The 121,807-nt window shown below is 32.7% G+C and overlaps 11 protein-coding genes and 2 non-coding genes across 17 annotated transcripts; 6 read left to right on the top strand and 7 right to left on the bottom strand.

The window, feature by feature from the left end:
- Nucleotides 1-2,761: 2,761 nt before the first annotated feature.
- Nucleotides 2,762-4,776, bottom strand: LOC105171935 (protein phosphatase 2C 37). Its single transcript, XM_011093207.3, has 4 exons — nt 4,077-4,776; nt 3,662-3,982; nt 3,459-3,564; nt 2,762-3,350 (listed from the first exon to the last, which is right to left on the bottom strand). The coding sequence occupies exons 1-4, from the start codon at nt 4,593-4,595 to the stop codon at nt 3,019-3,021; spliced, it is 1,278 nt and encodes a 425-aa protein (XP_011091509.1). The 5' UTR covers nt 4,596-4,776; the 3' UTR covers nt 2,762-3,018.
- An 11,728-nt stretch (nt 4,777-16,504) lies between these two features.
- LOC105171936 (uncharacterized) lies at nt 16,505-20,857 on the top strand. The gene is made up of 3 exons (XM_011093208.3): nt 16,505-17,498; nt 19,565-20,107; nt 20,663-20,857. Exons 1-3 carry the CDS (start codon nt 16,677-16,679, stop codon nt 20,762-20,764), a joined length of 1,467 nt encoding a protein of 488 aa, XP_011091510.1. The 5' UTR covers nt 16,505-16,676; the 3' UTR covers nt 20,765-20,857.
- A 2,683-nt stretch (nt 20,858-23,540) lies between these two features.
- On the bottom strand, nt 23,541-29,540 carry LOC105171937 (protein INVOLVED IN DE NOVO 2). Of its 2 annotated transcripts, none has more exons than XM_011093209.3 (7): nt 29,299-29,540; nt 27,657-28,589; nt 27,389-27,570; nt 26,706-26,795; nt 26,318-26,605; nt 25,356-25,565; nt 23,541-23,971 (listed from the first exon to the last, which is right to left on the bottom strand). In XM_011093209.3, the coding sequence occupies exons 2-7, from the start codon at nt 28,573-28,575 to the stop codon at nt 23,735-23,737; spliced, it is 1,926 nt and encodes a 641-aa protein (XP_011091511.1). In that variant the 5' UTR covers nt 28,576-28,589; nt 29,299-29,540; the 3' UTR covers nt 23,541-23,734. The 2 variants fall into 2 exon arrangements, with proteins under 2 accessions (XP_011091511.1, XP_020553002.1); XM_020697343.2 differs by lacking the exon at nt 29,299-29,540 and adding an exon at nt 28,981-29,110.
- Nucleotides 29,541-32,238: 2,698 nt separating this feature from the next.
- Nucleotides 32,239-50,012, top strand: PAT2 (protein affected trafficking 2). 3 transcript variants are annotated; one of them, XM_011093212.3, is made up of 11 exons: nt 32,239-32,583; nt 32,783-32,859; nt 33,020-33,269; nt 36,343-36,969; nt 37,691-37,864; nt 39,124-39,250; nt 39,373-39,473; nt 41,870-42,070; nt 44,602-45,614; nt 47,621-47,890; nt 49,337-50,012. In XM_011093212.3, the coding sequence occupies exons 1-11, from the start codon at nt 32,368-32,370 to the stop codon at nt 49,698-49,700; spliced, it is 3,420 nt and encodes a 1,139-aa protein (XP_011091514.1). In that variant the 5' UTR covers nt 32,239-32,367; the 3' UTR covers nt 49,701-50,012. The 3 variants fall into 3 exon arrangements, with proteins under 3 accessions (XP_011091514.1, XP_011091512.1, XP_011091515.1); XM_011093210.3 differs by having other exon boundaries at nt 39,364-39,473; XM_011093213.2 differs by lacking the exon at nt 32,239-32,583 and having other exon boundaries at nt 32,780-32,918; nt 39,364-39,473.
- A 65-nt stretch (nt 50,013-50,077) lies between these two features.
- On the bottom strand, nt 50,078-54,140 carry LOC105171939 (uncharacterized). 2 transcript variants are annotated; one of them, XM_020697198.2, is made up of 9 exons: nt 53,851-54,140; nt 53,576-53,701; nt 52,241-52,577; nt 51,731-52,157; nt 51,562-51,661; nt 51,418-51,477; nt 51,141-51,224; nt 50,782-50,889; nt 50,078-50,708 (listed from the first exon to the last, which is right to left on the bottom strand). In XM_020697198.2, exons 1-9 carry the CDS (start codon nt 53,917-53,919, stop codon nt 50,403-50,405), a joined length of 1,617 nt encoding a protein of 538 aa, XP_020552857.1. In that variant the 5' UTR covers nt 53,920-54,140; the 3' UTR covers nt 50,078-50,402. The 2 variants fall into 2 exon arrangements, with proteins under 2 accessions (XP_020552857.1, XP_020552856.1); XM_020697197.2 differs by having other exon boundaries at nt 50,079-50,708; nt 51,731-52,160; nt 53,851-54,139.
- Nucleotides 54,141-55,324: 1,184 nt separating this feature from the next.
- On the bottom strand, nt 55,325-55,397 carry TRNAK-UUU (transfer RNA lysine (anticodon UUU)). The gene has a single exon. It is a non-coding gene; the product is annotated as a tRNA-Lys (tRNA).
- A 1,327-nt stretch (nt 55,398-56,724) lies between these two features.
- On the bottom strand, nt 56,725-56,797 carry TRNAK-UUU (transfer RNA lysine (anticodon UUU)). The gene has a single exon. It is a non-coding gene; the product is annotated as a tRNA-Lys (tRNA).
- Nucleotides 56,798-58,363: 1,566 nt separating this feature from the next.
- Nucleotides 58,364-60,685, bottom strand: LOC148786740 (Calcium-dependent lipid-binding (CaLB domain) family protein). Its single transcript, XM_088886252.1, has 5 exons — nt 60,634-60,685; nt 59,994-60,059; nt 59,264-59,417; nt 58,462-58,597; nt 58,364-58,375 (listed from the first exon to the last, which is right to left on the bottom strand). The coding sequence occupies exons 1-5, from the start codon at nt 60,683-60,685 to the stop codon at nt 58,364-58,366; spliced, it is 420 nt and encodes a 139-aa protein (XP_088742378.1).
- A 1,202-nt stretch (nt 60,686-61,887) lies between these two features.
- PBL1 (PBS1-like 1) lies at nt 61,888-64,769 on the bottom strand. The gene is made up of 6 exons (XM_011093217.3): nt 64,332-64,769; nt 63,471-63,787; nt 63,184-63,319; nt 62,946-63,088; nt 62,720-62,843; nt 61,888-62,513 (listed from the first exon to the last, which is right to left on the bottom strand). The coding sequence occupies exons 1-6, from the start codon at nt 64,384-64,386 to the stop codon at nt 62,095-62,097; spliced, it is 1,194 nt and encodes a 397-aa protein (XP_011091519.1). The 5' UTR covers nt 64,387-64,769; the 3' UTR covers nt 61,888-62,094.
- An 8,527-nt stretch (nt 64,770-73,296) lies between these two features.
- Nucleotides 73,297-76,985, top strand: PSF2. The gene is made up of 8 exons (XM_011093218.3): nt 73,297-73,468; nt 73,584-73,658; nt 73,777-73,891; nt 75,048-75,144; nt 75,219-75,249; nt 75,330-75,425; nt 76,096-76,248; nt 76,575-76,985. The coding sequence occupies exons 1-8, from the start codon at nt 73,421-73,423 to the stop codon at nt 76,593-76,595; spliced, it is 636 nt and encodes a 211-aa protein (XP_011091520.1). The 5' UTR covers nt 73,297-73,420; the 3' UTR covers nt 76,596-76,985.
- A 3,145-nt stretch (nt 76,986-80,130) lies between these two features.
- Nucleotides 80,131-85,103, top strand: LOC105171942 (uncharacterized). The gene is made up of 3 exons (XM_011093220.3): nt 80,131-81,151; nt 83,749-83,965; nt 84,203-85,103. Exons 1-3 carry the CDS (start codon nt 80,939-80,941, stop codon nt 84,679-84,681), a joined length of 909 nt encoding a protein of 302 aa, XP_011091522.1. The 5' UTR covers nt 80,131-80,938; the 3' UTR covers nt 84,682-85,103.
- A 4,195-nt stretch (nt 85,104-89,298) lies between these two features.
- Nucleotides 89,299-94,130, top strand: LOC105171943 (O-Glycosyl hydrolases family 17 protein). The gene is made up of 3 exons (XM_088885971.1): nt 89,299-90,524; nt 92,543-92,822; nt 93,917-94,130. The coding sequence occupies exons 1-3, from the start codon at nt 89,460-89,462 to the stop codon at nt 93,943-93,945; spliced, it is 1,374 nt and encodes a 457-aa protein (XP_088742097.1). The 5' UTR covers nt 89,299-89,459; the 3' UTR covers nt 93,946-94,130.
- Nucleotides 94,131-106,752: 12,622 nt separating this feature from the next.
- Nucleotides 106,753-109,373, top strand: LOC105171944 (1-aminocyclopropane-1-carboxylate synthase). The gene is made up of 4 exons (XM_011093222.3): nt 106,753-106,985; nt 107,083-107,214; nt 107,281-107,441; nt 108,298-109,373. Exons 1-4 carry the CDS (start codon nt 106,821-106,823, stop codon nt 109,154-109,156), a joined length of 1,317 nt encoding a protein of 438 aa, XP_011091524.2. The 5' UTR covers nt 106,753-106,820; the 3' UTR covers nt 109,157-109,373.
- The last annotated feature ends 12,434 nt before the right edge of the window (nt 109,374-121,807 follow it).

Raw genomic sequence — 121,807 nt, 5'->3', positions numbered from 1 at the left:
TTATATTTCATATAATTAAATCCATAATCCCAAACATGGATGACCCAAGATCTTCTCTAATAAAACACACCAAATGAAAAATAAATATACATTTTTTAAAAAATAATTATTATTATTATTATAGAACAAAATTAGCGTGGTCCACTTAGATCGTTGGACCCAATAACCTTGGACACGATTTCAAATTCTAATTAAATTAAATTAAAATTGTTGTGAAGGTGTGATGTCGCCAGCTGCAGCTGTGTGTTAGGAGAGAGAGTAATTGTGATTTAATAATTAATTATATTTAATATTTCCCGACAACCCAACTCCTAATCATCATTACCGTCAGCTTAAACATAGGAAACCAAGCTTCATTAAAATACCATCCATGGTCGGTATTGCTTCGTTCAAGAACACGTGGCGCAACTACTACTCTACCCTTACTTTTTATATATTCCTTTAAGATTAGAGATAACTGCATTCTTCTTTTTAAAATTTGGTATAATTTTACGTAAATTTTTTATAATTTAAAAAATTATAGTATTTTTAAGGTCTGTTTCTATCTAACAAATAAATTACTCTATTAGCTAAAATTCATCAAATTTATAAATATTAACAAAAGAAAATTGAAAAAAAATTATATTTATCCTGATTGACTTATTACTAACTTATAGCAAATCAAATAATTTTTTTTAAGACCAAATTACTGTCATATGCTTTTACGCATGAATATATGTGAAAAGATATATGTTCACTGTTGTAGTGGTAGTTTAGTCCAAAAAAATTATTTGACCTGTAATAAATCAGTTTTAAGTCAATCAAGTATAAGAATTAATTTTTATTTAGTTCTTTTTGTTAAGATCAGCAAATTCAGTGAATTTTGATTAACGGGAGGATTCATTTGTTAGACGAAAGCAAACCTCAGGGGTGCTAGATGTAATTTCTCAAACCACAGGGGATCTACATGTGATTACATCAAACCTCAGGGAAAGAGAGTGTAATTATCCGTTAAGATTAATCTGAATTTTTTTATCGCACTTTCGTGTTATATTGATGCGATACTAATACATGATTGACACATATTTTTTTAAAAAAATTAAAATATGTATAAAAAATACATTACAAAATAAAAATAAAACAACATATAATATACGTGTGGATATAAAACAACCGGATATGATATGAAAGTGTTACAGAATATACTTCACCATGTCGACGATCCCTTAATGTAATTATACGTAAACTCTGCGTGGTTTGAAATATTACATTTAGTACTCTTAATATTTATTTTCGTCCAATAAATGATTTCTCAAATTTGTAACGATACAAATATCAAATATATTCATTTATAATATTTATAACTATCCAAATTATTCTCACATTGATTGGCTGATACAGATTTAAGTAATGAAAGATTATTAGTGAAACGAACCAATCAGGTGCATGTGGTTCTTGCCATTTATATATGATTTGTAGATAGAGACAAATTAAGTATGAAAACTTGGGGGACAGATGGAAATATAAAAACACGAAACCTGATCAATGTCAACCTCAGAAGAAAAGGAAAGGGTGTATAGAAGAATTAACTTTTTTCGTGTAAAACTGTATCACATGAGTTGCATCATTTATGTTGTTGGATACACACTTCACTCCTCTTGCCAAATATAATAAATTAATAATAAGTTAATTTAGGATAAATATCAATTTTTATTAATATCAACAAATTTAATTATTTTTTTTATTCATGCATAGACTTATGTGTTAGACGAAAGCAAACTTTAGGGGTATTAGATGTAATTTCTCAAACCACGGGAGGTTTACGTTTAATTACATCAAACTTCAAGATAGGAGAGTATAATTATCCCTTAAAACTATGCACACTCTCGTTCCATTAGTTGAAGTTCACAGTGTTAATAGTTTACTAAAATTGCTGGTTATACATTTCTTATGATAATATTTGATTTTCAATCAAGCATCTTAAAAGAAATATATTTTTCAATTATATATATACATATCATATATATAATACAATATATATGTTATATGCATAGGATGTGACGACGGTCGCCACCGTGGATGGTGTCGTCAATCACTGCTCAAATTTGGGCGACATCATAAAGGCGGCTGAGGCTACACCGAGTCGCCCTTGTGCGGAGGCAAGGGTTGAAGTCTTGAAGGTAGTGACGTGGCAGCTCCTAACACCCGCTCAAACTTGGGCTGATATTGAAAGGGTATCGGTTCTTGACGCCTGCTTAAACATAGGTGATATTGAAGGGGGCAACGCGATGTCGACTCCTGATGCCCCCACTCATCTAGGTGATTTTTGTCGTTCAAATCCAACTCCTTCAGAAGGAGATTTTTTTTTTATTGCGTTTTAAATAATAAATAGGATTTTAGGTTGACAAAACTAACATAAAAGGATTTCATAGGATCTTTTGTTTATAAAACGAAGGATTTCATTCTATTTCAGCAATACAGAAAGTGTCATGCAATTTAATCTATAAAAGATTATATATAACCACAACAAAAAAAAAACAAACATTATTTTACAAACCACTCCTATATTTTTAAAACTTACACGACTCCTTTAAAAAATTTAATATTATCACATAAATTACTTCTTTTTTTATTTTTGATAATTTTTATAACTATAACAATATAATTATCCTAATACGGGTCCAACGACAAAGTATCCGTGTCGTATGTGAATTTTCAAAATCACGAGTTAAGAGATAATGAAAAGGATTTAATTATAACAACAAATATCGAAATCGTTGGGTTGAGGAACACGATTTTGATAAATTTCATTTCATTTTGAAGTAGTAGAATGCCTCACATCATCATATCCTACAAACTAAAATCTAAGATCTACCAGAGGGTGTATTTGAATTTCCCAACTTCCGTATTTTTTGCAATTACTAAAAATAAAATATTATATATATATATATATGCCTCTATATCTACTAATATTAATTTGTTAAAAAAACAAAAAAGGAAAAAAAATAAAGAGCGAGCTCGTCATCGATTTTGATTTCATCAGCTCCTCCTCAAATCCACCACCACCACGCTAACGTTATCGGTGCTGTGACGGGCCAAGGCTAACTTCGTCAGCAGGATCGAGGCATCGGAGCAAGCCTTGTCGGAGCTCTCCCCCGCCTCCGTCACGATGATGTCATTTCCCGGCGACCTCGGAGGAGACGGCGGTTTCCGGGACTGAAGGCACATACGCGCCACCCCACAAGCGGTTTCGTTGGAGACGACATCCCAGAGACCGTCACTTGCTAGAATTAAACACTCGTCCTCCGCCGTTCTCTCTGTTATGGTCACCTCCGGCTCCGATATCACGTACGGCTTCAAGTAATTATCGCCTGAGGAAGAACCGAAAGGAGATGATGTTTTTGAGTTAGTTGGGGCATGAATTATTTTCGATAATTAAGAAGAGAAACGATTTTTTGCGATGGAATTTGAGGATTTACCGATTGCTCGGGACATGGCTAAGACTCCAAGAACTCTGGGGCCGTCCCAGAATATGACCCGGCCGCCGGCTTCTTGTATGCGGTTGAGCTCGTCTGGACGGTCCGGCTTCGAAGAAACGAAAACCCACAGAGATTTCAGCCACTGGATAATGGATTTGTTGACTAAATCTTGATTCGAGAAGTTGTTGAAAAAAGGAACTCACCTTATGATCAACGGAAAGGGGAATTGCAACGCCGTTCCGGCAAAGAACGGCCCGAGAATCACCGCAATTTGAGACGACGATCTTGTCGGGAGTGACCACAGCCACAACAGCGGTGGATCCGACGGCGTCGCACTGCGGGGTCTGCAGTTCGCAGCGGCAAGTGGAGGCGGAGAATCCGTTTCTGCCGCTGCAGCACTCGACGACTTCCTTATCCATTTTTGAGAAACTCTCAAACATCGTTTGCTCCCACGACGACGAGCCTCCATTTTGGAACTCGTCTCTTACTATTTCGTGCATTCGGTCCTTGCATCTCGTCGCCACCTGTAAATAACCCGAATCAAATCCAACCCCTCAAACACGATTTCACCCAAAATTAAAGAACGGAAAGTAATAATTTATAGATTTTAGTGCTTACATGGGAGCAGCCGTGGCCGTCGTAAACCCCAAAAAAATGCAACCCGCCCGGAAAACTACGGTCATGGCCGCAGAAAGAAGGGTGAATGGCTACAGCATCTTCCATGTCTCTCCTCCGCCCACAGACAGAGGTCATCCCGAATTTCGGGCGCTCCGGAAAGAGACAAAGTTCACTTTGCGAACCCGAGGGCGATGCGGATAGATCAAAAGGCGTTGTCTCCGGCGTTATCTCCCCGGACAGCTGACTCTCATATTCCTCCACCTTCTCCTCCTCCTGAACTTCGCAGTTCTCAACAGCGTTCACGCACTCCCTCGGTGGCAAAACAGGAACCACCGCGTCCATCTTCTGCCTCTTCCTTGAACCGCCATCCTCAAGCGGCGGCGCCACCGTTGAATCGGTGGGCACAAAGTTGAACTGGTGGATCTCCATCCTCCTCCTCCGTGCAGATTTCGAACTGGGCTCAACCGGGGCGGTGGCCTCCGTCTCACCAATATTCACTCCACAGCACATACCAGCCATAATCACTCCAACAAATGAAGAAATCAACAACTCTTGCAGTCACAGGAGCTTCTTCCTCAATTCAAGAACTGGAAATCAATACTCAGAGCTCTGATGATCACAAAAAGGAGAAATACAAATACAAATCAAAGAGATACGAAAATCTGAGGAGCGGACCCAGGAAAAAAAAGAGAATGCGGAGACCACATTATACTAGTAGTAGTTGATTGGGCGGGCGGGGCGGGCAGCTGCCCGTCACCGTCTAGGGCAGGAAAGGGAAATGTATCCGACATGCACAGTTGGTATGACGTAGAAACGCTGAATGCGAGACGGCCGATCTGGGCCGTCAGTTAGAGCCATTTAATCACAAGAGCAACACGTGTTGAGGAAGATTGCTAGGTGGACACGTGGACCAATGCTAAAGCGACGCGGGGTTGTGGAAACCGGGGCCTCTCTTTACTGACACGCATGTGGTCTACTGGACCGCGGGCTGTTTATTCGCTTTATTTAAAATTAAATTTAGAGGGGAAATTTGTTAAGTCTTGGGTTTCTACGGAGGATAAACACCACGTGGCAGGATCTTGGGGTAGGAGATCCTGTGTTTGGTATGGTATCTGACACACTTTTGGAGCGCGTGGTTGTGAGAATAGAAAGGGGAGGGTGAATGGCAATAAAGAAGTGTACGTAAGGAAGGGAGATGGAGACACGTAGGGGACCACATGTCAACGTCGATTTGACGGTCACAGAATATCTCGAGTGTGTTGGGAGTGAAGGCGTCGACACGCGTCCATCAATGACGTGGATCCTAAGCACTGCTTTCATCCACACCACGTTCCGCCTCTTCTCTTTCCTCCATTTGTCTCCCCCTCCCTTCCTCCCTCCCTAATTATAAATCACACACACACACACACACACACTCATTTTTCTCCCAACTCTTCTTCTCTTTCTATACCAAATTCACCAAATCTTTCCTTTTTTTCTATTTTTCAATATTTCTTACTTTATTTATTCTTTCTTTTTTGTTTGGAAAAAAGGAGATTTTTTTTTATATTATTGTGTTGGAAAATAATAAATAATAAATTAAAAATAAATTGGATTGATATATTTATTTCAATCAAATCAAATCATAATAAGTGACGGGTTATAAAGTGCTATATATGACAAGTTTGTGACATGTTGATAATTGACGTTCAGTCATCATTCAACTGTGTACGATCAACTGAACATGTGGTAAAAATTTAAGTGGTGTGTCCTTTAGTTGAAATGACAAAATAATATATTATTTTGATGAAATGACGAGTTAATTCAGATTAAAAATCAAATACTTTGCAATTATCTTTTTCAATTGGACATATTTATCCGATTGTACTTTTTCAATTTCTGTACATGGAACTTTCTATTCACCTCATTTTCATAAAACCAAATTCCAAATATTCTCAACAACATTAAGCATTCTAGTTTTCTCAATTTCAGAGAATCCAAATACCATTTTGGTTCATTGTTCTCAAAATTCATAATAATGCTATTATAAAATTGTAAGATGTTACGTATTTAGAGACAATTGTCATCACTGTTAGCATCAAATCAGGACAACAATTGTCTTCAAAATATATAATCCAACTCCCGTACCGACTTTCTAATACACAACTACCCTATATTCTTATTTTTTACAACACATCCAGGATACATTCAAATCAAAAAATAATTCAATTCATCAAGAATCAAACCAACGAGTAACTCCAATCAGCACAGAACCACAAGAAATACTATAAAAGTAAACATACTGATATTCGTATGATTCCGACTCAACATTGCGTACCAAGTAAGGCCTCATCGGCAAAAAAAAGAAAAAGAGATTCGTGGTTGCAATTCACAACTCAATTCAATTACTTCGACTATAAAAACTAATTAAATTTACTAAACAAAATTAATATAACTCAAAAATATAGTGCAACAATTTTAAACCACCTAAAGAATACACTAAGACGATCCTTTATTTAAAAGGATCGGGCTTCATATTCCTGCCAATCAAGGTTTATTCTGTTGTTTACTTCATTTATTCTAAGTCCGATATTAATATGATTGCCCGTCATTAATTGTAATAAAAATATAATTAAAATCATAAAATTATCTATCTCATCTTAATTCCATCAAACAAAGTAAAAGTAAATATACTCAGCTAATTTGTTAATCATGCAAGAGGGGTATTTTTTACATTGTACGAAAAAATAATGTTATAAAAATAAAATATTACGAAACTACCCTGTTGGTGATATTTTTGCCTTTTGTTTGTTTGTATGTGTATATATATATTACATATATTTTTATATATTCTGAGAATATATATGCACACATTTCCCAATATATGCACATTACATATAATTGTAAGTTTATTAAAGATATAAAAGTTTATAACAGAAATAGACATGGAGAAGTTTGCAAAGAGAGAAATATGTAGTGATTGAGAGAAAAAAATATATATATAAAATTGTAAGATTATTTAAAAAAATTAAAATTACTATTCTGATCAAATTTATTTTGAAGAGAATAAATGAATTTAAGTATAAAATTGGTACAACAAAAATTTGTATGTGAAAGTTATTTACACAGTTTGAGTGACATGCAAATTTTTTTCCAAAATTGACTGTAAAAATAATTTATGATTAGAAAACAAAATGTCTATATATTTAGGTAATAAAATATCATATAATAATATTTTAATGAATATTTTGATTTTTTTTTTTGGGGGGGGGGGGGAATAAGAATTCCATGATGAAGCATAAAATTTAAAATAAGTTAGGTGGTTAAATGCACATTGTCCTAAGTTGAGATAACAAGGTACTTGTTGGTCAAAATACATTCAATGTGGTAGTTATGTATTGAGGAAAAACATCAAGGTACCAGTGGAAATCTTTAAACTAAGTGATGATTATACTCTTTTTCTCTCAATTTTGGTATAGTTGTACGTAAATTTTATGAGATTTGAAAAATTACATGTAGTACTCCTAAAGTTTGTCTTTATCTAAATAAAGAAGTCTATCAATTGGTCAAAATTTATCAAATTTGCTGATATTAACAAAAAAACTGAATAAAAATTGATATTTATCCCTATTGACTTATTACTCACTTATAGCGTATCAAATAATGTTTTTCCTACTAAACTATCTTTATAACGATGGAGATATACTTCCTTACATACATTAACTAGGGATGACAATTAGACCCGTAGGGACGGGTTCGTATCCAAAACAATATTAGCCGGGGCGGGTAATATTCATAAATATTATATTTTTTGTTTGTTTATCGTTAGGTACTTGTTCAACAGTTGAAAAATTGAAAAATTGTCCAACAATTCTTGACGAGGAAGAAGATGAAAGATGATGTATTTAAATAAAATATATTTAATTAAAAAATAAAAAAATAATTGGGATTCGCTACGATCACAGGTACAGAAGGGTGACGGCGTCGGCTCGTCGTCGCCCTCATTTTATTTCGCCAATAAGGGCGATGGTGACATCACCCAAATTCCCCTCCATCTGTGACGTCCCCATCTGCGAGGGCGGCATTGGGGGCCCGATTTTTTTATGAAATAATATATATTAAATAGAGGTATAACGATCATTTTATGAAAAAAAAATTAACACCATTAGTTAGTTTTAACGGAGAGGAACGATTAAGTTATATTAAAAAAACATAGGAGGCTTTTAAGCAAACTTTTTAAAATACATGAGAATTTTAAAATACACGATTAATCGTATCCATTGACAACGATTAACTTATAAGTTTTTAAAAAGTTCTTATAAGATGATCGAGAATTCAGAAAATGTTAAAAAGTATTTGGTAGGATTTTGAAAGAAGAGCTAATAAAATAAAAAATAATAAAATGTTAGGATCTTACAAACTCCTCCCCAAAAAAAAAAAAAAACAAAAAAAACAAAAATTCAACCTGTTTTTAAGATTTTTACAAACTCTTTTAATTATGACTACATTGTTAATTATAAAATTACTATTATTAACATTTTATAAATTTTATAATCTTATTTACTCAAATAATTTTAAAGTTTATTTATAAAATAAAAACTATACTATCTTATAAGATATATGTATTTATTAAATATTTTAAATAAATTTAGCCGACTAATTAATTAATATATATATATATATATATATATATGGGCCTGGTTTGGTTGTAATATGGACTTGGGTAATGGGCTGTAATTTCCGAGTTATTCACATCCCAAAGCTCTTAAGCGGCCCTGAACTGGGCCTCACAGCTTCAATATTGAAATAATTTTTACTTTTTTTATTATTCGATTAATTGATACTCGAACTATAATAACTAATTAGTTGTAAACTTGTGATTGGAGCACACTCCAGTTATTGTTATCTAATAAAAAAAATAAAAGAGAAACTAAATAAAAAGAATAACTCACTAAATAGCACAAATGTAAATGTTGTTTTTCATGTTTGCCCAATTAAAAAACTCAACAATTATGGAAAAGATTTGATGTTAGAATCAACGTTGAGCTAATTAGCAAGTAAATTTTTTATTGCGAATTTACACTATTTATATATATATATATATATATATATATATATTAAATAATTCTTTGCTAAATTCACTAGCAAGTAATTTTTCATCGTATTAACAAGTAAATTTGTTATGGTAAATAATGTTTTACTTAGTAATTTGCTCGATGTTATTTTCTTTTGCTGCTATAGAGCCATTTTCTCGTAGTGTCGTCGCACACAATTTCTGTATACACAAATTCTCTTTTTAATAATATATATTCATACGTCAATCTAGAGAATATTTGGCTAAACTTATTTAAAACATCTTACAAGCTACGATGGTTTAAAAGGATAAAGGTATTTGAATAAATAAAATATTATAACTTATAAGATATTGGTTCTTATAATTGTATCATATATTTACAATATTATATTTCATTTCCGACTATATATTAAATTATTTTTTTTTCCCATGCCATCAATGTGGTTCGTCATTTGCCAAATGATCGGTGTACAATCATCTACCAACCATACTTCACTCACTCTACAATTTTTCGTCCATTTTTTGCCGAGCCCATAACTGCGAGAGGCGAGATGTTTGGAATTCATTTTCCATCCAACGTCTGGGCAAGCAAAATATGGGCGGCCACCAAAGGGTTCTTGTCTACAATATGTGCTAGCATTGTTGACACACTTGTACAAATTCAAATGACTAAATGCAGAAAAGAAGCATAGGCATTGCATTCTTGGAGAAAAATTCCATCAAAGACTATATCTAGTAGAAAGAATTCCTTCAGCAGAAGTGATTCACGTAAAGAGAGCACATATTTGCAGTTGATCTGTACCTGAAACTTACACCATAGAAATCAAAACATCCCATTGAATGTCATGACACCATCTAAATATTATTACCTCTAAAACTCACAGAATGGGGAAAATGCAATTTATCCCCTGATATTGTAAATGTGTAAGTTACATTTCTATAAAAAAAAAATTTAGCAATTTAACCCTCAATGTTTTTAAAAATGCAGCAATTTACTCCTTGTATTTTTTAAAATGAAGCAATTTACATCTCTAGATAAGAGATAATTGCTTCATTTTTAAAAAATAAAAGGGATGAATTGTTATTTTTTTTCATAAGAGGATAATTTGCTCATTTACAATATTATAAGACGGTAAATTGTAACAAATTCCTCATAGAATAGTTGAAATGAAGGGCGAATAGTTTCTGCAACATATGCGGCTAATGGTGATGGGAAAAGAAGGGTTGAATCTAAATCCCACACTAGATGAGGCAAGTTGCTATCTTTATTCTTCTGCAAGAAACATTATGAGACATGATGGTTAAAACCTTACGGGGGCACTATTGTTTCAAGCTTGGGTTGAATCGTATGCGGATCTTTAAGTGGGACCTACAAAAAAGGCGTTAGGGCTCTAACGTCCAAGTTAATATTGGATCTTCAAAAATATGAAGATAGAAAAGTAGATAAGTGCGATATAAATCGAGATATGATCAATAACTAAATAAGTGCAAGAACACGTGATAATGTGTTTATGGAGTGCTTAGAGAATATTTAAAGAGTGAGAGGGGCGTGAGAGAAGTGTTAAAGATATCAGAAAGGTGTCCCCATATGGAGTAGTTAACTTGTATTTATAGGGGGATGCCCCAATCTTAGGGGTGTATCCCACTCCCGCGATTCTTGCTGAATGTGGTTGGAATGGTTGGGATCAGGGGTAGGTCGTCCTTATCCACAGCTATGAGTGTTTTATTAGAAGTTTTCTTCAATTGGGCAGTGAGTTCTAGCTGCCAAGAAATCCTAGTTGTCGGAGAGTCTTTCCTTACTCATGTGTCTTGGGGGACCCCTTGCCTGTGATGAGTCTCAGCCTGTAGGGGGGTTCTCCTAGAACTGATGTGGTCCAAAGTGGTTGCTGACACATGGGTTGATGAGATGCCACGTGGGAGAGTGGGATGCCACGTGTAAGGGCTAGGGCCGAATGTTTTGTTGTGCTTTGATCATAGTCTGAGTTGGGGGATGCCCTGGGCCTTCTCCATTTGCCAATCTATTCTCTGGGGGTGCACCTGCCACTGCCGACTACCATGTCCTCTTAGGATGTTACGGGTTTCTCATTTCTTTTTTCTTTTCGGATCTCTTGGACCTCTTTGGCCAACTTATTTTTATCCATATCAGTAGCCCGCCACTCTGATAAGTAGAGATTTCGACATTTATTAGAGTAGACATCTTTAGAGGTGAGGCCTGAAGAAGGAGTTCTCTCTCTCTCTCTCTCTCTCTCTCTCTCTCTCTCTCTCTCTTTTGAATTCCTACAAAGAATATTAGTAGCATAAGCATATTTCGAAATAGAAGACTTACTTCATGCCTGTATGGAGCAGGATTTTTTATGAAAATGCCTCCAAGGAGGAGGGTTTAACGGGTGCCTTTTATGCCTCTTCCAGTATAGAACTTTATTTTTTCCGCAATAGAATGTTAAATAATAATATATATATATATATTACGAATAGGTCTTACACGGAGCAAAATTATTTTGTCTCCTTAGAGGATGACTTATTTGAGGGGAGCCTCCTTAGAACAGGACTTAGGAACCTCCCCGAAGGAATAATAAGGTGTCCCCGGAGAACAGGATTTAGATGCCTCTGCAGAGGGGGCTTAGGTGCCTACACGGGACAGAGCTTATAAGTCCCCCATAGAAGGACCTAAGTACCTACGCGAAGGAGCGTTGGGGTGCCTCCCAGGAGAAGGGCCTTTGTGCCTGTGTGAAGACAAGACTTTTATTTGAGAAGTTTGAGAGGGAAGCCTCACTCGTGAAATCCCTACAAGAAGGCATATATTAATACATCGATGGTGGTAAAATAAACCTCCAAGATTATTAAGAGAAGATACTAAAGATACTTCCTGAAGGAAGCTTGTATGTCAAGAACTTGAAAAAATCCCTGTCTTGTAAACCCTGTGTAAAAGCACATACTAGTGTATCAGATGTAGCAGTAGGGACCTCTAGAGCCGATAAATAAAAATGTAGAAGATACTCCCTCAGTGATTCTCCTTCTATTTGTTGTAAAGAAAAAAGACTCATAACATCATTTAAATTATATGTAATAAATTATTTAAATTATATGGAATCGAGTTTAAAATAAAATAAATTACTTACACGTTCCTTTCTCATTACATTCCATGTTGCTTTCTTCTCATAGATTTTTTCTTTTTCATTTCCTCACCCCCAATATCTTTTTCATAAATTTCTTACTTTTTATTTCACATTATAATTTTTTTAATATTCTCGCAAGAACTACACACCACAACAAACTCCTCTTGCACAATGCAATCTATAGACATAATTTAAGGAATTGGTTAAATGGAACTTATGTCCTATTTTGAAACAAGTGGGTTGTTGCTATTAAATAACCACCAAGTGTGGGAGGAGAAACTGAGCAAGGCTATGTGTTGGTTATGGACCCCTAGTTTAGACAGGGACACGTGTCTCTCTCAAGATCATCCTCGTGTCCTGTTTAGGTTATGGACCTTGCACACCCGCACCTAGATCCGGCTCACTCGGATGGATTTTGAGTCCATACACATTGTCCTTTTTATATTTGTTATTATTAGTATCCAACCCGTACTATGCACCAATTTAATATAATTTTAATTAAAATTATATTTTGTCGGATTTCAAATAAAGTGAATATTAGCTTGGTACTGATTTTTTGTCGTAGCCATTTTTTTGCCGTGGTTAATAGTTAAATCAAGAATCTCATTAGTACAATATTATTTTCTTAAATAAATTACACATCTCCATATGAACTAAATAATTTATCAAGTAATATGGTATGTGATTCGATCGGCGCCCTATTACGTGAAATATTATCCACTATAACTTCATATGAATCTCATGATTTCTCGCTAAAATGCATCTCACTAGAGAGAGAAGGTTGTGGGACTTATAAGCCGCTCAAATACTTTATTTGCAACTAATGTAAAATGCTTACTTAAATCATAAGTATATAAAAAATATAACACAATAAAATAAAAAAAATGATTTCGCAAATATCACAAGCAATTGTGATGCAAATCGGCAAAAATGAAGGGGAAAAAAGTGGTGATACTTAGTATTTTGGAAATTTAATTTGGATATTCGTAGCACCCCAAGCTAGACTTTGAAAGTTTAAAGGCCTTAATTCATTTGATTTTGAGTAGTGATGGGAATTAAGGAAATTATCATTGAAATGATACAAGTGACCTTAAAATAGGCATTTTTTATAAGGTCAGATCAAAAGATTCATGCTCTTTCACTTCGCGTCAGAGCACAAGACCCAACCCGAATCTGTGACTCTACTCAGAGAACCCATTATTGGGGACCATTGATTTGTCTGAACTACCAGGTAGGATCTTAACACATGGTACAATGCAAGTAGACCCTTTTTAAATAAGCAAGTGGACTCATTCAAACATTATAAATACTTCCTGTATAATTTATTTATAGTACGACATTTATTACACAAGAACCCGCATTACATACTTTGAGGTTAGGTTTAGATTGTTTCTTCTATCTTGAACTCTTTCACTGACTTAGGCATCGAAGGATTTTAGTTAGGGACCTCCCAACAAGCCTAACAATTTGCTCTCTTTAGCATATCCCAAACCCTTTCGAGAATATAAGGTAACTGAAGGGTTAGGACCCAAATCAAATAGATATCCCTCTGATGGATAGTAATTTTCTTTCCAAAACCCTTTTGATATTAGTTTAAATTGGTTTAAATTTGATTCTTATGAATGGCAACATTCAAATGAAAAGCAACCAAAAAGAATTACTTGACTTCTCTTGCTCATGAGTGAAATATGATCCGTGAAAATTTTCCTTTTTTTTTTTATTTTTGAATAGAATGCACTGACACTTTAAAATATTATTCATATCATGTTGAAGATTTAGCTGCATTAAACACGGCACACTCTGATACCGTATTTGACACAATCAATAGTTTGTCATAATAAATGAATTTCAGCACAATCAATAATGTGTTCGACACGTTTCAGCCGTACTTCAACAATCAATATATATAGATGTATTCATGTATAAATATATATTTTCACTAATATTTATATTGTACATATATACTAACGTAGAACCCATGCTATGCACGATTATATTTATATTTATATATTTTAAGGCTAGGCCCACAAGAAGGCGTAGAGACTTGAAGTCCCCAACCAAACTCAAAGATTCTCCACATGGCACCCACGGGGACCTAAGTGGCAGTCATGCAGGACCTCTGGAGGTCCCATTTACAGAATTGGATAAGGACCAACAGTCTCCTCAAGGATACGTGGTGCTCCCAAAGAGAAGTATTTTAAATTCTAAAAAGATTGAACTCACTAGAAAAAAAAAATTACCTTATGTTTGGATTAATGTTTTGAATGTTTTTGTTTTGGTGTTTTGGAGATAGAGAGAGAAAAATAAAGATAAGCAAGTATCATAATGTTTGATTTTGTTTTTAACTTGTTTTGGGGTGTTATGTGGAGATAGAGAGAGAAAAACAAAGATAAATAAGTATAAGTTAGAGATAGTGTATATGTTTGAATTTGTTTTTGGAGATAATATAAAATAAGTATGGTATGTTTGATGTTGGATAGTGGGGAGACAAAAAGTATTGTTCATTGTCAAATCATGTCTCTTTTATATATATTTATGTATATGTGTATGAAAATATATATAATTAGTTGTATTTCTTAGATAAAAAAATAATCAAAATACTGTTTTAAAATAATGCAAAATATACTTAAAACTTGCAAAATAAAACAAGCCAAACATGGTGTATGTTTTGGCTCATCTTTGAATCAAAACCAAACATAGTGTATGTATTTTGAGATAGATGGTATGTTTGGATTCGTATTTTGATATAATATAAAATAGTGTAAAATAAGTGGTGTAGGTTTGATGTTGAAATTTGGGAGACATGAGTTACTGTTCATTGTCAAATCATATCTTTGAATATATATATATATATATTTAGTAATATATATGTCTATATATATATATATATTTATGTTAAGAGAAGAATAAAATTTAATAAAAAAAGTAATAAAAAAATTATAATTATCTAGTGGAGGTGTGCAAAACACAAAACCAAACATAGCCTTAGTGTGGGCTACAATATTAGTGGTTATAGCTAAAAATCATGGTAAATGATTACTATTAAGTATGATCAAAGAAAATCGATATAAAAAACTGACTTTTTCACCATGAAAAAATTATTTTCCATGGCTTTTAGCCACGACAAATGCTTTAGCCACCCTCACAAAAAACCACGATAAAAAATCATTGTGTAACCGTAGTCAATAGCTATTTGCTATTAACCATGACAATTAAACATAGTTAAATGATAGCTGCGACAAATCTCCTCAATCACTTCCTTGAAAATCAAAGATGCAACACCCTTATCCTCCCAACATATTCCAATAGTACCTCAAATTTGGGAGGGATCCTTTGGCTACCTTTCAAATTCGAGGAGGTTTAACCAACTACTAGGGACTTTGCACAAATTCGAGGGGACGCAGCATGCTCCCTTAAATTCTTAACCTTCTTCAATAATTTTGTGATTGCTTATAAATAGGAAGGTTCCCTACGAGATAAGGACATTCATATATTCATACATTTACATGATCATATTCACAATTTACACAATCACACGACAGAGGAACATGGTCTGAAGGACACAAACACACACCTTCATGTATTTTGACATGTTTTCACTTTGAGTCTACTTACTACAATTTTTATTTTTTTTACTATAATAGTAGTTTAAAGGAACATTATAATTTCGTACTTAAAGTTTTGATATTCGTATTAATTTTTTTTATTCATTTAACTATTTTTATCTTTTAACACTTATTTTACCACTTCACACTCTAAGTGGGCCAAAATTGTATTTTTTGGTCGTATCATTTATTTCATACGTGCATTTTTTGCATGCATCATATCAAGACATGAGGGTCGTAAACTTATACTTTCTATACTATTTATAAAAATTATAAATTAAACAAGATTGATTTAATAAAAATGATTATAATTCAAAATTTTGTTAGGAATAATTGTAAATATGTTTTAAAGGAGCTAAATGATAATAATATTTCTGTTCTAAAAATTATGATCAATATTATTAGAAGAGTTATTATTTTTTATATTTTAGGGAGGCCAATGCGATTGTTGGTATACTTCGATAGAAAATATAGTTAATCCAAAAAAAATCTTAAAATTCCTGCGTAATATAGGATTTAATATGTTAATTAAATAGAGTGAAGAATTTTGACTGGGAAAATTAAATTAATACCCAGCAGGCAGCAGCAGAGTAACAGCTCCACGTACGAGGAAACCCACATACGTCAAACTGTCGATTTCAGTTGCCCCAAACCCCACTCCCACTCTTCCCATTTATTTCATCCTCACCACCATCCATACGTTCTCTCATCTGGGTCTCCCTCTCCCTCTCTCTCTCTCTCTCTCTCTACACAATAGATTCAATCCCCAGACTCTAGTGGAATTCATCCAATTCCCAGACACAGTGAGAATTCTTGTTAAATAACAATGTGCACGACCCGAGATCATTCGGGTCAAGCCCCGTTTAAGGCCCTGAAGCCTCCCAACCCACCGGATAAAAAAGGCGACGTCCTGACGACGTCGTTGAAGGCTGCTGTTGCCATCATCTTAACCTTCTCAATTTCCCTTGCTCTCTACTTCACCACCCGACCCGTTTTCTTCCGCTGGCCCGACGTCCCCGACCCGGCCCTCTACATGGCCGAGCTCTACTCCGACCACTCCCCTACCAACATCTCCCATATTGCTTTCGGCATCGGCGCCTCCACGGGGACTTGGGAGAAACGCCTCCACTACTCGGATATCTGGTGGAAACCCAACATCACACGCGGCTTCGTCTTCCTGGAGAAGAACCCGGACCCCAGAACCGCGTCCGAAATCCGCCACCGGGTTTCCTCCGACTGGAAGAGATTCAAGCGCTCCGCCGGGTCGGAGTCGGCGGTGAGACTGGCCCGGGTGGTGGTCGATTTGTTCCGTGCCGGGTTGCCCAACGTGAGATGGTTCGTGATGGGGGACGACGACACGGTGTTCTTCCCGGAGAACTTGGTGACGGTGCTGGGGAAGTATGATCACCGGCGGATGGTTTACGTCGGCGGAAACTCCGAGAGCGTGGAACAGGACGTGATGCATGCGTACGATATGGCCTTTGGAGGCGGTGGGTTCGCAATTAGTTATCCATTAGCGGCGCAGCTGGTCAGCTTGATGGACGGTTGCCTGAATAGGTATCACTATTTCTACGGCTCAGATCAGAGGGTGTGGGCTTGTGTAGGGGAACTCGGTGTGGGACTATCTAGAGAACTCGGGTTTCACCAGGTATGCAATTTTTCCTTTCTATTTTCTCTTTCCTTTTTTTTGGTAAATTGACATTATTTCCTTTTCTAATTTATTTATATTTATAACTATATATATATATAGTATGTATTGGCAATGAAATCCACAAAATCCACATCAATATGGTAAAATTAAATAAATGAATATTTTATTGAAATCTAATGAATCCAATGCAATATTCCCACATATATCTTATTAACCACTATTTTTATTTATTTCTAATTTGGATAAATTACATTGACACCCGAAAAGTTAGGTTAAAATACAAAAACTACTCCTATTTTTCTGTGTAAAACTACGCTATAAAATTTAAAATTATAGTTGTAATTATTACATTATTTATTCAAAAGCAAAATTTAAACAAATACTTGGCGAAAAATATTCCACTTATATCCCTCAGGTGCTATAGCTGTAATTTTAAAAATATAAAATATTTATATAATTAGAACTAAAGTATTTCTCTTAAAATATAATAAAAATTAGGGACGGAAACACAATGGGGTGCATATTCTAGATTTTTATACTATTATTATTTAATTAAAAATAAAAATAATTTATCAGAATGGAATAAATATTGATAAAGGAGATATGGTTATTTGAGTAAGAAAATATATTTAAATGTGTTCTAGTTCATGTATATTTTACTAATCAAAATAATTATTTTGAAATTTCATTTTGATTAGACCTCCAAGTACACTTGTTAGACCTTGTATATTTATTTCAAATAGATAATTGATCATAATTTAAATAAATTATTTTTTAATATGCATTATTGATAAATTATGCCTCAAAAGATAAATATATTAGAGAACATTTTAGTTCATACTCATTTTGTCTGCTGGTCTTCATATTAATATATAGTATAGGTTGTATTATATTTATTCAATTAAACAAAAAAATAAAATAATTTATTAACTAATATTAATAAAATAAATTTAACTTCAAATATATACCTACTGTATGAATGTATTTGTTAGAGTATTTGTAATATTAATGTGTATTTATGCTTAATTTTTCAAATAATAGATGAGTATTTGTAATTATATCAAATTTTAAAAGAATTCGTTGCAATTTATTTTTAATAATTCACAATTTTAACAAATTTTTTGATAAATCAAAATTTAATTCTTTTAAATTTTTTATTGTTTTTAAATACTTTTAATTTTATAATAACAAAGAAAAATATATAATATTTTTATTTTTTATAAATAAAAATTTTCGCAAACCCCGCAAGGAATTGTGGACACGTAGGTTGTTCTATTCAAATTCCCCAGACGGAGGGCAGTAGAGTTGGTTAATAGGCATTGGCCGCATAATTCTTGCGGGGAATACGTGGCAGATTTTGTATAGGGCTGTTGTTTATGGGTTTTGCTGTCATCACATGGCTGTACACTTCGAATGACACCTACTCATCTGGGCTCTTGCCACGTTGATGCTTGCTTTTCTTTACAAAAGTCATACTATATTCAATTTATTCTCTGCTAAGGATGTCTTTTAGGGATGCTTTTGTCTAATTAACATTCCTGGTCTTGTCTGCTATTAAAGCATTTCATTTGATTAATCATAAAAGTTTTGGAGGATATCACTATTTTAAAAAAAAAAAAAGAAAAAAATATTAGCGATAAGAAATTAAATAATGTACGAAAATAGTCTAATAGTTTCACTTGGAAAAATTATGTGTTGAGTTTAGCTATATGTTATTAATGGCGTATGAATAGTGAAAAATGTAGAATATAATAGATACGTGATTAATTGCCTGTAGCGATAATTTTATGCGCAACTCGTATCAGTAATAATTAGGTTGTAATACGTTTAGAATTATTGTCGTTTAATATATATCTTTAGTGATAATTTTAGAATCACGATTGATATTTTGTCGCTAATATTATCTTTTAGTCGTGTGGTATGTTAATAAAAATTACTAACCTCTTCTAATTTTGAGGTTGAGATGATATTTAGATGTGTACATGTTCATAATAACATGTCTTAATCGTTTATTATTTTGAAAATGCCGGATTGGATAATCGTCCGGTCTTTTTTATCTCCAGATTGATATTAGAGGCGATCCGTTCGGTCTTCTGGCAGCACATCCGTTGGCACCTCTGGTTTCTCTTCACCACCTTGACTATGTCAAGCCGTTGTTTCCAAACAAAACGCAGCTAGAGTCGTTGCAAGTGTTGATGAAAGCATATGAAGTCGACCCGTCCAGAATCCTACAGCAAAGCTTTTGCTACCAACGCAGGCACAAATGGTCTGTCTCGATTTCATGGGGCTATGTCGTGCAAATATACCCTACCCTGTTGACGGCCAAAGAGTTGGAGATGCCACTGCTGACGTTCCGAACGTGGAGGAGTTGGAAAGAGGGACCGTTCACGTTCAATACCCGTCCGTGGAGCTATGATCCTTGTCAACAGCCAATTATCTTCTATTTGAACTCGGTCAGGGAGGATTCTGCCGGTGATACACTCACAATGTACAGAAAATTTGCTGTTGAGACAGACAAGAAATGTGGCCGGCAGTATGCTTCCGCCATGGCTATTGAAAACATCATCGTCTCAGCACCGAAAATGGATCCGGAAGAGTGGAAACAGGTTTGTCACCATCATCACTGCCTATTTAATTGAGTTAGCTGATACGTCAATCTATTTCTAGAGTTACAACAGTCACTGATTACTCAGATCAGAACAAGTGCATACATCCTTATATTTCTAGAGTAGATTATTAACATCCCTTACGAAGATTACCACATCTTCAAATACTCGACACTTGGAAATCCACCATTGATATAGTGACACCACAAATGACGTACGTGTTAACTATGGGTTTAGCACGATATTAGTGAGTCATTAACTGATAATGAAAAACCACATCATACTTTATAAGAACTTAACCTGCGTTATGCGGAGTTACTCATCATTCAGTTGAAAAAAGCCAAGTCTTATCTTTTCAAAGTGCTCTTCCTCTTGCTCTTGCTTTTGCGACGACCATCAGTAGTGCTTCTTTAGCACTATGGAACGTCGAAGGGGCACATATGTCATTTGAATATTTCCTTTCATCTTTCGGGCTGACATAGACCGGCAGTATTAACTTTTGAAGGTCGAGAACGTCTGAGAAACGACTGACGTTTGCGATTGTTGGGTATGCAGGGGACTAGAAGACAATGCTGTGAGATAAACGGCAGTATATCGCAAGGAACGATGAGGATTAGGATTAGAAGGTGTCAGCAATCGGAGACTGTAACTATATGAGTGGAGCAAACCTGTTTTGACTGAGCTAAATGGTATATATGTTGTGTGAAAAACTCAAGGTATTTATAGATTGAGATTTTTCTTGTTTTTGAAGAGGTATAGAGGTGGATTTGTTGCGGTTTTCTTAGGTAAATACCAGTTTTTATCTTATGCTAAACAAAGATTTGATGTATTCCACTAGGTTTTCCTGCATATTATGAGAAATAAGGAAAGAGTAAGTGAATCGGATTGATTTCGTAACTTTCAAGGGTTAATTATACTTGAATTCTTTTTCAAAATACAAAATTATACTTTCTCTAAAACAAATAGAGCATTACAGTTACACCTTTCCAAGAATTTACCGTTTACACTTTATCTTTTTTTATTATGATTTGTACGAAAAATGCTTAAATTTATATAAATATTTAATTTTATACTTAATTTAATATTCTCATGTATTTGTACTTATAAGAAAAATGAAATGTAATAACGTTAATTTCACTGTATATATATTATAGTTTTTCGGGTGTTGTTAGTATAAAAATGCATATGAAAATTTTTTGGGCATAAAATCAATAAGACCCGAGTATTCTACGAATAGAATTTGGGAAAAATATATAAGTTACAACTACAATATTCAGCAAATTTGAATAAATGATACCCGCCCATCAAATAATCTGACTCCAACTAAAACAGTGAACTGATCAGCAATATTTTAAATTTGGTAAATTGCTCTTTACCCCCTCAAAACATTTAAATTTTGGAGTCTTTCATTTGCTATAACACTTTACATCCGTATAATTACGGTTGACTTTCTTATGTTGACGATTGTCTCTATATTTATATTGTAAAGTCTTTAAATCTCAAAAGTTGTTAGGTTAGCGCTAGCGACAATTCAATATAATTTTTAATACGCATGTTTTAAGTATTTATTTTTGTGGGATAAGGTAAATTTCATTAGTGTAAAAGTGTCTTACGAGTACATCAACAAGAAGGTCCATCGACTCCAACGCTCTTCCAAATTCTATAAAGAACCCAAGAAAATTTGTTCCGGTACTAACCTTTCAACCAGCTCTGGTGATCTTGAGGATCCTGCAAATTTTCCTCCATTACGCTCTTGCCATATATAATACGCAAAGGAAGCTAGCACGCTCCTGTAGGCGTGTTTAGCTATGTGCACCTCCACTTTCGAGTAGCCTAAATCACACCCAATTTCCACTACCCTACTGACGGCCATTGATATTTAATCTAACGTTGAATCACCTTCAAACAGTCTCTTTAGAACCTGCATGGGAAGAACAGGTGGTCATGAAGCTCATCACTAACATCACAAAGCACTCATATCTGACGTGCATTGCGGAGCCAGGGTTTATCCATTGTCAACAGACGCTTCTGGATGGCTAACCACAAGATGAAACTGTTTCGAGGTACATCATGTTAGCGTAGCCCATGCAACCTTGGGAGCTGGAGGATGCGAAAGGTGCAAACTGTAAGCTGTGAAAGTTCTGCCTGTGGGCTTCCACTTGACCAAGTCTTTGCCATGCTGAAGCTGTGGGAGTTCCCCCATGATCTTTGCCATTCTACTGAAAGGGAAGTAGGTGAATCCCATTCTCCTTCTTAGGAAATCGATCGAGATTGGCAAAATTTAAACTATTTATATGACAAGTGCAATATACTAGCAACCAACATAGTTGGCAACGGCACCAAGAACGCAATATGGTGAAGCATTTAGTATTTATTGTTATGTTTTTCTATTACATGATTATGTCATATTTTAATATTATTGATCATATAATTTCCAGTACAAGTGGAAATTGCACCACTGCAAAAGAAAACTGCCCAAATAACAAACAAAACACGGCCATCAAATGCTATTATCTAATAATCTAGAGTCCAACATTACCAAATCCACATTGTGAGTTCGAACAAGATATTTAAGAAAAAGAGTTAATTATACTTAAACCCCCTCTAAAAATATAAAATTATATTTTTTTGTAAAAAAAAAGTTCTAAAAATACTCTTACATCTCTATGAAAATTCATTGTTCACACCAAATTCCTTTTCATCAGGGTTTACAAGGAAAATGCTAATATTAACAAAAAAAAAATTTACATAAAATTTTAATTTTACCATTCATTGAACATTCTCCTGTAATAATTTTATATTTATAAAAAGAAAAATATAATGATTTTAAACCTCACTATATATATGTATATTATATTTGAACTTTTATAAATTATAAATACAAAAATATACAAGAGAATCATGTTAAATGAAGAGTAAAATTAAAAATTTATGTAAATTTTTTTTACTAACATCAATATTTCCCATCCAAATGATAACGGAAGATCAGATATAAACAAAATATTTGGGGGGAAAGAATAATTTCACATTTTAAAAAAGAATCTAAATGAATCAACCTTAATAAAAATAACCATATATCCTTACTTATCTAAAGAATCTAAATGAATTAACCTTAATAAAAATAACCATATATCCTCACTTATCTGTGTTAATTCTCACATAATTAAACTTAATCTTATTGACTATCAATCAAATTTCCACAAAAATAGACCTTGATTCTTGATAATTATCAATCAGCTATAGAGACCTTAATTTACACAAGAAGAGACCTCATTCTTGATAATTGTCGATCAACCATAGAAACCTGAATGCCAAACAAGCACAACACCATCGTTCCTTGCGAGTTTATAAGGTATTATCCCTACTTCCCCATTTTGATTAAAAAAAGAATAGAATAAAAAAGAAAAGAAAAAGAAGCAAAACGAAAATCAGATGAGGAGAATTAAGTAGCTCGGGTTTCATTTACGGCAAGATCATAAAATGTTAGGGCATAGATTCTAAATAGCAACTAGTCTCCCAAACAAGGGTTCATGATTAGAATTCAATTATTTGCTCCCTCCCGCAAACGCTATTAGTACAAGACGCCGAAGACCGGGGCGCACCAGTGACCAGGCTCACTTCCACCCCTCAATCCATTCCCCTCTTCCGCTTTTGGTATCTCCACTGCTTCAGCAGAACTTCAACTCCTTCCTTAAGGGTGGCTCTCCTACCCTCATTGTAGTTCCACAGTTCCGAAATAATGTATCTCCCACTTGGGTTATATTCGTTTATCTCGCACAAAGCTGCTGTCACAGCATTGTAAACTTCATCACCATAATTCTCCTTCAGGTCTCTCAGCTTTTCATCATCTTCCTTTATCACAGCCTGAACCAACAAATTTATAAGATATATTAACCAAGCCTCATAAACCGGAAGACCCAGAAAGCTTTGAAAGATCGATCCAAGTAAGCCTTTTTTTCACAGTAATCCTCATTTTGGTGACACTATATTGGATCAACTTCAACCAAAAATCTCTCACTCAGGAAACATCATTTGAACCAAATGAAAGCATGTTATTCTCTTATGTACATCATTAAGTAGACATTATGAAATGGTAGAGCATAATTTTTTTATCCATTTGCCAAAACTGTTCTCATAATTACCGGTTTATGATGAATCTGCTTATGCCTAATTCAATCAACCTACTACATAGTCATCTTGAATATGCACATCTATTTGCATATTTAATGTCAACCGACTGTATCTTGGCAACCTTACATTTTTATCATGTATAGACAGGATATCCTAAAATCCAAAGTTGGTGTCATTAACCAACAGTTATTATAACTTGCACAAACTTTGACAAGATAAAAAAACCGCCTACTTGAGGATCAGTTTACATTGTGGGAAACAGCTAATGCTGTCATCAGACCAATTAAAGAATTCAAAAGCAAGTAATTAAGACAATATGGAAGATTTAATGAAATGCAGTTGGAGCACATCATGCTGGAAAGCAAATTGAAGAAAACATGGACAAAGGAAAAAAGTTGAAAAGTGTTGGCCATTGGCGTCAGTAATCTGTGGCGGTTATCCAAGCTAAGCACTAGAAGCTTTGAAAGGTTCAAGATGCTTAGTCTAATTGTAGCATTGTAGCAGCTGATCTACTCATTTGCCATCACTAGATTAGGACAACGGTGCCATCAACTATGCTCTATAACACCTTTCCACGCGATCAGGTATTAAGAAGCAACAGATTCAGAGGAAGTTTAAAGGTAAGAAGCAGGTTGTATTCATAGCTAAATACCGTTTGTGGATCTGATTGGCATAAGATTTGGCAAACCCAAGAACCAAGAGAAATTCGAAAGACCCAAGGAAAAGCAGTCATGTCCCAATTTCACTGCAGAAAAATGTTGTCATTACATCCAGACACTAAACCATGTTATTTGAACCCCTGCAGACACCAAAGCATTACCATTTGTTTGTTTTCCAATTCTTGTTTTGCATGGATAGAAAGCAGTGGTGGAACAAATAGAAAAAGAAGACACAATGAACTCAACCTAACAAATATCAGCATCATATTGTCCTCTGCATATTTATAGTAATTCTTTATCATTTGTCCCTGTTTCTAGTTACAAGAACTTTAAAGATGTATGTATTGAACTTCTTAAACTGCATAGTTTCATTGCTGGTATAAGCAAAACAATAATAATAATAATAATAATTAAAAAAAGAACACACAGATCGCTTCATATGTGCTTTAACTACATACCTGATGTTTACCATTAATGCTAACCACTTTTATAGGATGCCATTCAGGATCTCTAAGGTACTCCTCCCACAGTGAGCACAATTCCGTCGCTCTCTCATCTGCTTCAGCCTCGCTGTACTTCCTTTTCATTGCGTCATGAAATGGCTTGCTGTCAAGTTCCCCCATTCTCTTGACACCAATATGACCATTTGTTGACATTTCTTTCAAGCCCTACATAGCAATTGCTTGCCACTCTATAAATTTTGTCCCAAATAAAATCCATGTATCAAATTAAAAGAAAAAGTAAATGGCTAACATGCATGCTTTCATAATGAAAACAGGACCTTTTGTTCATTCCATGGTCAATATTTTGTATGTTAATAGACTAACCCAAGTATCTATCCTCTACCACCCATTTGGGAATATAAATCCAAGATTGAGGTGACCATTACCATAACAAATGTTGAAAAACAAATGATCACATTAGAGGAAGATGAATTCACATGTCACAATATAAGATGTAACTAACCTAGAAATCCGCATAATATTAGTCAAATGATAAGCTTTGAAGCTCATACCTCCAGAGACAAAATTACTCCTTTTTCCATCACAGACATCACAGAAGTTAGGGTAGGTTACCCGAACTTCTCTAGGAGGGGAAGAAAAAAATTGATTAATGAATTCTTATTCATTCATGAGCTTCAGTTTCATTTTGGGGGATTACATTGAACTACTTAAATCTCGATTTGAAACATATACTAGAATGCAGGAACCTTATTTGATGGCGGAGTTGGAGCAATATAGATGAAAAATGTGTAATTTAGTAGCTTGCTCTCTCAATAATCATGACCCAGTAAAGAGCAAATCTTCAGATTATCAAAATCAGTAGCGAATTTAGATGAACTCTAAGCAAAAACAGATTAAATGCCAGATGTGGAGTGAAAAGTCAGTTCCAATGTGTAGAAAACTATTAGAGGACTAACATTAACCAATTCTTTCCGAGCATCCTGGAGTTCATCATTTCGCTTGCGCTCCTGTACAATTAAAGTTTGGTTTAACACCTCCAAATCTTCAAGCTCTCCTTCCTTCTCCCTCAATGCCTTGAGCAGCAAATCCACTTTATTTAACACTTCTAAATCGCCTTCATCTCCCATGTGCTTCATGACATTTAATTTACCTCTCAATTGCTCAATTTCAAGCTGTACTGCTTGCTTTGCATCCAGTTGTTTCTCTAATAAAATGATTCTCTTATGGAGATTCTCCTTTTGTTTCTGAAATCACAAGGTCCGTTATACAGGTCATTATAGTTGTTTGAACTTCATATCTGAAAGTCCAGTCTCTGGTCTAAGGGAAATACGAACAATTAAATACCTTCTGTTCTTCAGCCAGTTTCATTACTTTTTCATCAGCCTTTCTTTGTTCCTCAGCAGCAGCTTGAAGGGAACAATTTTTCACCGCATTCTGGAAGAACAGTCATTTGTAAAAGCTCAATTGCATATGGTTATTGGCTAAGATGGAAAAGCTGAAGATAATATATTGCATAGTGCATGGTGAAAAACACAGTTCATCGTCAAAACAGCTAATTTGCATTCGATATCTATATGGAACATGGATGTAACAATCATGCAGCAGATGCTAATGTAAGCCCATCAGAGAAGGATGGTTGTTGCAGATTAGAATAGCAGCGATGGAATGATGAAAACCTTATTGGACATATTGGGCATGTGACACATGTTTATCAATATATTTACATATCTAGAACAGGGAGCCTAGTCACTTTCATGGAAAATATGAGGGCACCGTAATGAATATGCTTTGCAGTCTAGGATCCCTCAACTATTGACATATACCATATTAAAGTAGATCAGTTGGTACATAAAAGAGAAAACAAAGGAGAGAGGGTAGCTCTTCCCATTTGCAACTTCAACAGCATTAAGCCATCAGTACATGCTAATGGCTTGTGCTCCAGGACTGGGAATACTTCTTTCTAGTAAACTGGTCTAAGCCAAAGTAACATAACATGCAAATTAAACACCTAATAATGATATGAGAACCTGTTCAAGGTCTTCAGACAGCTTTTTTCTCTCAATTTCGTTGTGTGTCTCCCGTTTCATCAGTTCTTGACCCCGGAACTCAAGATCTCTCTTTTGAGTTTCCAATTGAAGTTTCAGCTTCTCATGGTCGTTGAATATCTTCTTGAAATGATCTCTGGCACTAGACTCAATCTTTTTTATCTCTGATCGACACAAAAGAGTATATCAGGTTAAAAGTAAATCCAATTAGATTTATTTGGGTCACATCTAAACCTAGGACATAACAAACCTTCATTATAAGCTTGATGCAGGTTATCCTTTTCCATGATCAACTGGAGTAGAGAGCTTTCAGTCTCCTTGAATTTATTCTCCATCTCCAGCAAGTGCATTTTCTTTGCCTCAATAACATTTGTTAAATTACCTACGAGCTTGTTAGTCTTTCTAGCTTCCTCTTCCATGATATCTGATATGGTTCTAAGATCTCCAATCTTGCGAAGATTTTCTCCAACAATGTTATTAGAATTATAATCATCTGCGCGAGCAACCCATGCATAAAGATCTGACTTCATTCCATTCTTTGCCAGCCAATTTTTCTGACCATGATGATTAGCCTCATAAAATTTCTCAAAAGACATGGCGTTGGTGAATCCAGACCAATCCTTTTGAAATTCAACAATAGCAGTTCCGGAATGGCCTTGGTAATTCCACAAAGGTCGCACTCTAGTTGGATTAAATCCTCTTCTTGTCAACTGATCCCTCAATTTACTACCACTCTCTCCCACATAACGACCATCCTTAAAGTCAGTAGGAATGTTGACAACAATACCAATCCATGGCCAGACAAACAGCTCATCACGGTCTTGGTCTGCAAGAGCATCTACCTCAGCAGAAGGCTTTGACGGACCAGCATCAACAGCTGTATCATTTTCCAAGTACTTTGCGAGGGCGAGATGATTTGCCTTGTCTCTTGCAGTTCTTTTATGTGAACTGCAACTGCCAATCGCACTTGCATGCTGCAAGAGTTCCTTGTACTGAAAATCTCTCTTTCTTTTCTTAGGGCAGTAGGGGCAAGTATAAGCTTGATCGGATATTTTCACCTGGTGCTTACCACTCTTCAGTTCTTCATAAGCCTTCTCCTGGTAATCCTCAGTTTCAGAATCACTAATGTCAGTCTCCTCTCCAGAACTATGCTCCGCTGAACTACCCATACGTCTCGATCTCACTGAAAATGAAGCATGTCGATCAAATTCCAGCCATAAGAATATCCCTAATGCCAAACCACTAGAAAACTGTTTTAAATCAATGGATCATTTCATTTAACATTAAAAGGAAAAGTTGCACCTCAATTCCAGAAGATAAGCCTATGAAACCAGAATCATGAGAATTACATACTTGTGTCCCATACAACCATATTGAAACATAGATATCTACATGAAATTTTACCATGCATAAGCTAAAACTCGGAAAGAATGAAAATTCTCGCAGAGAAGACTCTAAAAATCTACAAAAAAAAAAAACTCCTTGACACTGAGCCCATTTTTTCACTGTTTGTAAGGTAAGTTTCAATTACATTATAAAAAAGATAATGCAACCCCCATTCATATCTTCTTTACCTTTGAATTCTCCAATTTTGAAGCGAACTCAGACAAAACTCAACATGCATTTCCCAAACGAAATTACCACAAATTACAGAACTCGAGATCTGAGCTTAATTTGGCACAACCCCACCGCATCACACTACACGTACATAAAAATAATTGAGCTTCTTACGATTTTTCAGCTCAAACAGAAATGGCTGACGCAAATTCGAAGATGAAGCAAGCAAATACAACAACCGCGGAAAAAAATGAAAACCAAATTCACACAGAGTGCAGAATAAAACGCAGGAAAAACAAAAAATGAAATGTGAATTTGACGGAAAATCAACTCACGCAGTCAGAAACTGGAGCAATTACGAATCTCCAACGCGAAGAACTAATCTCGTTAGGTGAGAAAGAAGAGCAAATTGTATGTGAGGAAGAGAGTGGAATTAATAAATTGTGGGGTGGGATTGTGATGGCACAGAGTTTGAGTCAAAGTAAAAAGTGGAGGTTTGGGGTTTCACGAGCACTTAAAACTGAGCAATGAGCAGAGGAGAGGTACTCCAGACGGGGTGTGAGAGTGTGACTTCACGATGTCTCGGGTGCGGTGACGTTTTATAATGTTTACCAAACTTAAATTTAACACAGTAGAAATAACTTACACTGTACTGGAGAATTATTCGGCAAGAAAATAGATTGGGTTTTTGTGAATAAGTTTGAAATTATGAAATTCGAATTTTAGTAAAGTGTGAATATTTGTCTCATTTTATATAAATTATTATAATTTATTTATTATTTTTAGTTATATTAAATTATTTATTGAATTGAGTATTGCTTATTAGATGAATTATTATAATTTATTAACTGTTATTAATAAATAAAGAAAATATGGGGATAGGTTCGGGTTAAATTTGGACCCACTCTATTTGGGACGGATTTTAAAGTCTTATTCGGGTTTTGAGGTGGATCTCAATTTTTATTGTTTTGATCCGAAACCATCCCGATCTAGCTTATTTAAATTTTTTATAGGTTTTTTTGGATATTTATATATATTTATATAAATATATTTACACACGTATGCCCAACAATATGGTTATTTTATATACTTACATATTACACATAAACATAATTATTGTGTTTGGTTTTGATTTTGGCCCATCTTTGACATGGACCAAAATATACACTATGTGTGGCCTGTTTTATGTTGCCAGCTTTAGGTATATTTTGCATTATTTTAAAACAATATTTTGATTTTTTTTTATCCAAAAAATATACATATACATATAAATATATACATATACATTTTCATACATACACATATAAATATACATTTTCATACATATACATATAAATATATAAAAGAGACATAATTTGACAATGAACAGTATTTTTTGTCTCCCACTACCCAGCATCAAACATACCATACTTATTTTATATTATCTCCAGAAACAAATCCAAATATACACAATATGTCTAACTTATACTTATTTATTTTCGTTTTTCTCTCCGTATCTCCACAAAACACCCAAAATAAGTTAGAAACAAAACCAATCATTATGAATATTTTTAGAGGTAAAAAATTTTCATATTTTAAAAAATAAAATATGCACAAATTTATAAAAGCTATAACCTTTAAAATAAATTGAGATTTCTTTTATTTTCCTGTAATCTGCTTTATTATTTTCTTTTGCTAATAATTTTCTGGTCTTCACAGGATCGATTATAACTACTTAATTGATGGTATTAATGACAGATCATGTCAGTTTTTGATTTTACGAATTCATTTTAATTATATTCTTGATAACAAATCTCTCTTTTTTTTTTTTTATTTTAAACTTCGATGTAATATAAAAAAGAGGGTTAAATACATTTTGCACTCATGAATTATGAATTTTGTCTCATTTACTCCCTTAAAGTATGAAAGGTAATAAAGACATCCTGACAAAATAATTTGACATTAAAAGGACAAAAATGCTCCTCCTCACTTACCCCTATATATTTTATTTTACTTTTTAAAATATATTTTATTAAAATATTTTCCCAAACTATTTTTAGTGATAAAATTTTAGTCACATTTTATTTTAAAAATAATATTTATATTTTTTTTATAAATTTTGGAACACAAAAGACATTTATAAGCTCAATATATGCAAATATCTTTTACAAAGTAAGTAAATTATGTTAAAAAATATATGTAAATATTTGTTGATACATAATGGATATATTATTATAGAAAAAGCATGTTATATAACTTATAAATTTTTATTGAATTACATGTCCACATAATAAAAATATATCATATCATTATTACTCAAAAAATATAGAATATTATATTAATTATATTTTAGATTTGCATATTTTACAATATATATATGTTCGATGTAATATTTTAAATTTTTTACCAATTATGTAAAAAATATAAGAATTGTAAATTTATGAAGTTTATACAAATCCTATACTCTGTATAAAAAATATAATTTTTGGGTATTACTTATTTTAAATAAAAATTTTATATTAATTCAGATAATATTTAGGAGAATGGTTGTCATAGAAATATTTTAAGTGTAAATAACAAGGGCATTTTAGTTATAAAAAAATTAGGGTATATTATGAGGAGCTATTTTGTTACGTTTTATAGTTTAGGAGTGTAAATACACTTTATACATAATCTAGCGGTTGAAAATATATTTAACTCTATAAAAAAATCAAGATTTTTTTTTGTTAATTTAAATTTTATTTATCAAATACGTAATGATAAAGTATAACATGAAACATAAATACAAAACTACGGCTAATAACTTTTCGCCGATATATCAATAATTAATAATTGTTGCACGTAGAGTAATAAGATCGAAAATATTTTTGAAGAGCAATTATCTAGAAAATACTTTTAATTAAGAGTGATACTCTAGAGAAATGTCTTAAGAAGACTATTTTTTTTAGTAAAAGAGATGAACTATTAATTTTTAAATAAATCGATTACGATTATCAATATCAAATATTTATATCTAACAACTACTGACGACTATAATAATTATATATTAATCATCAATATCAAATAATTGTATCTAATCAACAATTATTATTAAACAACAACTACTATTAAAATAATAACATCCCACGTGTTGGTGGAGTTCAAATTCATGACTGAACTAGGGGGCTTCTAAGAAGACCATTTTGGATTGGTTGGTTTGATAAGGGACCATATTGAAATAAATCGAAACTAAGGCTCCCCATTACCGAAATTAACAAACATCAGGGTGTACATTGATGTATCTTAGAAACAAAAGGACCATATATGGAAATCTAGAGCCCACGACAGTAGTAATCCAACCCCGTCACTCCCCCGCCCCTATTCCCGTAGAATTCCGATCGGATTCCGAACAGGAATTTTATTGAGAGCAGAACCCAGAAACAAAAATGTTGACCCAATTTGGGGCGACGGCGGACTCTTTGAGCAAGGCTTCGACGATGATGTTCCGGATCGGCACCGACGCTCATCTCTACGACGATCCGGATGATGTCAGCATCGCGCCACTCCTTGATAGCAAGTTCGACTCCGAGAAATGCGAAGCCCTCAAGCGTCTCCTCGCGCTTATTGCTCAGGGGTTCGACGTGTCTAGTTACTTTCCTCAGGTTAGCTGCCTTCCAATTTAGTTGAATAACTTGGGCTGATGTGGGAATGAGGATTAATAGAGTTTTTGTTCAATTGATGATATCAAATCAATGACATTGTTGGTGTGTTTTTGTGCTTTAGGATTTCGTTATTTGATTAGTTTTGACTCTTCTGAAGTTTACACGTTAGGTTATATCGGTTGTTTTTGATGGATCACAGGTGGTGAAGAATGTGGCATCACAGTCACTGGAAGTAAAGAAGCTTGTTTACTTGTACCTGCTGCATTATGCTGAAAAGTATGCCACAGGACAGTAGTTTATGAGTTGACTTTGCTGGTTTCCAAATTATTCAATAGGTTAAAACTTACTAAAAGAAATAACTATAATTTATTCCTGGAATTATTGCTTTTAGCTGAGACATGTATCACTTGAATGACAAAGATTTTCTGTTTCCTAGGCGACCGAATGAAACATTGCTGTCAATAAATTGTTTTCAAAAGGATTTAGGGGATCCGAACCCTTTGGTGAGGGCATGGGCGCTCAGAACCATGGCAGGGATTCGGCTCCATGTTATTGCACCCCTTGTTTTGGTGGCTGTGGGAAAATGTGCTCGAGATCCCTCCATATATGTTAGGAAATGTGCTGCAACCGCGCTGCCCAAGTTGCACGATTTGTGTTTGGAGGAACAGACAGCTGCAATTGAAGAGGTCAGTTTAGTAGTTCCAAGTCTATTTCAAGTCTATCTTTTTCATGAAATCATTTTTCGTTTTTCTTATTCTAGAAGTATTCAACAATCATATAAGTTGTACATACTTAACTGAAGATATGCCAGCTGATAAGGTGTTAGAAATGAACGATGATAATAATCTCCTCAGTGAACTTGCCTTTCAAGGATAAAGCTAGAGTATGAGTTTTACAGTCTATTTCAAGGTAGATATAGGTTCAGGTGGATGCTCTAGTATACCCCATCTAAACCCATGAAGTAAATTAAATGATTAATGCGAGATGACCAATGGGCTTACTTCCTTTGAGTTGCCATGATCCACCAAGTTCAGAAGATGTGTCTTTGAAAAGTTCATTCATGACATCATGTGAAACATGGTTAAACAAAGTTGAAGAATATTAGCCAAGAATTCTTCACAAGCAAACTGTTCTATTTGGTGTCAGTTTTATGTCAATATTCTTATACAAACTCAAGACTTGTCTGAAAGAGTGCTCAATAAATAAGAATTGAGACTTATAGATGGACTGGAATTTTGCTCTTGCATGGTCTTTGCTCCTGCCGGGGACATATTGTGGTGAAAACATGCAAAAAATTAGAAAAAGAAAACTCAAAAAGTTTAACTAGAGTGTAAGTATGAGTAGAAATAGTAACAACAAATGGAGAAAAAGATCCAAGTCAAAATTCCTTTTGCTGTGATTTCTTAAACCCACTTGCCAGCATACATCAATTGCCATCAAGATTTTTACTTCAAAAGTCTTCTGGAGCTCCTTCAAGTTACTTCATCCACTTTGCCTTCTCAAATGTACTAGTGAAAGTGTTGGCTGTATATGTTCTTTACATTATAGTTGCCTTTTAAATAAATTCTTTTTGATGCGCAGTGCATTTGATTAGCTTACGACTATTGACATGAAGAAAGGTAGGTAAAGGATTTATATTAGGACCATGGAGGAGTATTCTTTGAAGTGCTGAATTCCCATGCAGAAATGCATTGCATAAGAATTTTGTATATGGGAATATGCTACTAAAAATATTATTTTAAGTGGAAACCAATGCTAGAAACCAGAAATATTGTGATGACAAATATGGTGGAGAGAATTACACGTAATGGTGGAAAAGGTGTGAGGAGTATTAACTATAAAAAGAAGCAAAAAAGTTGATAACATCAAAGCCGGTGAAGTAATTTTTGCTAGATGATTCTTGATGAACTTGTAGCAGTTACTTAGTGATCTGTGGCAAAGGAGAGACGAGTCTTCGGTATTATATATTCAAGTTCTACAATTTGGCAATTTGTGTGTGACTTAATTACATTGATGAGTAGTTAGTCTATAGTTAGCTTCTTTTTATGTTGCTGTATCATCCCAGATTCATGTTACAATTAGTATGGATGCTCTTGCTGGATACCACAAGATTTAGATTCTATATTTCCCGCTGAGTGGATATGCTATCTAACATAGCCATTTTATCGTTCGAGTGCTTGAGATGCAGTTTATATTGCTGAACTATTCTTGCAGAGAAGATTACTTAGTTTATGCATTGATATGTGAATCAATCAGACAATTTTGGCATGATTTAGAGATGAAATTGCGTCCACTTGATATGCTTGAGCATGCTATCAACAAATTGAAGGAGAAACTGAAGCATATTATTGAAGTTTTTGTCAATTACTTGTGCTACAGTGTTGTTGATGATTTACATAGATGGGAGAATTAAGAATGACTAAGCTGAACTGGCTATAACAATCTGAACCAGATCATGAGAAGACTCCTCTAAGAAAGCTACCTAAGGTCATAAATCCAAGATATATTTTCTTACATTGCCTTAAGATAAATGAGCAAGAAACACGCTGAGACTGATGCTGTGCTGATCTTGAAGATACAGAATGAAGAGAGTTTTCAGTTAAAAACAAGTGATTAGAAGCCAAGAAAATCAATATCATCACTACTAGTTATATTGTTTATCCTGTTTATCCTGATAACGGGTTCATGATGGCCATCAGTTGTATCCTGTTATCCTGTCACAACTGAGTTATCCTCTGTCCTGATGGTTGTCAGTTTTATCATCTGTCTCATCATGGCCATCATTTGTGTCATCAATTCTAAGCAAAAGTTGTATGAATTTTGTGATTCTGATGCAACAAGTTGAATAGCAATCAGAAAGTGAGTGGAGCAACTAGTTGCCTAGGAGCCAAAATATGTGATATAATATGTGATTGACATAAACAGGTTTGTTCTAGAAGAATTAGCATGTCTCATCATTTCCTAGTTAAAATCTTTGAAAAGCCTTCATAAGAAAACACTTGCATTCAAAAGGAAAACCTCACTACAAAAGATCCTTTCATTTGTATCCAACCCATCAGTTTCACTTTCTTGTCAGGAGCGAGTTATCTTCTATCCTGGGGGAACCGATGTTCCAACCATTATCATGGCCAACTGTTGCTTGCTTCTACTTTTTATATTGTTTATCCTTATAGCAGGCTTTCTCTCTTTTCTTTAGAACAAAAGGTTTTACAATTTGGATTTATTGGTTGTTTTCATGTTGCTACTAAAATTTAAATAGACACATTTTTTCTTGACATTGCATTATTTTGAATTCCTTCTGACTGTCAATTTTTAATATTCTGTTTTACTACATTGATGAACTGAATATTTGTGGATCCACATATAAAGTTAGGAATTTTTTTAAACTGAAACTGAAATCTTAACATTTGATGAGTCAGATGTTGACGAGAGATTTAGCACACTTCTAATCACGATCGAGCTAAACCTGTGAATAAATCCATATTCTGCAGTCCAGCATCTTCCACCCAACTGATTTTCAGAATTCCTAAACTTCAAATTTTAACTAGTCTTAGAAGTTAAACATGCTTGCTAGAAGTGAAGTGCATTGTGTTATCTTGCACAAGCATGCATTCTGCTTTTTAGAATATGGTTTTGGTGAAGTTTGAGTCATTTTTGATTTGCTGGTTTCCCTCTTTTTCTGGATAGAAGCTCATTGCATTCTCCTTGTATTTGTTTTACATAGTTGGTAATTGCTAATTTACTATTTGTATCTTGCAGCTTGTCGGAATGTTGTTGAAAGACAACTCTCCTGGAGTAGTTGGTGCTGCTGCAGCTGCTTTTGCTTCCATATGTCCCTCTAATTTCTCTGTGATTGGCAGGAATTACAAAAAATTATGCAAGACTCTTCCTGATGTGGAAGAATGGGGTCAGATTGTCTTGATTGGGATTCTGCTACGATATGTAATTGCAAAACATGGGCTAGTCAGAGAATCCCTAATGTTAACCTCCGATCCTTTGGTGAAGCATAATTCAGAAGGGGAAGATTTGGAACCTCATGTTGCTATGAGAAAGCCCCTTCATGAAACCAGCTTTGACATATGTACTGAGATTGCAGATATGGTCTCCCGGAGTTACCTTGAAGGACCTGATAAGCATTTGTCTCAGTTGGGTCATGTAAATCGAGATTCTCTTAGATTGGATGGCTCATGCGTTACATCTGCCAAAAGCAATGATGATGTGAAGATTTTGTTGCAGTGTACATCACCATTATTATGGAGTTATAATAGTGCTGTAGTGCTGGCTGCTGCTGGTGTTCACTGGATTATGGCGCCAAAGGAGGATGTTCTAAAGATTGTTAAGCCCTTATTATTTCTCCTTAGGTCATCTAGTTCCTCAAAATATGTGGTACTTCCTAAAGCTACATTCATAGAGCCTTCTCTAGTTCAGTTAGTATTCTCATTATTTAGTGATTATGCTAGACATTTTGATTCTCTTGCACAAAAAGTTATATTTCATATTCCTCTTGTTTTTATTAGTGATGTATATATGAAATACAACTGCAATGAGCTTAGTGATAAACTATTGGGCTATGCTAGAAAGGAGTCCTTTTATATGATAGTGTTCCAGTTTTAGTTCTCTGTAATATTATAGTTGGTTTTTGTAGTTTCATTTCATGCCAGGATGATGGAGTCCTGCATGTATAAAGTGTTAACTTCAGTGTCAACCAGTTGAGAAAGTTAATTGTGCATAGTGGTTATAATTTTTAAAGGTTACTAACTTTATTAAACAGGAAATACTCCTTAAATTGGAGCTGCTGCTGATGCGTTTTTATATTGTGTGTTTCATAGGCTACAAAGGCTCTCTTGATGATCTTTCTCTTGTACCTTTAGGCTATTATCATGGTGGCTTTCCCTTTTCATGAAACTTGGACATCTTACTGTGCAGTGTCATAATTTGAAATAGTTGTTCTGTCTGTTGAAGCCTTCAGCAGAAGATCAGTGTTACCCCAAAAGATATATGTGGTGGCAGCTATAACATATGTCTTTCTTAAGATGTAGATCTACATCAGTTTCCAATCTTTTATGGTTTTTCTTTAGTTGACCTTTATACAATTTTTCATGTGCAGGTCCTTTGCAACATTCAGGTCTTTGCCAAAGCAATGCCATCTCTGTTTTGTCCATATTATGAAGATTTCTTCATCAACTCTTTGGATTCGTATCAAATAAAAGCTCTGAAGCTTGAAATACTTTCCTCTATAGCAACATACTCTTCAATTTCCTCAATTCTTCTGGAGTTTCAGGTACTTGCATTTAATAGTTTGTTTATCCTTGAATTCTGAAAAAAACTTAGATAATTTGATTGCTTGGGCACCAAGGTACTCCTCAGTTGCAAGGCTGAGACTTGACTGCTTTTCTAGCCAAAACCATTTAGTAAATCAAGCTATAAGTCAGTCCAATATGTAAGAAATCACTCGCTTATGTTGCTGAAAGAATCATGATTTGCGGCATGGCTGCAGCAGCTTCCTGCTGAAAGTTGGAGATGATGCTGCAGAATAAAATGAAGTAGAGAAGGGGGAAAAGGAAGGTGAAAGCCCCTGGCATTTCTTAATGGGAAGTAGGAGAAGAGAAGAAAATAAAACAGAAACCAAAAACATGGTTCGCGGCAATGCCAGTCTCCTGGTGAAGTAGGAGAAAATGAAACAGAAAAGGAAAAGGTGGCTGGTGTAGGAGTTGAGAACAAACTGAAACATAAAAGTGGAAAGTTGAACCCGTGATCTATGACCTGGTCAAATCTTTGGATCAGTGATCTTGGTTTTCAGACTTTTGTGCTTAGTCCTTTTATCAGTTTCCCATAACTTAGAATAATTCAGAATTTAATAAAAGAATAAATCTATCAGGATCTCTTGCTATCACGAAAATCATGAGTTTCTTGGACTGCCCTAATAGTTTAAAAGGGTATCACTATTCCCTTATTGTAACTTAAAAGAAAGGGATCTGATATGATGTTTTCAGCTTGAAATATTCCAAAGTTTTGGATTTCAATTTCACTTCCTTTCTTAAAGAACAAGTATTGCTAAGGATTTGAATTTTTTTTTTTTTAATTAAGGAACTTTGTCTTGTTAGTTGTTTCAAAGTCCAGGCCAGAAAAATAGGGATCTCGAATACATAACAATTGTTGTCATCCAACCATACCCTTTGAAGATTGCCCATGTTATGCCAATTTGTCTACATGAGCCTCGTTGCACTAATCTCCATTGTTATGCTTGACTGACCTGTTATAGTTTATGTATTGGGTTATTTACCAACTCAAAATATTTGCCTCAATAATTTATCCTAAATTAAAGTCAATTTTGAAATGTAGAATTAAGTGATTGTTCTGTAGCCAGTTCATTTTTGCATCAGTTTCATTCATCTTGTTAAATAGGAGTAATTACTCAATCCATGTCTTGTTGGCTTTCAAAATACGTACTGCTGGCTTGTGATATTATTGAGATTGTTATGGTAAATATTATTGGATTTACTTTTGTGAAGTGATGCTCACCTTTTAGTCAATTCTTAGGATTATATTAGAGATCCAGACAGGAGGTTTGCAGCTGATACTGTGGCTGCGATTGGCTTATGTGCACAAAGACTCCCTGACGTTGCGCATACATGTTTGGAAGGGCTCTTGTTTCTTGCTTTGTCTGGTAATTCCCATTCTTTCACTATGTACCTTCCGCCAAGAATTTTATTTCTTTAATTTGTTTGATATATTTTTCTTTCCTCCTTTTAAAGTTATTTGATGTAATCCAAATTTTAGAATCTTCAGATGGGGATGCTGCATCATTGGGTGAAGAAGAAATTGTATTGGTTCAAGTAATTAAGTCAATCAAGGCAATCATAGAAAAGGATCCTCCCAGTCATGAAAGAGTAAGTTTGTCAATCTCTTCTCTTTTTGGTCTATATTCATGCTCATCTTTCTGTTATGTTCTTAAGTCCCTGCTATTTGTATATATTGATGTCCACGACTTGTGAGAAAGATCAGAATATTCTTACTTAAACAAATCTTCATTTTGATGTCAACATTCTGAAAATGACACTTTGATTTCCTGACGTATAATGAAAAAAAAGACTTGTAAATGCATTTAAACTCGGAAAGGAACAACACTATTTGGAGGCAGTGAGCAATTTTTGCTCTTGCAATAAAAGCTTTGTCTTTGTTTGATAGTTCTTGGTGTTGGGTAGCTGCTTGATATTTTTCTATCAATATATAATGCAGCTACCTTTTTAGTTCATTTTTCTTAATTTTGTTTCCCCCCTGTCCCAACTTCAATCTATCTTTCTTGAGATCCTAAACAGCTCAGAGTACCCTAAGTTGTATCACAGAAGACTGAATTTAGATTTTTATAGGAGAATAGAACAAATTGAAAAGCTTGGTGCATAGATTGTTATGGTTGTTTTATGGGATAATAACATTCGATCCCTCGTGTTTGCTGCGAATCCACTGCCATCCGTCAGTCAATATCAGTTCCAAACCTTTCATTTTTTGACAAATCTAGTCCTTCCCATGGACAATCATTACTTATTAATTGCTCACAAAGCTGCACATTTGCTGTTGGAGGAGTTTCAACTTCAGGTACCAAAACTGAAAAGATACAAACTTAACTGAGAATTTTGCAGTATTTGCGTGAAGCATAGATGAGCCATTCCCTTGGGGCTTAATGGAGTTCAAACAGCCAGGAGAGTTTTGTTAAAAAAGAAACACAAAGCGTCTAAGTTTAATGAGGATGAAACAGGGTACGGAATTGCATTAGTGACAAAGATGAGGGACCAAAAATTTAATTATCCTATTCTACCATGCAGCTTACTGAAAATTAATCATGCTTCAGTTTAGGACTATGGAAAATAGTTACCTGTTTCTTGCCTTGTTTATCCTGCTTGAACAGCTGAAGGCCAAGACCTGCATTTGCTGGCTGCCGACTGTTGTGATATTCTTACATAGATTTGGATAGGATATTGATATTGGTGGTCTGACTGGCGAAAGGTTCATTTCAGCAATAGGTGTGAACCACAAGTCTATAGACACTAAATGCGTCTATGTTTAATGAGGATGAAACAGGGTACTGAATTGCATTAGTGACAAAGATGAGGGACCAAAAATATAATTATCCTGTTAACCACCTATTGTGGAAATGAACTTTTCTCCAATTAGACCACCAATATCAATATCCTATCCAAACCTATGTAAGAATATCACAACAGTCGGCAGCCAGCAAATAAAGGTCTTGGCCTTCAGCTGTTCAAGCAGGATAAACAAGCAAGAAACAGGTAACTATTTAGACCTAAACTGACATATGATTAAGTTTCAGTAAGCTGTATTTGCTGGCTGCCGACTGTTGTGGTTTTCTTACATAGGTTTGGATAGGATATTGATATTGGTGGTCTAATTGGAGAAAGGTTCATTTCCGCAATAGGTGTGAACCACAAGTCTATAGCTCTTAGGAGTCTTGTAAAGAAGGTCGTTCTATTGATCCTGTACTGGAGATTATAGACCTAATTTTGTGCTGATAGACGCGGTAGCCTGGAGATAGATTGGAGGGAGATTGGGATCATCTATTCTTCACACAGTGATTAAGATAACCCTTGAGATAACGGTTTAATCTTAGGATTGCACAAGACAGCTTTTGAGCATTGGAGTTTGGCATTAAATTTACCTACCTTGACATTGAATTAGAAAGGGCATGCATATGTAGGCTACTTCTTTATCTTGAGTTATGTCTCTTAGATTGCCATTTATCTGTTGTATCTATGAAGCATTACTTGTGCAATTATGCCAACTATAAACCTTTCAACCTGAAAACCACTAAATTTATCTGGAGATAAGAAGCTTGATAGAAACACGTCAGATAATTGAACCTCTCACATCTTCTTAGTGTAAATCCATGTTGGTTTTGCATAAATAGGGACTATCTCTGTAGGGTTCTTCTCTCCTTTTTGGTAATATTCTTGTTGGTTCCTTTCTTTTAGTTATAATGTTGAGACATGGGCCTGAGCATGTGCAAGGGATTTAAATATTTGTCCTAGACCTGGTGCAAAGTTAGTTAACCCTACTAACGGAGGGTGGAATTGCTAGGCATTTTAATGCTCACTTTTGCATTTCGCTTTTTTGTCATTTAAACTTGGTCCAGTTGAAAGTTGTTTGCTATGCTATGTTTTGGTGATTATGCTATATCTTATTACTACAACATTGAATGGGCTACTGTTGTTATTAGTAGAACAACCATGCATGAGTGGTCATAAATTCTAAAACGCAACCATTATTTAAGGTAATTGTTCTCTTGCTCCGGAGCTTGGATTCAATGCGTGCACCAGCAGCCCGTGCTATGATTATATGGATGATGGGTGAGTACAGCTACATGGGGGTCCTCATTTCAAAGATGATTCCCACAATACTTAAGTATCTTGCTCGACGCTTTACTTTGGAGGCGGTTGAAACAAAGCTCCAGATTATCAATGCCTGCATTAAGGTAGTTAATAGTAGTAGTTTTTTATTTTGACTTATATCCTCATCTCCATCTTCATCCTTATGGGCATTGGGATTGGTTGGATATCATTAATTTTCAATCTAACCATTTGAGTGTGTGATTCTGGTTTACTTAATAGAATCATACGCAAGTTTTTTATTATTATACCAATTCCATAAGGGCTTTGCCTAGCCTACTGTATCATAAGATCCCTGGTGCTCCATATCTTCATAGAAACAGAAATCTACTGGAAATCCATGATAGACTGGACTAGTGGTGCATTGTTGCTGTTTCTAAGTATTGTTTGAAAAGAACTACTGCATCAGACTTTTCAACAATTAGTTATAAACATTTGTCTGAAGTTCCTACTCATCTCAATGTTGTTGATCCCATATGCTGATCTGGTCTATGTGAAGACTCGCTTAATATTTTGATTTAATTTGTTATCTGCATTACATGCCCTCTTGCTCCACTGCTGGTTTATTTGATATAAATAGCCAGTTGTGTGATAAGGTGAAAATGGTTTCACATCTTCTCATAGTGATGCTATTATTGTGCGTATTTAAGAATGGAAAGGTATTAGTTACTTTTAAGAGTTGAATTTTTTCTGCTCTTCTAGATTGCTGACTGACCATGGCACGCTTAAACATTCTGTGCTTGCTTGACGAATTTCATATATCCATCTGCTTGGACTTTCTACAGGCACATTTTTTATATGATTTTTTCATGTTGATAAGTTAGACTGTATTACGTGATATTCTAATCATACATTGTCAGCACATATTGTAAGTTTGTCCACAATGTATTTCTTCCCTTCGTGATCTTGATTAATTTGGTTTCTACTTTGCTTGTTTGCATTGAAAGTGTATGGAAGGGAGGTGAGGGGTTAGGGATTCTTTTCTTATTTGTTAAAAGTGAAGGGGAAAGGAAAGGGAAATAATGAGCATAAGTCAACTCTCCTAAATGTACATCTCAATATGTTCAATTCTGGAGGAGTTGGAATAAATCCTTCCTGTCCATTATGCTAAGCAATAAAAATTTCTTCTTGACCTCATAGGTGAATTGAAGGATGTGAATCCACTATACCTCCCTTGCGCTTCTTTCCTGCAGTAGTAAAAATTAATTCCTTTTACAGGCACTTGTATTTCCAGGAATTTTGTTTGAACATGTTTGTAGTAAATTACTTAACCAACTGGAAGCTTTCTTGAGCTGATCTAGTATGAAATTGTGTTGGAGATGAACAAAAGTAAAAAGTTTTGTTACTGAATCTTTTGGTGTAATGTAAGATTGCTGTGACTTATTGGATAGCCATAATTGACTCCTTTTATGAGAACATTCTATTCACCACTAAAATGCAATTCAGTTTTTCACTCTGATATTGTGAAAAATAAAGCAAAAGCAAAAAAAGGGTGTAAAAAGTTTGAATTTTCTTCCAAACCAACCCCTTTTATAGACGAGGCACTAGCATCTCCATTAATCAAATCATAATCCAATAAAATAATTACTGAAATAACTAGAAAGCTAATCAACTATCAGCATCCGTCCACTGCTTCTCTGACTTCCTTTCTGCTATGTATGATACACCCAGCTTCCTCTGCCAGCTCCAATCACAAATAACACAGACTGAGGTATGAAACATTGAAATTTCATTCTTAAAAAACACATGAAATAGTCCAATTGACATGGGTTTGTAGGGTTTTTAAGGTGGTGCGGTGAGCTTGGCTATAGCAAGTTTTAGAGAAAGAGTGCCACCGACTGCAGATGGTAAAGACTTTGGATGATGAAGTTTGGCAGTCTTTTGCAATGGTCTCTGGAAAAAATGGTTATGTCTGGCTGAAGGTTGATATCCAAAATGGTCTGATCGAGCAGGGAATGAGTGATATCCACATATTGGGCTGTGTTCCATAGACTTATATGAAGGCAAGAATTTTGCAGATAATTAATTGGACGCACATCTATGTAGGCAAGCGCAGCCAATTTATAAGTCCAGGAAAAATTGAATTTTACAATATCCAGTTGAAATATTGATTTGCATAGAAGTAAAAAATTATAAGTCCAGGAAATTTAATTTTACAATATCCAAGATATGGTTGTTATGCATGGTTGCCTAGGTAAGAAAAGTTTAGCAAAACCACCCAAGCGATTTACCTGGGTTACATTTAGTACGTTTTTCATTTTACGAATCCTCCACACTGTCTGGTAATTGCTCTATCAGTTAGTGCTATTTGTAATACTGATATAAACTGAGTATTATTTCATGGATCCTTAACACAGAGCTAAATGCCAATCATTCCATCACAAAAACTATCTGCAGTCGTGCATTTTCTCATGATTGGGCCATTGGAGTATGTAGAGCTAATTATCATGTTCGCTTACCTCAATCTTTTGAAAGAAGTTAATTGGTAACTCATCTCTGTTGTTTGGTCGATATAATGGATGAAAAATATCTGAATCATTATTGATGTTGAACCCACTGAAGTTGCAGTTTAATAAATTTTCTTGATTACTTTACAATCTATTCTATATCTTTCCAGGTCCTACTACATATCAAAGGGGAAAATATGTCTGAACTGCAAATAATTGTAGGCTATGTGCTTGAACTAGCTAACTCTGACTTGAATTATGATATTCGTGACCGTGCTCGTTTTCTGAAGAATTTTCTGTCACACTGTATGAGATCTCATGATGTGGAAGAAGTAAAGGACCAAAAGGAATACAAAGACCTGACACACGTTCTTGCTGAGTACATATTTGGGGGACAAAGAAAAGTACAGTCCGAACCATTTAGTTATCGATTTTATCTTCCTGGTTCTCTTTCACAGATAGTACTCCATGCAGCTCCAGGATATGAACCCCTCCCAGAACCTTGTAGTTTGATTGATGAAAGTCATTTCCCAAGTCATGTGGAAGGAACAACGATAATGGAAGATAGAGCTATTGATAGTGAAACAAATGATATTGATGATTCTGATGCAATGTCAGGATCTCTGGAAGAAGAAAACACAACCGATTACAGTTCTCAAGCTTCTGTTAGTGGTTCAAGTGGTGGTGGTGGCAGTTATAATGGTGCATCTGATACTGATGGAGATGAAGAAGCTGGTGCATTAATCAATCTTTCAGATGGTGCTCCCACTTCGAGAAATCATATTAAAGATTCAGAAGAGAATAGTGCCTCTGGCTTTACTGATTTTGGCGAGTTAATGTCCAATAGAGCTCTTGAGTCGTGGTTGAACGAAAATCCTGGTTCAAGCCAGAATTTTTATGATGTCAGTCATGCTCAGAGATCCTTAGCCAGAATCTCAATTAAGGACATTGCTCAGCTGGTGAAACCAAAGTCATATACACTTCTAGATCCTGCAAATGGAAAAGGGTTAAGTGTAGATTACAGATTTTCGTCTGAGGTGTCGAGCATATCGCCACAATTTGTCTGTTTACAGGTTTCCTTTAGGAACTACACAACAGAGCCTATGTCAAATATATTTCTTTCTGAAGAGGAAGCTGACCAGGGTCCAGATTCGTTTGGAAAATCAGTGTCATCAAGTGAAAGGTATTCCCTAGTCCTTTGATTTTTGAGTTGGCATCATTTGATGAGTACCTTTTGCTCGACATTCTTCCTATGGAAATGTGTTTCTCTCTGGTAACTACTGCTTAATGTGCTTACTTGACATTGCAAATTGCACCTCCTTGTCAAACATAATGAGAGGTTTAGAAAACCATTGGTGGTTATTGCTTGTGGTATATAGGGTTTATGACTATATTTCAATTGGATATGCTTAATAGGCTCAGATCTGAAATCTGCAGTTCCTATATCTAGGTATTGAGAGAGAATCATATGTTTTATTCCTACTCCTTTGAAGACATGATCTTGGCAAAATTCCACATGGCGTCTCTGTGATTGGGAAAATGTGCAAAAAGCCCCCCCCCCCCCCCCCCCCCCCCGGTTAAAAGGAAAAATTACCACAAAAAGCAAAAAACTACCCTGAAGCCTATGGTGACTTCCATGCTCTATTAATGCGATCTTTTCTCATTTTTCATCTATATCATGAGCTTGATTCACTTAATTTAAATGAACAGCCCCGATTTGAGATTCTTATATACATTATTATAAATATATATTTCTTTTTGTATTATCATTTAGTATATATGAATATTAATTATCTATAATATAGATAAATATGTATTATTTTAATATATGGAGATATTGTGTATATATCTATAGATTGATAGAGAGAGAGATGGACAATGGTGATGGAGAATGATTTGGTGGGGGGGCAGAAGAGAGGAGAGAAGCTGAGTGGAGAAAGGAGGGGGATGGATAGCAGGGTAGGTGGCTGGGGATGGAGGGGTGGGATGCCGCGGGGGGGCGATGGTGGAGAGCTGGGTGGGTGGGAGTGGAAGACGATGCAGTCGGGGAAGCAGCGGGGGTGGGGTGGGATGGGGGGGGGACCGGGGGGTGATGCCGTGGCATTTAATTTTGTATGCAATTTTTATATGAATTTAAATTTATAATTTTTTATTATACATAAAAAATATTATATCAAAGTAAATTTGGACAATTGATTGTAGAGATGAAATTTGGACCATAGATTGAAACGATTAGATATGAACTATAGATTGGAACCATCAATTTATATTAATCAAGATCTAAGGTGTTTAAATAAGGACGTCAATGACGCATGTAATACAGCAATCGCATGGGGGTATTTTTTGCCCCATTTTAAAAAACACAAGGAAGTTTTTATCTATTTTGTTTTTCTTTTTCCACAGTTTTTTTTTAAATTATCCATATCACTGGGGGTAAATTGGTTTTAATGCCATGATCTTGTAAACACCTAATCTTGTGACAATCAGTTACTTCTATCTGGGAGTTTGTTTAATTCATTGCTTGAAAACTGAAAATAGGTGGTTTGAATTAAATTCTTGTGTTAGCAATTAAATTGCATAAATACATTGCATTTGTCTCTTTCGTGCTTTTATGTGCAGAATTGTTTCCAAACAAGTTTAGTCTAGCTTGATCTATCTGTTGTTGATATTGTTCTGTGTTGTGGTGAAAATAGATTTATTACGAATGAAAGACACATAAGTGAAAGAAATGTAGATCAAGCGTGAATGAGTGGTAAGAGGGAAATAAAACTACATATTTACTGAAAGACACTAGTTAATTTAGAATATGACGAGCCGGTCTCTCAAGTGCGTATTTTTCTGATTTCTTTCCTGTTAATCTTTTTCATTTTCCCTGTTTAGCAGTCGTTTCATTGGCTTTGAGCCTCATTTCCACTAATATCCTGGTCTAGTCCTTCTCTCGTTGTATTTCACAATCAGAATTTCTGTTTTATAATTTCCTACTATCCACCCAGGACGTCAAAACCCAATCCCACCATCAATTTTTATCAGTTTTTGGCCTCAGACATGATTATATGTGTTAATGTCTCCACTCCGTCCTATTCTTTGTGTTTATAATCAAGTCTGATACCATCCTTGTTTTGCATCCCACATGATTCCCTAATGATCTCTGGGACAGTCATATTGATGGTTTTTAATCTTGATCTACAGTTTCTCCGTGTCTCATGGTGAAGCAGCAACACTGGTTTCCATGGAAGAGATAAGTAGCCTTGCTCCTGGTCAGACAACAAATAGAATCCTCCACATTCGTTTTGAACATCATCTGTTGCCTTTGAAGCTGGTTTTATGGTGTGATGGCAGAAAGCAACCAGTGAAGTTACGACCTGATATCGGTTACTTCATTAAACCTCTTCCTATGGATATTGAAGCATTTTCAAAGAAGGAATCTCAACTTCCTGGGATGTTTGAGTACATAAGAAGGTTAGTTCTTTTGAACAATTAATTGACTCTCGTTCTATTCACCAAATCTTTGTTCTCGCTTAACTATCAGTACGCCATTCCAACAAAAGAATCTGATGTGTTTGATGCTAGAAACCAGTATCCATTTTGCCATTGATTTCTGATCTTATTTCACATATATGCTCACATCTAGAGGAGGAATCAGAATTTGGAGAATGCAACCTGCATCACCTCTTCAATGTTTGTTTTTTTTTAATTAGAGAAATTTCTTCTGTTATTTCACATATATGCTCACATCTAGAGGAAGAATCAGAATTTGGAGAACACAACCTGCATCACCTCTCAATGTTTGTTTTTGTTTTATTAGAGAAAATTCTTCTGTTAACCTTCAAGTCATCATTATTCTTCATCCCTTCTTGAGAGTTTTTACCACATCCAGTGCAAAGCACATCAGAAACCAAGGTATCCTGGTTAAGCAAGACACAAAGTGAAGTCTGTGTACATTGAAGTGATAAGACATTATTCTCACCCATGGAAATAGGATTACATGTAACAATCTTCTGTCAAGAAAGCTGATATTGAGTAATCTTAGTTTTGTCCATATTTTTGTAATATAAAATATGCACGGATTATGACAAGTTATGTTCAGGACATTAAGCAGAATAATCTAAATTTCTGGAACTCATATATTACGCTCAAGTTTCACCACCTAAAATTGAATGACAAATCTTATGGGACTCAGGACAGAGAGACTGACTGAGAAATATTTTGGCTGCCAATCTTTCCGCCTAAAACTGAATGACAAATCTATTCGCATTAAAAACTAAAAATGGGACCAATTCTAACCACTACATTCCTCGAGGGTTCATTTAGATTAGATTATGCATGTCTTGCCACTGATCATTGTACTGATCAAACAATAATGGATTTGATAGGCCAATTCGCTTGGCAAATATTCTTGACATCAAATAACAAGTCCTATTATTCAACAATCGGACTATTTGTAATTAAAGTGCACAAAATCACAAAAATACCCATGTGAATGTAGGAATCTTGCCTTCATCGTATTTTTTATTGAGAATAAGAAGTTTAGCCTAGCATGATGATGAAGAGTACGCCAAAGGTGAGGAGAAATAAATTAGATATCACCTACATTTTATAGCTAAGCTAGAAACCAGTGTTTTCAGTTTTCACAAGTTAGTGAGGAAGTTCCTCAAATCAATTTTTCATAGTAGTCTGCACCATTTTTTTCCTTTACATGTTGATCCTCCTGGGGTTCCTTTCATCCTTCAATTCTTGAGCTTTAGATGTTGTAATACCTATCAATATGTGGTTTCTTATAACTTCAATGCAATTAGGATATTTTATTGAATTATTGATCCTTGGATGTTTGTTTTCAGAATGTTTTTTCTGGCTTTCTTTGTGTAAGAATAAGCAACTTAATGTCTTTTCTGTTGTATGCAACAGGTGTACCTTTACTGATCATATTAGCCAGCCAAATGATAAAAAAGATGAGCAGCACTCACAGATAACAGACATTTTTCTAATGATATGTGAGAAATTGGCGTTAAAGATGCTTAACAATGCAAATTTGTTTCTTGTATCCGTAGACATGCCTGTGGCTGCTAACCTCAATGACTTATCTGGTTTGTGCTTACGCTTAAGTGGTGAGATATTGAGCAACTCTATTCCTTGTCTCATCACACTTACCCTCAAAGGTACTTGCTCTGAACCACTTGAGGTATCGGTGAAAATGAACTGTGAAGAAACAGTATTTGGTTTAAATCTGTTAAATAGGATTGTGAATTTCTTGGCCGAGCCAGCCCCCTGATGTTTCAGTTTTGGAGAAAATCAGGTTTTATTATACTAATCCATGATGTTTTTCTACATATATATCCTTGCTGTAAGCTATTTCTTTCTTTCCTATTGTATTGCAAAATTTTCTAATCTTACATCCTCCTCTCTGCAAATGTAGAGATCTTTAGAGCGACTTCTTGTAGATGGTGGTCAGAGACATGATGAAAGGAAATTTATTTTTTTACTTTCAGATATTGTGGTTCTATGATTATGTATCTGTATGTATGTATACTCGGTGTACGGAGTGTAAATCAGTAAATGTGAAACATTAAAGATTGACTTTTTATTTTGGTATTCTTATAATTCTCACTGCCTGTATTTGGATCATAATCTACTGATCAAAGGAACTCAATATTCTTTGTGAGAAAAATCAAATCTTGTATTTCTCTGTAGATTAATTTACAATTTCTTCTTCAGTTACATAGGACGGGCTGAACCCTAGACTCTTACTCTTACCCTTTACCCCTTGGAAGGAAGACTACTCAAAAATACCCCGTCATTCATTATCTTAAAAAGTCCGACAATGTCCAATGTATGTCAATTGTATTGGGTTTCATATCTTCTGTGAAGAATTTTTGGTTATACGGGAATCAAATAGCGGTTATCTAAAAAGTCCGACAATCTCCAATGTATGTCAATTGTATTGGGTTTCATATCTTCTGTGAAGAATTTTTGGTTATACGGGAATCAAATAGCGGAATTCAGAGGCATAAGGCTGAATTTCTGTCAGCTTTTGTGATGGAGATTGAGCTTCTCCATTTAGACATTCCATCATCAATCTTTTCAACGAGCTTGAATGAGGCAGTTGGCTATAAATCCATTCAATAAGGGATTCCATATCATCAGCAAAGTCTTTCATGTGCCTGTGCATGAGCTCTGGTACCAAAATCTTCCTGCTTGTAACTCCAACAGAAGCTTCCAGATACTCTACTTTAGCTCTCTCTAATTCATTCATGACTTCATCTGGTGTGTAAAATCTTAACTGCAGACCTTAGTGTTAGTCATGCAGATGGCTGCTACAAGTTATTTAAAATATGCTGGAATGCTGTACTTACTGCTGGTGATGACCAGTTGCCTCGGCAGAGAGCAAATGTGACATTAGGTTCTGGATAGCCAAGACCACGAGCATGCCTTAGAAGCATTTCCCTCTCATCAGTTAATTCCTGTAGTTCAATATTATTATGTTAGATAAACGAAGAAATTTTAAGGTCTTATGTTCTGCAACAGAATGTGTGGTCATATCTGCAATAGATCGTATGGGCGGTTCTGGAAAACTGTCAGTCATGATGGGTAAGCCGGTTCAATCCGACATTTATGCTAGAAGCTGCTCAGTGATCACTAAGACCTCCTTTCCATTCTATAAATTTTCATTCATAACCTCAACAGAAACATTAGCTTGGATGTCCTTACTCACATGTTTAACTTCTGCTGGATGCCGGAGGATGAAATGCTCAATAGTGGAAGCCTTAATTGTGACACCACCAACATTAATCGCAGCCTGGATGAGGACATACCATCAAGATTTTGCTTTTCTGAAATGATTTTATAGGCTTTGCTTAACTTCTGTTTAATTTCATTGTAGATTTGAGCATATTGTTTAGCAGTCCTGCCCTTTTCTTTATTTGGTCCCTGCTCTACCGATCTTGATGATAGCTGAAGATAACTAGAACAGGGTGCTGCTTTTTTGTTACCTCATTCGTAATTGCTAGTAGTTTCTCGTGTGTTGAAGGCAGTCCATGCTGTAGAAATGCCTGGAATGGAGAAAAATCTTTAGATATTGACATTCTTTATGTGCGCTTTTGTGGAAAAAAGAAGGCTTAATATGCTTGCAGTACATTCATTATGGAGGCATTATAAACATTGATCCAGAATGCCAACTTCTGCTTGTGGGTAAAGTTAGTTACGTTTGTTTTGCTGAGTTTCTGCATCAAAATCCTGGAGAAGAAAATGAAAAACACTCAGAAAATTCTTTTCGTGGAGTAGATAGGAAGTGCAGGTACATACCTCAGTCTCCCCACCGCTGTAAAAAATTCAGAAAGTCGGTTTGCCTCCAGTGTGCTTTCTGTGATTTGTATGAAATTCTTGTATGGTCCAATATCTCTGATATTTACATCAGGTCCAGGCAATATTTCATATGGATCAAGTTGAGTTGCATTTTGACTGAATGGGAATACGGGCGTTTTGCAGCTGAATGCAGCTCTGGACACCAGGCCTTTTGAATTGATGCATGTGAGAGTATGTTTTGTGAGGTTTGTCGTTTCTTTGCTCTTCAATGTTGTTTGGTTCAGTTTGAGAAATATGCTTATCAAGCACTTGATAAGTTCTACTGAGAGCTTATTGGGATTTATAACTTCACTTTCTATATCTAGTGGACTGTGAACCACGCGACTTTTCGTGCATCGTGAACTCCCACTTTGCTCTTCTGTTTCTGCTGCTGAAAAATAGGACAGATTTCATTCTAATATCACCATTTTAGACAAAAGTTATTTATTGAAGGGAAAGGGAAACTAGTACCATATTTTCCTTGGGAACTTGCACTTGGAAGTTCCATTGAAGAACCCAAGGAGGCTCTTCTTTCTCTTGGAATTCTGTATCTCCTGTGCTCATAGTTTTGTGATGTCGAAAGTGTGTCTGACTCCTTATGCTGTATCTGGTTTGGTCGTCTAGACGGTAACTTGCTCAATTGCCGTTGCTCCCTTTGTGACTGTAATCCTTTTTTCAGCTGCAATAGTTCCCACTCTTTGATATGCTGCTTCTCTTGGTAGATATCCAACTTGACTTCATTAACCTTTCTCTCCAGCCAACCGATCTCTTCTTCCACCACCGCCAACTCTGCTAGAAGCATTTGAACCTGCGTGCGATCAATGTTCCAGACATCTTTTTCAGCCATTTGAATTAATTCATCGCCATGTATGTCTATAGAAGAAACAACTGGCTCTTATTGCTTCAAAGTCAGAAAAATGGTACCGCCAGTTCTATTTTATTCTTTGGACATGTTTTCAGGAAACTGTTTTGGCCCATGTTCTGGTTGCATTATGTGAAAAAGCATTTTATGACAAAGCTTCCATTTTTTGTTCCGTTTCCAAATTATATCCCCTAGAGAGCTAGAAGAATAGCTAGGCCTCAAGCTGAAAGAGGGTGAGAACAAACCATTCTTTCACTGGGGATTCCTTGCCTTTTAGATCAGTTGTGTTGGGAGGATCTGAAGAAACAGTTATGAGTGCACAACCCTCCTTGCTTGCTTCTAGAACGGAAATTTGGAGGGCGTTTGGTTAATTGTTTTTAAAACATCTTATATGCTCGTACAACTCATAAGATGTTTTTAGAATTTATAAGATGTTAAAAATCTTTAGGGTTGATTATACATTTGGACCTTCTCTGAGAATACGACATTATTTATATTTCCCTCTAATTTTTCTTTGAACTTATAATTGTATTCTTTTTAAGAATTCTCTATGTACAACTATATTCTGTTCATTATGATTGAACAGAAAATGCTGACGCAACAAAATAAAAGACAAACTTTTGATTCTATGTCTCATTCGGTATAATTATGGATTTTGTTCAAATTTGAAGCAATGAGCACAGAATGGAATTTATAGAGTAATTGATGGTGATCAATGGAGGGAAGCAATTTAGAGTGAGGTGAGGATTGTGTGAGCATTAGTGAGATATGAGTAGTAAACTAGGAGAATGACTAAAACTATAGGCGCAGACATAACCAGGGAACCTAATCGTGCTGTATGCATTGATGAAACAAAAAACGAGTTTCAAGTGTGTATAAAAAGGGTTAGAACACATACAATTATATATATGCTAACAGACATCTTATATTGAGTAAAATAGAACCTTGAAAGGAAGCAAAGGAGTGAGGCATGAACATGATTCACAGCAACCAACAGGTCCCTGCACAGCACACTGCAAAACCCTCTTCACTTGAAGTTCCCCTTCCAACTCTCCCTCCAATCTCTCTACCTGCACCACTCTTTCATTATCAGAAAACTGCAACGCCAACTTTTGAAAAAGAAGCTATCATGGGGAAATTTTTAGTATTATTACAGGGGAAGTATCCTACTGCATTTGCCCACATTTCAAGAAAATTACACACGCAGACAAAGATGAACCTGTTGTTGGAGGTGGAGTTTGGTGTGTTTGTCTTCACCCGGCTGCATCAACAAGTCCTCGAATTTCATAGTTCAAAGAGACAAGCAAATTAAGAGAGAGAGAGAGAGAGAGAGAGAGAGAGAGAGAGAGAGAGGTTTGTTGTTGGTGTGACATATATATATATATATATATATATATAATTGGATTATTGTAGGTGGTGGAGAGGTGAATTAGAGTAGTGATGATCACCACCTCAACCTGTAATAACTTTAAGAAGTTGAGAGCAAGAAATGAGAGAGAGAGAGAGAGAGAGAGAGAGACGTGAACCCCATGATTTGTTTTAACACATTCAACTAACGCTTCTTTCCGAATTCAAACACCACCACCACCACCACCACCACCCTCCACTCTCTAATTTCTCTTTTTCCCTTTGACCAAAAAAAAAAAAAATCAAAAAGTAAAAATAATTGTCAACTGTATATTTGAATTACGTCACGGGTTCGATTTTTTTCAAAATGAAAAATGACTTGATAAATAGATTAAAAAAAAAAAGTAAGTAGAAAGAAACGAAATTTATCGGAATTAATTGATGGATATATAAAATGAAATTGAAAATGATTGTGAAATATTTGATTTTTTTCATGGGTTCAATTTTACGAGAAACGAATAATGTCTTGATAAATATATAAGATAAAATAAATTAGTGACTAATTAAACAAAACTATGGCCAAAAAAATGTAGACAATATTCTTTTATCTATACTATATAAAAGGCAAAAAATACAAGCAACCCCATTGTGATATCACAAATAAGCAAATTACCCCCTTATGAAAAAATAAGTAGCTATTTACCTCCCTGTATTTCTTAAAATACAATAATTTACCCTCCTATTTTTTATATAAGAAGGTGAATTATTTCATTTTAAAAAGTACAAGAGGGTAAATTGCTTCATTTTAAAAAGTACAAGGGGGTAAATTGCTATATGCTTTTCAGGGGCGTAATGTGCTCATTTTCAATATTACATAGGAGTAAATTGCTATTTACCCCTATATAAAAAGGAAGGGGGCTCTCGACACTCATAAACTACAGTTTATGACACCGTCACACCAATTTTTTGCAAAATTAAAAAATGCCATTAAATTGAGAAAATAATTAACTTATTAACTTTTTAAATTTTGCATTAATTGATTGTCAGTTTTCTTTTATTTCTTTCATTCCTTTTTTTTTAAAAAAAAATTAATGTATTGATTTATAAATTCGTATATAATATATTTCAAAATGTGAAACATTATTTATTATATGAAAGTAGGAACGGATTGCCACAAAGCCTAATAAGTACAGAAAAATTACCGACTAATTAAATTTCGATCATTGTTTAAGTTTGATTGAAATGAGTTGATAATGAATGGATAGAATTAAATTGAAAACATCATTAAAAAAATTAAAAAGAACAGTAAAAATGTCTTGTAAAATCAACAAAACAAAACGCCTATGCGCCGTCTGTGGGAATCGAACCCACGACCACGTGGTTAAAAGCCACGCGCTCTACCGGCTGAGCTAAGACGGCTACGTGTTAAGAACATACTGAACATATAATAAATAGTATTCATATATTTAATATTCACTTGAACAAGTCAACTTTCAAATTTATAAATTACATGTTTATAATTTTCATCTCTATATTTTAAATTATTTAATAAATATACTTTCATATTTCTTCCTTTTTTATTTTTCAAAAAAGGGCTCATTACACTTAGATTTCTTATAAAAATGTGAAATTACACTTCTCTTAGAAATATTTTAAAATTATATTTACACCCCCTCTAAAAATTTATTGTTTACAGTTGACCCCTTTAGTTATGGTTTTGACAAAAAATACTGACTTTAATAAAATAATTTATATAGATTTCTAACTTTACACATCATTTAACATTCCAATGTAATAATTTTGTACTTTTAAGAAAAAAATATAATGATATTAACCTCTCTACATATATATATATATATATATATTATATTAATTATCCTTTTATAAGTAAAAAAAATATACAAGAGAATATCAAATGAGGTGCAAAATTAAAATTTACGTAATTTTTTTTTTGCTAACATCACTATTTTTCTTTCAAATTCTAATGGAAGTAGGTCAAGTATAAATGGAGAATTTTCGAAGGAACTGTAAGTATAACTTTAAGTTTTTTTTTGAGAAAGTGTAATTTCGTATTTTGTGAGAGGATCCACATATAATTAACCCTTTTAAAAAATACATACTTATGAACTTCTTTTTTAATTATACACGTATCGAATGTGTCTTACTGCTCATACTTTACATTAAAATTTGACCAAACTGTATATACACAGTGATCAAAATCAGCAGATGCTGCCGTCTTGGCTAAAATATTTGCAGCCCATTAATCTCTTCATAGCAAAAAGTAATGTGAACACATAAATTTTTTTGATCGTTTAGACGAATTAAATCAATCATAATTGCTCGTTTTTTTAATTATATACTAATTACACAATAAATATATTGCACTTGTCATATAAATAATTTAAATTTGATTGAGTCGGGTCCGAATTAAAATTTTCCGGTGAACAATTGTGAATTCAGTCAAGTTCCTCAAAAGGATGATAGCGAGATAACTTGACTTTGCTTCTTTATTAATGGATAATTACAAAATCATCTCTTGATATTTCTTCAAAGCTTAGATCCTTTTCAAAAAATACGAAATTATACTTTTTCCTGAAAAAATTCAAAAAAATTCACTTACATCCTTTTTAAAAATTCATAATTACCTGACCCTCTTATATCAGAATTCGGATAAAAATTCGGACGTTAGCATAAAAGACATAGTGAAAATGTCATGTAAAAACAAAAGAACACTGAGAGAAAACAGCGCCGTCTGTGGGAATCGAACCCACGACCACGTGGTTAAAAGCCACGCGCTCTACCGGCTGAGCTAAGACGGCTACATGTTAAATTGTTTGAAATACATTAAATAAAACAATGTAGAATCTGACTTAATTAACAACTTTAATAATACTTAAAGAAAATGATATTTAGTCATGGTTAGAAAAATAAGTGAAGAATAGTATAAATTATAACGGGCTGCCCTAAGATTTGTTATGATTACCAGTCTCTAACAAATACCCCCTCTTGACAACCCATTATGGGGTGTATTTTATTAGACGGTCGTTAATTCCACATCGTATTTATAATTTTTTAAATAATGATGAGCTATTTGTAATTATGGCAAATTTCAGGAGAGTCCCTTATAAATTTACCCGATAAGATATTAGGTGCTGCTTCAATCCCCCAACATCATTTCTTTTTCGCAGTAATTTTATTTATGATCAAAATATTTGTTATAGGCTTTATTTTACAATTTTTACTTTTGATTTGCTTAAAGTCAAAAGTTATAAGCAGTTCTCCACCAATTTTTATAATTTATTATAAAATTATAGATTTTAAGTTATTTTTCAAACAGTACAATTTTAACTTTTTTCTACTTTACACCTTAATCTGAGCATAAATGTTTGAGAGCTTAATTTAAGCACTTTTCAATCTTTCACTTTAAAAAAAAAGTCTTTTGAAGGTGTTTAGGAGACTGTTTTTGTTTTTCAAAGTTTATTTTAAAATTAAAAAAGAATGAAATAAAGCTAAAACATTTATAGTAATAGCTTGGGATTTTTCATAAATAAATTAAACTCCATTTCAAATTAATTTACCCTTCCATTCCTTAGCTTTCAATTCGCCTCTGACCATCAAATGAAATGTGAATAACCCGTCCTCCTCTCTTTGAAAGAAGGGGCCCTTTCGATTCTGTCGGTGCTTGAAACAATTTTGTTTTCTCCACATTACTATATTTCTAGAGTCAATAAATTTATATGAGAAACTACTGAACTCAATCACTTGTTGCCGTTACTCTTTAATATTCACCGTACTTTTGTTCAGGGTAACATAACATTTTTTGTCTCGTAACTTAGGATCTTTTCATTAATTTTTTATCCCATTGGTTATGGGATTTTCAGTTTTTAGTCTCGCAACTTTAAAAAAAACTAACACTTTTGGTCCCATGTCACATTTCGTTAGATATTTTAACGGTAAACACATAGTCGTTAGTTATGCATTATTATTTTTGGCCTCATAACTTTAAAAAAATAATATTTTTTTGTCCTATAACTTTCCAAAAACAGAAGTTTTTGTCCCATGCATAACCACGTGGTATTTTTGCTAAATATATAACAAAAGGTGACATGGGACCAGAAGTGCTATATTTTAAAAGTTACGAGACCAAAAGTGATAAATCTATAACCAATAGGATAAAAAATAAAAAAAACCTAAATTACGAATCGAAAAATACTATTTTCCCTTTATTCAGCATTTCTCAGCACCATCTCAAAATTTAATTAAATAAATACCAACCATTTCAACTATATGCGAACGAAAAACGACATATATTAATCCATTTGAAATGATAATTTATTCATAATTAAAATCATTTATTAAAGAAACTTTTTACTGGCCACACGAGATCAAGCCTCCACCTATAAATACAAAAATTAAATTAATTTTCTAAAATAATTAGGAAGAAAAATAATAATTATAAACCTTAATTAATAATTCTTGAGACCTTTGTAGTAAAAGTAACCCCAACTTGAATTTCACCATTATAAGTAAGGTCAGCAGAGACAACCCTATACTTCTGAACACCAAGTTCAGCTTCCCCTTCCTCTACTCCTCTTTCAAATACTTCCTTCAAGTAGATCCTGCACCATTATTCTTAATCCAGTTAATTACATTTAGGCCCCTCGATATTTATGGTCAGTTTATACAAATCACCCGTATATTTTTCATAATTATAGAAACCTCTCATAACAGTAAAAAAATAGGTGTAGCTTGTGTAACGATATTGACATTATGATGGGTGTGTGTGTAATTTTAAAAAAAGTAGGGGTGATTTGTGTAAATTAGTGTTGCCCTTTTTTTATGGGTTTATACAAATTATATTTACACCCCCTGAATTTAGGTCAGATTACACAAACACCATCTATGTTTTGCAAAAAGTAAGGAGTGTTTGTGTATCTTGGTCTAATCTCAAAAGGTGTCAATGTAATTTACCTTTTTAATTGTACTAATATAAAAAGAATACTCACAACGGTAATAAATGACACCGGCGCACTAATTTTTTGTAAAGTAAAATATGCTCTTCATGATAAAAATAACTAACTTATTCAACTTTGCAAAATTTACATTAATTGATTTTTGTTCTTTCTTTTTATTAATGTACTGTACTGATTTTTATGTTTTTCTCTTATTTATAATATATTTTAAATTATAAAAAATAATTTATTATATGTACGTAGGAACAACGTATCACAACGACTAATTAAAAAAAATAGGAAAAACAAATATAAAAATAGATTGGGGTTTACGTGGTTTGACCAAGATCATGATCAGGAGTGAAAGAATGATGATCCATAATTTGAAGGAGAAGCTTGTAATTATAATTACGATCATCTGTTCCAGTTGCTGGATACTGTACTCTGAATTTGAACTCCTCATTCCACACTTGCTTCCCCCCTTGACCTACATGCAAATAGGATCGTAAATTATTCGAATCGAGCCAAACACGTCATGTTCAAATTTGTTTGAATTGTTTATTCAGCTTCAAAAATTATTTTAAAATTTAATTTAATTATTGATCTAATTAATCGAACTCAAATGAGCTCTAATGGGATTAAAAATACTGATAAACAGAAAACTCCCCTGGGGTGGGGGGTGGGGGAGGCAAGCGCCCTCTTATAACTTTTGAAGAAACGGCAACGCAACGCTTTGCAGTTTTGGAGGGGGTCTAAGTCTGATGAATGCCATATATATTTATATAGATATATATATTGATAATTGTACCATCCTTCTCTGAAGTTTTGTGTAATATATATATATATATATATATTTTGTGGTTTGAAAAATTACATTTAGTATTCCTGACCTTTGTTTCTGCTAACAAATATATTCTTCTATTAGTCGAAATTCATCAAATTTTTTTATATTAGCTAAAGATATTGAACAAAATTCATATTTTAAAATTTTAAGAAATTTACGTATAATTAAACCAAATTTTAGACGAGATGGTATAATGATCACATATGGAGGTTTAATTACCTCGAGCGATGCGGCTCATTTGCACTTGATCTCTGTACCGAATCACAACATATGGATCTATCTTATCTGCACATCACAAAATATTAACAGAAATAACTCATAAGCTCAACACCCTACTATATACAGAGAAAGGCGCCCAAAATTCTCTTATTATTTTTCTTTCTAAATATAATTAATTTAATAATAAATAGAAATAAACTTAACTTTTACGTATCAATTAATTTTTATAATTTAGTCCTGTAATTTTATAATTTGATAATTTTAATTCTTTTTTGATCAATTTTTAACAAAAAAATTACACATGACTTATACATAACCTAATTAAAATTTTGAATTCCGACCATTATGATGAGGTGGCAGTTCAATTAGGTGGGTTGGGGGGGGGGAAGGGACAACTTGTCTACCCAGCAAAACTGTCACCTCATTATATTAGATAGAATCCTCAATGGGTCATGTGCAAATTACATGTCATTTTCTAATCAAATTGGACGAAAAGTGACTGAAATTGCCTAAATTTTAAAGTTACAGGATTAAATTGTAAAAATCAATACGTGCAGAAAATACCACCTCTGTGAATTGCATTTTTTCCAAAAAAAAAAGGTAGATATATATATATATATATAAAGGGCATTAATAATACCAAAGAAGTCTTTGGGTTTGAGGCCTTTAGCAGCCACCAGTTTGACTTCCATGACTCCATTAGTACTATTACTCAAACTTATCTCTCTCCCTCTCTCTTTTGTATATATCACCACAAATAAAAACAAGCCAACACCAACAAACATAACAACTACATCTCTTTTCTCTTTGATTAATGTTGATATATTCATATTTTATATATATATATATATATAAAGATGTTTGAAGATGTGTGTGTGTGTGCATGAAAGATTATGAGTTTCAAAATCAATATTATATATGGTTTTATGAGAGAAAGGATGGATTACATCAACATAATATGTAAAAGTTAATTAAATGCAATTAATAATTAATTTTCCAACAATCATACTACATTTAATCTAAATAAATTAATTAGTACGATTTTTTATCTAGAACATATTTGGTTGAGCTTAAAAGCTCTTCAAAATATCTTAGTATAATATTTGATCGGAGTCGAAATTGGTACAAGACCCAAACCCACCCTGAACTCGACTAGTCCATAGAAATAAAACCCATCCCTAAACTTGAAACAAATTAACAGAACCCAACTTTAGACAAGTCCATAAATATAAAACCCTTTTCTAAACTCGAGAGAAATAGATCGGATTTGATTTTGAACAACACTTAAGTTGCCCTAAACTCGACAGTTTCATAAAAGTAAAACCTATCTCTAAACTCGAAACAAATAAATCGAACCCGGTTTTGGACAAGACCCAAATCCATCCAGGACGCGACAAGTCCATAAATATAAAACCAATCTCTAAACTCGAAACAAATAGATCCAACCTGATTTTGAATAAGACCCAAACACACCCTAAAGCCGACGAGGGCATAAAATAAAGCTCATCTCCAAATTTAATAAAATGGACCTAATTTTGGACAAGGCTCAAATCCTAAGCGACAAGTCCATAAGAATAAAACCCGTCCTTGAACTCGAAGTCAAAACAAATACATCAAACCCGACATATGCCCACCCCATTTGTCATCTCTAAGTTTTTATTTTTTCGATCCCCATTTGTCACCTCTAACTTTTATTTTTTTAATTTAAGAAGGAAAATTCTAACCCAGACCTAATTCATCCACATTTGAGTTGATTATATGACGAATAAATTGATTAATATATAATTTAAAAAAATTGACTCGATCGTGTAGCAAGTGTTGTCATATTTGTGGTTGATTTGTTTATGTCAAACTTAGTTCGTACGAGAATTTTCCTAATTTAGGACACTGTCACTGGCTTTTCACGTAACTATTCTTACTATGAATACAGACAAGTTGAGTTCTGAGCCAAGTTGCCAGAGAAGAACGAAAGAATATCAGCTGTACAGAATCTCTCAAATAGGCGGAGTAAGCAGATGAAAAACCTCCCACAAAGTTATACTGGCTCCAGCTAACACCACCTCTTCATTCAACTCATAAATACAACCTTTTTTGGCTTCATTCAGGCAAGAATGGGGGAAACAGAAGGTCTTGGATACGAAGCCATTTTCCTGCTCGATGAATCTTCATCGCGTGCCCGACGATGCTTCTGAGCTTCTTCAGTTTTAACGCTGCCCATTTCTTGTAGTTGTTCTAATGCTTTCACGACATCATCCATCGTTGGCCGGTGCTTAGGTTCTAAAGCTAGGCACTTGATAGCAAGAGTTGCTGCCCGCAATGCCCCACTTGGTGAATATTGTCCTTCTAGACGGGCGTCCATGACTCGAAGTACTCTTCGCTTGCTGGCTAGATAAGGTCTTGCCCATTCAATGAGATTTTGTTCACCATGAGGACGGTTTTTGTCCAGTACACGTCGGCCTGTCAGCATCTCCAGGAGAACAACCCCGAAGCTGTATACGTCGCTTCTTGCAGTTAGGTGGCCTTCAAATAAAATTGAACAGAAGATCATAAGAGAACCCGATAGTCATAGAAGAAAATCTTACAGCTCACAGGACTTCAAATTTGGAAGAGAAATCCAACTAATTAAATGAACTGAATTTGTCACCTATTCAAGGATGTAGGAGAAAGTTTCAATCCTCGTAAATTCAATGTGACAGGACCTCTAAATAAGAATATTTATGTAATACCTGTTGCCATATATTCAGGAGCTGCATAGCCATAGGTACCCATTACTCTTGTAGATACATGGCTTTTACCATCCATCGGCCCATCCTTGGCCAACCCAAAATCGGAAAGCTTGGCGTTGTAGTTCTGCTAGTCGATCAACTAAATCACATAAGAGAACCGCAAGAAATAGGAATTCTTTAAAACGGTTTAAAATCAGAGAATGAAGTTCCAAGTTGTTCCACACACCGTATCAAGCAAGATATTGGAGGATTTGAAATCTCGATATATAACTTTGGCTTCAGGGCTGTGAAGATACGCAAGTCCCTTTGCTGCTCCGAGAGCAACTTTCATGCGTAGGTTCCAAGACAACGGCTGGAAGTAAGATGTCCCTGTTCGAAGCCATTCAAGAGGCTAAGTCAATGCGATGAATCCAAGTCTGTCTTTGTACTAAAGGATCGATGCTTGAAAAATATCAACAACTTACTCCTGAATAGATGATTCTCCAAGCTGCCACGAGGCATGAACTCGTAAACCAGAAGTCTGTGTTCGTCCTCTAAGCAATAACCAAGCAATTTCACTAGATTAGGATGGTATAGCTGCCCCAGATAATTGATTTCAGTCTGATGTTTGAGAGTAAAAATGATAAACAAATCAGTTAGTTCAGATTATAGAAAAAAACAAGCATCTAAGGGAGAAAAGGCAGTAATTAGAAATACATCTTCGATCCATCACATTGAACCCCTGAAACAAGGTAAAAATTGTCGTGCTTACCAACCATTCTTTGTGACCTTGAAAACCTTCTTGGTTCAATCTCTTAACAGCAATAACCGTTCCAGTTCCGGGCTTGGCCGCTTTAAATGTATGCTCATCAATCCACCCTTTGAAGACACATCCAAAACCACCTTCGCCTAACACACTGTCGGGACGGAAGTTCCGAGTGGCAATTCGGAGATCATTAAAGCCAAAGCTCTTCAAATTCGAAGAGTCCAAGATTTCACCCTCATTCCGAGGGGTCAATGGCATCGAGGAAGAAGATCGCCTGCTGCTCGTGTCTTTCCCATCAACACTAACGAACCTCGAGCTCAGCCCTGCAATGGCGATATCCAGATATCCACCGTGTTAGATACACAGATTATTTAATGTTTCTTGAGCAGTAATCTAGGCTGACAAAGCTGATTTCCCACATAATCTCTGTCAACATTTTCCCCCCTCTTCAACTGATCATCGATTGAGTTATGACTTCCCAATCAATTTTTCACCACAGTAACATTAGAATACAACAGGAACATTCACTTCTACATAGCTTTGTACTACAGATTTTACTTAAAAATCCATATTGTGGTCAGGAAAAGAGAATCATTTCTCATAACTCTATTCCACATAATCAACAATCAAGACTAACAATGATGAACTGGAAATGACAGTATATACTTCAACAATATCTTCAAGATAGGCCAAACTCTACAACAAAATCGTCCTCAAATAATCAAATGTGAAAGGAAACAACCAACAAACCCCAACAGTGTTCATGTTCATCATGCAGAAACAAAAGGGCTCTCTTTCCCAAATCAAAAAATCCAAGAAAAAAAAAAGTAAACAATAGAACCAGAGATTCAAGAATTCATCACTAACCATCTCGGCGAGGACTATGATCCGCCCTTATTCGCACGCTGCAGCAAGAACCCATCAACCAACCACCCCAAAACACAAAGAAAAAACAGGGAAGCGCGAAAAGAAAATGAATCTCGCTCGCCAACCACCAACACAACCCCCAGAAAACCCTCTTGACGGCCCTCCAATATTCAACACAAGTGTGAACAGAAACGCACGAGAAAGACACGTCTTTTGTACTGAACTGATGACTTAACGTGTGCGGGAGCTGTCTTCACGAGAAGCAGGCTACAAGTATTATGAACAAAGACTCTCTCACCGACTGCCCAAACCAAAAGGGTGGACTTTTCTTCCTTGCTCCCTCCTATTTTTCTCTTTGTTTTTTTTTCTGCAAGTTGTCTGCATTTAGAGACGTAGAAATAGATAGATACACATGTTCTTGTATGTATATGTATATATGATGATCATAAATGAAGGGCAGAGGAAGCAGACAAGGGAGTAGTGGTCTTATCTCCTTTATTGTGCTTTGGCACCTTCCACAAGGAGACAAGTTTGTGGTTGGGTGCATGCAATTGCAGCCGTTGGATCAGTTCCACGCCTGGTCAACGTGTCTTGATGTTCTCCACATTTATTTCACATTTATTCTTGTGAATTAATTGTTTTATTTTTTATATTACCCCATCCCACAAAAAAAAGAACTATTTTAATTCATATTGGTGTAATTCTTTAAGGAATAAGGATGAGGAAGATAATGAATTTGGGGCCCATTCGATATATACTAGCAGTCGGACATACTCGATGCTCATATTAAATATAAAAAAATAATTAATGGAGTATAATAACAAGTTTATACCTATAAGTGCTCTGATATGAATAGTTGATGATAATCTTTTATTACAAAACAAGTGAAATTGAGTATTAAAAGTCGATTTTGAGCAATAATGGACGTACGTAGAGTCTTTGAAGTATATAATTCTTGTATATTGATATATTTTTTTTGTTTATTTTTTTTTTTAAACATTCGTAATCTGTCGAAAGTTCGTAATATAAAACAATTAGATAAGGTATAGATTTCACTGATCAACAATCGGAATATCAGTCAAATTAAAAAATAACTTGTTAAAAAAAATATGTCCTTTCTACAGTCTAATAGATCTAAGAAAAGGGGTAACAAGTTGATAAAAAATTAAATGAATGAATAGTAAAGGGTAAAGAGAAATATTTAATAAGAATGAATTATTTGGGTTTAAAAACTTTTGGATAGCCCATCTAATAGTGAATAATAAATTGAGACTAGGTAGGGGCATTCATCTAAGGCATCTTGAGAAAATAGCCCTCTTGTTTTTTATTTAGGTTAAAATTATACGCAGTTCTTTTAAAATTTGATATAATTATATATATTTTTTTATTATTTAGAGAATTATAAATACCCTTTAAATAAAAAAATAATTTTATAATCCCTGAATATTGAGGTGTAATTACTACTTTACCCTTATTAATTTTTTAAAAAAATATTTGAAAAATTAAAAAAATAAAAAAAAGCTACAAGTTGAGATGAGTAAAGTAAATAATTTATAACGCATATTAGCCCACAAAATATAAACCAAGAAGACATTTTGATAAGTCCACCACCAAAAAATATACGAAACGAAAGGCTAATTAATAAAAATATGCTTGTCGTTAAATGAATATTAAAATAAAAAAAATATGAATTTATAATTATATAAGATATTAAAAGAGGTGACGATAGTTTATCCTTGAATTTAATAATTAGCTTTCTAGATTATCAAATGTTGGTGGAGTGGGAAATGAAGAAAGACACTTTGAAATCTTCTACCCAAGTTGTACAACTTGTACTAGAAAATGTGCTAATGAGATCTTCTATAAACTCTTAGGTACATCTCCATGTGTATTGACGTGAGAAGATATATAAAGACAATTTGATTAAGAGAATTTATTTGATTTACAATAAATTAATAATACATTAATCGGGAGTAAGTATGATTTTCATTCGATTTTTTCTTTTGCTAATATATATCATCAAATTCTGTGAATTTTTATTAACATATAGATCTATTTATTGAACAAAAATAAACATAAAAAATACTATATATATATATATTATTTTTCATATTATAAGAGATTTATGTATAATTCCATCAAATTTTATTTAAAAAAAAGCATTGTAATTATCTTTTATTATTATTATTATTATTATTAGTTTTCTATGTTTTTAATATGTTTTGTAATCCACGTTTGGAACTAGAAATACGTACGGAAGTACGGGGGGGTTATGAGTCAAGAATGGCAGCTTTTTCACCAATGAGAACTTGTGGAGAAATGGGGAGACAATGATAGTTTTGGTCATTTTCATTTCAATGTCATAACCTAAATTCACCCTCTCAACTTAAGACTTTCTATTTATATAAAAATTATGTGTCTTTTTCAATCATAAATGACTGTTTATGATATCATAATACTCTATTTTATGTGTTGAAAATATCTTCAAATTAATTTTTTTATTTTTATTAAATAAAATATGATGTATTATTTTATATATTTTATTTTTAGTTATAGTATTCTTTCAAATATAAAAAATTATTTCCAAAAAAAAAAGAATAATATATTTCATCATTTGGGATTTCTATAAATTAAATGAAATAAAACCTACTAAAATATTTAAAAGAATATTAGTGTAAATATTTTCAAAATAGATAAGTTACATTGATACCTTATAAGATTTAACCTAATTATATATACACCCCAAATATATTCAATAATAACAATCACCCCATAAATAGGAGTTACAAATACGATAACGACACCTTAATATTTGATATATATCGTAAAATTTTTTAATTTTTACTCGATATTTAATTCAAACAATTTCATAAGTAAGATTTTGAAGAGATTTTAACTAAATATGTTTCCTTCACAAATACATCATTACAATAAAGTACATAAATTTTTATATTTTGCACATGGTATCGAGCGTGCTCGACTATCTGTCTCAATTACTTTCCCTATCTTCTTTTTGTTTCCTGCCCAATATTTCTCGATTTTTCCAACTAAAATATATTAGGATAGAGTATTTTTTTGAAAATAATAATTCACGATTACATTATATCACAACAAACAGAGTAATAATAATTACAAAAAAAATAAATAAAGACAATAAACTTACATAAAATGAAACAAACAACTTATATATCTGTAAAATTTGAAAACATGATCTCAAACTTATTAACTAGATCCCATAATTAGGGTGTAGAGTGAGCAAAAGTCAGCTAAGTACCAAGTCATGAGTTTTTGCCAAATCACTGACAAAAGCTTATATTTAGTCAAAGGGGTGGCCCTCTTCACCGGCGACCGACAATTACAACCTTAATTCAAAACAGTGAACTGTATATTTTTGGACAAAGTTTGGTAGCATTACACTTAAATTAAAATATGGAAAATTTTGATGAGCCAAAACCCAAAGCCAAACTAAGCCACATGCCTTGAAAATAACCCAAGATTCTCCACAAGGAGATATTATCAAGCACTTACGTGGGAAAAAAATATATTTATATTTCTTTATTTATAATTTATTTACATAAATTATTTATATTTTTTTTACATAATATAAAAATCATGTTTGACAGTAAAAAAGGAATGATGATTTGTGTAATGATGCTGATATTTTTGAAAGTTGTATGTGTAATCTATATTTATATTTATACTATATAAAAAAAAAAAGGCATTTCACACTCATAAATGACGATTGATAACACCGCCACACCAATTCTTATAAAGCCAAAATGCCCTCCAACTAATAATACTAGCCATTATGGCACGTCGTTTCTGCGTGCATATAGTAAATAATTTTTTTTCACGCTTTAAAATATATTATGCATAAGAGTAAAATATATAAATCAATACATTACAATTAAAAATAAATAAATTATGAGTTAATGTAAAATTTAAGAAGTTGAATAAGTAGTTATCTTATTAGTTAAAGGGGATTTTTGACTTCACAAAAAATGAGTGCGGTGGTGTCTTTAATCGCCTTTTGTGAATGTGGAGGGCCTTTTTTTATAATACTCATTTGAAGGGAATATATTGGATATGCACATTGACACAAACATACACAAATAATTGTAGTGAGAGAATGGGAAGTTATAGAAGTCAAAGTTCTAATGTGAAAATATTAAGTGATAAAGCAAAAGTTCTTCGGAATTGCAAGTTTCAAATGGGCAATAAACTTTTATCTTTCTTGCATTAATTTTCACAAATTTATAGTGTCAAAGATTATAATTATTATCGTTCATAATAAGTTTGACAAATGTAACGAAAATAAAAGTAGGATCGCACGGTCATTTTGCTACATTTATTATCATCGAGTAATTCATATACGTCAATTATCAGTATCAAATATGTATAACTAACCAATAACTATTATTACAAACGCAAAACTACTATTATAATACCCACGCATTAGTGGGACTTGAACTCATAATGTCCTTTCTCAAAATTGTGGGTTTTCTACTCATCCTTTGATGCTTTAGATACGGGTAGTCGTCTTGTTACAAAGAATCAGGGTATTCCGCTTTCTATACCCCTTTGCGCTCTTCGTGCCCCTTGAAGCTGCGTCTACTTTTTGCTGCTTAACCATCCACAATTGAGTATCTGACGCTCTGTATTGTTTATACCACTATACGTAGAAATTTACCTTATCCTTTATTAGCTTTGAGAACAAATAGGATCCAACTGGGGACTAAAGGCGTTGCCATTTAAGAATAAGGGATGATTACATTTTTCTTCCCTAAATTTTGATGTAATTGCATATAAATTTCATATAGTTTGGAAAGTTACATCCAGCATCCTGAAGTTTGCTTTAGTTTAAAAAATAAGTCCTTCCGTTAGTCAAAATTTACTGAAGTTGTTGATAATTAACAATAAAATTGAATGAAAATTGAGATTTACCCTTGATTGACTTATCACTAACTTATTGTAGGTCAAACGAATTTTTTTGGAACTAAACTATCCTTATAACGGTGAAGATATGCCTCATTACATGCATTAACGCGTGAGAAAACGTATGAGGGTAATTTGATCAAAAAAATATTTATTTGACCTGTTATAAGTCAGTAATAAGTTAATCGGGGTAAATATAATTTTTTTTCTAATTTTTATTAATATCAATAAATTTGGTGAATTTTGACTAACGGGAGGACTTATTTGGTTAACGGAAGTAAACCTCAGGAATGCTAAATATAATTTTTCCAAACCACAAGAAACCTAGGTGTAATTATACCAAACTTTAGGAGAGGAGAGTGTAATTATCCCTAAGAATAACCCTCGAAGCCCGACAGATAACTCACGGAGGACGAGAGGGCTTTAAATATATTTATTAGTGATAGCTAGAGAGAGATCATTATGTCTCAAATTCGTCAATTAAATTATGCCTCGTTAACTTTTTTTCTTTTATTATTTTTGTTACAAAAATAGAAAAGTAGAAGTGCTATATTACAAAATGGTACCTGTATTTAATCAAAATTCTTACCTCTAGTTTTATAATTGTAAAACAAATAAATTTTAACCGTATAGGAATCAATACACCCCATCGTATCAACATAAAACTTGAACAAAATATTACAAATAAACCTTTATCGTGAAACACTAAAAACACACAAGTAGTAGGCCACAAAGTTTCGTCATCCGTGACAAATTACTAAAAGTGAAGGGAAAAATAAAAAGGGTCTAGAAGAAGTGAACAAAAAGCGCTAATTACAAAATGAGACCACAACAAAAAGCAACATCATCAGCTGAAAAGTGAAAACTCAGCTCTCGTGACAAAACACGACTTTCTGTTTAATTTAATCCAAGTTAGGCGGGGCGTTGATCTATCAAATAATAATTATATACAAAAATTAAATTAAATTAAAAAGGACAGGAAAAATGCTTCTCGACGTACAATGATTAATCATAAAATAATAATAGTAATATTAAATATTTATTTGGTGTTTTTTGCCTAATTGACTTTTAGTTCTATTTAAAAAATTATTAAAAAAAAAAAAGTTGGTGAGCTTTGGACAATATCTTTCAACAGCCTGGCAAAAATCACTTTCTTTTTGCTGCCCAATCATATCATCTTCTTTGCATAATCATTGAAAATTTTTAATTAATTAATACTATGATTTAAAACCATAAATTTTGACTCCAAATGGAGAATAAATCAAATTTTTTATGTATATGAACTAATGATAGGGGCACTCTGCCCTGCGTATAAATAATAAATAATTTTTTATGTTTTGTAATATATTATAAATAAAAATAAAATATATTAATTTAACAATCGAGTTAATATAAAATTCAGGATGCTGAATAATGATATTTTTTGAATTAGGAAAAATTGGTACGACCGTCACTTTGTGTTTATATCACATCTTTGCTTTATAATAGTATTGATTACATTAATACTCTCTGAATTTATGTTTGATTACACAAGCATTCTCTACCATTTGTGAAATTACAAGTACAGCCCTCAGATGTCGTAATTGTAATTTACAGCGATGACTACGCAAGAGAAAAAAAGGTTATATCTTCAACCCTTGAGATAAATTACATAGACGCCCCATCAGATGTGTATTTATAATTTTTACAAAAGATATAAGGCGTTTATGTGGTTTGATCTAATTTTAAGGAATGGCGATTTTAATTTACCTTATTATTGTCATACGTACGACTTGTTAAGAAGAAGGGCCCTATAATAACTACCATGATTGTCGGATATGGATCGAATAAAATACCCTTAGTTATACTTATTTCTTTCACAAATTACTGTCTTCTTTTATAAAATTAATTTTATTAATAATTTTCTACTCATGCACAATTAAAATATTTCATTTTATTAGTTTCGATCATTTATTTATTTTATTTTCTTCTTCATTCAGTCAAGTAAACATAGTAAAAAATTAAATTATGCACGTACTGGTGTTTCGGTTGCTAATTCTTATTATTATTGTTATCGTCGTCGTTGTTGTTACTATTGTTTCATAATGACTTGATTTTATCTATTAATTAATTTAAAAGGATACTGGGCTAAATTTATTTATTTACAAATACTCTCTCATTATTTGAAAAATTACAAATACTCCATTGAAATTATGAATATCCTGACAAATATCCTCCTACAATGAGTTGTCATAAAAAAAGTATTGTTCAGGTATTTGTAATTTCAGAGAGAGTATTATAATTTTTCTAACAACGGAAAAATATTTGTAATTATGATAAATATTAAAAAATTTCATTACAATTTTTCTTTTCGAAGAAAATGTATTAATGCACCGAACCCGCTTGCCTATCTAGAATTTGGGTGACTGGGTCCACTGTTTCTTGACTAGAAAATTATTAATTATAAAGAAGAGAACGAAAAGTCAACACGTTGACTTGATCAACATGTGGGATTGGTTGAAATTGAAACCTTCCTTTCTTCAATTGGTCCGAGGGGAATGTATTTTGTGTAAACATCATTACAATGATACGAGAAAAATAAAATTAATAAGCCAGTGTTTTATTAATTTAATTGGTAAGAATAAATTATATAATTATGGGTTGGATTTCATTTGACGATATAAGAATTGTATTGATGACTGATCTGTAAATACTGTTGTAAGCAATTTATAGCTGATTCCGATAATTATTATTTTGCAATGTGAAATGACAAAAGAAAAGGTTGTTTTCTAGCAAGAATACCATTTCATATTGAATTTATACTTGTTTTTCCAAGGTTTTTATTAAAAAAAGAGAAAAAAAGAAAAGCATGTTTGTCTTTTTTATTCTAAGAATTAATTATTTATTTTTATTTGATAAAAAATTAAAATAAATACAAGTTCAAGAGGTGGAAAAATCGGCAATAGATCGAGTTCAGAGCGAATTTGTCGAATTAAGGAACCCGACCCATTAAAAAATTTGTGAACTCGGACCCCAACGTGGACCTACCAAAATAGATCATAAAACGGTCCAACATTACGACTCGAGACCCTCCTCAAAACCTAATTACAGCTTCAAAATCCATCCGAAAATAGAGCAATTTCGGGGCTCGGAGCATTGCAACTACAATAATTCAATAAAAGTATTTTTTGATTTTATCTTTTAACTTACTATATATTAAGTATTTAGATTTAAATAACTTCTTTTGGTGTGCATTTAATTTATTGCCCAAATTGACCCCATTTAAAAGTTTTATTGCATAAAAATACGTAAATTTTTATAGTTTACTCAAAATAAATTAAAGAACCGTTATTATTAATTTAATAATTATTGTAGATGATACCTTTAGAAGGCCCAAAGGGGCAGGCCCAACAAGAAAAGTGTTAAGAGTATGAAAAATTGCAGCAAAAAAGCACAGCCCAATCCAATTTGGGCCATTGTGAAAAGACAGAAAGCCCAAATTAATTGGACTTGATTTGAAGCATGTAATTGGGCCTACTATGCAGAAAGGTGAGCCCACCAAATTACTCGAAGCTTGTTTGACTAAATTTATTTAAAACATCTTATAATATGTTGCTTCAGCTTATTACTAATAAGATGTCGGGTTTTGTTTTACAAATAAGTTATTGAAATATTTAGATAAAATACAATTATGAAAGTAACAAAATATTACTAATTACATTTTAGCGAATGTGATAATCGAAATTGAAGGAGCTCGTTAAAAATTTAAAAGGGATAATTACACTTATCTCCCTTGAATTTTTTGTATAATTATATATGGCCCCATATGGTTTGAAAAATTACATTTAACACTTTTGAAGTTTGCTTTCGTCTAACAAATAAGTCACATGTTAGTCAAAATTTATCGACTTGCTGATGTTAATAAAAAAAAATTATATTTTACAATTTCTTTATAGTTTAATTTAATTAATATATATTTTCAAAAAGTGTATAATAATTTAATTTTCCTCCTAATCTTTCCCTCCATTTTACTACACATAAACCCTTCTTCAGGTGAATCCAAGGTAAAATCAAATTTACCCTCTAAACTCCCGCCATCTCCCGCTGAGAGATAGGGCTGCGAAGTAGCGCTCGACCCAGAGCCGCCCCACCCCAGATAATCCAAGAACTGGAAAATGGCAGGAGCGTCAGAGCCCCAAGCCTCCGCATTTTCGGCGGCGGAGGTTCCATCTTTCTCATTCTCTCATTTGTTTTTTTTTTTGGTTTTTTTTTTGTTTCCTCTTAATTTATTTGGTGCATCAATTTCTTCAATTTTTGAATTGAAACTTAATGTCGCAGTTGGAGTTTCTTGCCGAGGATGAAATGATTGAGATTGTGCCGAATCTGAGGATGGATCCGCTCAATTTCATCTCGGTGTGTTTCTTCCTGTAGATTTTGTATTTTTGCACATTTTAATTCTTTTATTTTCTAGCTTCTGGCTTAGGAATTGATGTTTTCGTTTTGGTTCTATGATTGATTGATCAATGGATAGGGAGACTTTGGTCCTTTTAGACCGCAAATAGCGACTCAAGTGCCACTTTGGTTAGCGGTGGCCTTGAAGAAGAGAGGCAAGTGCACTATTCGAGCTCCGGAATGGATGTCTGTTGGTGAGGGTTTGCAGTAAATATCTATCTATTTTGCAATTCAACCTTTTGAAAGTATTCTGTTATAAGAATTCACATTGTTTTTCTGGATTAGGTGTAGTTTACAATCTTATTTCCACGTCAGTTAAATGCGTATCTGCTGTGATGTTCATTCAATTCTGATTTTGTATGGTTAGTCCCGTACTTTGGCTAGCACAGACGGTCTTGGTTCATATTTTTCTTTCTTTTTCTTTTTGTGTGGGCGACGTTTTCTGCAATTAGTAAAATAAACAAATTGAGCCAATAGGCAAGATTCTTGCTTCCATCTATTTTTGACCAAGAATGAAAATATTATTTTTATCAAGAAGATTGGAGTTATACAAAATTCTGATCCCACTGCAAAATAAATGTGACTAGGTGGAGCAGCTCAAGATAAGCACCCGAAACCTCCTTAGGTAGGAAATGCGGAGTCTTACAGTTTCACACGCTTACTCACACATGATATTTGGAAAATGCTGGTAAAATAGACACATATTAGTGATATCAACCAGTTAGTTGCTAGACAACTCTCTAGTGTAGGACAACAGTCAACATGCATATAATGAAAAATGGATATATAGATTCATCTTTCAGCCAACTGTTCCGCGTTATAAGAAAACAAAATTGAACATTGAATAAATGCCTTTATAAAGCTTTATCGCCAGCTTATGTTTTTGCTAGTTTCACTCTTTGTGATATGAAGCAAAGATGTTTTCAATTTGAAGAGGCATATAGGTGATATACGGGTTTTTTGTACTTAGTAAAAATGCATTAGTTAATATGTCTCGAATTGGATGGGAATGCAGCACCACAAACTGATAAAAATCATGGTAGGTTTTTCTGACCTGTTCTAGAGCTTTCCAGGGGAACATGTTTTATGGCTCATGTAATGGACAAGCCAAGAAAAGTGCTGTCAGTAATATATTGAGTAGAAGTTTTATGCTGACTTCTTTTGATAATTTTGTCATTCCTGACATTTTAATTTTTCTTAATGGTGCATCTTTACTTCTTAATGATTGACTATTTTATTATGGTAAAACAGCTTTCATTTTCATGCAGTGGTGAAAAGGAAGGCTGTTTTATATGTGATCAGTTAAAGTCCTGGTTATAGATTTCTCATTATTATATGCTCTTCTCATAGATAAGTTAGCACAAGTGTTGGAAGCAGAGCGGGATTCTGAGAAGTTTCAGCATTTGCCATTCCATTATGTAGAAATAGCAAGGCTTCTTTTTGATTAGTAAGTTTTACATTGTACAGATATTTTTTTTTATATGTTGGCAGTGGTTTTGAAAATCGTTTTCTTTGATGTAGTGCTCGGGAGGACATTCCTGATATCTACATGGTTAGTGGTCCGAAATAATGTGCTTATTCTTTCTTTGGCCCCATACTATTTCTGGCAGCTTGATTTTAACTTCCATGTAGGTGAGGTCCCTCATTGAGGACATCAAGGATGTGCGCTTTCATAAAATTGGGACAGGCTTGGAAATTATCTCGAGGGAACGTACTTATGCACTCAGGGTATGGTTTATATCTGAATCCTAAATCTTACCCTGAACGTTGGTGTCTGGCCGTATAGATATATTTTTGGTATTTTGTAACCTGTGATCTCTTCAGGTGGGGACAAAAATAAAAAAGTTCTTCTGTCCCTCCTAAGATTACTTAACCTCTATGTTTGGCAGAGATTGTTGTTGGTCCTTCCAAAATCAGTTAATTTTGTGGATGCTATTCATAACCATTATGGAGTGGTTTTTGTTTTTGTGTTTCTTTTTTCTTCGGGCTTGAAATTGTGGATTATACGTTCAGTTTAGGGGAAATCTAATCTTCACATGGCTAGTTGCTGGCGCTCTTTTAAATGAAAATCTGTACCTTGATAAAGAAAGTTCAGTTCCCATTTAAAGACAGAAAATGGTTATCAATACAAGATTTGTGAACTCATGTAAAGTCTCAACCATAGTTACCAAACTCATTTGAATATCTGGTGGCTGTCTTTTGAACATCATGTGTAATATCCTTCTTTCTTCTAATTTTTCACATTTCACTGTGAATGGCTAATGTAAATTGAGCATGATTCTATGTAAGATATTAGAATAGATTGTTGGCAGGATTGGTGCATCCCTATTTGGAGGAGATTATAATTTACTGTATGTACAGTTTCTCTCCTGTGACCATCATCCTTGAAATTTTGCAGCTCAAAAATTTATCTGCTATGGAAGCAAATATAGTGCGCCCATTTGTTACAAGAGCTCTTGAGACATTTTACAAGCTTAGCAGTTCTGAGATGATACAAGAATCGGATCACATTCCCAATAGACAGCCCCAAGCAACCAATCGTGGGCCAAGAGTAAGTTATCTTTTATGCTTTATATTCCCTCTTCCCTTCAGATTGCAAATTTGCCTATCCTATCAAATGGTTCAACTTACTCAATTTACTGCTCATTTTTCCCTGTTTTCCATCCGAAAATGTACTAAATTCTCCAGGTCAACATGCACGATTTCCCTTCTACTCTATCCTTTTGTATTAGGCAATTCCAGTTTTCTGATTCATCTTCTACATCTTGTATCTGATCGTCCTAGCACTTGATATACGTAGGAAGTATGCATAGGATTGCCAATTATTTGCTTATTCTTAAAGATATGTTTCTTGACTATATTCTCTTGCTGATTCAGCGGCAACTGAAAGATAGATGACCTGGTCTGAAGATCCCTGTACAAATGTCTTGGTAAAGTTGCTCCGATGCCTTTAAGTTTATGATCAAGCAAAAGTATGTCATTCACTGAGCTGATATAGTTGAAGAGAATCACTATCCGATCATATTTGGCTTCTGATGTAAGTTCAATTGCATGCTTTTTTCCTTAAGCTGCTTTACATTTCTGCAGGTGAGATAGCAACTTTTGCCGTTATTGTGGATCCAACTAGTATAAATAGTTAACGGATAATCTTATGACCGCTTTACAGGCGCTCTAGTGTAAATAATTGATGGGGGGTGATTTTTTTATGACAATTCTGTCAAAATAATTCCAGTAAGAAACTAATCTTGAGCAACCATTGACGTATGAGAATTCTCCCATTAATGTAAATCTTGTGTCTTATAAGTATCTGTTTTTCATATTTTCTACCTACGTTCACAATTTTTGTTTGGTAAACTTTTAAGCATGATTCGACTAGTGTAAAAATAATAAAAATATACTTAGAAATAAATATCAATTTATTCAAGTTTGATCCAATTAAAACTCATTTGAGTTTGATTAGATTAATTATTAAATCAAACTCAAACACAATGAAATGTTTTAAGCCCTACACAAAAACAGTTTGATCTCAAACAATCAAACCCTCAACTTATATAACATTTGACGCCAAAAGAATTGCACATTTGTTTCGATAAATCCAACGTATTTTCTTTCTTTCTCTTAATTTTTCCTTATGTTGAAACATAGAAAATTTAGGTAATATATAACATCATGTCATGTCACCATATGTACCTGAAATGCTTAGTTGTAGAGTCATGTATTAGGAGTCCAATTCCCTAATTCCACCCACATAATTAATTAATTAGATACTAATTAGCTGGAGATTAGATGCATATATATACCATTAACAATAATTAAGTCATCTTTAAATGCTTGAGCTGTATGTTACAATCATCCTGCTTTTTAGTTCCATCTTATCTTCTTAATAATAACAATAATTTTGAATTGTCTGCTTCCTCAAAGGAATATGCTTCTGCATGTGCACTTGTGTTATAACTAATTTTTTTAGGTATCTAATCCACTCGCGATGTTGATATATTTGACACTTGTAAGTTGTACCGCTTTTCAATTAAGAAAAAATAAAATAATTGATTGCGCCATATATTACTTATTATGTTGTTTATTAATATATTACACATCATATTATTTAAAGTATAAGTTATCTGTACTTTACTTTATTCGAGTGCAATAGATTTGTACGTACAAGCACGAATTTTGCTATTCGCACAACTGTAAAAATAAATGATAAATAGCCAATTAAGCATAGTTTAATTGGTAAAATTGAGATCCCATAATTTTAGAAATAATGGGTTCGAATCCCACAATATGCGTGGCGTTAGACCTATGAAACCCTACTTAGGCTCAAACCTAAAGAGGACCCAAACAAATTAAGTTACACTTAGGCCTTATCCAATCCATTTTACCCCACTCAAGATTCATAGCTCTTGAGACTAACCAGACCCAGTGTTTGGGTTCAATTAGACCTAGATTTCAATTTTTTTATTGTAATTTTTTATTTTTTATTTTTACCCATAATTCATAAGGATGTTCAATTTGACTAATTGAATTGAATTGTTTCGATTAATTAAAAGTTTCGGAGTATCAAAAATTGAATCGAACTAATTGATTCGGTTTCGATTATAATTGAATAATTTTATTCGATTCGGCTAATACCCAAATTATCGAATTCATAAGAAAAAAATTGTCAGTTAATTAATTTAATAGTTTTTTTATTTTTTTATTTTAAATTTAAAATAAATAGAAGCTAAATTATATTGTTATAATATAATACATATTTATAAATTATAAATATAATTTATATATACCAACATATTTTTTGAAACTATAATATATTATAATATATTCTTTAATTTCGATTATTTGGCGGTACGCTTAATCGATCTAGTCAAATCTTACCCATCGATTGTATTGATTTTTTTTTTAAAAAAAAAAATCAAAAATCAAACCAAAATTTTGTTTCGATTTTGGGTATGAACCGAAAATTTGGTTCGGCCAGTTTTTGATTGGTTAACCAAATTTTTAACACCCCTAATTATTTATCAATAAATTCAACATTATTGAGACTAATTTACAAATAACTTTTTTTAAATAATATATAATTTATTATACCATTTACAAAATAATCTTGTAAAATATTACATGATAAATAATGTTATGATGTCTTAAGTTTTTTAAATTTGTTCAATTGAAAGTAGATTGATTAATAAATAATAATCTAATTAAATAGCAAAGAAATATAAATATATCTTTTGGGTCCAAATTGGGTATATAGACCCATGAATATTGATGGATAGAAACCTAACTCTGACGCAATCTATATTTTCTTAGTGGGTCTGGGTCCAATAATATTAATTGAACTTGGTCTGGGTCTTAGAGTTAATATACAGATTTGGGATAGGATCTTACCCTACCCATTGACACCCTCACATGGCATGTTATTTCTATTGTTTTTTCTCGGATCCTCATTTCACTTAATAATTGTACTAATTGCAGAACAAATGAAAGTTGATTTATTAGTTAAATTACGTCGAGTTCTCCTAAAATTTAATATAATTATAAATACTATCTCGTTATTTGAAAAATTATCGATAATCTTTTAAAATTAATGTCCGTCCATCAATGTAAGTTACAAATATCTTACGATTATTTACATTAAAAAAGATAAAAATATAAATATTTTTTGGCACAAAATGAAAATTCCACTGGGATATTTATAATATTCACAACATGATTTGTGCGTATTTTTTTTTTAAATACATTGATATTTATAAATTAATCAACATAATATTATAATATTTAATACGCAATACATTTATATTTATAAATGGACCAACATCGTCAGCCTAAACACATAAATTTGGTTCTCTTTTGCAAGATTTCTTTTTTTCTTTGTAATCTATACTTTTATTTGTTTTTTATATAGTGTGTCTGTGTATTTTTTTTAAGCCCATTTAATATGTATATTTATGAAATAAATTTAATTGAATTTTGAAAAATGATATTCTTTTTATCATTTTAATATGGTAACAAAAATTTAAATAGTCTTTTAAGAATTTGTGAGATTTTTAAATGTGTCTTTACAACATAATAAAACGACTTAAATGGATATTTAAAATTATTTTTATATGTTTTCATACGTTAATGCATATAAAGATAAGAGTACTTAATCTAAAAATAAATTATTTGACCTAATCAATCAATCGACGATAAATATAATTTTTATTTAATTTTTTTATTAATATAATAAATTTATTAAATTAAAAATATATTTATTATATAAAAAGTAAATTTAAAATATATTAAATATATTTTTTAAAATTATAAAAAATTTACGTATAATTACATAATGTTGATGAAAGGGCGGAATTATCCCAAATTTTAAAAGTGATTTTAAACCAGAGGAAGTGTTGCCGTCCAAATAACACAGCGCCGCGTCAACACCCAAAACCAAAACCACCGCTGGCAAATTAAATACGCAAAAGAAATGCATGTGCGTTGATTTGGCGTCCACATTCACCACTCTCTCTCTCGCCTTCCAAAATTCACCGATTATCCGTTTCCCCCCACAGATTTCCTGTGCACAGCTGACTTGTCCATTACGGAACACTTTTCTTTATATCTATCATCACCTCTGCCTGCCCCAGTTGCCTTCTTCGTCTTCAACCCTTCAGCTTTGCAGCTAAAGCCCGTCTCGTTCTATAATTGATTTTTTTTTTTCTTTTTGGCCGTCATCGAGGGGTTTGTAGTTTGCGTTTCTCTATTTTTTGGAGTTTTTTTTTGGCAGTTTTTTGGGGGAATATATGATAATAGATGTGTGGTATGATTAGGTTTTGGGTATTTGCTGTTTGTGGATTGGGAACGATGTTTTGAGAAGGGATTGGAGCTGGTTGGGTTGCTGACTTGGGGTTTTTGTGCCGTCAGTGGGATCAAATGGTTCAATTGTTTTATAGATTCACAGAATTTAGAAACTTCGAATTCGATTGAAGCGGACTCCGGTTCGATTAGGGTTCGAGCTTGTATTTCTCTTTTGGGTACACGTTCTTTTGTTCCTTGTTATATGTGTATTTGCGGAATAAATATGAAGAATTCTCAATACGGATTGTTGTAGCGAATATTTGTTGGATTTTTTTGGTTAGCGTTTTCAAAATTTTCATTTTATATACAGATTTAATTTAATTATTTTGGATGAAAATAATGGAATTTTGAAAAAGAAAAATTGTGAGTGGAATAGTAGGGTATTGGTGTTAGTGGTTGGTGGTGAAATGAACTGCTGGGTTTATACGTCGGCGTCCACTGAGTTGTGGGCGAGGCAGTCAGGCGGAGATGGCGGTATGAGCCACGAGAGTGAGCATGATTTGGCAATGATGGTTAGTGATTTTCTGGAGAATGGGAATAGTGGTGGGAATGACTCAAGATACAGCAGCGACAGCGATTCTGGCCTCTCTGATCTTGTTCAGCTCGCCGACAAAATTTCTGTTAGTCTCTCTCTCTCTCTCAAGCTTCTGATTTTATTTTATTTTTCCTGTTCATACCATTGCTATTGCTGGATGATTTTGATGGGCTTTTTGTCTCCCGGTACAATTTAGTTTTGTGCTTCATGAAATGATTTAAAGGACATGCTACAGAATAAGGTTGGGTAAAGAATGCAACGAGAGTATCAATTTACCCCACACATTCAAAAAAAGTAACGCTGATAAGCTTGGCAACTGCAACAATTTTCGGTTGGTAGGTGATTAGTGTTGGTAGATAGCCTGGTTGAAACCGAACTGTGTCTTATGGGAATTCAACTTTATGGAATAGTGATGACATCAAGATGATGTCTTGTAAATCTGAGTTATAGTGAATGGTAGAAATGAGGTAATCTCAAGTTAATAACGCCTCAGTAGATGGAAGCAGATAGAGCTTTTGCCTCTCCTTTTTGGGTATGAATTAAGGTAACTTTTCATTATGCATATGGAGGTTGTGATTATTGGGTGGGTCCACTACATGTTGGTGCTCAAACTTACTTTTCCCAAAGTCAATAAAAGGGAGAAAATAAAGCTCGTTGCATTAATTTTTTTTACAGCTAGATATCACCTGCTTTGGGGCTGTTGATTGGGAGCCCCATCTCCTCGAGAGTAGATAGTGTAGAAAGTTCTATATTGGGGTGTCAATGAATAGAGAACATGAAGAAGAAACATTTTCCTAGGTAGAGAAAAACCACGTATAAGGGAGGATTGAAGAGAGAAGAGAAACCTTTAGAAGGATAGAATGGAGGTGTTTGTTTAGTGAATAGAAACGGGAAAAGTCTTGAGATTTTATGTTCTCTTTTGAATTTTTTTTTTGTATTTTTCAAGTCGACAAAGTGACCATTTTGTTATAAAAAATATTTTCTACTGAGAAATTTTATACATCCCCTATATTTATTTTAGCGTGAATTTTGTAACTCTGACTACATATATTGTTGTTTAACCCGCATTTTAATCTAGCAGCCGGAAAAAGAATGTGTTGCCTTTTGTTGTGTTAGTGTCATCTATTTGGTATTTTGTCCCAAAAAGTTGTATCAGAGTCACATTCAAGTTAAGTTTTCGGATTAAAAATGGAGAAATCTTCTTTTAGTGTGAATATTCAAACTAAATAGACCAAATCCATATTGGAATCACGAATGTTGACTTTTCTTTATTGCAAAGATTTATATTGGTTATTGCATAGTAATGCTGCCGACCAAAGCGAAGATTTATATTGGCCATTGCACAGTAATGCTGCCAACAAAAGCATAATGGGTGAAGATGAATAGAACATGTTGAACAGAAAGTTAGCCCGGAACATCTGACGTTCCCTTGAACATAGTATGTTCCATCATTTTCGATGAGAGAAAATGTTGATATTTTATGAAAGAAAATGGAGGTTTATTTTTTGGAGAAGAAATGTCTTAAACAAAGCTTCTGTATCAGTAAGACTGTGTGCCTTAGCCACAGGGAAGGTGCCAACCTTGGGTGACTTGGGTGAAGTATGTTTCATCATTTTCTGCATTTTGTTGACTTGGGTGAGGTAAGAGTTAGGCCACCCACATGAAGTGTGTGCATCCAACAGGTCTTCACCTCCAACTAGCAGAAAACTAAGTAGAAGAGGAAAATAAAAAAAATTGTATGACTCGCTCAGTAGAAGAAAAATAAGAGGACAGAATTCACATGGTTTGCTTAGTCCAATTATTTACACTCTTGGACTTTGTTCTGGAATTCTTGGTTTGGTCGCTGAAACAGGATAGAAAAGAATCTATTTCTCTTGTTATACTGTTGCCATTTATTTTGACACTTGTTCTTAATAGCAATCAACCGTTTTTCTTGAGCAAGTTTTTGTTACTAAATAGAGGCAAAATTGGGACAGAAAGGGTTTAGGATGGAGAGCGCTGTAAATCTTGGTAATATCTTATCCGAGTGTTTGAAATGAAACCATTCCTGTCGCATTGTGGTAATAGGTTTTACCGTCATGTTGGTTCTCTTTCTCACAAAAGCTGGGGTTCCTAGAACCCATTCTTTTATGTGCCTTAAGTAAAAGCGAAGCTGTTCTAAAATATATCATCAGATTGAAGTCGAAGAATGAGTTTGATTAGCTTTATCTTTTTGATATTCTTACTCTTGGAAGTCCATGACTTATGTTCTATACATCATAAATTGTATTTTTTAAGCATGCTATCTTTCTCCCCTACTAACTGTTTAGTGTTCCTTTTGAAACTTTCTTAATATATCCTCACAATAGAGAGGAAACTGGAACCAACAAACTCGGTTTTGAGCTTTAAGCAATTTGAACTCTGTTTGAAACCCTCTGAAGCCAAAATATTTTCTCTCTACTTTGTTCTCGAGTCAATCAGTGATTTACGTGGATTATAGTCTTCAATAGCACCATTTGAAGTTACACTAATTTTCTGACAGTATAACTAATAATTCTGTGGAGCAACTGTGGTTACATCTTTCTTCTGTTTTCCCATTTTGGAGTATGTAAGTCTTGAACGTCATATTTGCTTCAGCATTTTGTGGAGATTCTTATGACTCTTTAATTATTCGCCACCTCACTAGTTGTTTCATTTCTTCAGTATTTCAAGTTGGTCATGGATCAATATGAAAGCGACTTGTTATCAGTGGTCAAATCTCTTGCACTTTCAATTAGTGAAAGAGACCTTCGTGCTGCAAATTCAGGTCTGTGCAATGCGAGCTGCATCAGGTTCTCCCTAGTAAAGCTTCTAAGGCTGTCTGGTTATGATGCTGGTGTGTGCACGTCCAGGTGGCAAGGGAGCGGCAAGGTCCCTGGAGGTAAATTATCTTTCTGTTGCTATAGAGGATTCAATGGTGTGGTGAGAATATGAATAATTTGTCACCAAGAGATGTGTATAGTGATCTTGAGTTTGATTATTATGTGCGCATCCATCTACACTTTTTCGTGTATCCGGGGACAATTAATAACAAGAGATATGTATGGAAACTTCACTGAGACAGAGTACTGAAAGAGTTCATGTCTTCTGATACATGCTTGTTTTTACTTACATGCAGGTGATCATGAATACATTGATATAGTCCACTATAATGATACGGGAAGCACTGAACGGGTGATTGTCGATGTTGACTTTAGAAGCCACTTTGAGATTGCAAGAGCTGTCGAATCCTATGATAGGATATTGAATTCCCTTCCGGTTATTTATGTGGGCTCATTTACGAAGCTTAATCAATTTCTTCAAGTGATGGTTGAAGCTGTTAAATCTTCTCTGAAACAGAACTCAATGCCTCTCCCTCCATGGAGATCATTTGCTTATTTGCAAGCTAAGTGGCAGTCTCCATATCAAAGGAAATTTGATCCTGATGAACCCAGCTATAACACCACTTTTTCCGTTGAACACAAGAAGTGCGCTGGACATCTTAAACGTCTGCATTCTTCACTTCTCTCTGAGATTGAAGTAGAGCGCACGCTAAAGCCCTTTAACCGTGATAGGAGGGTGAAAATTGAGAGGCAAAGGCAAATGACTTTCAAATAGGGGGGTGAAACTTGGCAGAAGCAGCAGGCCAAATGCTTTCGTAAATGGCAGCTCGCCTGTTAATGGGACTGATTTTCAATGAGTTGGTGACATTTTACAAGTAAATTCTTACAAGAATATAGTTCATATTCTTGAAACCTATAGAATCTCGCACCATTTTGTGCTTCTACATTTCCTTCATAATTTTTTCCAACTTTCAATTTTGTGAAGCAGATGTATAATTTTTACGGGGATTTGGGGTGTTCTTATGCAAATATTCTTCTGCTCATCCAGTTTCAAAGTTTTGGTGGGCTTTGGATTAGTGTTGGTTCTTTGTCTACTTGTCAAGTTGCTCATATGTACATTGAGAGGAAAGAGTATGTAAGGCTATTTTATCTGGTTATTAATCTTCAAGTGTTAAGCACACGAGTTTTTTTTTTAAATATTTCAGGTTTATCTTAAGTTTATGTGCTGTTTTTATTTGGCTTTTGTTTTTCTAAACATATTTAATTGCTTAGGCTTCGTTTACTTTGTGTTATAGGGTAATTAGGTGATCGCATAAATTAACGTTAAATGAATAACAAAGAAATTTAAAATAATTGTAGTAAGTTTACTTAGGTTGATTTTAGTGGTGGGATGTGGCATAATTGGTGAATAACTCATCCCAACTAATTAAACTCCTTGGAGACGTTTGAAAGTTTATAAATTTTTTAAATTATTTGGCAAATTTTATTTAAGGAGCTTATAAGATTTTAAGATGAGATGTTTTGAATTTTATAATATCTTTAAAGAAAAATAATTTCACTTCAATTTTTTAAAAAGTATTTTATAAGTTCTTTAATATTAATATCTAATAGATAAAAGTAGACTCATAATTTCTTTAGTATTTTATTTTTGTTTTTTATATAATTGACGTTTTTTCTCCCAAAACAGAATTATTTATTTATATGATTCTAAATGTTAATACTTTGATGTCTTTTTAAATATAATAGTATAAAGAATTTATCATGCCAAATATTCCGACATCTTATAAATTTTTTCTTCTTATTCATCTAAATTCTATAAAATTTTATTCTTGAAATAAATTCAACATTTTTTAGCTTTTAAAACATCTTGAAAACTTATACAATGTTTCAAATAAATTTAGCAAAGATCCTCTAAATTGAGATTTCAAACTGGTTTTGTTTACTAGCAACTGTCTTTTTTAATGAAAAATGGTAAATTATACTACTTAATACATCACGATATCAAAAAATTATTAAATATCTAAATAATGTCATATCAAACATATACGAAAAAGTGATACATGAAATAAAAATTAGGATAAACTATATTTTCTCACAACATATATCTTGAATTTGGTGATGCCACCTGTGTGAATATATGTCCCGTATAAATTATCAGTCATTAAATAATATATGATACTAATATTATATATAATTTAATAATTCATAATTTACGTGCATACAAATTTATATAAAAAAAAATTACTAAATCTTCCCACATTTCTTTGTCTTTTTTTAATTTATTAATGGTCAATGGGTGTGTCATCATAACCACTTTTGACTCATTTTGGTCTACAGTTTTGACCTTTCCCTCTTTAATCTTTCAAAAATTGCACCCAACATCTGACTTCTGCATTTAGTTGTTCTATGGTTTCATCACAACAATGTTCTTTTAAATACTCAATATTTCATTTTCAACTGAAATATTACAAATTCTAATCTAATTAAAATATAAAATTCATCATATTATATGAATCTATATTAGCCCATAATGGTTGGTTCAATGAAATTAACCTTGATTTATTACAGTATTAGTGGAATTAGGACAATTAAATTTAAATAATATCTCAATTTTTACTAATAAATAAAAAAAATTGTCACCAAAGATATCTTCATCTTACATTAAAGACGAAATTGATCATGTTCGATATAGAAGCACAAAAATTAAATCCCTCGACAACAAATGTGACTATAAGCTTTCGAATCCTACTTAACAACAATAATCTATCTTAAAATTTGACTCGCTTACCAGTTCTCATCAAATCCACATATCTCCTATTAGTCCTATAATTTTTATTATTTTCGCTCCAATCAAAATATCTTTTAACATCATGTTTTGTAAATAATTAATTCAAATAAAAATATAAAAGTAAGAAAAAGTATATATAGCATAAATATATATAATACATTTTAAATTTTAAGTACATACATCAGACGTATCGGATGCCAGTAATAATGAAGTAATTTAATTTTTTTTGTTTGTATTTTAACAACAAAAAATAGTAACTCAAAACCAGTTCACATATTATTACAAAACAAGTTGATGCAAGTCGCACAATTTTGGGATTGAGTCGCGGAATCTGGTATCCTAAGATCGGATCGCTGAATTCCTACTCGAGCTCCCTACAAGTAGATCCTGAGACCAGAACGAACGTTAAGCTTGTCGGGCAGCCCCCAGCTAAGGCCCTCCGATGCTTAAGTTAGAGAAATGGGCTTGAATGCGATTAAGAGAGAACGAATGAGATCAAGAAAACGTAATAAATGCACTTGCCAAAATATTCATAAATGCCAGTATTTATAGTCGTATGGTGCCGCATGGTGAGTGCAACGTGGCGTCATCTGGGTGTTTTGGTGTCAATTGATCTGACGGTTACCACGACAGGCGGGTCCCATGGTCCGGGTCAGGCGGATCGAATTGGGCGACCCGGCCCGAATCCCTACACGCGAATCCTGCCATTAGTTGCAATTTTCTTTAAAAAATAAAGACATTTTGATCATTTGATAATTATCCTCATCCAAGTATATCTTTTTGGGAAAAAGAAAATACTATTAATTCACGCAATAACATTTATTTGCACAACATTCCCATATTGAATAAAAAGTACAAACCTTTGGCATTTTTCTCTTTCCACATACTTTCTTACTCGTCAATAAATAAAACTTTATTTTAAGAATTGATTTCTCTTTTCAAAATGTGATCTTTGGATAATGTAAAATTGTGGTGCTCCAAAAAAAAAAAAAAAAACAAAACATTAATTTTAGAATTTTCTTCAATATATAAATATGATAATATTTTTATATTCCAACTTTTATCTAAAGTTTGCATCTTTTAACACTCTAATGGAACCCTTCAATAAATCCATTGGAATTGGCTCTGTATCAATGGAATTTCACTGAGAAGTGAAAACTTGTGACTAGATCGTCCTGGAGATGGATGCGAGGGGAAGAAGTGGCATTTGGAAGTGTTGCTGACTTAACATTTAGGTTTCTTGTTATTCCCAATGCTCGGTAACAAATCATTTCTTCCAGCGTGCACCCCATTTGTTTTGCTCGCAACAATTTAATTAGTTTTCTGAATCGTGTATCCCCGTCACTTGTAATTATTTATCATTCAATGAATGACTGATAAACGATCCACCGATATTAACCCCTTGATTGTGGATAGCAAAATTCATGTAGAACTTCCCTCCGAAGATTAATGACAAAAGGTTGGTTTGTTTATCCACGATTCGGAATGGGTCGAGTCAATCCCTTGAAATACTGAAAAAGACATTAAAAGGGGTTTGGCCTATTCAATAATGTCTAATTGGGTTATATTATAACTCTAGGAATGGTGTCTTAGTTCTTCGACTATAATCTCCCCGGCTTAGAATCTAAAATTGAGAAAGCTCGTATTATCAGATGACAAGTCGAATGCCCATATTATTATTATTATTATTATAATAATATTATCATTATAAAATCTTACGAGAATATTCTTGTAGATTTCCTGACAAAGAATGGAGGCATTTTAAGCAAAGTTCATCATATTGACGCTCAGACACCTTAAAGAAAATCTTGAGAAGCTTGACAAGAAGTTTAGAGAGCTAGTGGTAAATGCCCAAGTTGCTAGACAAATTCAAAGAGTTGATCTAGTTACGGTTCAAATTGCCATGAGGAGTTTCTTGTTAATTAGCATCCACCTCGCTATGGAAGATATGCGAGAACCAATTTGGAATGTATCACCTGCGGGGATGATTTACAAATTGAGGGAGTATGACCCTAAACATGCCCTTAGAGTGCATGGCTCTAAATCTGTAGCGTCGGAGTCAATTACTGATTGCACGAGGTCATCACCATACTTTGGTGAAGAAACAACAATTGAGTCAAAAGAAGTACAAACTCTTGATGATTCAAGTCAACCCAATACCTTTAGGATAAAAAAGGAGAAATATCCTTAGACCAATGATTGGAAAATCTAATTTCATGAATTGTCAAATGAATTTACCTTCACATTATTCAGATCAAAATTATATCATTCAACAAAAATAATTAATTATATGATAAATATATTTTTATCATTTATGATATAATTGATTCGATCGACCCTTAATTTTGAATAATAATTTTTGTCAGATAATCATTCATAGTTTTGGACAGTCTTAATGTGAAATTTTAATAAATTAAATTTGATTGAATTTAAATTAATTACATGATAAGTATAATATACTTATTATATAAATAATGTATAATTTAAAAAATAAATAAATATATTATAAATTGATATGATTTGATTTAAACTTATTTAGTAAAAAATGTTGAAAATAAATAAATTTACTCTTCTTCTGTGAATGAAGGCAGTGTTCAGTCAGGCGTTGATAGCTGTCTGCGTGCAGCTTTTTCATCTTTCCGTATTCAATCCCAATACGCGTTTTCTACACTCTCCCCTCTTCTTTTTACTTGCACTTCTCCGCCACCTTTCCCTTCTCTTCACATTCTACACACTACCCGAACCTTCTCTCTGCATCTGCTCCCATGGCTGCCGTCTCCTTATTCCGACTTTCTCCGCCCCTCGCCGCCGTCCTTCTGCTCTCCTTCCTCGCCGCCGTACAGTCCATCGGCGTCAACTACGGCACCCTGGGCGACAACCTCCCTCCGCCAGCTCAGGTGGCGCAGTTCCTCAAAGAAAAGACCACCATCGACCGCATCAAGATATTCGACGTTAACCCCGACATCCTCCGCGCCTTCGCCAACACGGGAATTCTAGTCGCCGTCACCATCCCCAACGGCGAGATCCCTGGCCTCACCGACGCGGGCTACGCCCGCCGCTGGCTCGCCGCCAACATCCAGCCGTTCTATCCGGCAACGAAAATCAACTACATCCTCGTCGGAAACGAGATCCTCCACTGGGGCCCGCAGAACCTTAGGGACAATCTCGTCGCCGCCATGCGGTCGGTCCACCAGGCCCTCCTCCTCTCCGGCATCAAAGATATCAAAGTCACCACCGCCCATTCCTTAGGAATACTTGAATCATCGGAGCCGCCGAGCCTGGCCAAGTTCCGGCCGGGCTGGGACACCGGAGTTCTCGCCCCATTGCTGCAGTTCCATCGTGAGACCAAAACTCCTTTCATGGTGAACCCGTACCCGTACTTCGGGTACAGCCCGGAGAACGCCAACTTCTCGGTTTTCCATCCCACCAAAGGGGTGTTCGACAAATTTACTAGGAGAACCTACGGGAACATGTTCGATATGCTGATGGACGCAGTCTACGTATCCATGATGAAATTGCGCTACGGAGATGTAGAGATTGCGGTGGGTGAAACGGGGTGGTCGGCGCTCGGCGAGAGCTTCGAACAGCCGAGATGCTCGGTGGCGAATGCGGCGGCGTACAATGGGGGACTGGTAAGGAAGTACAAATCTGGTCGGGGAACGCCATTGATGCCAAGAAAGAGGTTCGACACGTACATATTTGGATTGTTCAACGAGAATCTGAAAACGGGGCCTCTGTCTGAGAGGAATTTCGGGCTGTTTCGGCCCGATTTCACGCCTGTTTACGACATTGGTGTCCTGCGCCAAGGAACTGCTGCTGCTCCTCAACAGGTATTCATTAATTATACTCTCGTCATTTAACTTTCTGCTGAGATTTGCAGCTGCAACAAAAACAGCTATTCATTAATTACTGCCGCTCTCATTTAAATTAAACTTGGAAAATCATTTAAATCAAGAACCAAGAGTAAGAATTTTCTTAATTACAAGAAATTTAGGGATATATTATGCATTCTTCAAGTGTTAGTCCAAGAGTCTATAATAATTTCAGTTCTTATTACGTTAAGTAAAATGGGTAACTAATTTAAATACAGAAATCTTTATAATAATTTTATACGTATATAATTTCATATTAAACTTTCTGAGTAGAAGAACATTACATCTTGGTGTTGCAGCCAAGATCAATTTCATGCGCGAGTTCGTGTTCCACCGTGCGAGTGATTCTTTGCACAGTTTTCGTATGATTATCTGCTCTTCGCTATTTTGTTTTGAAAAAAATGCTTGTCAGGTCAAGTTAATTTTTGAAATAATCAATTATGCGTGGATACGATACTATAATACTAAAATATGATAGAAGATTTTGAGCAGTAAAAAGTATATTGAAATTACAAAACATATGTAATGTGGCGAATTGATTCAAAATCGAAAGTATAGCACCTGCAACGCACTAATCGTGCGCGTTTTGAACTAAAAAATTGGAAGAGTGGGGTGTGGCCATGTGCCTGTCCTGACCTCATAGTCATATTTATTTCTTTATTCGCACTCTTTTTCCGTGAATTTTGCTTTCCATTATAGTGTCTGCCTTTGCTTTGAATCTTGTCTTCTTGCCCGTTATGCTTTATTCTTTTCTTTTTCTATTTTCCTTTTTTTAATATTCCTGTTCGAATTCCCATAATCATTTTGAATTTTATTTATTTTATTTTCAAACTTGGCGTCGATTTTGCAGAATCCTAAGCATACAAACAGAGTGGGTCACATGGAACTTGCTTAATGGAGTATCTCTATTTATTGCATTTGTGTTTATATGTATTAGTTGTCATTGCACGCGAATGTGATGTGAGACGAAGAGAAAAAAGAAATTTATCATAAAAAAAGAAAAGAGTCGAATTAAAAAATGTGTGTTGGGGGTAATAGAGAAGAAATATATTGTAATTGTAAGTATATTAAAAATATGGATGTAAGAAACACAAACATAGAGAAGTTGTGGGAGACAGAAAACTGTAAAATTATGAGATTATTAAAAGACTTTAAAATTACTATTCTGACTGAATTTGTTTTGAAGGTAAGAAATGAATTTAAGGGTAGATTTTTGTATGCAAAATTGGTACGATAATAAGTTTTCTTCTATAATAGTATAAATGTTGAAAAACATCTTATACATGAAACAACATGTAATTGGAATAGAGGATTTCAGAGGTATAAGAATTGGTTTAGAACTCAGTCCAGATCAGCCGATCTGACTGGCTGAACTGCCAGCTGGTCTTTAAGAAGGTCCGGTTAGAACCAAAAATTGAGTAAGGCTCGAAACCGTTTATTGTGTGAGTCGGCAGTTGAAACGTTGACCAAGTTTGATTTCGTTCTAAATCAAGTGAAGTGGCTGTCTGATGGCTTTTTGAAAATGTTCCCTAATCGAGAAATTTTGAGATCAAGTGCGTGTGTTTTCATATGAAGATTGATAGGAATGCCAATAAATCAACGCCCGAATTGTAGCAATCATATCTGAGTATATATATTAATAGATCAATAGACTCCTTGTGCTCATAATCTACCTATAATTTTTATCTCCGAATATTAGTAAGTTGCTAATTAAATTCATAATTCATAGAATAAACTTATATGTTGTGGTTAAGAATGGAGGCCAACAATTTATTGGCAATAAATTTAGTTATTTATTAATATTTATAGTAAATAATCACTATTTTTTATTTTATTTTATTTTATTTTTTACCTATATACATTTATCTTTACATAATTTCTTAATTCGCATAAAATATTTATGAACTTCATAATCTCTACTTGAAAATAAATTATAATTGATGGGTGATTACATTTCACTTATGGTATATATGCAGCCTGTTCCAAGACCGGCATTGCCTGCACCTGCCCAAGAGGGGAAGAAGTGGTGCGTGCCAAAGCCAGACGCAACAGATGCTGAACTGCAGGCAAACATAGACTATGTTTGCAGCCAAGGTCTGAACTGCCAGCCGATTCAACCAGGTGGCCCTTGCTTTGACCCCAACACCGTGAGGGCTCATGCCTCCTTTGTCATGAACACCTACTACCAATCTGAAGGCCGCCACGATTTCAACTGCGACTTCTCCGGCTCCGGTGTCTTAACGTTTACTGACCCCAGTATGTTTCTCTAATCTTTATTTTTCAAAATTTACTCTTGCATTCATGGTATCTGGTTGATTTAGATGGTGCTTGTGTGAGTTTATAAGCTCTTCAAAATGTTAAAAGAAAAAAAAAAAAAAGAAACTTAAAAAGTTACTTAAGTGGATAAAAATTCCAACGCCGAGTTGGGACTTGGAAATCTTAGTCTATATTAATATTTATATAATATTTTTAATTTATGGCAACAATCTGACATTAAATTAGGTATAAAATGAGAATTTGGTTAAAGGGAATACCTAGTTAGTTTTAGTTAGCTATAATTATTTAAGTTTTCATAAAGGTATTTTATTCTAATACTATATCCTAATTACCTCTCTGTTGAAGGAGGTAAATTTTGAAAAACACAGGCTGGTGGTAAATTGATATTTTTTTTCCAATAGGGGGTAATTTGCTCATTTCTAATGTCACAAGGGGGTTGCTTGCCTTTTGTATAGTGCTTTATACATACACACATATAATTTGTCAAATTAATATTTTGTACTTAATAATTAGGGTAAACTATATTTTGATGTTTGAACATGTTCGTTTTTACAATTTGGCATCTGACATTTCTTTTTTCTTTTTTGTATCAACTTACCATGTGAAATTTACACTTTGCTATATGAGATTATTTTTCAATCAATTTTTCTGCTAGAACCGACCGGAGAATAACCATATATAGCAAAGTGCAAAATTTAAAATGTTGAGATTGTAAGTTAATAAAAAAAAAGAAAAAAGGTTTAGATGCCAATGTAAAAAATGGGCATAGTTTAGATGGAAAAATATAATTTGCCCCTAATAATTATGTAATATTTGTATTCGAGTATATTTTTAATATTGGGCATCTATAATATTAATCTTTATATTAGGCATTTCTATATTAATACGTTCCTAGTTGTTTATCACTTTTTGTTATTTATAATCATCAACAATAATATCAAAACTTACTGCTTACTAGACTTTGTCGAATATCCCTCTATTAGTCGACGAGCATACCGTGAGTTGGCATTTACTTATATTCTTTTATGCTGCTGTTTTTTTCTTTTTGGTGATATACTTGTTGTTTGTTTCAGGTAATGGTCCTTGCAAATACGTTTCTTGAATCCCCAATATGTCATTTTTATTGAGATATATATGTACTTATTTTTTAATTTAGGGGCTCTTTCTCATCTTGTAATCTTTACTCAGACGAAAAAGGAAAAAAACAATGTTGTACCAATCTTGATGTAGTTTGTATTTATGCATTCTTTGTGCAATTTGATCTTCTACCATACAAAATTCTGCCAATTGGCGTGGTTTTTTCTTTCTTTCTTTTTCTTTTTTCCTATTATATTAAATTTCAAGGTACGTTTTGTAGTCGTTTCGATTTTCATTTAATTCTTGAATTTGATAAAATAGTTATGTTTATAAATAATTATGTTGAAAGAGGGTATATGAGAAGGCTGCGAGCTGGAGCTCGAAGCACCCGGATATGGTAATTGTCAATAGATTTGCAACTCAGCGTGGATGGTAGGAACAAAAGGAAGAAGGTGGGCGATGGTTAGATTGAAGCAGTGGAGTGCGGCAAGGTGATAGAATGGATAGCTAGAAATCTTGAGACATCTAGCCACAAGGTGATAGAATGGGTTACAAAGAAACGGAAATTATTGAAGAATTGGTGAGTAAATTACGATAAATAGGGTTTGTAGTGGAAGTTCGATTGACAGAATGATTATTATCTAATGTTATGTGGTATTAAGGATATCATCAAATATTCACGGTTGAAGAAGACAGGTAAAACTTCCTTTATGACACAAAAGGGAATATGTAAGGGAAGGAGGCAACCCCAAGTAGTATACTGTGGTTGAGAAGGAGAGGGCTTCTTACAAGTTGAGAAGTTGGCACTGGTCTTGGCAGCAAGAGACAACATGGAAACTTAGGCCATACTTCCAATCATATCATATTATACTACTTACGAAATGACCTGTTAAGGTAAGTCATTGCAGGAGATGAGAGAGCTTGAGATAAGCTATCACAATAGAGCTAGTGTAAAAGTTGATAAGTATTGGACAGTCATTACTCAAAATTATCTCTGTGATTTGTATAATTAGGTATCTTTGTTTTTCTAGATTGAGGTATCTGCTATCATCACCATCACATACAACAACCTTAACGTGAATCCTATATTCTTTTAGCTTTACAATGATGTTTTTTTTTTTAATTATTATTATTATCCTTTTTGCAGCTATAAATTTGACTAAAATTTTAAATCATGTAACTTGTTACATAATTTATTATCCTTGAGTGATTTTTTTTTTGAAAAAGTGCTGGTTGAATTATTGAGTGTTGCATATAGAAAATTATCCAAATGGATTAGTTGGCCAACAAAAATAATTATATATTCAATTCTTAGGTCTATCGAAGCAATTAATGATGGTCCACGAAAGCATACATCGTTCTAACCGCAGTACTTAACACTTACGTCCATTCTTTTATTTAAGGGTAAATTAAAATTATTTTTGTATTTAGTATAATTACGAATACTTTTTCATTATTTGGAATTATTAATATTTTTTAATTTTAAAGATTAACCAGCAACTACCCAAATCGTTAGTCTGTATTAGGTTTGATTCATTTTACATGGTGAACTTATCTTGTGTACTATAGATTATAATTTTTAAATTTTTTATGGGTTAAGTGGATATTTTTTTATAATTCTTAAAAAAAAATTTCATCCACATCGTACCATATTTCACAAATTTTTATTTTTATTAAAAATAAATACGACAAAAGCAAAATTGACAATTAGACCTCTATTCAACAATTATATAATTTTATTAAACTTAAAAAATATTAATAATTTTTTAAATAATAAAAAGTATTTTTAATTATGTCAAATTTTAAAAAAACTCATTGCAATTTACTTTTTATTTAATTCCTCTCACCAATAGATCACAACTCACGAGTTGGTCGTGGGAAAGAGAGTAAATTTTGAGGGTATTTAAATCCTACTCTCAATGTACGATATACCGAATATATATATAAGTTGACATATATTTTATTTTTTAAATTTAACAAGTTTATGTCAATTTTAAATTTGAGGTATTTAAATGCTCCTCTCAATGTACGATATATCGAATATATATATATATATATAATATAATTGACATATATTTTATTTTTTAAATTTAACAAGTTTATGTCAATTATTCACTAAAATAATTACACTCTTCTCCCATGATGTTGGTGTTATTACATATAAATTTTATGTGGTTTGAAAAATTATATTTAGCACCCCTGAGATTTACTTTTATCTAACAAATAAGTTCCTCCGTTAAAATTCACCGAATTTGTTAATATTAACGAAACTTATTTGCACCTCTGTACCTCTTTGTAGAGCCGTCATATGTTATGATGTCGAAGGTGGCTCTGTATTTCGACGTCACGGCGAAGCTGATACTCAACCCGAGACTGTTTCAGCTGGCTCTTAAAAACCACCCTTTAATAATGTGTTGTTTGTGTTTGCAAATGAACATGTGTTGGTACATATTTTACGTCAATAGTTGCTTACAAGAACAGTGATATGTAAAAATGAGAGAGTAATGAAAATTGAATATTTGTGTAATATGAATATTCCTTGATGTTGTTACATAACCTATGTGGTAAAATGATGTGAAAAGAGCTATATTATGAAGGCACCATCAAATAATTTCATTGACTTAACCTTTTTCTTTTTTCTTTTTTTACATAATATTAACAACATATAATAAGTAGTATAATTATAATAAAGAATAATTACACTCCTCTCCCATGAGGTTTGGTGTAATTACACATAAACTCTATGTAATTTGAGAAATTATATCTAACACCCCGGAAGTTTATTTCTATCTAACAAATAAGTCCTTCAGTCAAAATTCACCGAATTTGCTGATATTAACAAAATCTATTTGTACCTCTATAGCTCTTTGTAGAGTTCTCCCTCCAGAATCAAATATACTCGTTTTTGAAATATGAATGAAGTAAACATATTTCTACAAAGATATCATCTACTTTGAAATAATTTCATTGACTCAACCCCTTTTTTTAAAAAAAGTAACCATAGAGCCGTCATATGTTAGGATGTGGAAGATCGCTCTGTATTCCGACATTGCGGCGAAACTGATGCTCAACCTGAGACTGTTTCAGCTGGCTCTTAAACACCACTCTTTAATGCTACAATGTGATTGCTCGGCTGAAAAAATGACAAAAAGAACACTATATTTTAGTAGTAGCAAATAGAATCACTGTAAGACAAATAAAGTTCACATGATCGTTTTAAACCCTTCAAAAATATTAAGTTCTCCTGAAGCCCCTCATCAGATAAGAGGCTTTCCTATGACAAAGTGATTGAGAGGCGACCGCTTTTTCTGTGCTCTCCGATGAAGCTTAAAGAAAAAAGCAAAGTGAAAGTTAGATATGCAAAGCATGCATACACACAACCAAAATTACATTAAACTGTTTGACTCTAACAAAGCTTATAGTGAAAGACACAAATTTTCTCTCCTTCCATTAACATAAACAACAAACACTAATGTAATAATATTTTTCATGATATGAAGAAAATTAAAGCACTAATACACCAATTTCTGATGCCATGTATATAAATGAAGTCAGTAGAACAATAAACTCCCAAGTCCCAATTTCCTGCCACAAAACACAGTACAACATTTCGATCTCAAAAATTTTTGCTTACACTACTCATCTTGTTATTACAAACAATTCCAACTTTCACAACTTTATACTTTCTGTATCAACTCCAAAACACGCTAAACCCTAAACCCAACCATTACCAACCCAAATTCCATAAACTAAAATCCAAGTTCCGGAATTATTGGAACTACAATCCAAAACTATCTTGGAATCAACTAATCAAAAAACTGAAAAGCACTCTATCTATCCTGCATTTCCAAGATCGTCATAATAGGAAACCACAACGGGGAAAAGAAGATGAAGAAGATACCTACAGCGAAGAGGACATTCAATTACGAAAACGGAAAAGAACAACATTGAATGACAATCATACTTCAAAGATATCATAATCACAATAACTCTCTCAAATTCCCAGAACCAAAATCATAAAACTTAATTTCAGAACAAATAAGGAGCGCACTATTAGAGTCTCAATCTATGTGTAGAGACCCAACTCAGTCTTAATTTATATTTTTTTAACGGATTAGAGTCTAGACCTGAATCTAATAATATTTTAGTTCTATAACCTATTTATCGACACCCCTAATTACAAGTCTGGTGCTATTGGAAGATAAACGAAAAAATTATGTGTAACCATTAAGTCTTAATAAAATTTAATTTTCATATAAATATTAACATTATTATTGATAATTTTACCTTTACAAACTATATTAAATACAACCTTTTTTTTTTGTATTTTTGGGCCTTGGCCGATCACTTCTCAATGGGCCTTCTCAAGTTAGAAAATAACTGTTAATTCGACTTGACTCACACTTCCCCAGACATTATCTCTATTTGTTTATTTATTTATTTTTAAAATGAATTGCTTATAATTATATCTTAAATTTCAATAATTAACAGTTGATATATATCTCATATAAGATCTAGTTCAATTAGCGAAGCCTAACGTATGGGATGTAATTCTATTTTTAAATAGGTCTTAATTAGAATTAGTTATTTGATATTGATAATTAGTATATGATTATTATAATTATCGATTATTATTATATATAAATATTTGATATTGATGATAATTGATTTATTAAATAAATAATAATTTATCACTATCATTCAAAAATAAAAAATAGTAGAAAATTGATATATGTATATTAATTATCAATTTTAAATTTATATAATTAATGAATAACTGTTATTACGGTAAACCAACAACTACGGTTGAAGTAAATAATAATCACAAATTGGTGAAAATTGGTTACTTTTTAGGTAATTATTCTACAAATGAATATCTTTAATGTTGACTAGTGATATGGTTATGATTTTAATGAAAGGATAGAACGAGAATTTTACCATCGGCACAACGACTCACCAGGTGAAATTAAGCTTTAGAGAGATAATTTTTAAGAGAGTGAATTAAGTGGTCACCTCAATGAACAGTAACTTGGTGTAAAAAATAATATTTTGGTATTTATAGTGGTGTTGGAAATTACGTAGTGTGGTAGAGTGTATATATTTATTGTATGGCTTATATATATAAATTTACTTTTTTGCCCTTATAAATAAATGTGTATTACCAACAAATACATCAGCTAGTTTTGGAATTTGAAAATAGATGAGATGCATTGAATGTATTATACTACAATAAAAAATATGTGAAATAAAAGTAAAGATTTTATTTAAACTTGCATCCAATATTATAAAAATAGATTATTCCCTATATCACAAATCACTACGACTTTAAAATTATTAGAAACCAATGCGAAATTAAATTTTAACCACGGTTAATCAGTATTCATTATGGTTTTACCAAGTCAAAATTTTTGCAATAGTTTTTAACTGTAACTAATGTTTTGGCATCATTTGCAAACATAATGACTAATAAGTGTTGAACAGCTATGGTTAACTAACATTCGTCATGAATTTTTTCTTATAACTATGATAATTAATCATAAAAAAAAGTTTTAACCAGCACATGATTTGAACGTCTTCCTGCCCAACTTCGTCCACAAATTGCGAAAATAAAAAATATAAGGGATCAAATTAAAATCCTAAAAAATAAATCGACTATAATTATTGGATTAAAAAATAATTATTTATATTAATTTATTATCTCAACTTTGCGAAATTTGTATTTTGTCATATATGATAGTATTTTTGTTGATTTTTTTGCTGGAAAAATATAAAAACATCACATGCTATGCATATGTGTAGAATTTCATATCAGTATCACATGTGCATTGCATGTGATGTTTTTCCGACAAAAAAATAAATTGAGAAACAATTATAAATGACAATACAAAATTTTTATAAAGTTGAGATAGTAAGTTGACACACAAAATAAAAAATTTTAAATGCCAAAATATAAAACCGATCATAATTTTAATAAAAAAATGTAATTAACCCCAAGTAAAATGGTAATTAAAATTCTCAAACTCGACACTGTTAATAGTCAACAGTATTGACCGTTAACTCAAGGAGGCAGTGACGTAAAAATTTATGCTTTTCTTTTCAGCTTTCAATTTTCAGCAAAAAATATGTATTTTAAATTCATACAAATTTTATATGAAATGAGAATATATTTGAATTAGTTAATAATCTAAATAATTTTGGAGTTAAAATTTCAACCAAAAAAATAAATAAATAATACAAGTGTCATTTTCTAAAATTAGAAAACTTACATGAAATTTTAACTTTTATAGTTGAAAAAAACATATATAAAAAATTACGAGAACAATTTTAAGGTAAAAATACAACAACCTCCTAAAAAATTTGAGATAATTATGAATACCTCTTGTCGTTTAGAAAATTATCAATACTCCCCTGATTTTAAAAGTCGCCTAACAATCAACCCAATCCGTAAGTTTCTGTTAGATTTTTATTTATTTTTTGTGGTGAACTAACCAAAATGCCATTATGAACTAAAAGATTATAATTTTATTTATTTAAATTTTTTTTGGATCAAGTGAATAATTTTTTTATAATTTTTCAAAACTTCCATCCGACTTGTCTGATTTTTTTTTATTTGCGAAAAAAAAGTAAGAGCAAAGTTGATAATTTCATCCATCCATTCAAAAATTACACAATTTTTAAATAATAAAAAAATATTTATAATTATGTCAAACGACAGCTGTAATTTACCCTTAATTAGGAGAAAATAGTATATCCACCCATTATTATTATGACTAAAAACACATGCAGAATCTGATAGGAAAACTGATTGGTAGGCTCCAAATTGCGGAAAATCGCATGTGGGCAATAATTATAGCATTTGGCATAGCCAAAGTCGCTGTCTCCGCGTATATGGACATGTATTTTTCCCACGTTTTTGCCTTTCAAAACAAAAAAAAAATAACGCTTTTGCATTATTTGCGGTGCAAAGTCGCTATCATGAAAATATATTTTGTCGGTACTCTCATTTTCTAGGCGCTGCGTCATAACATACAATAATTACATTTTGGCCACATGTGAAATACTTGTGGGATTCATAACTTATTAAAAGGAAATATTCCACTGAGGCATCAGGATATTGTAATATCCCCTACAGATGCTCTCCCAGAAAATATTTTATTTTTTAAATAAAAACCACATTATATAATATAAATTAAAAAATAATATTTATTTAATTAATAAATTTAAATTATAATGAATCGATGCTATGATAAATTTGTATTAAATCGGACAAATACCTCCATATTTGATGAGACTTGAACCCATAACCTTGAATTTAATCATGCACCTTTGCACTTAACAATTATACTAACACATAATTGGTTTGAAAAATTCGAATTGACGATATAAAATTTCACTACAAGAAAAGAATGAATTATTATCAAAATATTAAGTGATAAAATTTTATTTTATTATAATAATAATTTTTTTTTTTAATTTAATGATAATAAATAGTTTTAGAAAAATTATGAGTAACAATTATTAGGGAAAATATTTCTCCAAAATTATTATTAAAAATAAGAAATGATGTAAATTGATATTTAGCTTTGATTAACTTATTACTGACTTATTGGAGGTTAAACAAATTTTTTTCTAACTAATAACCTTTATGAGAGTAATCTGATTTTAGAAAGATTTATTTGACTTGCAATAAATTAATAATAAGTCAACCGACATTAATATATATATATATATATATATATTTAAAATTTCTTTTGTTAATATCAATGAATTCGCTGAATTTTGATTAATAAAGAGATTTATTGTTAGATGATAGCAAACCTCAAAGGTGTTAAGTGTAAATTTTCAAACTGCAAGAAATTTACATATAATTATATCAAATTTATAAAAAAAATAATTATCACTATAATAAAATTGAAAAGAGAAAATCGAATTCTCACCCGACATGTGTTGGGGACATGTCAAGATTCTTGGCCTCGGTTGCATTGCATGTGAGAAGTTATATGTTCTCTTTCAAACTAATTTGGATAAAATATTTTACTCGATTCAATGTCATAATATTTCCGTGGCAAAGTTTGCTGTAATTTTATTTCAAGATTTTATTTCGTTTGCAATAATATTTGCAACGAATGTCCGTAGCAAAATTGCAACGCATTGTTCCTACGGACATCCATTGTCAAATTGCAACAAATTATTTGCCATGACAATCCATTGCAAAGTTTGCAAAATTTTTTGAAGTAATCATATATTAATATTAAGATATAAATATTATTGAATTTAATATCCTCAATAAATTATTTTTAAATAATAATGAATTGGCAAATACATGCAATGCAACTAATATTATTTTGATACCTCAAATAATTCAATCGATATTTAAGTTTTATTATTAACATCGCTTTATTAATAAATTTTACCCTTAGATTTTAATAAATAATAAATATTTTTGGAAAAATCTACATAAATAGGGGTGAAGGTAAGCTATCGACCACAGAGTGGTTCTTAGCTTCAAGTATTATGGAATATTAATTAATATTGATGAAATAATTATAGTCAATAAATAGTTTAATTTGAATGTCTCATTTCGACTTTTTGAATAATATGAAAAAATAGTTCATAATTGCAGAATTAATTAATTGTATTTGAAATAATTTAGTTCGACGATTACATAATTAATTTTGAGTGGTAAGGCTTGAGCTCGATGAGCTCGAGCTAAATTTAGTTTCGGCTGACTTCGAGCTCCTTAGCTCGAGCTTGTAATTATTATTCTTATTATTGCTAATAATTATATCATCAAATTCAGTAAATCTTGACTAACGGATGGACTTATTTGTTAGACAGAAATAAACATCTCGGGTGCTAGATATAATTTTTAAAATCACAGCGGTCTACATGTAATTACTTCAAATTTTATTTTACGACTTCCACTTTGAAAATATTTAAAAATTAAATTGATCCAAATAAAAAATTATAAGCAAATTTTTATCAATTTTCACAACTTGTCGGTGAAAAATATAAATATTAAATTATTTTTCTAAACAAAGCAATTTCAATTTTCTCCAACTTTTATTAATATTTAATTTAAAACTTCTTTTATATATTTGTTTTCCGCCACATATATAAACTATTACAAACATTATATAAAAATTCGAACAAAAGTCAGAAAGATCAACATCATTCGTATATCCAGCATGAGGAAGGACAAATGTGAAATGACCCCTCATAATTGTGGTGTTTTTTCTTTTAATTTTTTGAGGAAAAATAGAACAATTTCATTCATTCATAATTGTGGTGATTCACATGGCACCCTTTATCAAGAACCTAGACTATATCAAGAACTGATGGCAGCCTTGATCAAGAACCTAGACGCAGAATTGTAAAAAGATACTATGAGCTGTATAATTGATTGTTGGAGTTTTTGCAATAATTTTTATTTTTGTTGTGGGATAAATTGTAAGTTAAATAACTAAAAAATAAAAGTTGAATGTAATAAAAATTAAAAGATGAAAAAAAAATTTAAAATTTGAGTGTTTGATATAACTTAATACTTATAATTAAGCAGTTCAAAAATAAAAGTTATGAAATAAAAATATTTTTTAATTTACTTTTTGCAATAAATTGAAAAGCACTTAAAATAATAATTTGCAAATAAAGAGGGCTTGGTGTGAAATTATTGATTTTTGAATATTCTATATATATATATATATATTGATACGAATGTGAATATTCTCGTGCACTAGAATAATATGTCTCTCACAATCAAAAATACGTAATAGTTGCATTTGTTGATATTAGTAAAAAAAAAAAATTAAATTAAAATCTATACTTGTCTCCAACTAATTCACTATTGACTTATTGAATATCAAATAAAGTTTTAATCCGAATTACCATTTCAAGAGTCAAACGGGGATAAATATAAATTTTATTTTATATTTTTGCTATTATAAGCAAATTCGATGAACTTTAAATTTAGAAGGGAATGACGTATTTATCTTTTAAAAATATTGTTGTATGATCGATGTACTAAATATTACGATAGTATATTGATTGCTTTTAAAATCGAAATGCATTTTAAAAGATAATTAAAGGATAGAGCTCATGTAATAATTGCAGTGGTTTGCGTGGCATGCAACCTTAATTGATTGTAGTAATTTATATCAGCTGGTGACGGCTCGATCTGATTGGAGTTCCTCGGTTTCGGGCCTTATCTTGAAGAGTCCCACGTTTGTGTTGTCACAATGTTAGCTGGATTTTTATTTGTGGGGGTGATGCTCGTACTCGTGTCCAAATTATTGATGCTAAGCCCTACCTATATGTTCATATTTTGATTCCAAGGAAATGGCACTTTTTGTTTTGTAATTTAGAATTTTTTTATTTTTGAATGTATTATTTATAAAATTTTTATTTTTAATTTAGTAATTTTTTAAAAAGTAGCAATTTCGATTCTATGCACTTAATAGTCATATGACCTTTTTTGTTAAACATTTAACGGAAAGGTGTTATGGGACTAAAACTGATATTTTTTTAAAATTACGGAACCAAAAGTGAGAATCTCGTACCCTATGGAATGAACAGTGGGAATGACCTAAGTTACAGGGCGAAAAAAAAAAAAAAATACTATTTTCCCCTTTTGATTCCCATGTGCTGAATAGTAGACTTGACTTGTGCCAACGTAATTGTTAAAGTTCAGGCACCGCAACTGAAAGATTAACTTCGAGTTTGATAAATATGGATCTATGTCTATTTTTATAATAACTTGTTATTATTTTATCTTGTTCGAACGTATTCCTTGATTTGAATTATGAATGTATTGACTCAATATTAAAATTAAAATATATTGAATAGTGTTATGAATAAAGATATTATAAAAAAAAATAGGGTGAATTACAGCAAGTTTTTCTGACGTTCGATATAATTAGAAACGCAACACGAACAAAATAGATATTTTGAGGGCTCAATCTAATGATTATACAATTTCATCAAATATCAAACGATATTGATAATAATTAAATATTTATAATAATATCAAATTTTAGAAAAACTCATTATAATCAAACATACATAAGATTTTCACATCGTACCTTATGTGGTTGGATGCCACCTGCAGGTCTGCAAAGTCAAGAACAATTACAAATGACATAATTGATTCATGATGGTAAATAATTATTTACATAATTCAAGAAATGAATTAATTATATATTAACGTGCCACGTAACGTAAAAGTAATTTTCACAATGGGTGATGATGCCACAAACATAGAACAGAGGATGAGATGTCAATTCAAAATAAACGAATTCAGACAAAAAATATTTGCACATGTAAAATATATTGTCGGCAGCAAACAATCGGATCAGTTCATTTACCATGTAAAATAAAGTATGACTATAATTCGACATGTGTTGCATACTCCAATAAAAAATAAAATAGATATAAATTATATTAACTTTGGAGTAATATTAAAATACAATATCCATATTTAATTTGCCCATTTATTAAAATATAATAATTAAAGGATTCTTGCTTATATTATAGAAATTTAAATTAGTGTTAATTACATTAATAAGTATTAATGGCTTTAACTAATTAAGAAATTTAAATACTATAAGGATGTTTTTTTAAAAAAAATTCTTTTAATCAAAGTTAATTTTAACTTTAAAATTTATACCATTAATTTTCGTACACAATCATAGAATTACATATTAATTCTTCCTCCTTAGCCAGCCAATAACTACCTCAACTCCCAACTAATCAGCCTAGCTATTAGTAAATGAGACTGATGATGTAATAGATTTATCAGTTGAGTTCACAAATTTCACATCAGAATGTCCAGCCACATATTATATTATAAATAAAAATACATTAATTCCAATATTATAATATTAGTCGCTGTGCATCACCTAACACTTGAAAAGTTGAGTAGTACGAATATTTGATCATGCAAATACTTCGAAATTGTTATACGCCAAAGTACATGTGTTTAGTTATTTTTGTTTTTTTCCCATTTGATATCGTTCTCAACTTAAGTATTGAAAAATTTAAGGTACAAATCTCTCAACAAGCTTAATGATCTATTCATGTCTTCAGATTTTAAATACCTTTGGATTGGCCACCTTAGCGTCATTGTGGTGTCTCGACCTGGATCATATATACCAAAGTTTTTGTCAAAATTACTATGACCACAAACAAATACAAAGCGAAGAATGTGTGGTCGTGAATTTATCTATTATATGTATTTTATTTAAATGTTATTTTAATTTGATTGTCCATATTTATGTGAAAATGTTATTTTAATTTGCAATCAGTCAATCTTAACTTAATATTGCGAATTATTATCTGCCACTTACATATAGTTAGAGTCAGATATCATCAATAATATAGTCCCCTTTTTCTTACATTTTTTTTTGTTATTAGTATTTTTTTAATCGATAATTACATAAATATTTGAATAATTGAGCAATACGTCGCCGTAACTAAGAATAATAAATAAATTATGAAAAATTCACATAACATGTGATACAAACACTCACAAGTCTAGTGAGACTTAAACACATAACTTCGAGCGACTTATTTATAAATTGTTAACCTTAATTATTAGACTAAAATATCAAGACTCTATTAATATTTTCATAAAAGAACTTCTTGCATTTAACCTAGCTAATTGAATCCAAATTGGCATGTGACAATATATAGTATACATACCACATGTCTTTTTTTCTTTTTTCTTTTTTCTTTTTTTCCTTGGGGGATATGTACCAAATATATGCCATATTTATTTATTAATAATAAAATATTCTCCCTCATTTCTTTCCCTATAAATATCCACTCTTCATTCTTTTCCATGCACACCATTGATCAAAAAACTTCACACACACAGACACACAGACACTAGCTAGGGAGGCAACAATGGAATTTAGGTATGAAAACAGCCAAGTTTTGTCCAAGATAGCCAACACCTATCATGGTGAAAACTCTCCTTATTTTAGTGTGAAGCAAGTTTATGATAGTGATCCCTTCCATCCCACCAAAAACCCTAATGGGATTATACAAATGGCTGTTGCTGAAAACAAGGTTCATTAATTTCCCCGGCCCCATTTTCTTTTTTTAAAATTAATTATATACAAATCCAATTAAATCGATCATATTGATGAATTTTGGTTGTTTGCAGCTTTCTTACGAATTGATTGCAGAATGGATCAAGAAAAATCCGGGAGCATCAGTATGCAGCCCTGAAGGAGCTGATGAGTTCAAGAACATTGCAGCCTTCCAAGACTTTCATGGCTTGCCTGAATTTAGAGATGTAAGAAGTTATAATTATGAGTTCATGTGGTGTTTGTAATAATGAAATAATGTGTGAATGGTGCAGGCTGTGGCCAAGATTATGAAGAAAGTGAGAGGTGGAAAGGTGAATTTCGATCCGGATCGAATAGTAATGGCGGGAGGAGTCAGAGGAGCTATGGAGATGGTAATGTTCTGCTTGGCTGATCCTGGTGATGCATTTTTGGTACCCTCACCTTGGTACCCTGGGTAGGTTCAAAATTTTTTGGGATAATTACAGTGACAGCACCAGTAAAATGATTAAATTACGTATGTGACCCTCCTAAATATTCTGCATGATTAATTGAAAACCCTATAGAAAGTGGTTGGAAGTGAAAAAGATTTGATTAAAGTATGTTAAAATAATTAGGTTCTTTAAGTTATAACTTTGTGATTACATTAATGTAGTTATTGTGTAAGAAAGAGTAGTATAGTATTTTAGTAACTACTATTTAAAACTTGTTGTTTAACACCCTTATAATTAATTAGCCGTCATGACACGTCGTCCATACATGCATATAATAAATAATATTTTACGTTTTAAAATATATTATGAATAAAATATATATATATATATATATATAAACCAATACATTATATTTCTAAGAAAAGAGAAAAGGAAAGCAACAAAGAAATAAAAAAAAAAATCAACTTAGGGGTATTATCAGTATAATAGTAAAATTAGTGTTGGGGTGTTATAACTGTCATTTGTGAGAGAAAAATGCCTTTTTTTTTATATAGTATAAATATAGATGTAAATCGTATATTAATAACCGTTGCATTTTAAAAAAAAATAGGAAGGTAAATTGCTCATTTTTTTTTCATAGAGATTTAATTTACTCATTTGTAATATCACTGGAGATTACTTGTATTTTTTTCTATTTTATTTAATTATGTCAGTATTTTTTATTTACCAATGTTATGTACCAATTATAAAAAAGCTACTATTACATTAATTAATTCGGGCACTAACTAATTTCCGCCACACAAATAAGTAAGAAAAAACACACAGACACGCACACACAGAAACACATCTAATCATATTTGGGCATTGGATTGTTGACAGATTTGACAGGTTCTTGAAATGGAGGACTGGTGTGCAACTATTCCCAGTTGTGTGCGAAAGCTCAAACAATTTCCAGGTTACAAGAGAAGCCCTAGAAGAGGCATATGATAATGCCCGAAAAGCAAACATCAAAGTGAAAGGTCTCGTCATTACAAACCCTTCAAATCCATTAGGCACCACTGTGGACAGAGACACACTGAGAACCCTCGTCAGCTTCATCAATGACAAGCAAATCCACTTTCTATGCGACGAAGTGTACGCCGCCACCGTCTTCCGCTCCCCAGAATTCGTAAGCGTCTCGGAGATAATTGAAGAGGTGGAATGCGATCGCAATCTAATTCACCTACTCTACGGTTTGGCTAAAGACTTGGGGCTTTCAGGGTTCAGAGTTGGCATAGTGTACTCATACAACGACAAGGTCATGAATCTCTGTCGCAAAATGTCGACAGCTTGCTTAGTGTCGTCCCAAACACAATACTTCATAGCCTCAATGCTGTGTGATGATGAATTCATCGACAAGTTCTTGTCAGAGAGCGCGGCCAGGCTGAAGAGGAGGCACGGCGCCTTCATAAAAGGACTGGAAAAAGCCGGCATCAAATGCTTGGAAAGCAATGGCGCGGTGTACTGTTGGATGGACTTGAGGCACCTGCTGAAAGAGCCTACGTTCGAAGCTGAGACGAGGTTGTGGAAGACGATACTCAACATTTTCAAGCTGAATGTGTTGCCAGGATCCACGTTTCACTGCACCGAGCCCGGCTGGTTCAGGATTAGCTTTGCGAGTATGGATGACGAGACGTTGCAGGTTGCTCTCAGAAGAATCCAAATACTTGGCGGTGTGAATTTGAACGGCTATGCATGACTTCATCTGCAGCCCATGCAATGCCGAATAAATTCAAGTCTATATGTTATTTCGATTTTGTGTTTGTGTCCTCCAAAAGGCCGAATAATGTCACGTATTGCATTATCAATATCTAGTGGCCGTAGTTGCTTGCTCAGTATGTTTTTATTTCATTTCTCTGTTTAAATAAATATGAGTTTTTCATAATAAGATCTGAGTGCATTTATTTATTTTTCAATCTTTTTTGTTTCGATTAATTATTAAATTATATGATAATCGAATTATATGGATTAGCATGTATAGTTTATGAAAATATACAAATATGTCTATGGACATCGATCTGTAAATTTTTTATTTTTTATTTTTAATTTAAAGAATGATATATAGTAAGTGTAAAATTAAACTTAATTAGAAATGATCATATGAGAATTACATTCATATTTTCAAGATCGAGAAAATAACTAATTTACTAGGATGGAAAATTTGCAACAACAGAATTCGTAAAGAACATTTTCAATGGATTGGTTATAGTCAAAATTTAAGTTTTTGTATCAATTTTATCTATTTATTGTAAATAGTATTAATTTATTATAATTTTTAAATCGTAGAACTTTATAACGCAAGGAATAATCAATTTTAAAGTGTTGGAGGAAGCACCAATTGAACAAATGATCAGTGCAAAAGCAAATTGAGCGTTCCTGATAATACATCACAATCTTTGTCGATAGATTTGGCAGGAGTTTGATGGAAAAAGTTGGGGTAAATTACAACGACCTCATCTAAGGTTTGACATAATTATGAATACTTTTTTGTTATTTGAAAAATTCTTAATACCCTATTGATTTTGATGGTCGTCTAACAATTAGCTCATTTCGTTAGTTTTTGTTTGGTTTTCATCCTGTTTTTTTGGTGGTAATTGACCAAAATGTCCTTGTGGACTAAAAATAACATTAATTTTATTTATTTTTAATTTTTTTTAAATTTTTTTTATTGATAAGTGGACAATTTTTTTTTATAATTTTCAAATTTTTTCATTCACTTCATCCAGGTTTTTAATTTTCTTAAAAAAGAAAAAAAGTAAAACAAGTGTATAGTTGAAAATTCTATAACTCTATCTAAAGATCACATAATTTCATCAAATATCAAAGGGTATTTGTAACTATGTCAAATATCAGAGAAGGTCGTTGTAATTTACAAAACAAATTCTCTTAAAATTATTTTAGCGTCTCGCAAGGTTCCAAAAAAGTTGTGACAGCAAAATTTCGTTGCAAAATTACGACGATATTTGCACCACATGTCCAGTACAGAAAAAATCACTCATTTTGGTCAATTACATATACAATTGTAAAAAATTGTAAATTAAAATTAATTGTATAATAGTCAATTCAATTTTAATATAAATTTAAAAACTTATTTGTAATCTATACTACTATAAAAAGAAGAGGGTTTATAGACTCAAAATGGTAGTTTGATACCACTACACTAAATTATTATAATACCAAAAATATCCTTCAACTTCTCAAATCATGTTACCAGATAATATTTGTGCATGATATTGTAAGACAATGACAAGTTTCAATATAAAAAAAAACAAATTACGAGCCTTCATAAAATAAAAATATTATTAAAAATTATGCGCAGAGATATTGCGTGCCACCGTATCTAATTAATTAAAACAGAACAACACAAAAGTTAGTAATTCATCTCAAAAGCAACAAACTATAGAAAATTCGTTGCAAAATTCCGACAGAAACCTTCGGAAATGGTATGTCCATATATCAATGACACAAATACCAGCCAAAATTCCTAAAAAAAAAAAAAAGGTATCAAAATAGCAATAGAGAGCCGTTACAAAATTTTTCAAATGTCTTCGCAAGGCTTTTGTGACAACATCTTGTTCGTAGCAAAGTTCCTGCAAGAACCTAATGAACCTACCAATGAGGAGTTCGTTGCAAATTTGTCAGAAATTCTCAGTTGCAATGCCGTAGCGAATCCTCATTGCATTGGCGACTTCCTTTTCATCATCGAAATTGTGTAGCAACTTAAGATTTGCGATGGATTCTTCAAGATATCCGTCGCAATTCTTGTCACAATTAAATAGGGTAAAATGCTTTTTTAATCCCATAAAGCAAAGGTATAATATATTTGGTACCACAACTGTGACAAATGTTGCTTTTAATATAATAAAACTCATAATTACGCATTTTTAGTCCCAAAAGGTCATGAGCGTTGTCTTTTCAGGACTAAAAAGCGTTGTGATTTTGGGACTAAAAAGGTCACACTTCTGGGAACTAAATGAGTTTGAGTTTTATAAGATTAAAAAGTCACCTGTTGTGGTATAAAAAAAAAAATTCTACCCTTATTTTATGGCACTATAAAAACATTTTGTCCCAATTAAATGTCTTTGTTTTTCTTTCTTAGTAGTATTATTAAGTTTGATTATTTAATTTGTTCTACAATTATAATTTTATTTGCATATTCTTAATTTGATAAAACTAGTCAAATAAATCTATATCTTCAAGAGAACAGGGTTAACAATTAACATATGTGTTTTTGTCTCCTAACTTCTTTAAATCCGTCTTATTGAAATCATAGACATATATTTAATTGAAAAAATTACAACAAGCTCCCCTAAAATTTAATATAATTATGAGTATCCACTCGTTGTTTGCAAAATTATAAATACCTTCTTTATTTTTGATGAAATTATGTAATCTTATTTGGAATTATCAATTTTATCCTACTGTATTTTTTTTTAAAAAATAAAAAATTTATAAAAATGCTTGATGAAGCGAATGAAATGAATTAAAAAAAAATTATTCACTTAGTAATAGAAAAAGTTCAATTTTTTTTAAAAAATAAATAAAATTATATTAATAATTCATAAACGCATTTTGGTCAGTTAATCACAAAAAAATAGATGAAAAAGTAAAGGAGGTAAACGGAATTGGACTAATTTTTAGACCTTCATAAAATCGAAAGAGAGATATTGATAATTTTTTAAATAAAAATTAGTATTTGTAATTATGTCAAATTTAAGAGAGCCTATTTTACTCTATTTAATTTGATCTATATCCCCAGGGCAAAAGATGTAGTGGCCCATTCCATAGCCAACGTTTCTTTTTCTTTCTTTTTTTTTTTTATAGAAGTGATACTTATATGATTATACATCAATATCTCAACAAATTGAACATACATTGAGTTACCATTAAATTATTTAACAAAAAACAATGAGATGAATTACAAATTCACATAAAGTGAGATCATAAATACCTATACGTCAAGTCAGACTTGAAACCACAAATTCAAACTTATTCATAAGACATCGACCGTCTTAATCACTGAGCTAAAACATCGTCGATCATTCCATAACCACAGTTTGCATAATAATATCGGAGGCTTTAATTCAGTGTTCAAATTAATATATCTTTAAAATCAATCTGTTTCCAATTCCATCATAAATTTGTTTAAAAAAAAAAATCTAAAAGATCCGTCGTTGTCATTCTTTGTATCTAATCCACCAGCTGTAGGTTCTCCTATGACTACCTTGTTATGACTTCACCCGAGTTGAAGACCCCACCGTGGTTGCTCCAATGAGCCCACAGAAGTCATGGATGATCATTGGTCTGATGCTTCCGGCAAAAGCAATTTTCAAGGTACGGCTCCTCCAACGCCTGATAAATTATGCGCCAAATCTTTCCAATTTTGACGGAGAAACAAAGTAGGCTTGTAAATTGGTATGCTATTTGAAGCTGGTCAGTCAGAAGTTCCAAGAAACTGATGTTGTAATTGATTCCATAGCTAAAAAATATGACACTTTAATCCGTCTCTGAATTTTAAAATTTATCAACCAAATAGTATAAGATAGAGAGGCTATAGCATGGAACATAAGAATGCCATGACACATTGTCACCTAATCATCTTTGCAAGTGAATGTGGCTTTATCCATAAGCTCACCACCCACATGCCAATATATATGCCAAAGAATTTCTCACGTTTATGCCTTTTCGTTTTCCAAAGAGTGCTTAAGTTGAAAATTTTATGAAAAATTTTATTGTAATTCAAAATGGGCAGTCTGGTGTCATCATTTTACATAATTATCTTCTAGTAAGTAGTTATATATATATATATATGTATACATACATATATACATATAACATTATACCATTATCTTCTTTTGTCAAATTTTTTTCATAAATCAAATATTTATATTAATATATTGTTTTATATATACTTTTAGATACTTTTTATTCATAAGAATTGATTAATAATACAATTTATAAAAATATTTTTAAAAATTATGCACATATTGATTGGTTCCCCATGTGTTGGCATGTTGTGTTGCCTGTGAAGTAATTCTGATATTTTTCAAGTTCTCAGATTGGTTTAAAATATTATAATTTCATTTGTTCAAAAATAAAAATAAATAATTGCACATTTTCTCACTTCACCACCCAAATAATGTATATATATATATATATATATATCTTAATATAATAAAAATAAAGGTAAATTGCAACGACCAGCTCTCATGAGTTTTAGTATAACTATGAATATTTTTTTATTATTTGAAAATTACAAACATTCCCCTAATATTGATGAAATTATCTAATTTTCAGATGAAGGTACGGAGTTGTCAAAGAAAAAAAACTAAATGTTTGTAAACAAATCGAACGAAGTGGATGAAAAAAAAATTAAAATTATAAAAAAAATTATCCACTTAGTCAATAAAAAAAATAAAAAAAGTTAAACAAAATAAATTAAATTATAATTCTTAATCTAAAAGGGCATTTTGGTTAGTTTGCCACAAAAAATGGATGAATATCTAATGGCTTGACTAATTGTTTGACAGGCATTAAAGTCAAAGGGGTATTAAAGTTTTTTCAAATAATAAGAAAATTTTTGAAATTATACCAAATCTCAGTGGAGGTCATTGTAGTTTACCCTAAAATAAAATATCGAGTAATTTTTCCTTTTGGCGTTTGCCTTTCAACTTTTGAGATGAATTATGATTGTTGAATATTGGGTTGGATAAGTGGACTCTTGACCCAATATGCATTCATATTTGAGATAGAGTTTTAGTCTCCCATTTCCATATCGGGGATACGGACTCCTCCAGGATAAACCCTATTTGGAGTGGAGTTTGTAGTTTTTCAATTATGTATTAGGATATGAACTCCTCTTAGGAATAGAGTTATGTACGCCTATAAATAAGGTTTATAGTTGTGATCAATTGATAATACAGAAACACAAATTAATGAGTTGAACACAGTACTATCTCCAAGTCTCTCTCTTTTCCTCTCTACATTCTTCCTCAGAACGTCACCATAGACTCCTTGGATTTGAGGTATGTAAACGAGTAGGTTACTCTAGTAGTAATCCATTAAGGCAAGTAAGGTATGTTCGTGGTTTGTACAAGATTCGATGTGGGGTGGATATTGAAGATGTTCATGGGGTGATATCAAATCAATGAGAAAGATGATGTATATGCGTAGACCGACATGCTTCCGCTATATAAGCTAAATTCAATCCTCAATTATGTGTCTGTTTGATTTGCAATCTGTATGCACATAATCGTTTAATTATATGAAGTAATATGATTTTACATGAATGAAGTAATATGAAGTGATAACCATATGAGAAGTGTTGTTGGATTAAACAAAGAGTGTATTAAGTGACACTAACAAATATCATAGTGCTACGAGAAAAATTGGTCACTTCGCTTGTAAATGAATTGAGATGAAGTTTGACTAAGTTAAAAGCTCTCTTATTTGTTTTGCTACAGTCTTCAGATCACTTCTTAGATGGATGGAAAATATGGTACGGCCGAGCACATAGTTGGAGATTGAGCAATGACTATTATCAGTGTTGTGTGCTAACCAAAATAAAATTATGGCATAGCGCACAAGAGAAGGCATTAGGTGCCAGTCCACGCTCATTGAATGGTATGAGCTCTACTCTTTAAAAGTCTTAAAAAGCAAGAGAGCTTTTCTAAAGAGTTGTGCAACAGACACTAGTAGCCTGATCAAGATGATCACCAAATATGGCAATGTAACGAGAGAATGTAGCTCTCATTTCTAGTGGGCGAAAAAGTTTGATGGCTAGAAGTGATATAACGATATCGCCAAATAGCGGATATAAGGAGAAAGTATGATATATACTTAGTGTTTAGATACTAAGATTGTATACGTGTTATACTATTCTTATTGATATTCCATAATGACATCGTTCTTGGCTAAATGAGATGTCTTGAAATTAAACGAAAAAAAGAAATGCTAATGGGTACTAATTGATTAAGCGTTGTAGAATGTTTGATGAACAATATTTGTGCTCAACTAGTCTAGTGCTCAACAATTAAAATTGTGAGTAGATATCAAAATGATCCTTACTGCATATTGTGTGCTGCAATTCAGTAATCAATAAGATATCTATGTAATCTAAGACCAATTGAAGATTATTTGGTCATGATGCATGTTATGATGCACATATGTGACGTTATATTCTTTAGGCGCCAAGTATTGTTGGAGAACCTAGTATACAGATACTAGATATTTTTTATGAGACATGCGCATAATTAAGTTGTTCTCCAACATGTTCTACAAGCAGTATGATTGCTTATTCTGCACACTTAGCCTTGGTATGTGTGAAGGCATGTTAGTGGTAAAGGATCATGTAGAACTTGATTCTTGTGGCTTGTGAGAACATGCGATTGGTATTGAATCGTGAAATGTCACTAGACTCTGATTGGCCTCTCACATGGGCAATCGCCCTGGCGCTGCGATAGCGAGTGAGATGAGACTTAAAGAAATCATTTTGCATAAATGAGTCATGCGATTGATCCTTCGCACCTGAGAAGTGAGGAAGGATAATAGATAATGAATAGTCGCCTTAGCTAGAGGAACTAAAATGAGTTCATATATTTGATCAATTATGAAGTATGTCTGCACTTCATAAAAGGCCTAATATTGAGCTGAATGTGCAAATTATTAGAAGGTCTTAAGAGAGTGATTGTCTGGTAGTGCACAAGTTAGGCTCATGGATAACATCACCATAGGCTCTCTCTTTTTTCCTCTATGTTCTTCCTTGGAGCGTCACCATAGACTCCTTGAATTTGAGGTATGTAAATGAGTGGGGTACTCTAGTAGTAACCCACTAAGACGAGTAAGGTATGCTCGTGGTTTGCACAAGATCCAACGTGGGATAGATCTTGAAGATGTTCATGGGATGATCTCGAATCAACGAGAAAGATGATATGTTCATGATCCATAAAAAGCATGGGCTTGTAGATGAGGTTGATCCATGTATGTGGATCGACATGCTTCCACTATATAAGGTTAATTTGATTCATAATTATGTGTTTGTTTGATTTTACATCTATATGCACATAATCGTTTAATTATATACGAGATTTATTTATGAGATAATTATATCAATTATATTTTATTATTTTCCAACAATGATAAATCCATTTTTGAACGTTTTTATGAAATGTTAAGTCTAAATCACTAGAAAAAAATAATTTTCCGCATACTTAATTATTATATATGGTGAGAAGAAAAAAATCATGGTGAAATAAATTAATTAGGGACAGTCGGATGGCCCATTAATTAATCCCAAATATTAGTCTAGCTAAAATCATTGCAAATATTTTGACAATGTCGATTACCCATGATGAATATTTAAATTTTTGCATTGTTTTGGTTCAATCGTAATTAATAGTATCGATTATCTATGATTTTAAATTGTGATTATTTATAATGTAGGAAAAAAAAATTATAGTGAATAAATAATTATGGATTGTTAGTTTCGATACGGAGTAATACAAAATTTATGTCTGACGATAATTAATATTTGTATTAAAAGCATAGTATTTAATTTTCATCTTTTCGACATATATATACTGAAATTTATATTGCTTTTTTTTTCCTGAATGCATATATTTTATTAGAATATCTCTATCGTCTTGATTGGTATATTAGAAGTTTGGGAATACTTATTTCTATGGGAATTCTTATTTTTTTAGATAAGGGATTAACTTTTTTGTTTTTTTTTTTGTTTAATTTAATATTTAGTTTTGATTGTTATTAAATCTATCTATTTTTGTATCTAGTATTAAGAAATAATTACGTATGCATGAAAATAAAAAAAGTGATATTATTTTTATATTTAATTATTTTCTTAATTCAAAAAATTTCTTTCACTGAGTACTGAATAAATAATGGTGGATGCACTGATTAAATACATTAGTTCATTTAATTGATCGAATTATTTTCCTTTTATTTTGGCAAAAAAATATTATCTATATGCTTAACGAGTCAATATATTATTTATTATGTAAATAAATAATTTATAGATATATTTTTTTAGTAATATATGAGATGTTTTATAAATTATTTATGACATTCTGTAAGTAATTTTGAAAACACTATTATTATACAATTGAATTCAACATATTTAACAAAACATACATAAATATTTATCTTTAAAAATATTATTAAAGAGCAAATTTGTCATAAAAATAATTTTATTTCATTACTAATCATTATTTTCTAATTATTAATTATATTAACGGAATCAACTATGAATTAAGAAATGACAATTCTATTACCTTTTAATCTATTACGTATACCACTCATATGAATGTTATTTAAGTGTGATTCATTTTCCTTTTTTATTTCATTCCTAAATCCATTATATTCTCATTTAATTCCATTTCCACGTACCAATCATGTCCTAAGGTATATATATACCTCGCTTTAATAGAATAATGTTCTTTAGTTAAAGAGGTTCTTTATTAAACTATGTATAATAAATCTTGCAAAATTCAATCATCCGATTTGGTAGAAATTTAAGAAATCTTACATTCTTCAAGAAAAATAATAAATAGATATGAATAAAATTCAAACATTATTATACAATTGAAAATTCAGATTATTATTTACAATTCGCTATAATTTATTTTAGTAATATTTGATTTATTATTTTACCATTCATTATATTCAAACTCAAATATTAATTAAGTAGATCAATCTTTCTAAACCAACAAACATATTCAATATAAGTACAAAATAAACAAGAAACTGCTGTGAAAAGTAGATTCATCCATGAAACTCGGACCCACAATTTCGTGATTATGAATAATATATTAAGATGTACCCTGCTTACTTTTCATTATTAGGTATAAGTTGCCCAATACACCCTTGTATTGCGTTTACTTTGCATTATGTGGACCCGATGTTCGTCCCCAAACCCAGTACAAATCACTATTAATTCCTCTTGAATAAAAAGGCGGGTTAGAGTCATTCAACCCAAACAATCAATATAAATACAATACAATTTATATAGAATTTATTTTTTCCATCGCCAAAATAACTCATATCTCAAAGTAAATAGGGCCGTAACTAATAACATTTACAAAGTAAGTTTCATGGAAAAATTCCACAAAATAGTTTAATCAATAATCACATACACTTTGTATAAGTTTCTTAAGTTTGGGGGGGCAAGTGAAAAAATGCAGAAAATGGAGGGAGCAAAGTGTAATAACCTTAATTGGGGAAGTAAACGTGGAGGATAGAAGAAAACAAATGCGATGTTGGTACTATTTTAGTCCAAGTGGGGAACAACTCAAGAGGCGGAGGTCTCTCGTTTTCGAGCCTTATCCGCCAGCATCACACTAGTCGGTGAGATGCTTTATCTTGATTTTGACTTCTCTTGTGTACAATACTTGGAATTATTGATGGGCATTCATATATTTTATTTATTTTTGGTTTATATATATGCCAAATAATATACCTTAAATTATTGAATTATTTTTTCTAAGCTTTAAAAATTGGCATAAAAGATAAGAAGTTTTATTGAAGAAATTAAAAAGAGGAAAGCAAGTGGTATTTGTGTCTAAAATATTGAATTATTGATGATATGCGTAGCTGTATTTTTTTGGTTGATACTGATACGTTACGTAATATACTTTATTTATTAGTGAATGTATATACATAGCAGCTATTACGGAGTCATCTTTTTAGAGGCCAAAATCTCTGAGCTTTAATCTGATCTTTTTATGGTAGGATATTGGTCCTGTATTTTTTAATTTTTGTGATTTTATTCATATTTTTTGTTGCGGTGAGAAGGGTAAACTCCGGTGGGGAAAAAAGACCAAAATCACGAAAATTAAAAAATTATAAGGCCAAAACTCTACCATAGAAAGTTAAAGGATAATGTTAGAAAAATAAAGCCAATAAGAATAGTAGCCCCAATTTTAAAAGGCCATGTGAGACTAAAATGCATTTTCTCGGCGAGGGGGATTCCGACAAAAAAAAATGACTGAAAATAAAAAATTAAAAAGATGTAAAACCAAAATGCTACCCTAAAAGATAATGGAGGAAAACTTAATAGCCTAAATTAGGGGACCAAAAATATATTTAAGTGTTTTTTTTGGTTTATTTCCATATAGATGCCAAGTAATATAACTTAAAAATATTGAATACTTTTTTTTTAAAAAACATTTAGCATAAAAAATAAAAAATTTTGGAAAAAAATAAAAAAGAGGGAAAGCAAGTGTTATTTGTATCTAAAATATTTCAATTATTGATGAAATGTGTAGATGTATTTTTTGTGACTGATACTCATACGTCATGTAATATATGTATTTGTTAATAAATGTGTATATATAGCAACTATTATAGAGTCATCTTTTCAAAGGTCAAAAGCTCTACGCTTTGATCTGATCTATAATTATTTTGATTTTGGGTCGTTTTGAAAAATATTATTTTGCGGAAATATTCAGATATGTTATAAGTTAAGAATTTTGTAACTTGATTCTTAATGTAAGAAATCGTAATAACTACATCTGAAAAATTCTGATTATAGTCATGCGATACTTAAGTCAGCAAAATTGCAAAAAGAGGAATGTGATCAAGGTTGTAAGAATATTTTGGGTATCCAAACTTGTACTTGGAGCATGAAAAGCTAATACTTATAGCTATTCTGAACCATATTATTTCATGTGAACCATTAATACATGAATGATCGAGTGATCACCATAAATTCGTACATACCTAGATTGATGGTACGACCCAACTACAAAAGGTTCGAATCTTAACTGGTTTTGCCATTTAAAAAAGAATTAGGGACATTTATGTAAATTCTCGAAATTTTGATGTAGCCCCAGATCAAGTTTTCTGTCGTGGGGAAAGAAGTTATGTGGAGAAGCAAAAGGTAGAAAATAGGGTAAAAATTTCACTTTGTATCAGTGGCATGATATATAATGCATTTCCTTTACTAAATCCTATACCTCAAGTCCTAAACAAAGTGTATTACTAAGGGAGGATTGGTTCTCATATTATACAATTCAACATATGTCACACACATTACTATTGATAGGAAAAAATATACATAGCATAAATGCATTCTTGGTTTTCTATAATTAGGTTATTTGGCATTTTCGTCGCTTTTTTCATCGGAATTCACCCTTCTTGTTGAAAAAATATATGTGCGTCTCACCCAACCTTAAAAGGTTAAGTCTACTGTTCCTATTGGTTCATTTTTGCAAGTATTTTTGGTCCTTTAACTTTTTAGAATGTTATTTTAGTTTTGTATCTTTTAATTCTTGCAATCTTAGTCCATATTTTCCACTGCAATTCACCCTTCTCGCTGTCAAAGTGAACTCTGGCGAAAAAAGAAAAAAACTGAAATCGCAAAATTAAAAAGGATGCAGGACAAAAATGTCTCTCTAAAAAGTTAAAGGACGAAAATACCAGATGACTTAAGTTATGGGATCAAAAATATATTTAACCATATATATATATATATATCATATCAACTATTATCATTGCAGTTTTTCTGACCTAACACCTTTTACACTTCATCATCGATCGTCACACGTTTGTTTCACCTTCAAACAACAAATCCAAAAAAACATTCACATCTCGACCTCACAAGCAACTACAGTCTGAACTATGTAATTACAAATTTCAAATATCGATCAGCAACACAATATCTGAAAGAAAATAAAGAAAAAAAAGATTAAATTTATGACATAATTGCAAGTAGGAATATCCAAACTGGCAAGTGTAGAATGATATGAAGAGCAATCTAAAGGTGTGATGTTATGGGTAATCTATTAGAATTATAGTAGATAGTGTTCATCTCCTTCAATAATGTCAATTTTATAAGCGCTGGCAGGTTGCGTTGCATGTGAGAAGTTACAAGATTTTATAGTCCAGAAAAATGTTTCCATCTCAACCTCCTGCACCTCTACAATTAATATAGCACTTGAATATTTGTGGAGATCTCCATCGGTTTCGAGCCTTATCTTCCCAACACCCCACGTTTTGTCGTCCCACACAAACATTTTTTGATATATTGTTGATTTTGACTATTCATCGCGTACAACATTTGAGATTCCTACTTATATATATACATGTACTGGCCGTCATGGCGTGCTGTTCGGCGTGCATATAATAAATAATATTTTATATATATAAATCAATGCATCATATTTTTAAAAAAGAAAAAAAAAAGAAAGAAAGAAAGCAACAAAAAAAAAAAAGAAAACCAACTTATACTAGAAAAAAAAATGACTATTGACTACAATTTTAATAGCTATGGACTAAAAATCGTGACAAATAATTTTTATTGATCACAGTTAGATAAAATCAATGCAAAAAATAGATT

Source organism: Sesamum indicum, linkage group LG10, assembly GCF_026168435.1.
Source record: "Sesamum indicum cultivar Baizhima isolate 11 linkage group LG10, ASM2616843v1, whole genome shotgun sequence".
NCBI lineage: Eukaryota > Viridiplantae > Streptophyta > Magnoliopsida > Lamiales > Pedaliaceae > Sesamum > Sesamum indicum.
This window is presented reverse-complemented; position numbering and strand designations above follow the sequence as displayed.

Coding starts and splice junctions, on each gene's coding strand:
- PBL1 (XM_011093217.3), bottom strand. CDS start 64,386: ATGGGTTCTTGCTGCAGCGTGCGAATAAGGGCGGATCATAGTCCTCGC. Junction 63,320..63,470: donor AAGGTCACAAAGAATGGTTG/GTAAGCACGACA, acceptor CTCAAACATCAG/ACTGAAATCAATTATCTGGG. Junction 63,089..63,183: donor GGAGAATCATCTATTCAGGA/GTAAGTTGTTGA, acceptor GGCTTCGAACAG/GGACATCTTACTTCCAGCCG.
- LOC105171939 (XM_020697197.2), bottom strand. CDS start 53,919: ATGAAATTCGAGGACTTGTTGATGCAGCCGGGTGAAGACAAACACACC. Junction 52,578..53,575: donor CTCCTTTGCTTCCTTTCAAG/GTTCTATTTTAC, acceptor GATCGCACGCAG/GTTCAAATGCTTCTAGCAGA. Junction 51,662..51,730: donor ACAGCGGTGGGGAGACTGAG/GTATGTACCTGC, acceptor TTTCTTCTCCAG/GATTTTGATGCAGAAACTCA.
- PAT2 (XM_011093210.3), top strand. CDS start 32,368: ATGTTGACCCAATTTGGGGCGACGGCGGACTCTTTGAGCAAGGCTTCG. Junction 32,860..33,019: donor CTGCTGCATTATGCTGAAAA/GTATGCCACAGG, acceptor TCTGTTTCCTAG/GCGACCGAATGAAACATTGC. Junction 42,071..44,601: donor TTATCAATGCCTGCATTAAG/GTAGTTAATAGT, acceptor ATATCTTTCCAG/GTCCTACTACATATCAAAGG.
- PSF2 (XM_011093218.3), top strand. CDS start 73,421: ATGGCAGGAGCGTCAGAGCCCCAAGCCTCCGCATTTTCGGCGGCGGAG. Junction 75,145..75,218: donor GCAAGGCTTCTTTTTGATTA/GTAAGTTTTACA, acceptor TCTTTGATGTAG/TGCTCGGGAGGACATTCCTG. Junction 75,250..75,329: donor ACATTCCTGATATCTACATG/GTTAGTGGTCCG, acceptor ACTTCCATGTAG/GTGAGGTCCCTCATTGAGGA.
- LOC105171943 (XM_088885971.1), top strand. CDS start 89,460: ATGGCTGCCGTCTCCTTATTCCGACTTTCTCCGCCCCTCGCCGCCGTC. Junction 90,525..92,542: donor CTGCTGCTGCTCCTCAACAG/GTATTCATTAAT, acceptor GTATATATGCAG/CCTGTTCCAAGACCGGCATT. Junction 92,823..93,916: donor CTTAACGTTTACTGACCCCA/GTATGTTTCTCT, acceptor TGTTTGTTTCAG/GTAATGGTCCTTGCAAATAC.
- LOC105171942 (XM_011093220.3), top strand. CDS start 80,939: ATGAACTGCTGGGTTTATACGTCGGCGTCCACTGAGTTGTGGGCGAGG. Junction 81,152..83,748: donor AGCTCGCCGACAAAATTTCT/GTTAGTCTCTCT, acceptor TCATTTCTTCAG/TATTTCAAGTTGGTCATGGA. Junction 83,966..84,202: donor GAGCGGCAAGGTCCCTGGAG/GTAAATTATCTT, acceptor ACTTACATGCAG/GTGATCATGAATACATTGAT.
- LOC105171936 (XM_011093208.3), top strand. CDS start 16,677: ATGTGCACGACCCGAGATCATTCGGGTCAAGCCCCGTTTAAGGCCCTG. Junction 17,499..19,564: donor GAGAACTCGGGTTTCACCAG/GTATGCAATTTT, acceptor TTTTATCTCCAG/ATTGATATTAGAGGCGATCC. Junction 20,108..20,662: donor ATCCGGAAGAGTGGAAACAG/GTTTGTCACCAT, acceptor TTGGGTATGCAG/GGGACTAGAAGACAATGCTG.
- LOC105171944 (XM_011093222.3), top strand. CDS start 106,821: ATGGAATTTAGGTATGAAAACAGCCAAGTTTTGTCCAAGATAGCCAAC. Junction 107,215..107,280: donor GCTTGCCTGAATTTAGAGAT/GTAAGAAGTTAT, acceptor TGAATGGTGCAG/GCTGTGGCCAAGATTATGAA. Junction 107,442..108,297: donor CCCTCACCTTGGTACCCTGG/GTAGGTTCAAAA, acceptor GATTGTTGACAG/ATTTGACAGGTTCTTGAAAT.
- LOC105171935 (XM_011093207.3), bottom strand. CDS start 4,595: ATGGCTGGTATGTGCTGTGGAGTGAATATTGGTGAGACGGAGGCCACC. Junction 3,983..4,076: donor ACGGCCACGGCTGCTCCCAT/GTAAGCACTAAA, acceptor GGTTATTTACAG/GTGGCGACGAGATGCAAGGA. Junction 3,351..3,458: donor AGCCATGTCCCGAGCAATCG/GTAAATCCTCAA, acceptor GTTCTTCCTCAG/GCGATAATTACTTGAAGCCG.
- LOC105171937 (XM_011093209.3), bottom strand. CDS start 28,575: ATGGGTAGTTCAGCGGAGCATAGTTCTGGAGAGGAGACTGACATTAGT. Junction 27,571..27,656: donor GCATCAAGCTTATAATGAAG/GTTTGTTATGTC, acceptor TGTGTCGATCAG/AGATAAAAAAGATTGAGTCT. Junction 26,796..27,388: donor TGTCTGAAGACCTTGAACAG/GTTCTCATATCA, acceptor CTGTTCTTCCAG/AATGCGGTGAAAAATTGTTC.
- LOC148786740 (XM_088886252.1), bottom strand. CDS start 60,685: ATGGAAGTCAAACTGGTGGCTGCTAAAGGCCTCAAACCCAAAGACTTC. Junction 60,060..60,633: donor CAAACCCAAAGACTTCTTTG/GTATTATTAATG, acceptor TGTGATGTGCAG/ATAAGATAGATCCATATGTT. Junction 59,418..59,993: donor AATGAGCCGCATCGCTCGAG/GTAATTAAACCT, acceptor ATTTGCATGTAG/GTCAAGGGGGGAAGCAAGTG.